Source organism: Psammomys obesus, unplaced genomic scaffold, assembly GCF_907164565.1.
Source record: "Psammomys obesus unplaced genomic scaffold, mPsaObe1.curated_primary_1811, whole genome shotgun sequence".
Classification (NCBI taxonomy): domain Eukaryota; kingdom Metazoa; phylum Chordata; class Mammalia; order Rodentia; family Muridae; genus Psammomys; species Psammomys obesus.
The window spans coordinates 1,503,620-1,613,104 of NW_026596046.1; the positions used below are offsets into that span (position 1 = coordinate 1,503,620).

At 39.5% G+C, this 109,485-nt stretch overlaps 1 protein-coding gene across 1 annotated transcript; it reads right to left on the reverse strand.

The window, feature by feature from the left end:
- Positions 1-24,336: 24,336 nt before the first annotated feature.
- On the reverse strand, positions 24,337-67,314 carry LOC129688404 (vomeronasal type-2 receptor 116-like). Its single transcript, XM_055623229.1, is given in 7 exon segments — positions 24,337-24,475; positions 24,867-25,055; positions 25,057-25,096; positions 25,809-26,289; positions 29,165-29,470; positions 29,847-30,126; positions 67,118-67,314. Coding segments are annotated over 7 exon segments (1,632 nt in total).
- Between the last annotated feature and the right edge of the window lie 42,171 nt (positions 67,315-109,485).

A 109,485-nucleotide genomic window follows, 5' to 3' on the forward strand; every position in this document is an offset into this window, starting at 1 on the left:
CATATATATATATATATATATATATATATATATATATATATAACTCAAGAAATTAAACACCAACAAACCAAATAATCCAATTTGAAAAGGGGGATACAGAGTTAAACAGAATTTGTAACAGAGGAATCTCAAATAGTGAAGAAGCACTTAAAGAAATGCTCAACATCCTTAGCCATCAGGGAAATGCTAATCAAAAGGACTTTGACATTCCATTTTACACCTGTCAGAATGGCTAAGACCAAAAACTCAAATGAAAATACATCCTGGAAAGGATATGGAGAAAGGAAAACACTCCCCCATTGCTGGTGGGAGTGCCAACTCATACAACCACTTTGAAAATAAGTCTGACACTTTCTTAGAAAACTAGGAATAGCCATATCTCAAGACCTAACTATACCACTCCTGGGCATACCCCTGAAAGATGCTCCACTATATAACAAAGACATTCAAAGCAGCTTTATTTGTAATAGCCAGAAATTGGAAACCGTCTAGATGTCCTTCAGCTGAAGAATGGATAAAGAAAGTGTGTAACATTTACACAATGGAATACTACTCAGCCATTAAAAACAACGGAATCATGAAATTTTCCGGCAAATGGAGGGCATATAGGCTTTTGAAGTGAGAACTAATGATTATTTGGATTTCTTCAGTGTCTGTCATTATAACTCCTTTTTTGTTTCTGATTTTGATGATTTGAATAGTTTCTGTCTGCCTTTTATTAGTTTGGCTAAGGTTTTGTCTATCTTGTTTATGTTCTCAAAGAACCAGCTCTTGGTCTCATTGATTCTTTGAATTGTTTTCCTTGTTTCTAATTCATTGATTTCAGCTCTGAGTTTGATTATTTCCAATTGCCTACTCCTTTTGGGTATGTCTACTTCTTTTTTTTTTCCCTAGGGCTTTTAGATGTGTCATTAAGTTGCTTGTATCAGCTGTCTCAAACATCTTTCTGGAGGCCTTTAGTGTTATGAACTTTCCTCTTAGCATTGCTTTCAGTGTGTCCCATACATTTGAGTGAGTTGTGCCTTCATTTTCATTGAATTTTAGGAAGTCTCTAATTTCTTTTTTCATTTCTTTAATGACCAAGCTGTCATTGAGAGAGAGTTGTTTAGTTTCCATGTGTATGTAGGATTTTGGTTAATCCTTTTGTTGTTGAAGTCTACTTTTAGGACATGGTGGTCTGATAGGTACTAGGGATTATTTCAATCTTCTTGTATCTGTTGAGGTTAACTTTGTGCCTGACTATATAATCAGTTTTTGAGAAGGTTCTGTGGTGTGCTGAGAAGAATCTTTTGAGTGGGTGAAAAGTTCTGTAGACATCTATTAGGTCTATTTGATTTAGGACCTCTTCATGCATCATTATTTCCTTATTTAGCTTCTGTCTAGATGATCTGTCTTTTGGTGAGAGCAGAGTTCTGAAGACTCCCTCTTTAAGGTGTTAGGATTGATGGGTAATTTATGCTTTAATAAAGTTTCATTTACAAATGAAAGATTGTATTTCAAGATTAGATGTTCAAGATTGTAATGTCCTCCAGGTCGATTTTTATTCTGATGAAAATGAAGTGCCCTTCCTCATGTTTTTCTGATTATCTTTTGTTGAAAGTCTATTTTGTTAGATATTAGGATAGCTACTCCAGCTTGTTTTCTGGGTTCATTTGCTTAAACATCATTTTTCTAACCCTGTACTTTGAGGTAGTGTTTATCTTTGTTGCATAGGTGTGTTTCTTGGATGTAGCAGAATGTTGGATCCTGTTTCCTCAACCATTCTATTAGTCTGTGTCTTTTTATTGGAGTTTAGTCCATTGATGTTTATAGATAATAGAGACTGATGAATGGTAGGGTTTTTTTTTATTGTGGAGTTGTTGATGTTACTGTGTTTCTATGCTTATTTTATTTAATTTTTTGGTTGTGAAATTATCTATCTCCTGTATTTTCTTGGGTGGAGCATAAGTGCAAGTGGGGGTGTGGCACTGTTTGCAGGCGCAGTGCACATGTCCAGGTACCCTGAGTGCCTCAGTGGCCCACAGACCTCTGGTACTCTCCTTCAGGTATTCAGACCTGTCTGGATTGTACCACTCTGGCTCCAGGAATTGTTTGCCTGGATTCCACTGGGAGACTCACAGAACAGGGGCTTCACTGTTAAGAATGCTGTCCCAAAGATCCCTATGTTGCCCACAGTGAGGGTGTGAGTGGGAGGACTCTGATGTCTGACTGCTAGCTTAGAGGGATAGTGGCTCTGGGGCTCTGCATCCACTCTCTTGAAGGAGCACACATTTGTTCACAGAACTCATCAGAAAGCACAGTGATTCCTTCCATTTTCTACTCTCAGATTTGGGCCTACAATGGCAGATGAGAATGTAGGAGATCCCTCAGCTCAGTGGTATCCGCTGTTTGTTTGCTGGGCAGGGAGACCTGTTCTTGGGGCAGCTGCCTCTGCTGTCTCAGTCACTAGCAGGAAGGCCCATGCTTGGGGCAAGGGGAAGTGCAAGGGATTAGAAAATTGACTGCTCTCAGGCCCCAGAGAAGTCCAGGGGGAAACTGGGAAACTGGCCCAGCTCAAGGGTTATCACCTCTCACTCAGGAAGCCTCAATATCATTGTTCTGGCTTCAGCTGTTTTACCACCACCAATTTCAGAGTTTTGGATCCTGTGCCCCTTAGATATGGTGTGTGCTGCTTGTCACCATCTTCAACTCCTCCCTTATTAATTCTTTGCTATGTTTTATTCCACTCAAGTGGTCTATTTTCTTAGAATAGTCTTTGGGTTTTGTATTGAATTTTGTTTTAATATTTTAGTGTAATTCTTAAAATATGCTTATCATATTCAAAATCCTTACATGCAAATCATGTGGAAGCATTTATATTCTGGTCTGTCTCTTATTGAAACTTTCCATTATTTGTTTAACTATTTCTAACCACTCCAACAGCTATTAATTCCACTGTTCAGTTTACTCTACTAGTAACACCACCTTAAAAGATTTAATGAATCTCAATATAGATATCACCACTTATTTCATTCAAAATGTCTCTGTGAATTCTTGTCATGAACAGTAGAATATAAGCTTTAATTCTTAGTTTGATATCTTGGGCTCCAAACTCTCATGTGAACTACAGTACAACCAAAATGCAGTCTATAAATGACACTATTGATTTACCATAGCACAATACAAAAATGAATATTTTTTTATTTTTAAAGAAATTACAGAAAAAAAATAAAAAAATAAAAAAAAGAAATGAAAAAAAAGAAATTACAGGTGGGGGGAAAAATGGCGGCAACAGGAGAACAATGCATCTGAGGAGTAGGACAACATTTTCCATACAGCGACCAAGAGACTGAACTCTGGGCCCCAAAACAACAGCAATCGTGTTTCCCAGGTGAGAGAAAACCCCCATGGCGTGAGAACCAGTCGGGTCCACACTCAAGCTACCCAGCCAAGACCCAGAAGAGATCCCTGGTCCTGAAGGCACTAGGTCACCTGACCAGAGCCACATGCATGAGTGTCCCAATCACCTTCCCAGGCTGATCAGTGGACACAAAAACACCAGAGACTGGGAGTCCTGGTCGCAAGAAAAACCCGGGAGAAAGGTAAGCAGCGGGACTGGACAAGAGCCACCCAGTCTTCCCCTGGAAAAAGTCTCGCAGATGGGAGGGTAACCGCCATCACTGAACTGAGCTCCAAGCACCAACGCCAGCACAGAGAGAGGCTGCACGCCAGCTCTGTAGCACAGACAGAGCTATGCACCCTAGTGCAACAGAGTCTGGAAGTTCCTGTCGGGAGAGGCCCCCACAGGGAAGGAAGGAAACAGTACTGACTTGGGACACCCAGGCTTTACCCTGGGAAAGTCTCACACAGACCAGCAGGTATGAGCAGCCATCACTGATCTGGCCTAAAGCTGGAAGCATAGAGAGTAGTTGGGCACCCAGCTCCTGCAGAGTAGCAGGCAGGCACGCATGCCACCAGCCCAGAGACCTGCTTTGTATCAACTATTCCTCACAGACAGAACTCTGCGCCCCAGGACACCAGAGACTTGGAGTCCCTTTCTGGAGAAATCCTCACAGGGAACTAAGCAAAGGGGACGGACTTAGACCACCCAGTATATCCCCAGAAAAGGTCCCGCAGACTGGCACAAACCAGGGAACTGCTGTGCACCAGATAGCCTGCTGTTACCAAGAGATCAGTACTCACCCACCACAGATTACTGCTTGGGTACTGGGACACAGAGCCCCAACCTCAGACCTACAAAATCCTGGGATCCCCGAGATCAACCCCCAGATACTGCTCCAAGGGGCAATCAGTTATCCCTAACAAAACCAACAAAACTACGGGACACATAGGTTACAGCAGCAGATCACTAAATTCACAGCAAGAAACTGGGAAGCTGTCTTCAGAAATTCTCCTGGTGAGAAGAGAGGCCTCTTGACTAAAAAGGACCACAGTTACCATTCATGTCTCTACGCCGCCTCAGGTGGGCAGCAGCAACTCTTGAAAAACACCAGCCATCCAGTGACTATACCCAAAAAGCAGTGAAGGCTTCCTTCAGGAAAAACCATCATCCTGCCAAATAGATTCTGTCCACCACAGGATTCCAGGAACCACCAGAAACCAACATCAAACACCTAAGATAACCCGATTGGTAGAAGTCAGTGTAAAAGTTCAACCAACAAAAGCCAGAGCAATTTGGCATCTCCAGAACCCAATTATACAGGGACAAGTAGCCCTAGACACCCCAGCAAAATTGAAATGCAAGAAGAGGACCTAACATCTATGATCATGAAGAGGATAACAGAGGAAACAAATAAAATTTGTAAAGAAATAGAGGAATATAAAAACAAACAGTTTATGGCCATCCATAAAGAAATAGAGGAAGTTGCAGCCAAACAGTTTGTGGCCTATAGAGAGGAAATGCTTAAATCACTGAATGAAATAAAAGAAAAAGAGGATTGTTCAAACAAACAGCTGAAGGAATTGATGGAAAAACAAGAAAATACAGTCAGACAGGTGAAGGAAATCAACAAAATGGCTCAAGACCTGAAGATAGAATTGGAAAACTTAAAGAAAACACAAATGGAGGAAATTGTGGAAAGAAAGAACTTAGGAAATAAAACAGGAACCACAGAGGTTAGCATAACCAATAGACTACAAAAGATGGAAGAAACAATCTCAGGTGTGGAAGACACAATGGAAGAAATAGATGTATCTGTCAAAGAAAATGTTAAATCAAAAAATTTCCTACCACAGACCATCCAAGAAATTCAAGACAACCTAAAAAGACAAAACCTAAAAATAATAGGAATAGAGGAAAAAGAAGATTCCTGCTTCAAGGACTAGAAAATATTTTCAACAAAATCACTGAAGAAAATTTTCCTAACATAAAGAAGAGGCCAATAAGAATACAAGAGGGGCAGGGCCAGATGGCGGCGCCAGGAGGACTCTCATTCTGAGGAGCAGCACAGCAGGATTGGCACAGTGACAAGCAATCAGAACTCGCGGCCATAAAACACAAGTGACTGTGTTTCACAGGTGAGAGGATACCCCACGGTGGAGGATTCAATCAGCTTTAACTCACCCAGCTAAACCGCGGAAGAGATCCCGGTTCCGCCAGGCCCTTGGTTTCCAGCCCAGAGCTACCCGCCAGCGCAATCTGGTCACGGTCCCAGACTGAACTGTGGGCCCACAACACCATAGACTGGATTTCCCAGTCGAGAGATAACCCCACGGAGCAGGAAACAATTGGAACCGACCTCAGGTTACCCAGACATCCCCTGGAAAAGACTCGGGTTCCGCGGGTACCCCAAGAACCAGCGCGGACCCAGAGCCGGGAACACAGGCTCCTGCATGGAGCACTGTCTGCGAGCGTGATTCGCAGCCTCAGATAGAACTGTGGGCACCAGGGCACCAGGGCACCAGACTGCGTGTCTCTGGCAGGAGGAAACCCCCAGCAGAGGGGGTCAGCAGCTCTAACACTTAGGATACCCAGCACCAAAACACTTCTTGGACTCACGCAGACTCTAGTGCAGGCAGGAGCTCTGTGCTCTGCTGCCATTGTTGAGTTCCCCTGGGGCACTGGGACACACAGCTGCATCCTCGGACCTACAGGAGCCGAAGAGCCATTACAGCAGCCCTCAGATACTGTGCCAGGGATCGGCCAGTTGTCCCTGGCTGGACTGTCAAAACTGTGGGAATCCCTGATCCTTCAGGGGGCTGCACCCACAGCGTCTGGACCAGAGCGGTGCTTGCAACCCCCATCCCAGACAGAGACACACAGCTTCTGGTCCAGAGTGAGGCACCCAGCCTCCAGACCAGAACAGTGCCCCCAGGCGCCAACTCAACCTAGGTGCACATTCTCCAGGTCCAGAGCGGAGCAATCAGTCTTTGGCCCAGAGACTTGCTGAGTGCACCTCCCACTTTCCCGGACAGAACTGTGCGCCCCAGGATGACAGACTGAATTTCCCTGTTGAGAGAAAACCCCACAGCTAGGGAATCAGCAGTTTCTTCAAGAGGACTGTACCTGGAAATTTAGTGAGCAGCAGCACACTAAATTTATAACAAGAAACCCAGCAGCGGGGCAGCTGTCTTGAGAAATTCTATGGGTAAGAGGAGATCCCCCCCTGCCTAACATAGACCACAGCTACTACTCAGGGCTATAAACCTGAGGTGAGCAATGGCAACTCCTGAGAAACACTGGTCATACAGTGACCATAACCAAAAAGCAGAGAAGGACTCCTTCAGGAAAAATCATCTTCCAGCCAAGGGGATACTCCCTACCTCAGGACTCCAGGAAGCACAGAAAATAACAGCCAACACCTAAATCAGCCCAATGGGTAGAGGTCAGCGTAAAGGCTCAACCAACAAAAGACAGAGCAATATGGCATCTCCAGAACCCAGCCATCCAGGGGCGAACAGCCCTGAACAATGCAGCATAATAGAAAATCAAGAAGATGACCTTACATCTATGTTGATGAAGAGAATAATAGAGGAAACAGATAAAATACATAAAGAATTAGAGGAAGATAAAACCAAACAGATCATGGCTATCCATAAAGAAATGGAGGAAAATAAAGACAAGCAGATTAGGGCCATCCGTGAAGAAATAAGGGAAGATGCAGCCAAACAGCTTGTGGCCTTCAGAGAAGAAATAATTAAATCACTGAAAGAAATAAAAGAGACAGAGTTGAAGGAACTAAAAGAAAAAGAGGAAAATACAAGCAGACAGGTGAAGGAAGTAAACAAAACAACTCAAGACCTGAAGATAGAACTAGAAAAATTAAAAAAAACACAAATGGAGGAAATAATGGAGAGGAAGAATTTAGGGAAGAAAACAGGAACTACAGAGGTAAGCATAACCAACAGAATACAAGAAATGGAAAAAAGAATCTCAGGTGTAGAAGATACAATGGAAGAAATCGATATATCTGTCAAAGAAAATGTTAAATCCAAAAAATTCCTGACACAGACCGTCCAAGAAATCCAAGACAATATGAAAAGACAAAAGCTGAGAATAATAGGAATAGAGGAAAAAGAAGACTCCCTTCTCCAAGGCCCAGAAAATATTTTCAACAAAATCATTGAAGAAAATTTCTCCAAGTTAAAGGAGAAGCCAATAAGGATACATGAGGCCTACAGAACACCCAACAAATTTGACCAGAAAAGAAAATCCTCCCGCCATATAATAATCAAAACAGTAAGTATACAGAACAAAGAAAAAAATACTAAAAGCTGCAAGGGAAAAAGGCCAAGTAACATATAAAGGCAAACCCATTAGAATCACACCTGACTTTTCAACAGAAACTATGAAAGCCAGAAGGGCCTGGACAGATATCATGCAGACCCTAAGAGAACACAGAAGTCAACCCAGGCTACTATACCCTGCAAAACTCTCAGTCCTCATAGACGGAGAAAGCAAGATATTCAATGACAAAAATATTTTTGTCATTTCAACAATACCTACACACAAATCCAGCATTACAGAAGACACTGGAAGGGAAAATACAACCCAAGAAAATTAGCTTCTGTCAAGAAAACACAGGAAGTAATTAACCTTACTACAGCAAAACAAAAAGCAACCAAGCACACAATCTTATGAACACAGCCAACATCAATATCAAAGGATCTAACAGCCACTGGTCATTAATTTCTCTCAACATCAATGGACTTAACTCTCCAGTAAAAAGACACAGATTAACAGAATGGATACGTAAACAAAACCCAGCAATCTGTTGCATACATGAAACACACCTAAGACACAAAGATAGACATTACCTGAGGGTAAAAGGTTGGAAGACGACTTTCCAAGCAAATGGTCCCAAGACACAAGCAGGAGTAGCCATTCTAATATCTGATAAAATAGACTTTCATACAAAATTAATAAAAAGAGATGAGGAAGGACACTTCATACTCATCAAGGGAAAATTCCACCAGGAAGACATCACAATCCTGAACATCTATGCCCCAAATACAAGAGCACCCACATTTGTAAAAGAAACATTGATAAAATTTAAACCGCATATAGATACCCACACATTATTAGTGAGAGACTTCAACACCCCACTCTCAACAAAGGACAGATCAACAAAACAGATATTAAACAAAGAAACAATATCTCTGACAGAGGTCATGAATCATTGGACCTCACAGACATTTACAGAACTTTACACCAAACACAAATATTTTACCTTCTTCTCAGCACCTCATGGAACCTTCTCCAAAATAGACCATATAGTTGGTCATAAAGCAAGCCACAACAGATACAAGAAGAATGAAATAATCCCTTGTATCCTGTCTGATCACCATGGAATAAAGCTGGACTTCAACAACAACAGAAATAGCAAAAAGCCTACACACACATGGAAACTGAACAAATGGTTACTAAATGACAGCTGGGTCAGGGAAGAAATGAAGAAAGAAATTAAAGTCTTTCTAGAACTCAATGAAAATGAAGACACAACATACCCTAACTTGTGGGACACAATGAAAGCAGTGCTAAGAGGAAAGTTCATAGCACTAAGTGCCTTCAAGAAGAAATTTGAGAAAACTCATTCAAGCAACTTAATGGCCCACTTAAAAACCCTAGAAAAAGAAGAAGCAGACACACCAAAAAGGAGTAGATGGCTGGAAATAATCAAACTCAGGGCTGAAATCAATCAATTAGAAACAAATAAAACAATTCAAAGAATCAATGAAACCAAGAGCTGGTTCTTTAAGAAAATCAACAATATCGATGAACCCTTAGCCAAGCTAACTAAAAGGCAGAGAGACACCACCCAAATCAACAAAATCAGAAAGGAAAAGGGGGACATAACTACAGACACTGAGGAAATCCAAACAATCATTAGGACTTATTCAAAAGTCTATACTCAACAAAATTTGAAAACCTAAATGAAATGAACAATTTTCTTGATCGATTTGACTCACCAAAGCTGAATCAGGACCAGGTAAATCAATTAAATAGTCCTATATCCCCCAAAGAAATAGAAGCAGTCATCAAAAGTCTCCCAACCAAAAAAAGCCCAGGACCAGATGGCTTCAGCACAGAATTCTACCAGACCTTCAAAGAAGAGCTAATTCCAATTCTCTTCAAACTATTCTACAAAATAGAAACAGAAGGAACATTACCAAACTCATTCTATGAAGCCACAATCACCTTGGTACCTAAACCTCACAAAGACTCAACAAAGAAAGAGAATTTCAGGCCAATCTCCCTTATGAACATTGATGCAAAAATACTTAACAAAATACTTGCAAACCGGATCCAAGAACACATCAAAGATATTATCCACTATGACCAAGTAGGCTTCATCCCAGGTATGCAGGGGTGGTTCAATATGCGGAAATCCATCAATATGATCCACTATATTAACAAACTGAAAGAAAAAAACCACATGATAATCTCCCTAGATGCTGAAAAAGCATTTGACAAAATCCAACATCCATTCATATTTAAAGTACTGGAGAGATCAGGGATACAAGACACATATCTAAACATAGTAAAGGTGATATACAGCAAGAATATAGCCAACATCAAACTGAACGGAGAGAAACTTAAAGCAATCCCACTGAAATCAGGGACAAGACAAGGCTGCCCACTGTCTCCATATCTCTTCAACATAGGGCTGGAAGTCCTTGCTAGAGCAATAAGACAGTCGAAGGAGATCAAGGGGATACAGACGGGAAAGGAAGAAGTCAAATTATCACTATTTGCAGATGATATGATAGTATATATGACTGACCCCAAAAACTCTACCAGGGAACTCCTACAGCTGATAAACACCTTCAGCAAAGTGGCCGGATACAAAATTAACTCAAAAAAATCAGTAGCCCTCCTGTATACAAAAGACAAAAGGGCTGAGAAAGAAATTAGAGAAACAACACCATTCACAATAGCCACAAATGACATAAAGTACCTTGGTGTAACCCTAACCAAGCAAGTCAAAGACTTCTATGAAAAAAATTTCAAGTCTCTGAAGAAAGAATTAGAGGAAGATATGAGAAGATGGAAAGATCTCCCATGCTCATGGCTTGGCAGGATTAACATAGTAAAAATGGCCATCTTACCAAAAGCAATCTACAGATTTAATGCAATTCCCATCAAATTGCCAACACAATTCTTTACAGACCTGAAAAGAAAAATTCTCAACTTCGTATGGAATAACAAGAAACTGAGAGTTGCTGAAACAATCCTCTACAATAAAAGATCTTCTGGTGGTATCTCCATCCCTGATCTCAAGCTGTACTATAGAGCAACAGTTATAAAAACTGCACGGTAATGGCATAGAAAGAGAATGGTGGATCAATGGAATCGAACAGAAGACCCAGAAATAAACCCACACACTTACGGACACCTGATTTTTGACAAAGATGCCGAAACCATACAATGGAAAAAAGATAGCATCTTCAACAAATGGTGCTGGTCCAACTGGATGTCTACATGTAGAAAAATGAAAATAGATCCATACTTATCACCCTGCACAAAACTGAAGTCCAAGTGGAACAAAGACCTCAACATAAAACCAGACACATTAAATCGGCTAGAAAAAAAAAGTAGGGAATACCCTAGAACTCATTGGTACAGGAGAAAACTTCCTGAACAGAACACCAACAGCACAGGCTCTAAGAGCAAAAATCAATAAATGGGACCTCATGAAATTGAAAAGCTTTTGTAAAGCAAAGGACACCAGCATCTAAACAAAGCGACTGCCTACAAATTGGGAAAGAATCCTCACCAATCCTTTATCTGACGGAGGACTCATATCCAATATATATAAAGAACTAAACAAGCTGAAAAGCAACAAACCAAGTAATCCACTTAAAAAATGGGGAACAGAGCTAAAGAGAGAATTCTCTGTAGAGCAATATCAAATGGCAGAGAAGCACTTAAAGAAATGCTCAACCTCATTAGCCATTAGAGAAATGCAAATCAAAACAACCCTGAGATTTCACCTTACACCCATCAGAATGGCCAAGATGAAAAACTCAAGGGACAACACATGCTGGAGAGGTTGTGGAGAAAGGGGAACCCTTCTCCACTGCTGGTGGGAATGTAAACCGGTACAACCACTCTGGAAATCAATCTGGCGCTTTCTCAGACAACAAGAATAGTGCTTCCTCAAGATCCAGCCATACCACTCCTAGGCATATACCCAAAAGAGGCTCAAGTACACAAAAAGGACATTTGCTCAACCATGTTTGTAGCAGCTTTATTTGTAATAGCCAGAAGCTGGAAACAACCCAGATGCCCCTCAACTGAAGAATGGATGCAGAAACTGTGGTACATCTATACAATGGAGTATTACTCAGCAATGAAAAATAAGGAAATCATGAAATTTGCAGGTAAATGGTGGGACCTGGAAAGGATCATCCTGAGTGAGTTGTCCCAGAAGCAAAAAGACACGCATGGTGTATACTCACTCATATAAACATACAATATAGAATAAACCCACTAAAATCTGTACATCTAAACAAACTAAGCAAAAGAGAGGACCCTACCTAAAATGTTCAATCCCCATCCTAAAAGGCAAAGAGGATGGACATCAGAAGAAAAAGAAAATAGGAAACAACCTTGGAACCTGCTACAGAGGGCCTCTGAAAGCCAGAAGAAAAGAAGAAACAACCTTGAAACCTGCCACATAGGGCCTCTGAAAGCTTCTGCAGTATCTGTCAGCATCTGTCAAAGCAGATGCTGAGCCTGATGGCCAACTATTGGGCAGAGTGAATGGAATTCTATGTAAGAAGTGGGAAATAGTAAGAGCTGGAGGGGACGGGAACTCCACAAGGAGAGCAACAGAACAAGATAATTTGAACACAGGGAACTTCCCAGAAAATCATACTCCAACCAAGGACTATTCGTGGAGATGACCTGGAACCCCTGCACAGGTGTAGCCCATGGCAGTTCAGTTTCCAAGTGGGTTACATAGTAATGGGAAGAGGGACTGCCTCTGACATAATCTGATTGAACTGCTCGTTGGTCACTTCCCCCTGAGGGGGGAGCAGCCTTATCAGGCCACAGTAGAGGACAATGCAGCCACTTTTGATGAGAACTGATAGACTAAGATCAGAAAGAAGATGAGAACCTCCCCTATCAGTGGACTTGGAAAGTGGCATGCATGCAGAAATGGGAGGGAGGATGGCATCGGGAGGGGAGGATGGAGGGGCTTATGGGGGGATACAAAATGAATAAAGTGTAATTAATAAAAAATTAAAAAAAGAAACACACACACACACACACACACACACACACACACAAAGAATACAAGAGGCCGAAAGAACTCCCAAAAATTAGAACAGAAAAGAAAATCCTCCTGCCACATAATAATCAAAAGAGTAAGTACACAGAACAAAGAAAAGATACTAAAAGCTGCAAGGGGAAAAGGCCATGTAACAAATAATGGTAAACCCATTAGAATCACACCTGACTTTTCAACAGAGACTATGAAAGCCAGAATTGCCTGGACACATATCATGCAGACCCTAAGAGAACACAGATTTCAGCCCAGGCTACTATACCCAGCAAAACTCTCAGTCCTCATAGATGGAGAAAACAAGATATTCAATGACAAAAACAAATACCTACACACAAATCCAGCATTACAGAAGACACTAAAAGGGAAAATACAACCCAAGAACACTAGCTACTTTCAAGAAAACACAGGAAATAATTAACCTCAGTACAGTAAAACAAAAAGCAACCAAGCACATAAGCACCTTATGACCACAGCCAACATCAAAATCAAAGAATCTAACAGCCACTGGTCATTAATCTCTCAACATCAATCGACTCAACTCTCCAATAAAAAGACACAGATTAAAAGAATGGATGCATAAACAAAACCCAGAAATCTGTTGCATACAAGAAACACACTTAAGTCACAAAGACAGACATCACCTGAGGGTAAAGGGTTGGAAGATTGCTTTCCAAACAAATGGAAACTGAACAACTTGCTACTGAGTGACAACTGAGTCAGGGAAGAAGTAAAGAAAAGTTCCAAACACAAAACATCCAAGAAATAAAGGACAACATGAAATTACAAAATCAAAGAATAATAGGAGTAGAAGAGAAAAAAGACATCAGTCTCAAAGGTCCAGAATATTTTCAAGAAATTATAGAAGAAAATTTTCCCAACTTAAAGAAGGAGATGTACATAAACATACAAGAGGCCTACAGAACACCAAGTAGACTAGACCAGAAAAGAAATTATTCACTTCACATCATAGTCAAAACACTGAACCTACAGAACAAAGTAAAAATTCTAAAAGCAGCAAGGGAAAAAGGCCAAGTAACATATGAAGGTAGACCTATCAGAATCACACCAGATTTCTCAACAGAAACTATGAAAGCCAGAAGGGCCTGGACAGAAATCATACAGTCCTTAAGAGACCACAGATTCCAACCCAGACTACTATACCCAGGAAACTTTCAATCAACATATATGGAGAATTTAAAATATTCCATGACAAAACCAAATTTGAACAATATCTACATAGTAACCCAGCTCTACAGAAGTTACTAGAAGAAAAACTCCAAACCAAAGAAAACAACTACATCTAAGGAAAGAGAGGAAATAGATAACTACACAACAACAACAAAAAAATATAAGCAATGAAACTCATGACACCACCAACCCCACATCAAAAGTAAGTAACAGTTGTTGATCACTAGTATCTATCAACATCAACGGACTCAACTCCCCAATAAAATGACACAGACTAACAAAATGGTTGAAGAAACAGGATCCAACATTCTGTTGCATCCAAGAAACACACCTATGCAACAAAGATAAACACCACCTCAGAGTAAAGGGCTGGAAAAATGTTTTTCAGATAAATGGTTCCAGAAAACAAGCTGGAGTAGCCATCCTAATATCTAATAAAATAGACTTTCACCCAAAGTTAATCAAAAAAGATAAGGAGGGCCACTATATTCTCATCAAAGGAAAAATCCACCAAGAGGACATCACAATTTTGAATATCTATGCCCCAAATACAAGAGCACCTACATTCGTAAATGAAACAATATTAAAGCTTAAATTACACATTGATCCTAATACCTTAATAGTGGGAGACTTCAACACTCCACTCTCGGCAAGGGACAGATCAACTAGACAGAAAACAAATAGGAAAATAAAAACACTTACACAGTCCTTAAATCAAATGGACCTAATAGATGTCTACAGATCTTTTCATCCAAACTCAAAAGAGTATAATTTCTTTTCAGCACCTCATGGAACCTTCTCCAAAATAGACCAAAAAGTTGGTCATAAAGCAAGCCTCAACAGATACAAAAAGAATGAAATAATCCCTTGTATTCTATCTGACCACCATGGACTAAACCTGGACCTCAACAACAACAGAAATAACAAAAAGCCACCATACACATGGAAACTGAGCAACTTGCTACTCAATGGCAGCTGGGTTAAGGAAGAAATAAAGAAAGAAAGAAAAGACTTCCTAGAATTCAATGAAAATGAAGGCACAACATACCCAAATTTATGGGACACATTAAAAGCAGTGCTCAGAGGAAAATTTATAGCACTAAGTGCCTTCCAGAAGAAATTTGTAACATCACATACAAGCACCTTAATGACCCAACTGAAAACCCTAGAAAAAAAAGAAGCAGATACTCCCAAGAGGAGCAGATGGCTGGAAATAATCAAACTCAGGGCTGAAATTAATCAATTACAAACAAACAAAACTATTCAAAGAATCAATGAAACAAAAAGCTGGTTCTTTGAGAAAATCAACAAGATAGACAAACCCTTAGCCAAACTAACTAAAAAGCAGAGAGAATCTATCCAAATAAGCAAAATCAGAAAGGAAAAGGGGGACATAACTGCAGACACTGAAGAAATTCAAAGAATCATTAAGACATACTACAAAAGCCAGTATGCTACAAACTTTGAAAATCTAAATGAAATGTACAATTTTCTTGATAGATTCCATCTTCCAACATTAAGTCAAGATCAGGTAGAAAGACTGAATAGCCCTATATCCCCTAAGGGAATTGAAGCAGTCATTAACAGTCTCCCCTCCAAAAAAAGCCCTGGGCCAGATGGTTTCAGCGCAGAATTCTACCAGACTTTCAAAGCAAAGCTAACACCAATTCTCCTCAAACTATTCCACAAAATAGAAACAGAAGGAACATTACCGAACGCATTCTATGAAGCGACAGTCACCTTGATACCTAAACCACACAAAGACCCAACAAAACAAGAGAACTTTAGATCTATCTCTCTTATGAACATTGACACAAAAATACTCAATAAAATACTTGCAAACCGAATCCAAGAACACATCAAAAATATCATCCATCCACCATGACCAAGTAGGCTTCATCCCAGGCCTGCAAGGGTGGTTCAATATATGGAAATCCATCAATGTAATCCACCACATAAACAAACTGAAGGAGAAAAACCACATGATCATCTCCTTGGATGCTGAAAAAGCATTTGACAAAGTCCAACACCCATTCATGTTTAAAGTCTTGGAGAGATCAGGGATACAAGGCACATACTTAAACATAGTAAAGGCAATATACAGCAAGCCTATAGCCAACATCAAACTCAATGGAGAGAAACTTAAATCAATCCCACTGAAATCAGTGACAAGACAAGGCTGCTCACTCTCTCCATAACTCTTCAACATAGTACTTGAAGTCCTATCCAGAGCAATAAGACAACTAAAGGAGATCAAGGGGATACAAATCAGAAAGGAAGAGGTCAAAGTGTCACTATTCACAGATGATATGATACTATACATGAGCGACCCCAAAAATTCAACCAGACAACTCCTTCAGCTGAAAAACACTTTCAGCAAAGTGACAGGATACAAATTCAACTCAAAAAATTCAGTAGCCCTCCTGTATACAAAAGACAAAAGGGCTGAGAAAGAAATTAGGGGAACAACACCCTTCACAATAGCCATTAATAACATAAAGTACCTTGGGGTGACACTAACCAAGCAAGTGAAAGACCTATTTGAGAAAAACTTCAAGTCTCTGAAAAAAGAAATCGAAGAAGATATGAGAAGATGGAAAGATCTCCCGCGCTCTTGGATTGGTAGGATTAACATTGTGAAAATGGCCATCCTGCCAAAAGCAATCTACAGAATCAATGCAATTCCTATCAAAATACCAAATCAATTCTTTACAGATCTTGAAAAAAAGATTCTCAGCTACATATGGAGAAACAAAAAACCCTGAATCTCCAAAACAATCCTGTACAACAACAGATCATCTGGAGGTATCTCCATCCCCAATCTCAAGCTGTACTACAGAGCAATAGTAATGAAAACTGCATGGTATTGGCATAAAAACAGAAAGGAGGATCATTGGAACCGAATAGAATACCCAGAAATAAACCCACACACCTATGAATACTCGATTTTTGACAAAGAAGCCAAAACCATTCAATGGAAAAAAGATAGCATCCTCAACAAATGGTGTTGTTCCACCTGGATGTCTACATTCAGAAAAATGAAAATGGATCCATATTTATGACCCTGCACAAAACTAAAATCCAAGTGGATCAAAATCCTGAACATAAAACCAGGCACTCTAAATCCGTAAGAAGAAAAAGTGGGGAACAGCCTAGAAATCATTGGCACAGGAGACAACTTCCTGAACAGAACACCAACAGCACAGGCTCTAAGAGCAACAATCAATAAATGGGACCTCATGAAACTGAAAAGCCTCTGTAAAGCAAAGGACACCATCATCAAAACAAAATGACTGCCTACATTGGGAAAGAATCTTCACTAACCCTTTATCTGACAGAGGGCTAATATCCAATATATATAAAGAACTAAAGAAGCTGAAAAGCAGCAAACCAAGTAATCCACTTAAAAAATGGGGAACAGAGCTAAACAGAGAATTCTCTGTAGAGGAATATCGAATGGCAGAGAAGCACTTAAAGAAATGCTCAACTTCATTAGCCATTAGGGAAATGCAAATCAAAACAACCCTGGATTTCACCTTACACCCTTCAGAATGGCCAAGATGAAAAACTCAAGTGACAACACATGCTGGAGAGGTTGTGGAGAATGGGGAATCCTCCTCCATTGCTGGTGGGAATGTAAACTGGTACAACCACTCTGGAAATCTATCTGGCACTTTCTAAGACAATTAGGAATAGTGCTTCCTGAAGACCCAGCTATACCACTGCTAGGTATATACCCAAACTTTGCTCAAGTACACAAAAGGGATACTTGCTCAACCATGTTTATAGCAGCTTCATTGGTAATAGCCAGAACCTGGAAACAACCCAGATGTCCATCAACGGAGGAATGGGTCAGAAATTGTGGTATTTTTACACAATGGAATACTACTCAGCAATCAAAAAGGAGGAAATCATGAAATTTGCAGGCAAATGGTGGGATCTAGAAAAGATCATTCTGAGTGAAATATCCCAGAAGGAGAAAGACAAACACGGTATATACTCACTTATATAGACCTATAAGATATGATAAACATAATGAAATCTATACACCTAAAAAAAAGATAATCAAGAGAGTGGACATGTGGTAAGATGATCAATCCTCGTTTAGAAAGACAGATGGGATGTGCATTGAACGTATGACAGGAGTCTACTGAGCACATCTGAAAGACTCTAACTAGCAGTGTTTTCAAAGCAGATACAAAGACTCATGACCAAACCTTTGGCAGAGTACAGGGAATCATAAGAAAGAAGGAGAGTTAGTCTGATGGGGAAAGGATAGGAGCTCCACAAGGACCAAATATATCTGGGCACAGGGTCTTTTCTGAGACTGACATTCAACCAAGGACCATGTATGGATATAACCTAGAACCTCTGCTCAGATGTAGCCTGTGTAGCTCAGTAACCAACTGGTTTCCCATAGTGAGGGGAACAAGGACTATTTCTAACAGGAACTCAATGACTGGCTCTTTGACCTCCCCACCCCCCAAGGGAGGAGCAATCTTGTTAGGTCACAGAGGAGGGCTATGCAGCCAGTCCTGAAGATACCTGATAAAACAGGATCAGATGAATGGGGAGGAGGTCCCTCCCATCAGTGAACTTGGAAAGGGGCATGGTGCAGATGAGGGAGTGAAGGTGGGATTGGGAGGGAATGAGGGAGTGGGATATGGCTGGAATACAGAGTAAATAAAATGTAACTGATAAGAAAAAAATAATAAAAAAATTATAGGCCATAAATAAAAGAAATAGAAACAAAAAAGAAATATATGATAAACATATGAAATCTATACACCTAAAAATGATAATCAAGAGAGCAGACACGGGGTATGATGATCAAATCTCATTTAGAAAAACAGATGGAATGTGAATTGAATGTATGACAGGAGTCTACCGCAGAAGGCACCTGAAAGACTCTATCTAGAATTGTTTCAAAACAGACACTAAGACTCATAACCAAACCTTCAGCAGAGTACAGGGAATCATAGGAAAGAAGGGGAGTTATTATGATGGGGAAAGAATAGGAGCTCCCCACCCCCCAAGGAAGGAACAGTCCTGTTAGGCCACAGAGGAGTACTTTGCAGACCTGATAAAACAGGGTCTGATGAATGGGGAGAAGGTCCCCACCCATCAGTGGACTTGGAAAGGGGAAGGGTGGAGAGGAGGGAGGGTGGGATTGGTGTGGAATGAGGGAGAGGGATACAGCTGGGATACAGAGTAAATAAAATGTAACTAATAAGAAAAAATTAAAAATTTAAAAAAAGAAATTAAAGCAGTGCTAAGAGGAAAGTTCATAGCACTAAGTGCCTTCCAGAAGAAATATAAGACAGCTCATTCAAGCAACTTAATGGCTCACTTAAAAACCCTAGAAAAAGAAGAAGCAGACAAACCAAGAAGGAGTAGACGGCTGGAAATAATCAAAATCAGAGCTGAAATCAATCAATTACAAACAAATAAAACAATTCAAAAATCAATGAAACCAAAACCTGGTTCTTTGAGAAAATCAACAAGATAGACAAACCCTTAGCCAAGCTAACTAAAAGGCAGAGAGACATCATCCAAATCAACAAAATCAGAAATGAAAAGGGGGACATCACTACAAACACTGAGGAAATACAAACAATCATTAGGACTTATTTCAAATGTCCATATGCCACAACATTTGAAAATCTAAATGAAATGGACAATTATCTTGATTGATTAGACTTACCAAACCTGAATCAGAATCAGATAAATCAATTAAATAGTTCTATATCCCCCACGGAAATAGAAGCTGTCATCCAAAATCTCCCATCCAAAAAAAGCCCAGGACCAGATGGTTTCAGTGCACAATTCTACCAGACCTTCAAAGAAGAGCTAACTCCAGTCAGTTCTCTTCAAACTATTTCACAAAATAGAAACAGAAGGAACACTACCAAACTCATTCTATGAAGCCACAGTCACCTTGGTACCTAAACCACACAAAGACCCAACAAAGAAAGAGGATTTCAGGCCAATCTCCCTTATGAACATTGATGCAAAAATACTGAACAAAATACTTGCAAACTGAATACAAGAACACATCAAAGATATCATCCACTATGACCAAGTAGGCTTCATCCCAGGTATGCAGGGGTGGTTCAATATACAGAAATCCATCAATGTGATCCACCATATTAACAAACTGAAAGAAAAATACACATGATAATCTTTCTAGATGCTGAAAAAGCATTTGACAAAATCCAACATCCATTCAAGTTTAAAGTATTGGAGAGATCAGGGAACAAGGCACAGATCTAAACATAGTAAAAGCGATATACAGCAAGCCTGTAGCCAACATCAAAATGAACTGAGAGAAACTTAAAGCAATCCCACTGAAATCAGGGACAAGACAAGGCTGCCCGCTCTCTCCATATCTCTTCAGCATAGTTCTGGAAGTCCTTGCTAGAGCAATAAGACAGTTGAAGGAGATCAAGGGAATACAAAGTGGAAAAGAAGAAGTCAAATTATCACTATTTGCAGATGATAAGATAGTATACATGAGCAGCCCCCAAAACTCTACCAGGGAACTCCTACAGCAGAAAAACACCTTCAGCAAAGTGGCCAGATACAAAATTAACTCAAAAAAATTCAGTATCCCTCCTGTATACATAAGACAAAAGGGCTGAGAGAGAAATTAGGGAAACAGCAATCTTCACAATAGCCACAAAGGACATAAAGTAGCTTGGAGTAACCCTAACCAAGCAAGTCAAAGATTTGTATGAAAAAAAATTCAAGTCTCTGAAAAAAGAATTAGAAGATATCAGAAGATGGAAAGATCTCCCATGCTCATGGCTTGGCAGGATTAATATAGTAAAAATGGCCATCTTAGGAAAAGCAATCTACGGATTCAATGCAATTCCCATCGAATTACCAAAACAATTCTTAACAAAACTTGAAAGAAAAATTCTCAACTTCATACAGAATAAACCCAGAATTGCTAAAACAATCCTTTACAAGTAAAGATCTTCTGGAGGTATCTCCATCCCTGATCTTAAGCTGTTCTATAGAGCAACAGTTGTAAAAACTGCATGTTACTGGCATAAAAACAGAATGGTGGATCAATGGAACCGAACAGAGGACCCAGAAATAAACCCACACACTTAAGGACACCTGATCTTTGACAAAGATGCCAAAACTATGCAATGGAGAAAAGATAGCATCTTCAACAAATGGAAATAGTCTAACTGGATGTCTACATGTAGAAAAAAGAAAATAGATCCATACTTACAACCCTGCACAAAACTAAAGTCCAAGTGGATCAAAGATCTCAACATAAAACCATACACATTAAATATGTTAGAAAAAAAAGTGAGGAATACCCTGGAAGTTATTGGCACAGGAGACAACTTCCTGAACAGAACACCAACAGCACAGGCTCTAAGAGCAACAATCAATAAATGGGACCTCATGAAACTGAAAATCTTCTGTAAAGCAAAGGACACCATCATCAAAACAAAATGACTGCTTACAGATTGGGAAAGAATCTTCACCAACCCTTTATTTGACAGAGGATTAATATCCAGTATATATAAAGAACTATAGAAGGTGAAAAACAGCAAACCAAGTAATCCAATTAAAAAATGAGGAACAGAGCTAAACAGAATTCTCTGTAGAGAAATATCGAATGGCAGAGAACAACTTAAAGAAATGCTCAACCTCATTAGCGATTAGGGGAATGCAAATCAAAACAACCCTGAGGTTTCCTATCCCTATCAAAATGGCCAAGATGAAAAACCCAAGTGACAATACATGCTGAAGAGGTTGTGGAGAAAGGGGAAGCCTACTCCACTGCTGGTGGGAATGTAAACTTGTACAATCACTCTGGAAATCAATCTGGCGTTTTCTCAGAAAACTAGGAATAGCGCTTCCTCAAGATCCAGCCATACCACTCCTAGGCATATACCAAAAGAGGCTCAAGTACAAAATAAGGACATTTGCTCAACCATGTTTGTAGCATGTTATTTGTAATAGCCAGAAGCTGAAACAGCCCAGATGCCCCTCAACTGAAGAATGAATACAGAAATTGTGGTATATCTACACAATGGAATATTACTCAGCAATGACTATTAAGGAAATCATGAAATTTGTAGGTAAATGGTGAGACCTAGAAAGGATCATCCTGAGCAAGCTGTCCCAGAAGCAGAAAGACACACATGGTATATACTCACTCATATAAACATATAACATAGGATAAACCTAGTAAAAACTGTATGTCTAAAGAAATTAATCAAGAGAGAGGACCCTGACTAAAAAGCTCAATCTCCATCCTGAAAGGCAAAGATATTGGACATCAGAAGAAGAAGAAAACAGGAAACAACCTAGGAACCTCCCACAGAGGGCCTCTGAAAGCCTCTGTCCTGAAAAATATCAAAACAGAGGCTGAGACTCATTGCCAACTGTTGTGCAGAGTGCATGGAATCTTATGTAAGAAGTGGGAAATAGTAAGAGCTGGAGAGGATGGGAACCACACAAGGAGAGCAACAGAACCAGAAAATTTGAACACAGGGAATATCCCAGAGACTCATACTCCAACCAAGGACTATTCATGGAGATAACCTAGAACCCCTCCACAGATGTAGCACATAACAGTTCAGTGTCCAAGTGGGTTACATAGTAATGGGAAGAGGGACTGCCTCTGACATAATCTGATTGGCCTGCTCTTTGATCACCTCCCCCTGAGGGGGGAGCATCCTTACCAGGCCACAGAAGAAGACAATGCAGCCACTCCTGATGTTATCTGATAGACTAATATCAGAAGAAGGACTTGTGGAGGGGCATTGGTGAAGAAGGGGGATGGAGGGGCTGGGATTGGGAGGAAAGGAGGGAGTGGCTTATGGGGGGATACAAAGTGAATAAAGTGTAATTAATAATAAAAAATATTAAAAAATAAAGAAATTACAATCTTTTATTGTTACAGAGATATTAATTATATCAAATTCACATAAAATTATAAATTTTGGATAATATGGTAACGTAGTTCAAGAAGTTTATATTCTTTTTGTCTGCCTTTCATTTTGTCTTTTTTTGATTCTTTATTAACTACACTTTATTCACTTTGTATACCCCTGTGGTTCCCTCCCTCCTCCTGTCCCTATCCCTCCCTTCCTCCATCCTCTGCATGCATGCCCCTCCCCAAGTCCACTGATATGGAGATCTTCTTTTCCTTCCTTCTGATCCTAGTCAATTAGGTCTCATCAGGAGTGGCTGCATTGTCTTCTGTGGCCTAGTAATGTGGTTCCCCCGCAGGGGGAGGTAATTAAAGAGCAGGCTAATCAGTTCATGTCAGAGACAGTCCCTGTTCCTACTACAATGGAACCCACTTGGATACTGAACTGCCATGGGCTACATCTGTGCAGGGGTCTTAGGTTATCTCCATGCATAGTCCTTGGTTGGAGTATTAGTCTCAGGAAAGACCCCTGAGCTCAGATTTTTTGGTTCTGTTGCCCTCCTTGTGGAGTTCCTGTCCTCTCCAGATCTTACTGTTTCCTACTTCTTTCCTAAGATTCCCTGCACTCTGCTCAAAGGTTGCCCATAAGCCTTGGCATCTGCATTGGTAGTCTGCAGGACAGAACCTTTCAGAAGTCCTCTGTGTCAGGCTCCTAACTTGTTTCCTGTTTTCTCCTTCTGATGTCCATCCTCTTTGCCTTTCTGGATAGGAAGTGAGCATTTTAGCAAGAGTCCTCCCTCTTTTTTATTTTTATTAATTACACTTTATTCACTTTGTATCCCCCAGAAGTCCCTCCCTCCTCCCCTCCTGATCCTACCCTCCCACACCTTTCTTCACGCATGCCCCTCCTCAAGTCCACTGATAGGGTAGGTCCCCCTCTCCTTCCTTCTGATCCTAGTCTATCAGATCTCATCAGGAGTGGCTGCATTGTCATCTTCTGTGGCCTGGTAAGGCTGCTCCCCTCTCAGGGGGACTTGATCAAAGAGCAGACCAATCAGATTATGTCACAGGCAGTCCCTCTTCCCATTACTATGTAACCCACTTGGACACTAAACTGTCATGGGCTACATCTGTGCAGGGGTTCTAAGTTATCTCCATGCATGGTTCTTGGTTGAAGTATGAGTCTCTAATGCAACATCATCAAACATCTAGTCATTAGGAGAAACCATATGATATGCTGTAAAAATAATATTGTATAGCATCTATATTTTTAATAGAAATGAAAATTTGAAATTAATATTTAGGAGTAAAATATACAAGAGGACATACTATTTCCACTGACTCAAGATTGATGAAACAAAAATGTACTTCAAGAGGCAGAGAATGTAATATTTCAAACAGCAGTGTTACTGATGTTTTTAACTGTATAATGAGTTTTACTTTTCCTTTCTAAAATGGAGATTTTTAAAGAACTCTGTAAATAGGGGAGAAGAAAACAAACTGTTGATTTTCTTAGTTAAACATATCCTTATTTGTCATATTGAAAATTTCATTTTCTGGGCATGGGTTACATTCAAAGCAGCAAACAGCCTTTCCTTCCTGAGGGGATTTTCTGAGGCCTGGACTGCAAGGCATACTACACATGGAAGGTGGAGTCTGAGGAAAATCATATATGTCATAGAAATAAAGAGTTAACATATGTCACACAAATTGCAGTGATTCACAATGTAGAGCTACTGAATGATCGTTTTACACGCATGTATCATAATATAAAACATTATACCATTGTGTTTTAGACACATGTATTCACATATTAATATGTGAATTAATATGTGAATTAATATGTATTAATTCACATATGAAACACACATGAGAGAGGGTGAGAGTAAAATAGAATGAGAAAGAAAGAGAAGAAATATAGGATGGCAAAGTGAGTCAATAAATGAGTAAATATCAAAACTTTTATAGTACAATGAATAACAAGTTGACCATTAGATTTTTAGGTAGTTGTGCTGCATGCAAAGCTTTAAAAATAAGTCTAAATTAACTGTTTGATATCTGTGACCAACTCTATCAATTGATTAGATATACGCAGTTGTTGACCATTAAGAAAATAACCAGAAAAGTGTCCTATTTTTATTTTAATTCCCATGTAGTTCATAAAATTCATGACATGGAAAATGTCATACCATGTATCCAGTTTTGAATTCTGATTCATGTTCACTAGGTCAAGGATTGACAAATTGTATGTTTTTCAGAAAAGAGAACATTTAAAACACATTTGTCATTTTAGTTTCAATGATGTCTACACATTAGAACAGAAAGTCTAGACTGTCCTTAAATTCCATTATACTTTCCTAAAATAAAACATTATATTTTCCTAAAATATAACTTTACCTGTAGTAAAAAAAGGAAGAAATTCTATGCAGATGTGAAGTTTTACTATGCTTTAAAAATACCATTTTCTCACTGGATTTGATGCCCTAATACATGCACACCCGAATTATGTGCCAGGAAATTAGTGTGACATTAATCCCTTCTTGTGCTACTTGATGATTACCTATGGAACTGAGATCCTTAATAGGTCAAAATTTGGCAGAACTACTGGATATTATTTGATATTTATTCAAATATTTATTCAAATATTCAACTTTTTGATCACATAAAACACAAGTAATGTTTTATTGTCACTTAAGAATTTTATGATAAAATATTTTTTCAAATGTTAAAAATATGAGATGCATGTTTGGTTAAAATATTTAAAAATTATTGGCTTAGATTATGAAAACCTTACTTGGGTACTAGTTGTTGACTGTATAGTAATTTATGACACTAATATGATCTTCCTTATATGCAGTGATAGAGCACATAAATATATTAATTTTGGAGAAAGTTTCCTTTTCACATGTATTTAGACCTTATGGTTCCTTTTAAGAATGTCATCTCTATAACACACATGCCATAAAATATAAGACTCATTACCTTCCAGGAGACAAATTCCAGATACTTCCCAGAATTCTTTGACAATATGTCTACTTGGTGCAGAAGCATCTCATGGAGTGAGTGGGCCACAGCATTGACAGCAATGTATAAGTTATAAGATATGTCACTCATGGACATTCCAAGAGGTGATCTGAATAACCACTTCAATAAGGTTTCCAGTGGGCAATTCTTCAGTTTCTTATAATTTGAAAATAGAAAAGAACACTTAAAATAAATCCAACGTAGTTTAGCAGGTGAAAGTCCATTACTGTAGTTTAAAGGGTGCAACATCTGCATAAATTGTTTAAAACCAGACATCTCAGAGTGCTCATGGGAAAAAATCAGAGTCCCAAGGGTGGCATTAAGCATGAAATCTCCTGTAAGTGTTATCATATCAAATTGTGACACAATGACCCAGATTTTCCCAATGTCACTAGATTTCAATATAATAAAGAAAAAGTGAAGTTTAGAGTCTCTTTTTCCTTTTTTTTTCTTTATTAATTACACTTTACTCACTTTGTATCTCCACCCCTGTGGTTCCCTCCCTCCTCCCATCCCAATTCTTCCCTTCCTCCACCCTCTGCATGCATGCCCCAACCCAAGTCCACTGATAGGGGAGGTCTTCTTTTCCTTCCTTCTGATCCTAGTCAATTAGGTCTCATCAGGAGTGGCTGCATTGTCTTCTTCTGTGGCCCAGTCATGCTGCTTCCCCCTCAGAGGAAGGTAAGTAAAGAATAGGCCAATCAGTTCATGTCAGAGACAGTCCCTGTTCCTATTATAATGGAACCCACTTGGATACTGAACTACCATGGGCTACATCTGTGCAGGGGTCTTAGGTTATCTCCATGCATAGTCCTTGGTTGGAACATCAGTCTCAGGAAAGACACCTGAGCTCAGATTTTTTGGTTATTTTGCTCTCCTTGTGGAGTTCCTGTTCTCTCCAGATCTTACTTTTTCTGACTTCTTTTCTAAGATTCCCTGCACTCTGCCCAAAGGTTGCCCATAAGTCTCAGCATCTACATTGATAGTCTGCAGGACAGAGATTTTCAGAGGTCCTCTGGGTCAGGCTCCTGACTTGTTCCCTCTCTTCTCCTTATTCTGAAGTCCAGCCTCTTTGGCTTTCTGGATAGGAATTGAGCATTTTAACAAGAGTCCTCCCTCTTGATTAGTTTCCTTAGCTGTACAGATTTTAGTAGGTTTATCCTATATTATATGTCTATATGAGTGAGTATATACCATGTGCGTCTTTCTGCTGCTGGGATAGCTCACTCAGGATGATCTTTTCCAGTTCCCCCACATACCTGCAAATTTCATGATTTCCTTGTTTTTTATTGCTGAGTAATATTCCATTGTGTAGATATACCACAATTTGTGCATCCATTCTTCCACTGAGTGGCATCTGGGCTGTTTCCAGCTTCTGGCTATTACAAATAAGGCTGCTACAAACAAGGATGAGCAAATGTCCTTATTGTGTACTTGAGAATCTTTTAGATATATGCCTAGGAGTGGTATGCCTGGATTTTGAGGAAGCGCTATTCCTAGTTGTCTAAGCACCACATTGATTTCCAAAGTGGCTGTACAAGTTTACATTCCCACCAGCAGTGGAGGAGGGTTTCCCTTTCTCCACAAGCTCTCCAGCATGTGCTGTCTCTTGAGTTTTTTATGTTAGCCATTCTGATGGGTGTAAGGTGAAATCTTAGAGTCATTTTGATTTGCATTTCCCTAATGGCTAATGAAGTTGAGCATTTCTTTAAGTTGTTCTCTGACATTCAATATTCCTCTGCAGAGAATTCTCTGTTTGGCTCTATACCCCGTTTTATAATTGAATTACTTGATTTTTTGCTGTCTAACTTTTTAGTTCTTTATATATACTGGATATAAGCCCTCTGTCAGATACAGAGTTGGTGAAGATCCTTTCCCAATATTTCCCAATATTTCCAAAAAGTCTGTCGTTTTGTTTTGATGACAATGGTGTCTTTTGCTTTACAGAAGCTTTTTAGTTTCATGAGGTCTCATTTATTGATTGATGCTCTTAGAGCCTGTGCTGTTGGTGCTCTGTTCAGGATGTTGTCTCCTGTGCCAATGAGTTCAAGGCTCTTCCCCACTTTTTTCTTCTAAGCAGTCTAGTGTGTCAGGTTTTATGTTGAGATCTTTGATCCACTTGGACTTTAGTTTTGTGCAGGGTTATAGGTATGGATCTATTTGCTTTTTTTCTACATGTAGACATCCAGTTGGACCAGCACCATTTGTTGAAGATGCTGTCTTTTTTCCATTGAATGGATTTGGCATCTTTGTCAAAAATCAGGTGTCCATAAGTGTGTGGATTTATGTCAGGGTCTTGTATTCGATTCTATTGATCCACCATTCTGTTTCTATGCCAGTACCATGCAGTTTTTAGTATTGTTGCTCTGTAGTACAGCTTGAGATCAGGGATCGAGATACCTCCTGAAGATCTTTTATTGTAGAGGATTGTTTTAACAATTCTGGGTTTCTTGTTCCATATGAAGGTGAGAATTTTTCTTTCAAGGTCTGTAAAGAATTGTGTTGGTAATTTGAAGGGAATTGCATTAAATCTGTAGATTGTTTTTGGTAAGATGGCCATTTTTACTGTATTAATCCTGCCAAGCCATGAGCATGGGAGATCTTTCCATCTTCTGATATCTTCTAATTCTTTCTTCAGAGACTGGAAATTTTTTTCATAAAATCTTTGACTTGCTTGGTTAGGGTTACACCAAGGCACTTTATGTCATTTGTGGCTATTGTGAATGGTGTTGTTTCCCCAATTTCTTTCTCAGCCCTTTTGTCTTGTGTATACAAGAGGGCTACTGATTTTTTTTAGTTAATTTTTTATCCAGCCACTTTGCTGAAGGTGTTATTCAGCTGTAGGAGTTCCCTAGTAGAATTTTTGAGGTGACTCAGGTATACTATCATATCATCTGCAAACAGTGATACTTTGACTTCTTCCTTTCCAATTTGTATCTCTTTGATCTCCTTCAATTGTCTTATTGCTCTAGCAAGGACTTCAAGAACAATGTTGAAGAGATATGGAGAGAGTAGACAGCCTTGCCTTGTCCCTGATTTCAGTGGGAATGATTTAAGTTTCTCTCCATTGAGTTTGATGTTGGCTATAGGCTTGCTGTATATTGGCTTTACTATGTTCAGGTAGGTGAATTGTATCCTTGATCTCTACAAGACTTTAAACTTGAATGGATGTTAGATTTTGTCAAATACCTTTTCAGCATCTAAGGAGATGATCATGTTGGTTTTTTTTTTTCTCCTTCAGTTTGTTTATGTGGTGGATCACATTGATGGATTTCCTTATACTGAACCACTCCTGCATGCCTGGGTCTTTGTCTCCATAAACAATTGCAACTTTTGCTGCTGATGATGTAATTTCCTTATAATACTTAGCGATTTCAACATATAATATATTATTTGATATAACAGTCACAAATTCAAAACAGACGATGGATTTTTCCATTTCTCCTTTCAATTCAGAACGGAATTGAATTTCATGGTCCTCATATGAAATGATTACTCCCACCCAGTTCCATCTGAAATGAATCATGGCTAGTGATAGAGATGTGTCCTTGGGAGACATCTGGTAGTGATAAGGAAAGTGCTCATAGGCACTGAAGAGAGGATAGAAATGACCACAGTAAAGCTGAAAGACATAAAAAATAAGAAACTATATGAAAAAGATGGAATGCATAATGTATAGTCAAAGATCTAAGTTCGCTAAGCAAAGGCTGAGAGAGTTAAAAAAAGTGTGAATTTTTCATCTCATTATTAAGACTATCTCCAAATTTGTGACTAAACTGGCACCAATAAACTAGTAATTTGTCTTCTAGTAAAATATTTCATATTACTGCTGTCTCTCATGTTCATTTCTGATAAAGTTGTTGTATTTCCCTAAGAAAGTATCTGCGTATCTGAGAATAGACATAAACACTTTCTTTGCCTCTTAGCCTGCATTGGTTTTTAGAAAGTCAGAATGAAGCAATATAGCATTTCATTAAATGTAACCCACATAGATTTACCTCTGGAGTTCTGGAGATGTACAAAAATCATTCAAGATTGGTAGATAGTGACCGTAAGTGTCCAGTAAGTACAACTATATATCTTCCCTGTTTTGTACAGTAATGGTTAGGAGTACATTCCATTCTTTTCAAGGATAATCCAATTTTTGTATGATCATCAAACAAGTTACATTCAACTTTAACTAGCAGAGAAATGTTGGGTAAAATATGAGGATTCTTATTGATTTCTTCCATGGCAGAATAAATACAGGAAATCATGTGGATGGCCTTATGTGTTACCCTGACAACAGAGCACATTAATCATAAGAGATTTGGGGTTTAGACATGGTAATTTAAAGAAAAACTCAGTGTGAGCTAACCACTAAAATCTTGGAGATTTTTGTTTGTGTTTGTTTCTTTGTTTGACTCATTGGTATGGACACACAAGCCTTTATTGTGAACATGTGTATGAGAACATGAGACCTGTATAAGAAAATAAGGATTTGTAAAGATTTTTATATAGACTTTATAATAATCGAATTCAGTCATTTTGAAATTTCCTGCACTTCCATCCTGTTTTTCATGAACATTTTGAGAAATCTATGTGATGTCCATGAGTAAGAAAATATTTTCTGACAAACATTGAACCTGCCCATGCTTTCATCTTATACTTCTGATCCTCACATGTTTGGAAAATATATAAAAATTATCTGCCAGCTGGGAACACAGAGACAATGCTGGCTAGTGTCATTACATTCTTATGGCTACAAAGAATTGGTTGTCAAATCTGTCTTAGTCAACAGCTCTGAAAAGGCTTAATGGATTCATAAGTAAAGCTAATAGTATGGTAATTATTACTTTTCTTCATCCTCTCCACATTCATTATTTCTTTTCATTTTCAATTTGAGGCTGTGCAATATTGAGTGATATAAGATTGGTTATAACTACAAATTTTTCTCATGAGGAATGACATTCTTTCACTTTACATGGACACTTAGATTGTACCGATTCCTTCTCCTACACTCAGCTTGGTATCACATAACCCAAAACAATCCAGGATGTTGCATGGCTATAGATTGTTTCATGAGGTCCCATTTATTGATGGTTGCTCTTAGAGCCTGTGCTGTTGATGTTCTATTCAGGAAGTTGTCTCCTGTGCCAATGACTTCAAGGGTATTCCCCACATTTTTTTTCTAACCTATTTAATGTGTCTGATTTTATGTTGAGATCTTTAATCCACTTGGGCTTTAGTCTTGTGCAGGGTTATAAGTATGGATCTATTTTCCCTTTTTCTACATGTAGACATCCAGTTAGATCAGTACCATTTGTTGAAGATGCTATCTTTTCTCCATTGCATGGTTTTGGCATCTTTGTCAAAGATCAGGTGTCCGTAAGTGTGTGGGTTTATTTCTGGGTCCTCTGTTCGGTTCATTGATCCACCATTCTATTTCCATGCCACTACCATGCAGTTTTTATAACTGTTGCTCTATAGTACAGCTTAAGATCAGGAATGGAGATACCTCCAGATGATCTTTTATTGTAGAGGATTGTTTTAGCAATTCTGGGTTCCTTGTTATTCCATATGAAGTTGGAAATTTTTCTTTCCAGGTCTGTAAAGAATTGTGTTGGCAATTTGATGGGAATTGCATTAAATCTGCAGATTGCTTTTGGTAAGATGGCCATTTTTACTATGTTAATCCTGCCAAGTCATGAGCATGGGAGATATTTCCATATTCTGATATCTTCTTCTAATTCTTTCTTCAGAGACTAAAATTTTTTTTTTCATACAAGTCTTTGACTTGCTTGGTTAGGGTTACTCCAAGGTACTTTTTGTCATTTATGGCTATTGTGAAGGTTGTTGTTTTCCTAATTTCTTTCTCAGCCATTTGTCTATTGTATACAGGGCTACTTATTTTTTTTTTTTTAGTTAATTTTGTATCCGGCCACTTTGCTGAAGGTGTTTATCAGCAGTAGGAGTTCCCTGGTAGAGTTTTGGGAGCCACTCACATATATTATCATATCATCTGCAAATAGCGATAATTTGACTTCTTCCTTTCCACTTTTTATCCCCTTGATCTCCTTCAATTGCCTTATTGCTCTAGCAAGGACTTCCAGAACCATGTTGAGGAGATATGGAGAGAGTGGGCAGCATTGTCTTGTCCCTGATTTCAGTGGGATTGCTTTAAGTTTCTCTCCATTCATGTTGGCTATAGGCTTGCTGTATATCACCTTTACTATGGTTATATATGTACCTTGTATCTCTGATCTCTCCAATACCTTAAACCTGAATGTATGTTGGATTTTGTCAAATGCTTTTTCAGCATCCAGGGAAATTATCATGTTGTTTTTTTTTTTTTCAGTTTGTTAATATGGTGGATCATATTGATGGATTCCCGAATATTGAACCACCCCTGCATGCCTGGGATGAAGCCTACTTGGTCATAGTGGATGATATCTTTGATGTGTTCTTGTATTCAGTTTGCAAGTATTTTGTTAAGTATTTTTGCATCAATGTTCATAAGGGAGATTGGCCTGAAATTCTCTTTCTTTGTTCAGTCTTTGTGTGGTTTAGGTATGAACGTGACTGTGGCTTCATAGAAAGAGTTTGGTAATGTTCCTTCTGTTTCTATTTTGTGGAATAGTTTGAAGAGAATTGGAGTTAGCTCTTCTTTGAAGGTCTGGTAGAATTCTGCACTGAAACCATCTGGTCCTGGGCTTTTATTTGGATGGGAGACTTTCAAAGACTGCTTCTAATTCCTTGGGGGATATAGTAAAATTTAATTGATTTACCTGATCCTGATTCTGCTTTGGTAAGTCGAATCAATCAAGATAATTGTCAATTTCATTTAGATTTTCAAATTTTGTGGCATATGGACTTTTGAAATAAGTCCTAATGATTGTTTGGATTTCCTCAGTGTCTGTAGTTATGTCCCCCTTTTCATTTCCGATTTTGTTCATTTTGTTGATTTGCCTTTTAGTTAGCTTGGCTAAGGGTTTGTCGATCTTGTTGATTTTCTCAAAGAACCAGCTCTTGGTTTCATTGATTCTTTGAATTGTTTTATTTGTTTTTAATTGATTGATTTCAGCCCTGAGTTTGATTATTTCCAGCTGTCTACTCCTTTTTTGTGTGTCTGCTTGTTCTTTTTCTAAGTTTTTTAGGTGAGCCATTAAGTTGCTTGAATGAGCTGTCTCAAATTTCTTCTTGAAGGCACTTAGTGCTATGAACTTTCCTCTTAGCACTGCTTTCATTGTGTCCCACAAGTTTGGGTATGTTGTGTCTTCATTTTCATTGAGTTCTAGGAAGACTTTAATTTCTTTCTTTATTTCTTCCCTAACCCAGCTGTCATTTAGTAGCAAGTTTTTCAGTTTCTATATGTGTGTAGGCCTATTGCTATTTTTTTGTTGTTGAGGTCCAGCTTTATTCCATAGTAATCATACAGGATACAAGGGATTATTTCAATCTTCTTTTATCTGTTGCAGCTTGCTTTTTGACCAAGTATATGATCTATTTTGGAAAAGGTTCCATGAGGTGCTGAGAAGAAGGTAAATTCTTTTGTGTTTTGGTGTAAGGTTCTGTAAATGTCTGTCAGGTCCATTTGATTCATGACCTCTGAATGACCTTAGAGATGTTGTTTCTTTGTTTAATTTCTGTTTTGTTGACCTGTCCTTTGTTGAGAGTGGGGTGTTGAAGTTTCCCACTATTAATGTGTGGGGATATATGTGGTTTTTTTTTTTTTTTTAGTTTCATTAATGTTTCTTTTACAAATGTAAAAGGTGCCCTTGCATTTGTGGCATAGATGTTCAAATTGTAATGTCTTCCTGGTGGAATTTTCCGTTGATGAGTATGAAATGTCCTTCTCCATCTCTTTTGATTAATTTTGGTTGAAAATCTATTTTATCAGGTATTAGAATGGCTATTCCTGCTTGCTTCTTGGGTGCATTTGCTTGAAAAGCAGTCTTCCAACCCTTTACCCTCAGGTACTATCTATCTTTGTGACTTAGGTGTGTTTCTTGTATGCAACAAGTTGCTGGGTTTTGTTTACGCATCCATTCTGTTAGTCTGTGTCGTTTTATTGGAGAATTGAGTCCATTGATGCTGAAAGAGTTTAATGACCAGTGGCTGTTAGACCCTTTGATCTTTTTTTTATAAACCTAGTAATATCTGTACACCTAAAGAAACTGATCAAGAGGGAGGACTCCTGCTAAAATGCTCAATTCCTATCCAGAAAGGCAAAGAGGATGGACATCAGAAGAAGGAGAATAGAGGGAACAAGTCAGTAGCCTGACAGAGGACTTCTGAAAGGCTCTGCCCTACAGACTATCAATGTAGATGCTGAGACTTATGGGCAGCATTTGGGCAGAGTGCAGGGAATCTTAGGAAGAAGTGGGAAACAGTAAGATCTGGAGAGGACAGGAACTCCACTAGGAGAGCAACAGAACCAAAATATCTGAGCACAGGGGTCTTTCCTGAGACTGATACTCCAACCAAGGACCATGCATGGAGAAAACCTAAGACCCCTGCACAGATGTAGCCCATGGCAGTTCAGTATCCAAGTGGGTTCCATTGTAATAGGAACAGGGACTGTCTCTGAAATGAACTGATTGGCCTGCTCTTTAATTACCTCCCCCTGAGGGAGAAACAGCATTACCAGGCCACAGAAGAAGACAATGTAGCCACTCCTGATGAGACCTAATTGACTAGGATCAGAAGGAAGGAAAAGAAGTCCTCCTCTATCAGTGGACTTGAGGAGGGGCATGCATGCAGAGGGTGGAGGAAAGGAAGGATTGGGACAGGAGGAGAGAGGGAACCACAGGGGGGATACAAAGTGAATAAAGTGTAATTAATAAAGAAAAAAGATCCTTTGATTTTGATGTTGGCTGTGGTCATAAGGTTGTGTGCTTGGTTGCTTTTTGTTTTACTGTACTGAGGTTTATTATTTCCTCTGTTTTCTTGAAATTAGCTAGTTTTCTTTGGTTGTATTTTCTCTTCTAGTGTCTTCTATAACGCTGGATTTGTATGGAGGTATTGTTGAAATTTGTTTTTGTCATTGAATATCTTGTTTTCTCCGTCTATGAGGACTGAGAGTTTTGCTGATTATAGCAGCCTGGGCTGATATCTACATTCTCTTAGGGTCTGCATGATATCCTTGCAGGCCCTTCTAGCTTTCATAGTCTGTACCTGCCTGTGGGACTAGTAATTCGTGGGGTCTTCGAAGAGGACCAGGCCTGAAAGAAAAATGGGCGAGAGTGAAGAACGGACTCAAGCAAATGTGCACTTGTCAAGAGTCAAATTTTATTTAACCGGAGCAGGCTTTTAAGGCCAACCTTAGATAGGGGCAAGGCGAGGAAGGAGCACAGTGTAGAATCCTTTTTACTCAGGGAGGGGTAGGGTAGAAAAGCGCATTGTAGAACCTTATTACTCAGGGAGCGGCAGGGTGGAAAAGCTCATTGTAGAATCTTCTTACTCAGGAAGGGGCAGGGTGGAAGTTACAAAATCTTCTTGGCCCGGGGCCTGGAACACTTTGTGGTTATTTTGAGACAGCACATTTCTGCAACTGTCAAGCAGGATGTTAGTCAACCAGGTGCAGCAGGGTGGGGGGAATGAGAAAAGGTCCGAAGTTTCTCAGGGCTTGTCTCCAACATCTCCCCCTTCTCTGTGTACAAGAACAGGGATAGGAAGGTTACCGTGACCCGCTAATGGTGTCCCAAAGAAGGGCTCATTTTGGCAGCCAATTATTTTTGTTTCAGAGTAAAATTTTGGATCCAAAGGAGCAAACCGTCACCAGAGAGGCGAGTGTTCCCCAGAGTAAGTCAAGCGTTGTCACTCATAGGCCATTGGTCTTGACAAGGCCATTTAGATTGACCACAGTACGAGGGGCACAAACGGGGTCTGAGCCTGTTAGAAGGGCAGTGCTGGACCCTTACCCGTCATTGGATCGGCCTCCTCCCGGCGAGGTCGTCCTGTCTTAGGCGGGCCGAGACTTATCCACCCGTTCTATCTCTGACTTACCAGACCACTCACTTTGTGGAAATGTAACGCATCTTGCTCTCAATAAGACCATCAAAGCTCCATAAAGATCCTGGAAGGAATATGTTTAGTAGCCAAATAGAATATGAGGGGTCACAGAAACCTGAGTTATTATTTGGAGCAGCGGGACCAGAATTTCCACCTCCGGGTTGATTTTTGTAGGGAGGTGAAGTCTAAAGGTCAAGATGTGGGGTTGTTTTGGTCCTTTTTCAGGTCAACGGTAGACTCCTCTTCCGTGATGAGGTGATGGTAATGGACTCCCACCGGCTTGATTGCAGAATCCACCTGATTCTTAACAAAGCTTGTCAATCGATTAAAGGCCCAGGAGCCAAAAGAGAGAAGCAAAAGGATACCTACAAAAGGTCCTAGCAGACTGGGAAGCAGAGTGGTTAGCCATGGGGATGTGTGAAACCAATTTTGATACCAGGACTCTTGTTTCTCTCTGTTCCATTTTCGTTCCTCCAAACTGGAGCAAACCTTATCGATACTGCTTTGCACTAAACCTGTTTTGTCAGTGTAAAAGCAGCATTCTTCCTTGAGTGCAGCGCAGAGTCCACCTTCCTGGAGAAAAACCAAATCTAGACCACGCCTGTTTTGTAAAACTACCTCAGATAAGGACACCATAGAATCTTTTAGGTCCTGTAAGCCTTTTTGCAAATCTTGTAGGTCTTTGTCCACTGCTAGGGAGAGTTGATTAAATTGTTGCTGGGAGGTAATTAGGGAGGCTATGCCTGTACCAGCTCCAGCGGCTCCAAGCCCTAGAATTACAGTTAGAGTAATGGCAGTTAAGGATTCACGTTTAACTCGAGATGGACGTGCCCCTTTTTCCCAAAACCGAAGGAACTCATCCTTAGAATGTATAGTCAGCCTTGGGAAAAGCCGTACAAGGACACAGTAATCTCTATGGGCTAAAAAGGTGGAGCTTACAAGATTAGGAGTAAGACCAGTGGAGCAGGCAAAATAAGTGTCATTAGGTGCAGCAATACATGTAAAGCTTGAATTTACAAGAGTAATATTGCAAATTTCTTGTAAAGCCACCGGGGGAAGCATAGAAGGTCCCAATAGGCACGTTCCAATTCCGGACACCTGTGTGACTGTAAGGCTGACTCCCTCTGGGTGCTGCCACTGTAAGGCATTAGAATTATTAGTTGTAATTACTTCTAAGGGTAAGGCTATGCCCTCGTAGAAGGGTGGCCGTGGTGAGTAACACACCCAGCATTCCTGAAAATCAGTGGTGTTAAGTTAATTTGATGTATGGCCTCTTCATTGAAGGGCAGAAGCAGAAGGAATGTAATTGCCTTTGGCAGGGTTACTAAGTGACTAGAAATCACAGGATGGCCCACCAAGATGTGTTAATAATAGTAATTTGGAAAGTTCCTCAAAAGAGTTACTTAGGAAGCCTTAAGGGAGAGGAGGATTTAGCCTCCGACCTTCTCTCAGGCTTGCTCCTCAGAGAAGACACAGGTTGAAGCTAATTGCTCTTCCATCTTTGGCTGTAGCCACATCCCCACTAGCAGGAGATTCTGAATGTGAATTAAAGATCAGATATTCCTCAGGTGTCTGGCCAGGACTGACCAGACCTGAAAGTCAGCTACCCAATCCCTCATCCAATTATGATTAGCCAGGATGGCAACACCTGAACTTCCCTGTGCCTCATCTCCTAACAACCTGAGGCTTATGTCTCTGGGGGCCCACTCTTAAAATTTTGAAAACATATTTTTAACATAACCAGGGCCATTATCTGTTTTAAGTTGTGTTGGAAGTTTTAATATAGCAATTGCTGACAGCGTATGAGCAATAACATTTTTTCCAGCTTTACCAGTTTGGAGTGTGGAAAATATAAACCCACTATAAGTGTCAACAAAAACATGAACATATTTTAAATTACCAAATTTAGGAATATGTGTAACATCCACTTTCAAATAACATTAGGTACAAGGCCACAGGGATTGACCCCAAGATGGGAAGTAGGCAAAAGGACAACACAAGAAGGACATTGTTTAAACAAGTCAGCTTTATAATTACCTTAGATAAAGGTCCTGAAAGGTTAGAATGAGCTTGCAAATGTCCAATGTAAAAGGAAAAGGGTTTTTTTTATCAAATTTTGAATTTGTAAAAATAATTTTAGCAAGAGAAGATGTCTAAATTTAATTTTCAGTCTCTAACCTAGGCAAAGACTAAGCTACATAGGCACTATCTGTAAAAATGTTTAAAGACTGTTTATTAAAACTTTAAAACACAGCCAATACTGCAGGTAACTCTGTTATTTGCACAGATGTGCTAGACACTTGAAGAGATGCATCAACAGGTTGGACTTTGTCATAATAAGCTTACATATGTTAAAATGCCATATTTATTAGATTTCTGACAAGCCTGAAGGCCAGCATATTTGAGTTACTCTTTGTTTATCTTTATCATCTGCTCTAAACTGCATCCTATAAAACAGGATGCCATAATTTTTAATTTTGGTATATTTTTGATGCATGTTTTATAACCAAATTTTAAGTAAATCTATATAGTCAGATTTTATGGTTACCCATTTTAGATTTAACCTTTTTTTTTTTTAGAACAGAACAACAACTTAAAGAGATTAGGTAAAGCTCAATCTTATACTTAACTATAATCTTTAGCATAACTTTAAATCTGCTCTTTTTAAACTAAAATCAAAGCAAAATTTTTAATCAGACATAGTTTATAAAGGGGCTAGCAAATCTTATTAATTCTACTATTTTGCATTAAGACAATAGCAAAAAAATTAAAGGACAAAAGTCTCATTTAGCATTAAACAGAGAACTAAACTCAGCTTGTAGCCCTCAGCAAAAATAGAATATTTTGGCCATATCAAATCTATAGGCCAGAAAGAAACTGCATTAATTTATTTATTTAGGTGCTGGCAGCCAGGCATATATTTTATATAATGGTTAACAATGATTTGAAAATAACCCTGCATAACCCTGGACTAACATGGAACTGCAGTTCCTTTTTCCCGTTAAAAAACTACAAGCAAACATTTTGCATTGAAGAATCTCCAACCTTTTTAAATGAAGAACAACATATTTTACAGTTCTTTCTCAAACCATATTAACTGTCTGGCTTTTTAATAATACATCCACTAACCTTCTGCAACATCCTATATACCTTCAGGTTCCTAGCTTCCTTTTTCTGGCTTAACTAGAAATTCTTACTTGCACTCTCTCTCTTGCTTTTCAGACAACACAAAAACTCTCATCAAAATCCTTTCCATGCTAACATGATCCTGCTGGAACCCAGCGTCTATGATTTGCTTTTTAAAGGCAAAGCAAAAACAAGTTACATTATTACAAAAAGTTCTGAAACTGCCAATTTTTTCTATAAACAAAGCAGCTTAACAAACAAACAGCTCTCCACAAGATACATTTTAAAAACTGCGATTTTCTCAATTAGCACAAACAATATGGCAGGGTTTCATTTAGTAAAATTGATAAAATAAATACCCAAAATCATTGTCATACCCAAATGCCTGATAAACTTTAAACATTTTATAGCCTTAAACATTTAAACATTTTTAAAACCCGTTTTTGCAATATCAAAACAAGGTACCCCTTTTGTAGGAGAGAAGTCACAAGGCATAACCATAATCCTAACAAAACCAGATTTTAAAACCAGAATTTGCCAATGTAAACAACTTAATTTTCAAAACCAATGCCAATTTAAAATAACTCATTCTTTTAACCTAGAAGGAAATGAGAATTATTTTTAACCCATACCAAGATGGTGGTTAAATTATAACCCACATGATAAAGTGGAACATAAAACAGAAGGTAGACACAAGCAAATACTGCACAGAAACATTGAGACAAAAAAAAAAAAAAAAAAAAAAAAAAAAACATTAACCAGCTGGCCAAATTTATTGAAAATACTGATGAAGTTAGGGGTGTCCCCCTGAACTTCGGCAGCTGTGACCACCCCGATCACGTCTTGCTACCCAGATACAGGCACCTCGAGCTCTGAGGAATTTTTAGAACAGAGAACAGAAAGTACTACACGCACAAACATTGCACAGAAACATTTAGACACTTACGGTCGCACACAAAAACAAAACACAGAGACAAAGACAAAAACAACTGCGGTACCTGCTTTTTAAACATTTAAATATATGTACAGAGCATAACCATGATTTTAAGTCAGAACTAGAAAAATTCAGAATTTATCAGTGAACACAATTTAATCTTTAAAACTAGAAGTGGCTCCATCTTTCTGGTTTCTGTTACAGAGCTGGCTGAAGCTGACACTGGCTGAGGCCTGTGGGAGGGGGCGGAGTAAATTGCAGTCCTGCTAAGCTCTGCAGCTGGCAGAGGCAGGTCTTAGGCCTCTGAGGGTTTGGGCGTTCTCATCCACCCAGTTCTCCGCAAGCCTGGCCCTCAGTAGGGGAGTGGGAAGGAGACTAGTAGAGTCCCCGTTCCTCCTGCTCACTGTGCTACGGCTCCGGCTCCAATCTATGCCCTTTGCCTCAGCCCACCTAGGGGCCTTTTTTGTTTTGGGCAGAAGGGAAGCGGCGCAAAGGAAGTAGGCTATGAGACTTAGCAGTTTCTTCCCCTGACTCTGTTTTATCCTCACTTTGTAATGAGATGAGGTCTATCTCTTCTTGAGGAGGCTTTTTGGTACCAGCTCTTTTTCCTGTACTATCTCTTAACATTTGCTTGCACTGCCAAGTGTAGGTGGCCAATCAGGGTTATGGTACCTGGAAGCCTCTTCTTTCAAATCACTCTCCTCTGAGGGGTCTAATTGGTCAGGGCCTTCTTTGGGAAAAACGGGGAAAGCTAGGGAATTAACAGTAATAACGGGGGGACAATTATTATCTTTATCTCGACCTCTTTCTCTAAGGTCCTCGAGAGGGCAGGCTCCAACCTGATCCCACTTTTTGGCATATCTCTGGCCCATCAATAACAAACCATGGACAAATGTCCAACACAAAAACAAAGAACTTAATTAAGTCATTTTTCTTAACTATAATTCCTCTCTCCCTGAACGCAACTGTTGGCCCATTTTTATGGGATGGAGAAAGACTTCCCAACGTATCTTTTTCCTGTGAGCAGCAGAAACGTACGTCTTTACGAGTCACAGCGTTTTCTGAGCGAGCCGGATCCATCCATGCAAACCTCCATCCGGCAGTGGTCCATGCTTTGGCCCCACGTTGGGCGCCATTTGTACCCACCTGCAGGACTAGTAATTCATGGGGTCTTCGAAGAGGACCAGGCCTGAAAGAAAAACAGGCGAAAGAGAAGAACAGACTCAAGCAAATGTGCACTTGTCAAGAGTCAAATTTTATTTAACCGGAGCAGGCTTTTAAGGCCAACCTTAGATAGGGGCAGGGTGAGGGAGGAGCAGAGTGTAGAATCCTTTTTACTCAGGGAGGGGTAGGGTAGAAAAGCACATTATAGAATCTTCTTACTCAGGAAGGGGCAGGGTGGAAAAGCTCATTGTAGAATCTTCTTACTCAGGAAGGGGCAGGGTGGAAGTTACAAAATCTTCTTGCCCCGGGACCTGGAACACTTTGCGGTTATTTTGAGACAGTTAGCACATTTCTGCAACTGTCAAGCAGGATGTTAGTCAACCAGGTGCAGCAGGGTGGGGGGAATGAGAAAAGGTCGGAAGTTTCTCAGGGCTTGTCTCCAACAATAGTCTCTGTTGAAAAGTCAGGTGTAATTCTAATGGGTTTGCCTTTATATGTTACTTGGTCTTTTTCCCTTGCAGCTTTTAGTATTTTTTCTTTGTTCTGTATACTTACTGCTTTGATTATTATGTGGTGGGAGGATATTCTTTTCTGGTCTAATTTATTGGGTGTTCTCTAGGCCTCTTGTATTCTTATTGGCCTCTCCTTTAAGTTGGGGAAATTTTCTTCGATGATTTTGTTGAAAATATTTTCTGGTCCTTGGAGCAGGGAATCTTCTTTTTCTTCTATTCTTATTATTCTTAGGTTTTGTCTCTTTATGTTGTCTTGAATTTCTTGGTTGGTCTGTGGTAGGAATTTTTTAGATTTAACATTTTCTTTGACAGATACATCTATTTCTTCCATTGTATCTTCCACACCTGAGATTTTTTCTTCCATCTCTTGTAGTCTATTGGTTATGCTAACCTCTGTAGTTTCTATTTTCTTCCCTAAGTTTTTTCTCTCCACAATTTCTTCCATTTTTGTTTTCTTTAAATTTTCCAATTCTATCTTCAGGTCTTGAGCCATTTTGTTGATTTCCTTCAACTGTCTGACTGTACTTTCCTTTTTTCCATCAATTCCTTCAGCTGTTTGTTTGAATAATCTTCTGTTTCTTTTATTTCATTCAGTGATTTAAGCATTTCCTCTTTATTGGCCACAAATTATTTGGCTGCAACTTCCTCTATTTCTTTATGGATGGCCATAATCTGTTTGTTTTTATCTTCCTCTTTTTCTTTACACATTTTATTTGTTTCCTCTGTTATCCTCTTCATGATCATAGATGTTAGGTTATCTTCTTGCATTTCAATTATGCTGGGGTGTTTAGAGCTAGTTGCCCCTGGATAACGGGGTTCTGGAGATGCCATATTGCTCTGGCTTTTGTTGGTGGAACTTTTACACTGGCCTCTACCCAATGGGTTACCTTAGGCATTTGTAGTTGGTTTCTGGTGGTTTCTGGAATCCTGTGGTGGAGAGAATCCCTTTGGCAGGAAGATGGTTTTTCCTGAAGGAAGCCTTCTCTGCTTTTTTGGGTATAGTCACTGGATGGCTGGTGTTTTTCAGGAGTTGGTGCTGCTCACCTCAGGTGTAGAGTCCTGAATGGTAACTGTCATCCTTGTTAGTCAAAAGGGCTCTCCTCTCACCGGGAGATGACCTGAAGAGAGCTGCCCTATTTCTTGCTGTGAATTTAGTGATCTGCTGCTTTAACCTGTGTGTCCTGTGGTTTTGTCAGTTTTGTTAGGGATAACTGGTTGCCACTTGGAGCAGTATCTGGGGGTTAATCTCGGGGATCCCGGGATTTTGTAGGTCTGAGGTTGGGGCTCTGTGCCCCAGTACCTAGACAGTAATCTGTGGCAGGTGAGTACTGCTCTCCTGGTAATAGCAGGCTATCTGGTACAAAGCAGGTTCCTGGTTTGTGCCAGTCTGTGGGACCTTTCTGGGGATATACTTGATGGTCTAAATCCATCCCCTTTGCTTCCTTCCCTGTGAGGATTTCTCCAGATAGTGACACCAAGTCGCTGGTGTCCTGGGGTGCACAGTTCTGTCTGTGAGCAATAGTTGGTACAAAGCAGGTCTCTGGGCTGGCTGCATGCATGCTTGCCTGCTAGTTTGCAGGAGCTGGGTGCCCAGCTACTCTCTGTGCATCCGGCTTGGGGCCAGATCAGTGATGGCAGCTAGTACCCGCTGGTCTGTGAGACTTTTTCTGGGGAAAGACTGGGTGACTTGTGACCAGTCATGCTACTTTCCTTCCCCGTGGGTTTTTCTAGCCACTGGGACTTCCAGTCTCTGGTGTTTTTGTGCCCACCATTCAGCCTGGGAAGTTGATCAGGACACGCAGGCATGTGGCTCTGGTCAGGAGACCTAGGGCCTGTGTGACCCAGGATCTCTTCTGGGTTCTGGCTGGGTGGCTTGAGCGTGGACTCGACTAATTCCCATGCCATGGGGGCTTCCTCTCACCTGGAAAACATGATCACTGTTGTTTTAGGGCCCAGAGTTCAGTCTCTTGGTCACTGTATGGAAAATGTTGTCTTGTTCCTCAGATGCAGTGTTCTCCTGGCACTGCCATCTTGGCCCTCCATGTCTTTTTTGTCTGCATATATTTCTCATGCTTTTGCTTTTCTTTGTTTGTGTGTGTGTGAGGGGGCTGACCTCTTCTGGAAAATGTTTTTTTTTCCTATTCTGATTGCTTGGCTTTTTTTCATCCCATTTTATTACTATTCTTTAGATGACTGTTCGTTTTCTAATGAGAGAAAGAAAAAATGCGGGTTCAGAAGGCAGAGAGATAGGAGCAAATTTCAGTGGAGTTGGAGGAGTAAAAACCGTATTCTGAATACAGTGTATGAAACATATTTTATATAACAAATTCAGGGTTTTCATATTTTTTGCTACAAGTGTAGATGGCCTTGGAAAATATTATGTTTAGTTAAAAAAACATAGTAGGGCATAAAGCATACTACCATATTTATATTAAAAATCCCAATATGACTCCATGGAATAGAAAGTTGGTTTCACAATAAGGTAAGGATGAGATAATGAGTAGATATAAGCTAAATGTACAATAGTCTGTATAATATTCAGGACTCCTAATGAAATAATTTAAATATTTCATATGTGACTGTGGTATTAGACATACATATCTGTATGTCTTGCATTCATACTTTAAAAAATATGTAATAAATTATATCTCAACAAAACCAAACCAAAAGGAAACAAAATGAAGGACTAAAACAAATTAGCTGTCTTAAAATTTGTGTATGTTTTTCTTTTAGAATCTTAGCATCAATTTTATTTTTTTTATTATTCTTTATTAATGACACTTTATTCACTTTGTATCCCCCCCGTGGTTCCCTCCATCCTCCAGTACCAATCCCTCCATTCCTCCACCCTCTGTATGCATGCCCCAACCCAAGTCCACTGATAGGGGAGCTCTTCTTTTCCTTCCTTCCGATCCTAGTCAATTAGGTCTCATCAGGAGTGGCTGTATTGTCTTCTTCTGTGGCCCAGTAATGCTGCTTCTCCCTCAGGGGGAGGTAATTAAAGAGCAAGGCAATCAGTTCACATCAGAGAGAGTCCCTGTTCCTATTACAATGGAACCCACTTGGATACTGAACTGCCATGGGCTACATCTGTGCAGGGGCCTTAGGTTATCTGCATGCATATTCCTTGGTTGGAGTATCAGTCTCAAGAAAGACCACTGTGCTCAGATTTTTTGGGTCTGTTGCTCTCCTTGTGGAGTGACTGTTCTCTCCAGATCTTACTGTTTCCCACTTCTTTCCTAAGATTCCCTGCACTCTGCCCAAAGGTTGCCCATAAGTCTCAGCATCTGCATTGATAGTCTGTAGGGCAGAGCCTTTCAGAAGTCCTCTGTGTCAGGCTCCTGACTTGTTCCCTCTTTTCTCCTTCTTATGATGTCCATCCTCTTTGCCTTTCTGGATAGGGACTGAGCATTTTAGCAAGAGTCCTCTCTCAAGTGACAATATATGCTGGAGAGGCTATGGAGAAAGGGGAACCCTCCTCCACTGCTGGTGAGAATGTAAACTTGTAACACCACTCTGGAAATCAATCTAGCGCTTCCTCAGACAACTAGGAATAGTCTTCCTCAAGATGCCACTCCTAGGCATATACCCAAAAGAGGCTCAAGTACACAATAAGTACACAATTGCTCTACCATGTTTGTAGCAGCCCTATTTGTAATAGCCAGAAGCTGGAAACAGCCCAGATGCCCCTCAGTGGAGGAATGGATGCACAAATTGTGGTATATCTACACAATGGAATATTACTCAGCAATAAAAAACAAGGAAATCATGAAATTTGCAGGTAAATGGTGGGATCTGGAAAAGATCATCCTGAGTGAGCTATCCCAGAAGCAGAAAGACGCCCATGGTATATACTCACTCATATAGACATATAATATAAGATAAACCTACTAAAATCTGTACATCTAAAGAAACTAATCAATTTTATTAATACATATATAAATTCAAAGATTTCTACATAAAATCTTTAATGGTTTTCAGATTCATATTTTTAAATTTTTTTTGTTTTTTCCACAATCAAAATACTACATTTTCTCATATGCTTTGATGGTCTCTATTTATCAGGTTGTGGGGTTTGCTTTTAATCTTTGGAAAGGTTCATGTTTATTTGATGAAGTTTTCCTCTGGAATGTACCACAATATTTTCTATTTCTAAGCATGAAAGTGAAGTGACATTGTGAATTTTCAAACTTTCAAGCTCTATTAAGTCATTTGCCTCTGATTATTCAGTATGGATCCACTTTGTATATCCAAATAAGATAGATATGTAAAAAAAAAAAAAAAAACTTATTCCAAAACTTTCTCCTGATAGAAGAATATGACTAAAATCTGCACCTATAAAAACAGTTGATACATGCTGAATGAGAGAGAATGCATTAACTCTAAGATGTAGGCCCTTGGTGGTTAAAGATGGGACACTGAAAGGCCACATATACAAGAGCATATGGGCAGGACATAGTGGGCTTGATACATTTGTTTTTGGTTTCAAGACTGGATTTCTCTGTGATGTTTTGGATGTCCTGAACTGGCTTTGCCTATCCTCAAACTCATAGGATATGCCTGCCTCTGTCTTCCTTAATGCTGGGATTACAGATGTGTGCAACCTCTAATAAAATTACATTCTCATGAAGAAAATAAAGAAAATGTTCAGGACCAAATTACAACAGAGGCATGCATGCATCCAGGAGTCATTTTCTACATTAATGTGATACTTTTTTGTTTGTAAAAAGAAAAAGAGAGGACTCTAGATAAGGAATATGTGGTCCAATCTATTTGGTATTCTGTAAGCTTCTTATGCATTTATAGGCATCTATTTTTGTTTTTATTAAATTTTATTTTTATATTAATTATAGTTTACTCACTTTGTATCCCAGCTGTAGCCCCTCCCTCATTACCTCCCAATTCCACCCTCTCTACTTCATCTCCTCCCTTGCCTCTCTCCAAGTCCACTGATTGGGGAGGTCCTCATTCCCTTCCATTTGACCTTAGCTTATTAGGTCTATTAAGGACTGGATCCATTGTCCTCCTCTGTGGCCTGGCAAGGATGCTCCCCACTCTGGGAGAGGTGATCAAAGAACCAGCCACTGAACTCATGTCAGAAACAGTCCCTGTTCCCCTTAATAGGGCACCCACTTGTATACTGAGCTGCCATTGGCTATATTTGAGGAGGGGTACCAGGTTATCTAGGTTATATCCATGAATGGTCCTTGGTTGGAGTATCAGTCTCAGAAAAGGTCCCTGTCCACAGATTTCTTGGTTCTGTTGTTCTTCTTGTAGAGCTCCTGTTCTCTCCAGGTCTTTCTATCTCCCCCTTCTTTTGTAAGCTTGCCTGCACTCTGCCCAAAGTTTGGTTATGAGTCTCAGCATCTACTTTGATACCCTGCTGAGCAAAGTCTTTCAGAGGCCCCCTGAAGTAGGCTTCTTTCGTGGTTCCTGTTTTCTCCTTTTTCCAATGTCCTTTCTGTTTGCCTTTCTGACTGAGGATTGATCATTTTACTCAGGGTCCTCCTTCTTGCTTAGCTTCTTCAGGTATACAGAGTTTAGTATGTTAATCCAATATTATATGTCTAATATCCACTTATAAGTGAGTATATACTGTGTGTGTGTTTCTGCTTCTGGGATACCTTACTCAGGATAATCGTTTCTAGTTCCTACCATTTGCAGGCAAATGTCATGATTTCCTTTTTTTTTTAAATTACTGAGTAATATTCCATTGTATAGATGTACCACAATTTCTGTGTCCATTCCTCCACTGAAGGACATCTGGGTTGCTTCCAGGTTCTGGTTATTATGAATAAAGCTGCTACAAACATGGTTGAACATATGTTCTTGTTGTGTATTTGAGCATATTTTAGATATATGCCTAGGAGTGGTATAGTTGAATCTTGAGGTAGTACTATTCTTAATTTTCTGAGAAAGAGCCAGATTGATTTTCAAAGTGGTAAGTTTACATTCGCACCAGCAGTGGAGGAGGGTTCCCCTTTCTCCACATCCTCTTCAGCATGGGTTGTCACTTGAGTTTTTGATCTTAGATATTCTGGTGGATGTAAGGTGACGTCTCAGGGTCGTTTTGATTTGCATTTCCCTGATGACTAAGCATTTGTATTTATTTATGTATTTATGTATTTATTTATTTATTATTTTTGTTAATTGGAGTTTATTCACTTTGTAGCCCAGCTGTAGCTCCCTCCCTCATTCCCTCCCTATCCTACCTTTCCTCCCTCTTCTTCTTCTATGCCCTTCCCCCAGTCCAATGATAGGGTAAGTCCTCCTCCCTTCCATCTGACCCTAGTCTATCAGGTCTCATTAGGACTGGTTTCTTTTTCTTCCTCTGTGGACTGGTAAGGCTGTTCTCCCCTCAGGAGGAGGTGATCAAAGAGCCAGCCCATGAGTTCATGTCAGAGATGGTCCCTGTTCCTATTATTGTGGAACCATCTTGGACACTGAGCTGCCATGGGCTATTTCTGTGCAGGGATTCTAAGTTATCTTCCTGAATAGTCCTCATATGAGTTTCAGTCTCAAAAAAGAACCCTGTGCCCATGATTTTTGGTTCTGTTGCTCTCCTTGTGGAGCTCCTGTTCCCTCCAGGTCTTTCTATTTCCCCTTTCTTTCTTAAGAATCCCTGAACTCTGCAAGAAGTTTGGCTATAAATCTCAGCATATGTTTTGATACCCTGCTGGGTAGAGTCTTTCAGAGGCCCTCTGTGATAGGCTCCTGGCCTGTTCCCTGTTTTCTACCTCTTCTGATGTCCATCTAATTTGTTTTCTAAATGAAGATTGAGCATCTTACCAGGGTCCTCCTTCTTGATTAGCTTCCTTAGGTGTACAGATTTTAGTATGATTATCCTGTATTATATGTCTATTATACACTTATACATGAGTATATATGTGTGTGTTTCTGCTTCTGGGATACCTCCCACAGTGTGATCATTTCTGGATCCCACCATTAGACTGCAAATTTCATCATTTCCTTGTTTTTAATTGCTAAGTAGCATTCCATTGTGTAAATGTACCACGATGGCTCCATTTGATATTCCTCTACTGAGAATTCTATGTACCCCATTTTCAATAGGCTTACATTATTTATTGCTTTTTAACTTCTTTAGTTTTTTATATATTCTGGATATTAGCCCTATGTCAGATATGCGGTTGATGAAGATACTTTCCTAGTCTACAGGCTGTCATTTTGTTCTGACAACAGTTCCTTTGCTTTATAGAAGCTTTTCAGTTTCATGAGGTCCCATTTATTGATTGTTGTTCTTAGAGCCTGAACTGTTGGTGTTCTGTTCAGGAAGTTGTCTCCTGTGCCAAAGAGTTCTAAGCTCTTCCCCAATTTTTCTTGTAACAGATTTAGTTTGTCTGGATTTATGTTGAGGTCTTTGATCCACTTGGACTTTAGTTTTGTGCAGGGTGGTAAATATGAATATATTTGCATTTTTCTACACGTAGACATCCAGTTATATTAGCATTATTTGTTGAAGATGCTATCTCTTTTCCATTGTATGTTTTTGACTTCTTTGTCAACAATCAAGTATCCATAGGTGTATGACTTTTTTTTCTGGGTCTTCAACTTGATTCCATCGATCTACCATTCTGTTTCTATGCCAACACCATGCAGTCTTTATTACTATTTCCCCATAGTACAGCTAGAGATGAAGGATGGAGATATCTCCATAAGATCTGTTGTTGTTGTTTTTGGTTTTGTTTTTAAGATTTTGCTTTATTTTTTATTTTATTATTCTTTATTAATGACACTTTATTCACTTTGTATCCCCCCCCATGGTTCCCTCCATCCTCCAGTACCAATCCCTCCCTTCCTCCACCCTCTGTATGCATTCCCCTCCCCAAGTCCACTGATAGGGGAGGACTTCTTTTCCTTCTTTCTGATCCTAGTCAATTAGGTCTCATCAGGAGTGGCTGCATTGTCTTCTTCTGTGGCCTGGTAATGCTGCTTCCCCCTCAGGGGGAGGTAATTAAAGAGCAGGCCAATCAGTTCATTTCAGAGACACTCCCTGTTCCTATTACAATGGAACCCACTTGGATACTGAACTGCCATGGGCTACATGTGTGCAGGGGTCTTTGGTTATCTGCATGCATAGTCCTTGGTTGGAATAACAGTCTCAGGAAAGACCCCTGTGCTCAGATTTTTTGGTTCTGTTGTTCCTTATGGAGTTCCTCTCTTCTCCAGATCTTATCGTTTCCCACTTCTTTCCTAAGATTCCCTGCACTCTGCCCAAAGGTTGCCCATAAGTCTCAGTATCAACATTGATAGTCTGCAGGGCAGAGCTTTTCAAAGGTCCTCTGTGTCAGAGTCCTGAATTGTTCCCTCTTTTCTCCTTCTTCTGATGTCCAGCCTCTTTGCCTTTATGGATAGGAATTGAGCATTTTAGCAAGAGTCCTCCTTCTTGATTAGTTTCTTTAGGTGTGCAGATTTTAGTAAGTGTATCATTTATTATATGTCTATATGAGTGAATATATACAGTGTGCATCCCTCTGCTTCTGGGATAGCTCACTCAGGGTGATCTTTTCCAGATCCCACCATTTACCTGCAAATTTCATGATTTCCTTGTTTTTTATTGCTGAGTAATATTCCATCGTGTAGATATACCACAATTTGTGCATCCATTCCTCCACTGAGGGGCATCTGGGCTGTTTCCAGCTTCTGGCTATTACAAATAAGGCTGCTACAAACAAGGTTGAGCAAATGTCCTTATTGTGTACTTGAGAATCTTTAGGATATATGCCTAGGAGTGGTATAGCTGGATCTTGAGGAAGACTATTCCTAGTTGTCTGAGAAGGCGCCAGATTGCTTTCCAGAGTGGTTGTACCAGTTTACATTCCCACCAGCAGTGGAGAAGGGTTCCCCTTTCTCCACAACCTCTCCAGCATGTGTTGTCTCTTGAGTTTTTTATCTTAGCCATTCTGATGGGTGTAAGGTGAAATCTCAGGGTTGTTTTGATTTGCATTTCCCTGATGGCTAATGAGGTTGAGCATTTCTTTAAGTGCTTCTCTGCCATTCGATATTCTTCTGCAGAGAATTCTCTGTTTAGCTCTGTATCCAATTTTTAATTGGATTGCTTGATTTTTTGCTGTTTAATTTCTTTAGTTCTTTATATATACTGGATATGAGTCCTCATCAGATATAGGGTTGGTGAAGATCCTTTCCCAATCTGTAGTCTGTCATTTTGTTTTGATGACGATGGTGTCCTTTGCTTTACAGAAGCTTTTCAGTTTCATGAGGTCCCATTTATTGATTGTTGCTCTTAGAGCCTGTGCTGTTGGTGTTCTGTTCAGGACGTTGTCTCCTATGCCAATGAGTTCAAGGGTATTCCCCACTTTTTCTTCTAAGTGGTTTAGTGTGTCTCGTTTTATGTTGAGGTCTTTGATCAACTTGGACTTTAGTTTTGTGCAGGGTGATAAGTATGGATCGATTTGCATTTTTCACCATGTAGACATCCAGTTATACCAGCACCATTTGTTGAAGATGCTGTCTTTTTTCCATTGAATGGATTTAGCATCTTTGTCAAAAATCAGGTGTTCATAAGTGTGTGGATTTATGTCAGTGTCTTCTATTTGATTCCATTGATCCACCAGTCTGTTTCTATGCCAGTACCATGCAGTTTTTAGTATTGTTGCTCTATAGTGCAGCTTGAGATCAGGGATGGAGATACCTCCTGAAGATCTTTTACTGTAGAGGATTGTTTTAGCAATTCTGGGTTTCTTGGTGTTCCATATGAAGGTGAGAATTTTTCTTTCAAGGTCTGTAAAGAATTGTGTTGGTAATTTGATGGGAATTGTATTGAATCTGTACATTGCTTTTGGTAAGATGGCCATTTTTACTATATTAATTCTGCTATAGGCTTGCTGTATATCGGCTTTACTATGTTCAGGTATGAATTGTATCCTTGATCTCTCCAATACTTTAAACATGAATGGATGTTGGATTTTGTCAAATGCCTTTTCAGATGATCATGTGGTTTTTCTCCTTCAGTTTGTTTATGTGGGGGATCACATTGATGGATTTCCATATATTGAACCACCCCTGCATGCCTGGGATGAAGCCTACTTGGTCGTAGTGGATGATGTCTTTGTTGTGTTCTTGGATTCAGTTTGCAAGTATTTTGTTGATTATTTTTGCATCAATGTTCATAAGGGAGATTGGCCTGAAATTCTCTTTCTTTGTTGGGTCGTTGTGAGGTTTAGGTACCAAGGTTACTGTGGCATAGAATGAGTTTGGTAATGTTCCTCTATTTCTATCTTGTGGAATAGTTTGAAGAGTGTTGGTGTTAGCTCTTCTTTGAAGGTCTGCTAGAATTCTGCCCTGAAACCATCTGGCCCTGGGCTTTTTTTGCATGGTAGGCTTTTGATGACAGCTTCTATTTCCTTAGGGGATATAGGACTATTTAATTGGTTTACCTGGTCTTGATTCAGCTTTGGCATGTAGAATTGGTAAAGAAAATTGTCCATTTCATTTAGATTTTCAAATTTTGTGCCATATAGACTTTGGAAGTAAGACCTAATTATTGTTTGGATTTCTTCAGTGTTTGTGGTTATGTCCCCCTTTTCATTTCTGATTTTGTTGATTTGGATAGTTTCTCTCTGCCTTTTAGTTAGTTTGGCTAAGGGTTTGTTTATCTTGTTGATTTTCTCAAAGAACCAGCTTTTGGTTTCATTGATTCTTTGAATTGTTTTATTTGTTTTTAATTGATTGATTTCAGCCCTGAGTTTGATTATTTCCAGCCATCTACTCCTTTTTGGTGTGTCTGCTTCTTCTTTTTCTAGAGTTTTTAGGTGAGCCATTAACATTAAGTTGCTTGAATGAGACGTCTGGAATTTCTTCTTGAAGGCACTTAGTGCTGTGAACTTTCCTCTTAGCACTGCTTTCATTGTGTCCCATAAGTTTGGGTATGTTGTGCCTTCATTTTCATTGAATTCTAGGAAGTCTTTACTTTCTTTCTTTATTTTTTCTCTAACCCAGCTGTCATTTTGAAGCAAGTTGTTCAGTTTGCATGTGTGTATAGGCCTTTTTTTTTGTCATTGAGGTCCAGTTTTAGTCCATGGTGATCAGATAGGATACAAGGGATTATTTCAATGTTCTTGTATGTGTTTAGGCTTGCTTTTTGACCAACTATATGGTCTATTTTGGAGAAAGTTCCATGAGGTGTTGAGAAGAAGGTAAATTCTTTTGAGTTTGGGTGAAAGGTTCTCTAGAGGTCTGTGAGGTCCATTTGATTCATGACCTCTGTCAGAGTTATTGTTTCTTTGTTTAATTTCTTTGTTTAATTTTTTTGTTTGTTTGTTTGTTTCTCCATATGCAGTTGAGAAGTTTTCTTTCTATGTCTGTAAAAAATGTATTGGTATTTTGATGGGAAATGCATTGAATCTGTAAATTGTTTTTGGTAAGATGGCCATTTTCACTATGTTAATTCTACCAATCTATGATCACTGGAGATCTTTTCACCTTCTTATATCTTCTTCAATTTCTTTCTTCAGAGACCTGAAGTTTTCTTTTTCAAACAGGTCTTTCACTTGCTTTGTTAGAGTCAAACAAAGTTACATTATCATATTAGTGGCTATTGTGAAGGGTGTTGTTTTCTAATTTCTTTTTTGGCCCTTTTGTCTTTAGTTTACAGGAGGGTTTCTGATTTTTTTTTTTTTTAGTTAATTTTGTATCCAGCCACTTTGCTGAAAGTGTTTATCACCTGAAGGAGTTCTCTGGTTGAATTTTTGGCATAGCTCATGTAGGTACCTGTTTCTTTAAGTTGAGGAAATTTTCGTCTATGATTTTGTTGAAAATATTTTCTGGGACTTTGAGCTGGGAATCTTTCCCTTCTTCTATCCTTATTATTCTTACATTTGTTATTTTCATGGTGTCCCAAATTTCTTGGATGTTTTGTTTTAGAAACTTTTAAATTTAGCACTTACTTTGACCGATTATCAATATCTTGTATTATATCTATGCCTGAGATTTTGTCTTCCATCTCTCGTATTCTGTTGGTGATGCTTGTGTCTGTAGTTCCTTTTCTCTTTCCTAGGTTTTCCATCTCCAGGGTTGCCTCAGATTATTTTATTTATTGCTTCTATTTTCATTTTCAGGTCTTAAACAGTTTTATGCATTTCCTTCTGTTTGGTGGTATTTTCCCATATTTCTTTAAGAGATTTATTCAATTCCCTCATTGGTTTGATTGTGTTTTCCTTTATTTCTTTGAAGGGTTCATTTTTCTCTCTTCTGGCTTTTACCATTTTCATAATGTCAGATTTAAGATCACTTTCTTGCATTTCAGGTGTGATAAGATATTTAGGCCTTACTGTAGTTGGATAGCAGGGTTCCAAAGTACCATATGGCCCTTGGTTTTGTTGCCTGTGTTCTTATGCTGACCGCTAGCCATCTGGTTGGCCCTGGTGTTATCAGGCTCGGTGGTCCCTGATGGAAGTAGGCTTCTTCAATTGCAGGTAGAGCTGGTGGTCCCAGATGACATCAGTCCATTGGTTTTCCTGGGTGGCAGCAAACCTCCAGGGACACAGGAATAACTGATAGTCTCTAATGACTGATGGTTTCTGAGATTGAAGATATATATGGGGCCCTGAAATAGAGCTACCCAGGAGCTGATATGTAGAGTACACTAGAGAGATGGAGCATAGAGGGCCCAGGGCAGGCCATATAGTACAGGATAAGCATCATACAATCCACAGATCCAAAAAAGCTAAGTAACAAGGAGGACCCAAGGGAAGATGTTTGAGTCTCACTCAGAAGGGTAAATAAAATAGACATCAGAAGGAGATAATGAGAAGGAACTGGATAGGAGAGGGGTTGAGGAGGAAAATGTGGGTGGGAACCAGGTGTAGGAAAACAGGTAGGATGGGAGGCAGAAGGCAGTAGAGCTGAGAGACAGGAGAGAAGCTGATGGGTAGAAATCTCTGAGACAAGCTGTATACCTGCAATAGAGTAAGCTTCAGGGAAGATATGGGATGACTCTAGCTGACATTCTTAGCACCAGGGCATATGGAGACTGAAGTGGTCACCCCCTACAGTCAGGCAGAACTTCCAATGGAAGAAGGAGAACACCAACTCACCCACAAAACCTTTGACCCAAAAATTATCCCCTGCCTTCAAAATAGGCAGGGATAAAGATGTTGCAGAATGTGAGGAAATGGCCAACCAAAGAACAGCCCAACTTGAGACCCACTTCATAAGAGTCAAACCTGTCATTATTAGTGATGCTCTGCTATGCTTGCAGACATGAGCCAAGCTAGCTGTGCTCTGAAAATCTTCATCTAACAATGGATCAAAATAGAAGCTAAGACTCACAACCAAATATTAGACAGATATCTGGAAATGTGTAGAAAAGTTGAAGGAAGATTAGAGGGATGTGAAGGGGACAAAAACTCCTCAGGAAGACCAACAGAATTAACTAACCTAGGCCCATGGGGTCTCAAAGAGACTGAACTACCAACCAAAAAGCATACATAGACTGGACCTATGCCTCCTACAGGTATGTAGCTGATGGGTAGCTTGGTCTTCATGTGGGTTCCCTAGCAATTGGAGCAGGGTCTATCACAGACATAGATGTAGCTGTCTAGTGTAGAGGATCACTTCCCTCTAGCTGGACAGCATTGCCTGGCCTCAATGAAAGAGGATTAGTTCTGATGAAACATCATGTGGCTAGGCAGTATGACACGTGGTGTGGGGCTCCCTTTTCTGAGAAGAAGGGTGGGGGTAATGGGGAAAAAGGGTTGGAAGGTAGGAATGGGAGTAGAAGACTAAGTGGTTTATGATCATTATGTAAAGTAAATAAATAAGTAAGTAAGTAGAAAAACAAATCAGGGACAAATAAAATGACTTTCAATAAGCTGGAAAAAGAAAAAAAAAGCCTAAGCTTGAAAAAACATTTAATTTCCTATTTTATTTATTACTCGTAAGTTAGAAAAAAATAAAATATTTCTCTGAATCTCTCTCATCTTGTACTAAGAAAATATGTAAGCACGTATGTTTGAAGACCCTTGCCAAGAGCCATTGATTTGGCAGAGTTAAGGAGACATCTGGGCTTTCTGGAAGGTAGCCTGATATTTTATAAGGTCTATACTATGATGCACCTCTAGAATTGCTTCCAAACACTGACACTGCTTATTTCTGTGATTCTGTATCTCTCAAAAAAATGTGGCATGGTGTGAAACCTCATTCCCTAGGTATTTACCCAGTCTAATTGAACAATCTTTCTATGGGATCTTTATGAATATACACTGTGATTAAGATCAAATAATTTCTGATTATGGAACTCCTGATTTAATTAAAACAATTTTAGAAGTTAAAAAGTTAAATACTTGATATAAAGTTTACAGCTGCAATAAAAACTTTTGTGGACTTTCAGATGACTCACTAGGAGACAGGCTTGAGACAGATTTGTCTATTCAGATAAGCTCTTTCTCTAAAGATGGCACCACAAATCCTGGTACACACCATAAATACAGGCAAGTGGCTTTGAACTTTCATGAATGAGAATATACTGGGACTATCAAGAAATGTCTATATTAAGTACAAATTTTAGTGTCAAAAAATACAAACAGTTCATTGTAATTTCTTATACCTTGACAGCATATGTCATAAAATACTGTCATTCTAAATTTACTTTGTATCTTGGAATGTAAAACTATGTAAAGTAATGTTTAGCTTAGTACGGAAGAATGTAATCACTAAAAGTCCTGCCATTGTAACGGTTTTGTCTGTCTCTGTGATAAATATTTAAACCACACATAGATCGCCACATTAATTGTGGAAGACGTCAGCACCCCACTCTCAACAAAGGACAGGCCAACAAAACAGAAATTGAACAAAGAAACAATCACTCTAACAGAGGTCATGAATCAAATGGACCTCACATCTAGAGAACCTTTCACCCAAACTCAAAAGAATTTACCTTCTTCTCAGCACCTCATGGAACCTTCTCCAAAATAGAACATATAACTATATGGTCACAAAGCAAGTTTCAACAGATACAAGAAGATTGAAATAATCCCTTATATCCTATCTGACTACCATGGATTAAAGCTGAACCTCAACAACAGAAGTAGCAAAAAGTCTACACACACATGGAAACTGAACAACCTGCTACTAATGACTGCTGGGTCAGAGAAGAAATAAAGAAAGAAATTAAAGTCTTCCTAGAATTCAATGAAAATGAGGGCACAAAATACCTAAAATTAAGGGATACAATGAAAGCAGTGTTAAGAGGAAAGTTAATGGCTGTGAGTGCCTTCAAGAAGAAATTCAAAACATCTCATTCAAACAACTTAATGGCTTAACTAAAAGCCCTAGAAAAAGAAAGCAGCAGACACACCAAAGAGGAATAGACGTCTGGAAATAATCAAACTCAGGGCTGAAATCAATCAATTAGAAACAAATAAAACAATTCAAAGAATCAGTGAAACCAAAAGCTGGTTCTTTGAGAAAATCAACAAGATAGACAAACCCTCACCCAAAATAACTAAAAGGAAGAGAGACACTATCCAAATCAACAAAATCGGAAACAAAAGGGGGACATAATGACAGACACTGACGAATTTCAAACAATCATTAGGTCTTACTTCAAAAGCCTAACATACCACAAAATTTGAAAATCTAAATAAAATGGACAATTTTCTTGATCAATTCTACTTGCAAAAGCTGAATCGTGACCAGGTATATTGATTAAATAGTCCTATTTCCCCTAAGGAAATAGAAGCAGTCATCAAAAGTCTCCCATGCAAAAAAAGCCCAGGGAAAGATGGTTTCAGGGCAGAATTCTACCAGACCATCAAAGAAGAACTAACACCAATTCTCTTCAAACTATTCCACAAAATAGAAACCGAAAGAACACTACCAAACTCATTCTACAAAACCACAGACACCTTGGAACCTAAACCTCACAAAGACCCAACAAAGAAAGAGAATTTCAGACCAATCTTCCCTTTGAACATTGATGCAAAAATACTCAACAAAATACTTGCAAACCAAATACAAGAATACATCAAAGATACCATCCACTACAACCAAGTAGGTTTCAACCAAGGCAAACAAGGGTGGTTCAATATACGGAAAGCCATCAATGTGATCCACCACATAAACAAACTGAAAAAAAAACCCCACATGATAATCTCCTTAGATGCTGAAAAAGCATTTGACAAAATCCAATATCAATTCATGTTCAAAGTCTTGGAGAGATCAGGGATACAATGCACATACCTAAACATAGTAAAGGCAATGTATAGCAAGCCTATAGCCAATATCAAACACAATGGAGTGAAACTTAAATCAATCCCACTGGAATAAGGGACAAGGCAGGCTGCCCACTGTCTCCATATCTTTTCAACATAGTTCTTGAAGTCCTTGATAGAGCAATAAGACAATTAAAGGAGATCAAAGGGATACAAATGAAAGCAGTGCTAAGAGCAAAGTTCATAGCACTAAGTGCCTTCAAGAAGAAATTCGAGACAGCTCATTCAAGCAACTTAATGGCTCACTTAAAAACCCAAGAAAAGAAGAAACAGACACACCAAAAAGGAGAAAATAATCAAACTCAGGGCTGAAATCAAACAATTAGAAACAAATAAAACAATTCAAAGAATCAACGAAACCAAGAGCTGGTTCTTTGAGAAAATCAACAAGATAGACAAACCCTTAGCCAAGCTAACTAAACGGCAGAGAGACACCACCCACATCAACAAAATCAGAAATGAAAAGGGGGACATAACTACAGACACTGAGGAAATCCAAACAATCATTAGGACTTACTTCAAAAGTCTATATGCCACAAAATTTGAAAATCAAAATGAAATGAACAATTTTCTTGATCGATTTGACTTACCAAAGCTGAATCAGGACCAGGTAAATCAATTAAATAGTCCTATATCCCCCAAAGAAATAGAAGCAGTCATCAAAAGTCTCCCATCCAAAAAAAGCCTAGGACCAGATGGCTTCAGTGAAGAATTTTACCAGACCTTCAAAGAACAGATAACACCAATTCTCTTCAAAATATTCCACAAAATAGAAACAGAAGGAATATTACCAAACTCATACTATGAAGCCACAGTCACCTTGGTACCTAAACCTCACAAAGACCCAACAAAGAAAGAGAATTTCAGGCATTTCTCCCTTATGAACATTGATGCAAAAATACTTAACAAAATATTTGCAAACCGAATACAAGAACACTTCAAAGATATTACCTCTATGACCAAGTAGGTTTCATCCCAGGTATGCAGGGGTGGTTCAGTATATGGAAATCCATCAATATGATCCACCATATTAACAAACTGAAAGAAAAAAAAAACATGATAATCTCCCTAGATGCTGAAAAAGCATTTGACAAAATCCAACATCCATTCATGTTTAAAGTACTGGAGAGATCAGGGATACAAGGAACATATCTAAACATAGTAAAGGCGATATACAGCAAGCCAATAGCCAACATCAAACTGAATGGAGAGAAACTTAAAGCAATCCAACTGAAATCAGGGATAAGACAAGGCTGCCCACCCTCTCCATACCTCTTCAACATAGTGCTTGAAGTCCTTGCTAGAGCAATAAGACAGTCGAAGGAGAGCAAGGGGATACAGATGGGAAAGGAAGAAGTCAAATTATCACTATTTGCAAATGATATGATAGTATATGTGCGTGATCCCAAAAACTATACCAGGAAACTCCTACAGCTGATAAACACCTTCAGCAAAGTGGCCGGATACAAAATTAACTCAAAAAAATCAGTAGCACTCCTGTATACAAAAGACAAAAGGGCTGAGAATGAAATTAGAGAAACAACACCATTCACAATAGCCACAAATGACATAAAGTACCATGGTGTAACCCTAACCAAGCAAGTCAAAGACAAAGCTCTCAAAGAAATGTCCACACAAATGAAAGCAAATAAAGAAGAAATAAACAAAGCTCTCATAGAAATACAGGCAATTATAGCCAAAGAAGTAGAGGCACAATTAGTGATACATAGAGAGGAAACGGACAAAAATTAAAAGTTGTCATTGAAAAGCAGGAGTCCACATTCAAACAGATGAAGGAAATGGTGCAAGACATGAAAACAGAATTAGAATCAATAAAGAAAACACGAATAGAGAAAAACCTGGAGCTGGAGAACATAGAGGAAAGATCAGGAACTACAAAGGTAAGCATCACCAACAGAATACAAGAGATGGAAGAAAGAATCTCAGGAGCCGAAGATACACTTGCAGAAATTGAAACATCTCTCGAAGGAGATCAAGGGGATACAGATGGGAGAGGAAGAAGTCAAATTATCACTATTTGCAGATGATATGATAGTATATATGAGTGACCCCAAAAACTCTACCAGGGAACTCCTACAGCTGATAAACACCTTCAGCAAAGTGGCCGGATATAAAATTAACTCAAAAAAATCAGTAGCACTCCTGTATACAAAAGACAAAAGGGCTGAGAAAGAAATTAGAGAAACAACACCATTCACAATAGCCACAAATGACATAAAGTACCTTGGCGTAACCCTAACCAAGCAAGTCAAAGACTTGTATGAAAAAAATTTCAAGTCTCTGAAGAAAGAATTAGAGGAAGATATGAGAAGATGGAAAGATCTCCCATGCTCATGGCTTGGCAGGATTAACATAGTAAAAATGGCCATCTTACCAAAAGCAATCTACAGATTTAATGCAATTCCCATCAAATTGCCAACACAATTCTTTACAGACCTGGAAAGAAAAATTCTCAACTTCGTATGGAATAACAAGAAACCCAGAATTGGTAAAACAATCCTCTACAATAAAAGATCTTCTGGAGGTATCTCCATCCCTGATCTCAAGCTGTACTATAGAGCAACAGTTATAAAAACTGCATGGTACTGGCATAGAAACAGAATGGTGGATCAATGGAATCGAACAGAAGACCCAGAAATAAACCCACACACTTACGGACATCTGATTTTTGACAAAGATGCCAAAACCATACAATGGAAAAAAGATAGCATCTTCAACAAATGGTGCTGGTCTAAGTGGATGTCTACATGTAGAAAAATGCTAATAGATCCATACTTATCACCCTGAACAACACTGAAGTCCAAGTGTATCAAAGACCTCAACATAAAACCAGACACATTAAATTGGCTAGAAAAAAAATTGGAGGAATACCCTAGAACTCAATGGTACAGGAGAAAACTTTCTGAATAGAACACCAACAGCACAGGCTCTAAGACCAACAATCAATAAATGGGACCTCATGAAATTGAAAAGCTTCTGTAAAGCAAAGGACACCGTCATCAAAACAAAGCGACTGCCTACAGATTGGGAAAGAATCATCACCAACCCTTTATCTGACAGAGGACTCATATCCAATATATATAAAGAACTAAAGAAGCTGAAAAGCAGCAAACCAAGTAATCCACTTAAAAAATGGGGAACAAAGCTAAACAGAGAACTCTCTGTAGAGGAATATCTAATAGCAGAGAAGCATTTAAAGAAATGCTCAACCTCATTAGCCATTAGGGAAATGCAAATCAAAACAACTCTGAGATTTCACCTTACACCCATCAGAATGGCCAAGATCAAAAACTCAAGTGACAACACATGCTGGAGAGGTTGTGGAGAAAGGGGAACCCTTCTCCACTGCTGGTGGAAATGTAAACTTGTACAACCACTCTGGAAATCAATCTGGCGCTTTCTCAGACAGCTAGGAATAGCGCTTCCTCAAGATCCAGCCATACCACTCCTTGGCATATAACCAAAAGAGGCTCAAGTACACAAAAAGGACATTTGCTCAACCATATCAGCTTTATTTGTAATATCCAGAAGCTGGAAACAGCTCAGATGCCCCTCAACTGAAGAATGGATGCAGAAACAGTGGTACTCTATACAATGGAGTATTACTCAGCAATGAAAAATAAAGAAATCATGAAATTTGCCGGTAAATTGCGGGACCTGGAAAGGATCGTCCTGAGTGAGTTTTCCCAGAAGCAAAAAAACACACATGGTATATACTCACTCATATAGACATACAACATAGGATAAACTCACTAAAATCGGTACATCTAAACAAACTAATCAAGAGAGAGGACCCTGACTAAAATGCTCAATCCCCATCCTGAAAGGCAAAGAGGATGGACATCAGAAGAAGAAGAAAACAGGAAACAACCTAGGAACCTGCTACAGAGGGCCTTTGAAAGCCAGAAGAAGAAAACAGGAAACAACCTCGGAACCTGCCACAGAGGGCCTCTTAAAGTCTCTCCCCTGAAGATTATCAAAGTAGATGCTCAGCCTGATGGCCAACTGTCGGGCAGAGTGAATGGAATTTTATGTAAGAAGTGGGAAATAGCAAGAGCTGGAGAGGACAGGAACTCCAAAAGGAGAGCAACAGAACAAGAAAATTTGAACACAGGGAACTTCCCAGAGACTCATACTCCAACCAAGGACTATTCATGTAGATAACCTAGAACCCCTGCACAGATGTAGCCCGTGGCAGTTCAGTTTCCAAGTGGGTTACATAGTAATGGGAAGAGGACTGCCTCTGACATAATCTGATTGGCCTGCTCTTTGATCACCTCCCCCTGATGGGGGAGCAGCCTTACCAGGCCACAGAAGAGGACAATGCAGCCACTTCTGCGGAGAGCTGATAGTCTAAGATCAGAAAGAAGGAGAGGAAGACCTCCCCTATTAGTGGACTTGGGGAGAGGCATGCATGCAGAAAGGGGAGGAAGGGTGGGATCGGGAGGGGAGGATGGAGGGGCTTATGGGGGGTACAAAATGAATAAAGTGTAATTAATAATAATAATAAAATATTAAAAAATAAGGAAATCATGAAATTTGCAGGCAAATGGTAGGAACTAGAAAAGATCATCTTGAGTGAAGTAACCCAGAAGCAGAAAGACACATACGGTACATACTCACTCATAAGTGGTTATTAGACAAATAATATAGGATAAACATATTAAAATCTGTACTTCTAAAGAAGCTATACAACAAGGAAGTCCCTAGAGAAGATGTTCAATCCTCATTCAGAAGGACAAACATGATAGACATCAGAAGCAGAAGACAGGGAACAGGATAAGAGCCTCCCACAGACCACCTCTGAAAGACTACTGATCAAGGTATGGAAGCAGGGGCTGAGACTCATAGAAAAATTTGGGCAGAATGCATGGAATTTTGTGAAAGAAAGGGGAGACAGGAATACCTGGAGGGGACAGAAGTTCCAAAAGTAGGCAAACAAAGACAATAAATAAATAAATAACCTCAACCCTGAGTGCCTTGAAGATAATGATACCACACCCAAGGACCATACATGGAGAGGACCTGAAACCCTGGCTTGGATGTAGCCTATAGATTCAGTCTCCAAGTGAGGTCCCTAAGAAGGGGAGCAGGGCCTTTCTCTGGCATGAACTCAGTGGCAGGCTCTGGCAAGTGCAGTCTTGCCAGGCCACAGAAGAAGACAATATAACCAGTCCTGATGAGACCTGATAGGCTAGGGTCAAATAGAAGGGGAGGAGGACCTTCTCTATAGGTGGAGTAGGGGATAGGCAGAAGGGGAGAAGAGGAAGGGAGAGTGGGATTTGCAGGAGACTAGGGAGGGAGCCAGATCTGGGATATAAATTGAATAAATTGGATGATAATTATTATCATTTATTAGTGATTAGTAGAGATATGAGACATTAAAATTTGAAATCAGTAAATTACCTTCATTATGGGGAAACTTGGCTGAATTTTTAAGCTTAGTATTCCTCTCTCAACTGTTATCAGATACCACAGACACCAATCTTTTTATTCCAACACGTGAAAATACAAATAGAAAGTATTTGCTTTCAAGGGAAACCTCTCTTCTGAAAACTAACATAGTGTCTACCGGAATAGATGGATGCTTCATACATTTTTAACTTATAATTTTGAAAAAAGCATACTAATATTTTATTACAACAAAAATGTGGCTGTGCATAGGAAACACTGTGTAAAGAAAAGTAAAGATTAATATTCTCATTGTGAGCATGTATCGTATTTCCATCCCTATTTCAGTTGTAGGGGTCATAGACGACAATTATGACAGATATATCATTTGAACAAAATCTTTTTATCTTTTCAATGCATGTAACTAAAATCAGGGCACATATACCAATGTCAGATGTGAAGGAATTGTGCATTCATGCTAAGGAAAGAAACGCTAGCAGAAAAAAAAAAAGCTTTATTTTAGCCTCTATGAAATAAAACAAAAACAATATTTGGTACACCATTAAAGTTGGGAACTATCATATTAAAGTACTCTTTCTAGGATCAAGGAAGAAGGTGTGGGTTATTCATTCACCTTCTACCTGGAAACTGTTACTCAAAAATTACAAACAGTTGGACTGGCACCATTTTTTTTTTTTTCATTGAATGGTTTTGGCTTCTGTGTCAAAGATCAAGTATTCATAGGTGTGTGAGTTTATTTCTGGGTCTTCTATTTGGTTCCATTGATCCACCTTTCTATTTCTATGCCAATACCATGCAGTTTTTATTACTATTGCTCTGTAGATCAGGGATGGAGATACCTCCAGATCTATTGTTGTACAGAATAGTTTTGGAAATTCGGGGTTTTTTTGTTTCTCTATATGAAGTTGAGAATTTTTCTTTCAAGGTCTGTAAAAAATTGTGTTGGTATTTTTTTTTCAACGATGTTTGTAGCAGCTTTATTTGTAATGGCCAGAAACTGGAAACAGCCCAGATGCCCCTCAGTGGAGGAATGGATACAGAAATTGTGGTATATCTACACAATGGAATATTACTCAGCAATGAAAAACAAGGAAATCATGAAATTTGCAGGTAAATGGTGGGATCTGGAAAAGATCATCCTGAGTGAGCTATCCCAGAAGCAGCAAGATGCACACGGTATATACTTACTCATATAGACATATAATATGGATAAACCTACTAAAATCTGTACACCTAAAGAAACTAATCAAGAGGGAGGACTCTTGCTAAAATGCTAAATTCCTACCCAGAAAGGCAAAGAGGATGGACATCAGAAGAAGGTGAAAAGAGGGAACAAGTCAGGAGCCTGACACAGAAGACCTCTGAAAGGCTATGCCCTGCAGACTATCAAAGCAGATGCTGAGACTTATGGGCAACCTTTGGGCGGAGTGCAGGCTATCTTAGGAAAGATGTGGGAAACAGTAAGATCTGGAGAGGACAGGAACTCCACAAGGAGAGCAACAGAACCAAAAAGTCTGAGCACAGGGGTCTTTCCTGTAACTGATACTCCAACCAAGGACTACGCATGGAGATAACCTAAGACCCCTGCACAGATATAGCCCATGGCAGTTCAGTATCCAAGTGGGTTCCATTGTGATAGGAACAGGACTGTCTTTAACATGAACTGATTGGACTGCTCTTTAATTACCTCCCCTGAGGGGGGAAGCAGCATTACCAGGCCACAGAAAAAGACAATGTAGCCACTCCTGATGAGACCTAATTGACTAGGATCAGAAGGAAGGAAAAGAAGACCTCCCCTATCAGTGGACTTGGGGAGGGGCATGCATGCAGAGGGTGGAGAAAAAGAGGGATTGGGACAGGAGGAGGGAGGGAACCACAGGGGGAATACAAAGTGAATAAAGTATAATCAATAAAGAATTAAAAAAAAAACGAAACAGGATTGATGGGAATTGCATTGAGTCTGTAGATAGCTTTTGGCAGAATGGCCACTTTCACTATGTTAATCTTACCGATCCGACTCATGAGCACGGGAGATCTTTCCATCTTCTGATGTCTTCTTCAATTTCTTTCTTCAGAGACTTGAAGTTTTTTTCAAACAGGTCTTTCATCTGCTTGGTTAGAGTCACCCCAAACTACTTTATGTTATTAGTGACTATTGTGAAGGCTGTTGTTTCCCTGATTTCTTTCTCAACCTTTTTGTCTAGGGTATATAGGAGGGCTTCTGATTTTTTTTTTGAGATAATTTTGTATCCAGCCACTTTGCTGAAGGTGTTATCAGCTGAAGGAGTTCTCTGGTAGAATTTTTGGGGTCACAAAGGTATACTATTATATTATCTGCGAATAGTGAAACTTGATTTCTTCCTTTCTGATTTGTATCCCCTTGCTCTTCCCTACTTGTCTTATTGCTATAGCTAGGGCTTCAAGTATTATGTTGAAGAGATATGGAGAGAGTGGGGAGCCTTGCCTTGTTCCTGATTTCAGTGGGATTGACTTAAGTTTCTCTCCATTAAGAACACATGCTGGAGAGGTTGTGGAGAAAGGGGAACCCTCCTCAATTGCTGGTGGGAATGTAAACTTGTACAACCACTTTGGAAATCAATCTGGCACTTTCTCAGACAATCAGGAATACTACTGCTTCCTCAAGATACAGCTATACCACTCCTAGGCATATATCCAAAATATGCTCAAGTACACAAGAAGGACATTTGTTCAACCATGTTTAGCCAGAACCTGGAAACAACCCAGATGTCCATCAGTGGAGGAATGGATACAGAAATTGTAGTACTTTTACACAATGGAATAGTACTCAGCAATTAAAAACAAGGAAATCATGAAATTTAAAGGCATACGGTGGGCTCTAGAAAAGATCATCCTCAGTGACATATCCCATGAACAGAAAGACACACATGGTATATACTCACTTATAAGTGGGTACTAGGCCTATAAAATAGGATAAACATACTAAAATCTGTACACCTAAAGAAGATAAACAAGAAAGAGGACCAGGGGCAAGATGATTAACCCTCCCTTAGAAAGACATAGGGGATCGACATTAGAAGTAGGAGAAAACAAGTAACAGGACAGGAGTCTACCATTGAGGGCCTCTGAAAGTCTTGTGTACCTAGCAGTGTATCAAAGCAGATGCTGAGACTCATAACCAAACCTTTGGCAGAGTCCAGGGAATCCTCTGAAAGAAGGGGGAGTTAGTATGACCTGGAGAGAACAGGAGCTTCACAAGGACCAAATATATCAGGGCACAGGGGTCTTCTATGAGACTGTTTCTCCAACCAAGGACCATGCATGGATATAATCTAAAACTCCTGCTCAGATTGTAGCTCAGTATCCAAGTGGGTTCCCCAGTAAGTGGGACAATGATTATTTCTGACAAGAACTCAGTGACTGGCTCATTGATCTTCCTTTCCCCCCACCCAAGGAAGGAGCAGCCTTGCTAGGCCACATTGCAACCAGGACATTGCAGCCAGTCCTGAAGATACCTGATAAGGTAGAGTCAGAGCAAAGGGGAGGAGGACATTCCCTATCAGTGGACTTGGAAGAAGGCAGGGAGGGATGGAGGGTGGGTGGGATTGGGAAGGAAAGAGGGAGGGGACTATGGCTGGGATACAATTGAATGACCTGTGATTAAAATAAAATAAAAAATTACAAACAAGTTATCCCCTAAATAAACAGTATTAGAAAAATGAACAGCAGTAAAACATGGACTAAATATTGGCAGGTTCTGAAAAAGAAACAACAACTCAATGAAAAGATAAATTGAATCATACTCTACCTCTCAGCCTCCCTGGAATTTTTTATCTATCCTGATATAAATAAAATATGTAAATGAAAGATGAACTTACTGCTTGTCTATATTCCCATTGAAATGATCATTCTTCACATAACCATGCTTTGAATAAATAGAAAAAAAGCAGTCAGCATCTGTATCTCCTAGATCATTTTTTCTGTCTTTTATTCTCCAAAAACACTTGGAGTCAATCAAATTGCAGAAAAAAAAGGAAAGCTTCAGAACCAAGAGGATAAAGATAAAAGAGAACATCTTTCTCATGTCACTAAGAAGTGAAGCTGAGCAAAGTTCAGCATGAACAGTCAGGCAGAAATCATGTACCAATTTTGCATGAGCACATTAAGGAGTCTATTTTTATTTCTGTGGTTACTACTAAAGAAACCTGCTTCTCTATGTACTTTGCGGTTCCTTGTTTGCCTCTGGAGGATTTTTTTTTTAAGTTTGCAGAAGCTTTAATTTTTTATTACTTTTTTTAACTTTTATTAATTACACTTTATTCACTTTGTATCCCCCCATAAACCCTTCCCTCCTCCCCTCCTAATCCCACCTTCCCTTCTCCTTCTTCACACATGCCCCTCCCCAAGTCCACTGATAGGGGAGGGCTTCCTCTCCTTCCTTCTGATCCTAGTTTATCAGATCTCATCAGGAGTGGCTGCATTGTCATCCTCTGTGGCCTAGTAAAGCTGCTCCACCCTCAGGGGGAGGTGATCAAAGAGCAGGCCAATCAGATTATGTCACAGGCAGTCCCTATTCCCATTACTATGGAACCCATTTGTATACTGAACTGCCATGGGCTACATCTGTGCAGGGGTTCTAGGTTATCTCCATGCATGATACTTGGTTGGAGTATGAGTCTCTGAAAAGACCCCTGTGTTCAAATTTTCTGGTTCTGTTGCTCTCCTTGTGGAGCTCCTGTCCTCTCCAGATCTTACTATTTTCCACTTCTTTCATAAGATTCCATGCACTCTGCCCAACAGTTGACCATAAGTCTCAGCATCTGCTTTGATAGTCTGCAGGGCAGAGCCTTTCAGGGGCCCTCTGTGACAGGTTCCTAACTTGTTTCCTGTTTTCTTCTTCTTCTGATGTCCATCCTCTTTGCTTTTCGGGATGGGGATTGAGCATTTTAGTCAGGGTCCTCCCTCTTGATTAGTTTCTTTAGGTGTACAGCTTTTAGTAGGTTTATCCTATATTATATGTCCATATGAATGAGTATATACCGTGTGTATCTTTCTGATTCTGGGACAGCTCACTCAGGACGATCCTTTCCAGTCCCCACCATTTACCTGCAAATTTCATGATTTCCTTGTTTTTCATTGCTGAGTAATATTCCATTGTGAAATGTCTGTTGCACATACATACTTTCAAGTAAGGTCCAATATTACATTCATTAGTCTTCATTTTGTAAGAAAAATAATCATAACATCATCCATTTTCTCTGTATGTGTATATATGTGTGTGTGTGTGTGTGTGTGCACTTGTATGTTTAAAACAGATATTGATATGTTATATTTTATTCAATTATGCTCCACCATCTATTCATAAATAGGTTCTCTCACTGAACCTCTATTCTTCATGCTTTGTCTTCAGTCTTGAAAGGTAAGCACCCAGTAACTAAACCATTTTTCCTGTCCCCAAGAGATTCCATTTTTTGATTGAGCAATGAATTCGTATTTAGCCTGCATACAATTTTAAGACAGGTAGATATGAGATAGGCTGAGATATTTTCAAGTTAGAACAAGGCTTATAAGCAGGGTGGGCTCAGAATAACACTATTATTGTCACTAACAAGGATCTTTAAAAACTTAAACTCTAGCTGTAATCTTTGTAAACATATTAAACCACTAATTAGCAAGTTAAGTAGAGTGTTAGCAGGGTTGTGCCAACTAGATTATGATAACTATATGCCTTATATAGATGAAAAACACCTTGGAAAAATCTTCCAGTATATGATTATTCTTCAGGGAGATGTTTCATCTTGTAAATGCTTGCTGCACAAGCACAGAGACCCAAGATCGCATCTTCAGGGCAAGTATAAATCTGGTAGAAAGAAAATATTTTGTAATTTGTTGGGTTTTTTTTTTTGCAGTAATAGCCATAATTACCTATACTCAAAATCAGTAAAAATGTTTTTTTAAATAAATAAAACACTTGAGAGTTCTCATCACTAAATGAGCATCCTAAATCTCACTCTACCCGCACATGGATCAGGGATCATCATGAAGTAGTTAACAGAAAGTCTTTAAGAACAGAAATTCCATATTACTACATTGAAATTCAGTTGCTGCATCTATGAAATCAAAGTAGTAGTGACAGCTGCAAACAAGACCCAATCATCCAGAAGCCTTACAAAATTCACCTTGGAGATTGACTTAGTCACAAAGATACTCATTACTGAGAAGCTCCTTGTAATAATTAACTGGGTTAGAAAAGTCAGTCTGGTATGGCATGGTATAGCAGGTTTTTGTTTTTATTTTAATTTTTATTAATTACAGTTTTTTTCATTTTGTATCCCCTGTAGCTCCCTCCTTCCTCCCATCCCAATCACACCCTCTGTCCCCCTTCTCCACCCATGTCCCTCCCCAATTCCACATGGCTATTTCAAGATGGTGGGCAGATATCTCACATTGCAGGATAAAAATCATGTGTTCCACAGGATTATTTAAAAACATCTGTGTTTTCATAGTTATTACAAACAAGTATACACACATATTTATTTTAAATAAGAGTTTGAACTTAAAATTTAAACATCATCTTTTGTAAGTCTGGTTTTTAACACAGGGCAAGAATTACATAAAAATCTTACCCCAATTTAGAGTATCATAATAACTGTTTCTTCCATCTTCTTCGTGCCTTGTGTTGTTGACCAGAGTGACTCCAACCCTGAGTTACTTGGTTTTTTGTTGTTTTGTTTTGTTTTTAATTTTGTTATTTTTTTCTTTTTTATTTTTCTTTTTTATTTTCATTAATTACACTTTATTCACTTTGTATCCCCCCATAAGCCCCTCTCTCCTCTGCTCCTGGTCGAAACCTCCAACCCCTTCTTCACGCATGCCCCTCCCCAAGTCCACTGATAGGGGAGGTCCTCCTCTTTTTCATCTGATCTTAGTCTATCAGATCTCATCAGGAGTGGATGCATTGCCACCTTCTGTGGCCTGGTAAGGCTACTCCCAACTCAGGAGGTGATCAAAGAGCAGGACAATCAGATTATGTCAGAAGAAGTCCCTCTTCCCATTACTATGGAACCATCTTGGACACTGAACTGCTGTGGGCTGTATCTGTGCAGGGGTTCTAGATTATCTCCATGCATGGTACTTGTTTGTAGTATGAGTATCTGGGAAGTTCCCTGTGTTCAAATTTCTGGTTCTGTTGCTCTCCTTGTGGAGTTCCTGTCCTCTCAAGGTCTTCCAATTTCCCAGTTCTTACATAAGATTCCATGCACATGGCCCAACAGTTGGCCATAAGTCTCAGCATCTGCTTTGATAGTCTGCAGGGCAGAGACTTTCAGAGGCCCTCCGAGACAAGTTTGTAACTTGTTTCTGTTTTCTTCTTCTTCTGATGTCCTTCCTCTTTCTTTGCCTTTCAGGATAGGGATTGAGCATTTTAGTCAGGGTCCTCTCTCTTTATTAGTTTCTTTAGGTGTACAGATTTTAGTAGGCTTATCCTATATTACATGTCTATAAGAGTGAGTATATACTGTGTGTTTTTCTGCTTCTGGGACAGCTCACTCAGGATGATCTTTTCCAGGTCCCACCATTTACCTGCAAATTTCATGATTTCCTTGTTTTTCATTGCAGAGTAATACTCCATTTTGTAGGAGTATTTTCTGCATCCATTTTTCAGTTGAGGGGCATCTCGATTGTTTCCAGCTTCTGGCTATTACAAATAAAGCTGCTGCACACATGATTGAGAAAATGTCCTTATTGTGTACTTGAGCCTCTTTTGGGTATATGCCTAAGATTTGTATGGCTGGATCTTGAGGAAGCGCTATTCCTAGTTGTCTGAGAAAGTGCCAGACTGATTTCCAGAGTGGTTTTACCAGTTTACATTCCCACCAGCAATGGAGGAGGGTTCCCCTTTCTCCACAACCTCTCCAGCATGTGTTGTCCCTTGAGTTTTTCATCTTGGCCATTCTGATGGGTGTAAGGTGAAATCTCAGGGTTGTTTTGACTTGCATTTCCCTAATGGCTAATGAGGTTGAGCATTTCTTTAAGTGTTTCTCTGCCATTCGATGTTCCTCTACAGAGAGTGCTCTGTTTAGCTGTGTTCCCCATTTTTTAATTGGATTGCTTGGTTTGTTACTTTTCAGCTTATTTAGTTCTTTATATATACTGGATATTAACCCTCTTTCAGATAAAGGGTAGGTGAAGATTCTTTCCCAATCTGTAGGCTGTCGTTTTGTTCTGATGACAGTGTCCTTTGCTTTACAGAAGCTTTTCAGTTTCATGAGGTTCCATTTATTGATTGTTGGTCTTAGAGCCTGTGCTGTTGGTGTTCTGTTCAGGAAGTTGTCTCCTGTACCAATGAGTTCAAGGGTATTCCCCACTTTTTCTTCTAACCTATTTAATGTGTCTGGTTTTATGTTAAGGTCTTTGATCCACTTGGACTTTAGTTTTGTGCTGGGTGATAAGTATGGATCTATTTGCATTTTTCTACATGTAGACATCCAGTTAGAGCAGCACCATTTTTTGAAGATGCTATCTTTATTCCATTGTATGGTTTTGGCATCTTTGTCAAAGATCAGGTGTCCATAAGTGTGTAGGTTTATTTCTGGGTCCTCTGTTCAGTTCCATTGATCCACCATTCTGTTTCTATGCCATTACCATGCAGTTTTATAACTGTCGCTCTATAGTACAGCTTAAGATCAGGGATGAAGATACCTCAAGAAGATCTGTATTGTAGAGGACTGTTTTAGCAATTCTAGGTTTCTTGTTATTCCATATGAAGTTGAGAATTTTTCTTTCCAGGTCTGTAAAGAATTGTGTTGGTAATTTGATGGGAATTGCATTGAATCTGTAGATTACTTTTGATAAAATGGCCATTTTTACTATGTTAATCCTGACAAGCCATGAGCATGGGAGATCTCTCCATCTTCTGATATTTCCTTCTAATTCTTTCCTCAGAGACTTGAAATTTTTTCACAAAAGTACTTGACTTGCTTGGTTAGGGTTACACCAAGGTACTTTATGTCATTTGTGGCTATTGTGAATGGTGTTGTTTCCCTAATTTCTTTCTCATCCTTTTGTCTTTTGTATACAGGAGAGCTACTGATTTTTTTTTTTAGTTAATTTTGAACCTGGCCACTTTGCTGAAGGTGTTTATCAGCTGTAGGAGTTCCCTGGTAGAGTTTTTGGGGTCACTCAGGTATACTATCATATCATCTGCGAATAGTGATAATTTGACTTCTTCCTTTCCAATTTGTATCATCTTGATCTCCTTCAACTGTCTTATTGTTCTAGCAAGAAATTCCAGAACTATGTAGAAGAGATATGGAGATAATGGGCAGCCTTGCCTTGTTCCTGATTTCAGTGAGATTGCTTTAAGTTTCTCTCCATTGAGTTTGATGTTGGCTGTAGGCTTGCTGTATATTGCCTTTACCATGTTTAGATATATGCCTTGTGTCCCTGATATCTCCAATAATTTATACATGAATTGATGGTGGATTTTGTCAAATGCTTTTTCAGCATCTAGGAAGATTATCATGTGTTGTTTTTTTTTTTTCCTTTCAGTTTGTTAATATGGTGGATCACATTGATGGATTTCCGTATATTGAACCACATCTTCATATCTGGGATGAAGCCTACTTTGTCATAATGGATGATATATTTGATGTGTTCTTGTATTCGGTTTGCAAGTATTTCGTTGAGTATTTTTGCATCGATGTTCATAAGGAAGAATGGCCTGAAATTCTCTTTCTTTGTTAGGTCTTTGTGAGGTTTAGGTACCAAGGTGACTGTGGCTACATAGAATGAGTTTGGTAATGTTCCTTCTGTTTCTATTTTGTGGAATAGTTTGAAGAGAATTGGAGTTAGCTCTTCTTTGAAGATCTGGTAGAATTCTGCGCTGAAGCCATCTGGTCCTGGGCTCTTTTTGGTTGACTGCTTCTATTTCCTTGGGGAAATAGAATCAATTAAATAGGACTATTTAATTGATTAACCTGGTCCTGAATCAGCTTTGGTAACTCTAATCAATCAAGAAAATTGTCAATTTCATTTAGATTTTCAAATTTTGTGGCATATAGACTTTTGAAGTAAGTCCTAATGATTGTTTGGATTTCCTCAGTGTCTGTAGTTATGTCCCCCTTTTCATTTCTGATTTTGTTGATTTGGGTGGTGTCTCTCTGCCTTTTAGTTAACTTGGCTAAGGGTTTGTCGATCTTGTTGATTTTCTCAAAGAACCAGCTCTTGGTTTCATTGATTCTTTGAATTGTTTTATTTGTTCCTAATTGATTGATTTCAGCCTGAGTTTGATTATTTCCAGCCATCTACTCCTTTTTCTGTGTCTCCTTCTTCCTTTTCTTGGGTTTTTAAGTGAGCCATTAAGTTGCTTGAATGAGCTGTCTCAAATTTCTTCTTGAAGGCACTTAGTACTATGAACTTTCCTCTTAGCACTGCTTTCATTGTGTCCCACAAGTTTGGGTGTGTTGTGTCTTCATTTTCATTGAGTTCTAGGAAGACTTTAATTTCTTTCTTTATTTCTTCCCTAACCCAGCTGTCACTCAGTAGCGATTTGTTCAGTTTTCATATATGTGTAGGCTTTTTGCTATTTCTGTTTTTGTTAAGGTCCAGCTTTATTCCATGGTGATCAAACAGGATACAAGTGAGTATTTCAATCTTCTTGTATCTGTCGAGGCTTGCTTTATGACCAACTATATGGTCTATTTTGGAGAAGGTTCCACGAGCTGCTGAGAAGAAGGTAAATTCTTTTGTGTTTGGGTGTAAGGTTCTGTAAATGTCTGTTAGGTCCATTTGATTCATGACCTCTGTCAGAGACATTGTTTCTTTGTTTAATTTCTGTTTTGTTGACCTTCCTTTGTTGAGAGTGGTGTGTTGAAGTCTCCCACTATTAATGTGTGGGGATCTATATGTGGTTTAAGTTTTACCAATGTTTCATTTACAAATATGGGTGCCTTTGTATTTGGGGCATAGATGTTCCGGATTGTGATGTCTTCCTGGTGGAATTTTCTCTGGATGAGTATGAAGTGTCCTTCCCCATATGTTTTTTATTAATTTTGGTTGAAAGTCTATTTTATCAGATATTAGAATGGCTACTCCTGCTTGCTTCTTGGGTCCATTTGTTTGGAAAGCCATCTTCCAACCCTTTATTCTCAGGTAATATCTATATTTGTGACTTAGGTGTGTTTCTTGTATGGAACAGATTGCTGGGTTTTGTCACACATCCATTCTGTTAGTCTGTGTCTTTTTACTGGAGAATTGAGTCCATTGATGTTGAGAGAGATTAATGACCAATGGCTGTTAGATACTTTGATTTTGATGTTGGCTGTGGTCATGAGGTTGTGTGCTTGGTTGCTATTTGTTTTACTGTAGTGAGGCTAATTTTTTCCTGTGTTTTCTTGAAAATAGCTAGTTTTCTTGGGTTGTATTTTCCCTTCTAGTGTCTTTTGTAATATTGGATTTGTGTGTAGGTATTGTTGAAATTTGTGTTTGTCATTGAATATTTTTTTTTCCGTCTATGAGGACTGAGAGTTTTGCTGGGTATAGTAGCCTGAGCTGACATCTGTGTTCTCTTAGGTTCTGCATGATATCCTTCCAGGCCCTTCTGGCTTTAGCAGTCTCTGTTGAGAAGTCAGGTGTGATTCTAATGGTTTTGCCATTATATGTTACTTGGCCTTTTTCTCTTGCACCTGTTAGTATTTTTTCTTTGTTTTGTATACTTACTGTTTTGATTATTATGTGGCAGGAGGATTTTATTTTCTGGTTTAATTCTGTAGGTGTTCTGTAGGCCTCTTGTATTCTTTTTGGCCTCTCCTTTAAGTTGGGGAAATTTTCTTCAATGATTTTGTTGAAAATATTTTCTTGGCCTTGGAGAAAGTAATTTTCTTTTTCCTCTATTCCTATTATTCTTAGGTTTTGTCTTTTTATGTTGTCTTGAATTTCTTGGATGGTCTGTGGTAGGAATTTTTTAGATTTAACATTTTTTTTGACAGATACATCTATTTCTTCCATTGTATCTTCCACACCTGAGATTGTTTCTTCCATCTTTTGTAGTCTATTGGTTATGCTAACCTCTGTGGTTCCTGTTTTCTTCCCTAAGTTCTTTCTCTCCACAATTTCCTCCATTTGTGTTTTCTTTAATTTTTCCCATTCTATCTTCAGATATTGAGTCGTTTTGTTGATTTCCTTCACCTGTCTGACTGTATTTTCCTGTTTTTCCTTCAATTCCTTCAGTTGTTTGCTTGAACAATCCTCTGTTTCTTTTATTTCTTTCAGTGATTTAAGCATTTCCTCTCTAAAGGCTACTAAATGTTTGGCTACAACTTCCTGTATTTCTTTACAGACGGTCATAATCTGTTTTTATCTTCCTCTATTTCTTTACAGATGGCCATAATCTGTTTGAGTTTATCTTTCTTTAGGTCTTTATGCATTTTATTTGCTTGCTCTGTTATCCTCTTCAAGAGCATATATGTTAGGTCATCTTCTTGAATTTCAATATGATGGGGTGTCCAGAGCCACTTGCCCCTGAATAACTGGGTTCTGGAGATGCCATATTGCTCTGGCTTTTGTTGGTTGAGCTTTTATGCTGGCCTCTATCCATTGGGCTATCTTAGGTGTTTGGACTTAGTTTCTGGTGGTTCCTGGAATCCTGTGGTGGAGAGAATCCCCTTGGCAGGATGATGGTTTTTTCTGAAGAAAGCCTTCTCAACTTTTTGGGCATAGTCACTGGATGGCTGATGTTTTTCAGGAGTTGCCACAGCTCACCTCAGGCATAGAGACCTGAGTGGCAACTGTGGTCCTTGTTAGTTGAGAGGGCTCTCCTCTTGCCTGGGGAAGTCCTGAAGACAGCTGCCCTGCTTCTGGGTTTCTTGCTATATATTTAGTGATCTGCTGCTGTAACCTGTGTGTCCCATGGTTTGGTCAATTTTCTTAGGGATAACTGGTTGCCCCTTGGAGCAGTATCTGGGTGTTGATCTCGGCGATTCCAGGCTTCTGTAGATCTAAGGTTGGGTCTCTCTGCCCCAGTACCCAAGTGGTAATCTGTGGCAGGTGGGTACAGCTCTCCGGGTAACAGCAGACTATCTGGCGCACAGCAGGTCCCTGGATTGTCCCAGTCTGCAGGCCCTTTTCCAGGGATATACTGGGTCATCTAAGTCCATCCTGTTTGCATTGTTCCCTGTGAGGATTTCTCCCGACATTGACTCCCAGTCTCTGGTGCCCTGGGGCACACAGCTCTGTTTGTGGTGAAGACCTGGGCATGCAGCAACTGTCTGTGCCCACAGCCGGAGCCCAGTTCAGTGATGGCGCTCATACCCGCCGGTCTGCGAGACTTTTTCCAGGGAAAGACTGGGTGACCCAAGTCAATACTGTTTCCTTTCTTCCCTGTGGGGTTTTCTCATGACTGGGACTCCCAGTCGCTGGTGTTTTTTGTGCCCACCATTCAGCCTGGGAAGGTGATTGGGACATGCAGGCATGTGGCTCGGTCTGGCGACCTAGTGCCTGTGGGACCCAGGATCTCTTCCGTGTTTTGGCTGGGTGACCTGAGAGTGGACCCGACTGATTCCCACACCGTGGGAGTTTCCTCTCATCTGGGAAATATGATTGCTGTTGTTTAAGGCCCAGAGTTCAGTCTCTTTGTTGCTGTACGGAAAATGTTGTCCTGCTCCTCAGATGCAGTGTTCTCCTGACATCGCCATCTTGTCCCCCACGAGTTACTTGTTTTAAGCTAACTTTTTGTTACAGATTTGTAACCATACCCAATAACCAATAATCTACACAGAGCATAGTAAATTTACATTTTTAACACCAGTCAGAAATAAATATGTCGTGACTATATATGTGTGTGTGTGTGTGTATGTCAGAAAGACAAAACTTTCCTTACTTTCTCCAGCTGTAATTTCAAGGGAGAAGCACCTTGCTATCTGCTAAATCCAATCAATCCAGTCAGGGGCTGGAGTTCCTTCCCTCCAACAGCATTGCTTGGCATGTTTTGGTGGTTGAGAGGAGCCAAGCCCACTCTGTAAGCTACAGTTGCAGGGGTCGACCATTTATACAAAATGACAACCCCAAAGTGAGCTCGCAGGCTCTTTTAAAGGTTTTACAGGAATTTCTACTGTGTCCTGTGTGACTTCAACTGGGATTGGCTGGTGCCTATGGAGGTTCCATGACTCCAACTGGGATTAACTCTCCCTTTGTGGAGAGAGAATTACTTCATAGGAGGTTTGTTCCTGTAAATATAAAGCAGAAGGCAGTAGCTGCGATCAGAGCATAAGGCAAGCAAGTAACTGAGGTGTGAAAGAGACCAAAAGACCCACTTAGAAAGTTGCAAAGGACAGAGAATGATGGCCAGTTCAACTAAGGAACTGCATATAGTACCAAGAAACTTTAATGCCTACCTCATACTACAGAAATGATCCCCATTTAATGCAGGAAAAGCTTAAACATGAGAAAGAACAATAGCATTTGCCTGGCACAGTGGCATGAACCTTTAATCTTAGAGCTCACAAGCAGAAACAGGCCGATCTCTATGAGTTTGAGGCCCACCTAATGTGCATAGTGAGTTCCAGGACAGTCAGGGCTACATGGTGAGATGATGTTATCTTAAAAAACTAACAAAGAAACACAGCCAATAGATTTTAAATGAATGTGTGTGTGTGTTTATCATTTTAAAAGGAAGATTTCTTAGGATAAAAGACCAGCATATATAAAGATTGCTAAGGTTTTTTTGTTTGTTTTGTTTTGTTTTGCTTTATTGTGAGTTTTTTGTAGCTTTTGTGTTTTTTTTTAATTACAGTTTATTAACTTTGTATCCCAGCTGTCAGCTCCCTCATTCCCTCCCAATCCCACCCTCCCTCCCTCATCTTCTCCCTACCCTTTTCCAAGTCCACTGATAAGGAGGTCCTCCTCCTCTTTCATCTACCCTAGATTATCAGATATCTTCAGTCCTGGCTGCAGAGTCCTCCTCTGTGGTCCAACAGGGCAGCTCCTCCCTCATGTGGGGAAGGAGATCAAATAGCCAGCCATTGAGTTTATGTTAGAAATAGTCCCTGTTCCCCCTACTAGGGTACCAACTTGGATACTGAGCTCCTATGGGCTACATCTGAGCTGGGGTTCTAGGTTATATCCATACATGTGTCCATGTTAGAGATATAGTCTCACAAAAGACCCCTGTGCCCAGATATATTTGTTCCTTGCGGAGTTCCTGCCTCTCCAGGTTATACTAAGTCTTCCTTCTGCCGAAGGTTTGGTTATGAGTCTCAGTATCTGCTTTGATACACTGCTGGTTAGAGACTTTTAGAGGCCCTCAGTGGTAAGCTCCTGTCCTGTTACTTGTTTTCTCCTACATCCAATGTCCATCTCATTTGTCTTTCTAACTGAGGGTTGATCGTCTTACTCAGGGTCCTCTTTCTTCTTTATCTTCTTTAGGTGTACATATTTTAGTATGTTTCTCCTATCTTACAGGTCTAGTACCCACTTATAAGTGTATATATACGATCTTTCTCCTTCTGGGCTACCTCACTCAGCATGATCTTTTCTAGATCCGACCATTTGCCTGCAATATTCATGATGTCCTTGTTTTTAATTGCTGAGTTGTATTCATTGTGTAAAAGTACCAAAAATTTTTTATTCATTCCTCTGTTGATGGACATCTGGGTTGTTTCCAGGTTCTGGCTACTACAAATAAAGCTTCTACAAACATGGCTGAACAAATGTCCTTGTTGTATACTTGAGCATCTGGAGGTATCTCCATCTCTGACTTTAAGCTGTACGACAGAGCAACAGTAATAAAAACTGCATGATATTGGCATATAAACAGAAAGGTGGATCAACGGAACCGAATAGAAGACCCCTAAATAAACCCACACGCCTGTGAATACTTGATTTTTGACAAAGAAGTCAAAACCATTCAATGGAAACAAGACAGCACCTTCAACAAATGATGCTGGTCCAACTGGATGTCTACATGCAGAAAAATGAAAATGGATCCATATTTATCACCCTGTACAAAACTAAAGTCCAAGTGGATCAAAGATCTCAGCATAAAACCAGAGGCACTAAATCGGTTAGAAGAAAAAGTGGGGAAGAACCTAGAACTCATTGGCACAGGAGACAACTTCCTGAACAGAACACCAACAGCACAGGCTTTAAGGGCAACAATCAATAAATGGGACCTCATGAAACTGAAAAGCTTCTGTAAAGCAAAAGACACTGTCATCAGAACAAAACAACAGCCTACAGACTGGGAAAGGATCTTCACCAAGCCTATATCTGAAGAGGGTTGATATCTAGAATATATAAAGAACTAAAGAAGCTGAAAAGCAGCAAACCAAGTAATCCACTTAAAAAATGGGGAACAGGGCTAAACACTGAACTCTCTGTAGAGGAATATCAAATGGCAGAGAAACACTTAAAGAAATGCTCAACCTCATTAGCCATTAGAGAAATGCAAATCAAAACAACCCTGAGATTTCACCTTACACCCATCAGAATGGCAAGATGAAAAACTCAAGTGACAACACATGCTGGAGAGGTTGTGGAGAAGGGGGAACCCTACTCCACTGCTGGTGGAAATGTAAACTTGTACAACCACTCTGGAAATCAATGTGGCGCTTTCTCAGACAACTAGGAATAGCGCTTCCTCAAGATCCAGCCATACCACTCCTAGGCATATATCCAAAAGAGGCTCAAGTGCACAATAAGTACATTTGCTCAGCCATGTTTGTAGCAGCTTTATTTGTACTAGCCAGAAGCTGGAAACAACCCAGATGCCCCTCAACTGAAGAATGGATACAGAAATTGTGGTACATCTATACAATGGAGTATTACTCAGCAATGAAAAATAAGGAAATCATGAAATTTGCAAGTAAATGGTGGGACCTGGAAAGGATCATCCTGAGTGAGCTGTCCCAGAAGCAAAAAGACACACATGGTATATACTCACTCATATAGACATAAGATAAACCCACTAAAATCTGTACACCTAAAGAAACTAAGCAAGAGAGTGGACCCTAACTAAAACGCTCAGTCCCCATCCTGAAAGGCAAAGAGGATGGACATCAGAAAAAGAAGAAAACAGGAAACAACCTCAGAACCTGCCACAGAGGGCATCTGAAAGCCTCTGCCCTGAGGGGGAAGCAGCCTTACCAGGCCACAGAAGATGACAATGCAGCCACTTCTGATGAGAACTGATAGATTCTCTATCAGAAAGAAGAAGAGGAGGACCTCCCCTATCAGTGGACTTGGCGAGTGGCATGCATGCAGAAAAGGGAGAAAGGGTGGGATGGGGGGATATAAAATGAATAAAGTGTAGTTAATAAAAGTTAAATAAAAATTTTTTAAAAGGACTAAAGAAGTTAAAAAGCAATAAATCAAGCAATCCAATTAAAAATGGGGTCTGGAAATGGAGTATTACTCAGCAATGAAAAATAAGGAAATCATGAAATTTGCCAGTAAATGGTGGGACCTGGAAAGGATCATCCTGAGTGAGTTGTCCTAGAAGCAAAAAGACACACACGGTATATACTCACTCATATAAACATACAGCATAGGATAAACCCACTAAAATCAGTATATCTAAACAAACTAAGCAAAAGAGAGGACCCTAACTAAAACACTCAATCCGCATCCTGAAAGGCAAAGAGGATGGACATCAGAAGAAGAAGAAAACAGGAAACAACCTAGGAACCTGCTACAGAGGGCCTCTGAAAGCCAGAAGAAGAAAACAGGAAACAACCTAGGAACCTGCCACAGAGGGCATCTGAAAGCCTCTGCCCTGCAGACTATCAAAACAGATGCTGAGCCTGATGGCCAACTGGCAGGCAGAGTGAATGGAATTTTATGTAAGAAGTGGGAAATAGCAAAAGCTGGAGAGGACAGGAACTCCAAAAGGAGAGCAACAGAACAAGAAAATTTGAACACAGGGAACCTCCCAAAGACTCATACCCCAACCAAGGACTATTCATGGAGATAACCTAGAACCCCTGCACAGATGTAGCCCATAGCAGTTTAGTGTCCAAATGGGTTACACAGTGATGGGAAGAGGGACTGCCTCTGACATAAACTGATTGGCCTGCTCTTTGATCACCTCCCCCTGAGAGGGGAGCAGCCTTACCAGGCCACAGAAGAAGACAATGCAGTCATTCATGATGTGATGTGATAGACTAAGATCAGAAGGAAGAAGAGGAGGACCTCCCCTATCAGTGGATGTGGGGAGGAACATACATGAAGAAAGGGGCAGTGGGGTGGGATCGGGAGGGGAGGAGGGAGGGGCTTATGGGGGGATAAAAATGAATAAAGTGTAATTAATAATAAAGAAGAAAAAAGAAATGCCTTAAAATCCAAAAAAAAAAAAAAATGGGGTCTGGAGTTAAACAGAATTCTCTGTAGAGGAATATCGAGTGGCAGAGAAACACTTAAAGAAATGCTCAACATCCTTAGTCATCAGAGAGAAGCAAATCAAAACAATCCTGAGATTTCACCTTACACCCATCAGAATGGCTAAGATCAAAAACTCAAGTGACAATACATGCTGGAGAGTTTGAACCCTCCTCCATTTCTGGTGGGAATGTAAACTTGTACAACCACTTTGGAAATCAATGTGTCGCGTTCTCAGACAATTAGGAATAGCGCTTCCTCAAGATCCAGCTATACCACTCCTAGGCATATATCCAAAACACACTCGAGTACACAATAAGGACATTTGCTCAACCATGTTTGTAGCAGCTTTATTCGTAAAGATTGCTAAGTTTAATGTTACCGAGACTAAGAACTTTTATTAGTGATGTATGATCATGAGAATGACTACCTAACAGAAACTATTTTGATTCAGTGCTTTAGAAAGCCCAGATCGTAGTTGCTAGGCTCTGTTGATTCTGTGAGCAAAGCCTTCCAGCAGTGGGAGCATGTGATATATGGTATGCGGCATGTTGCATGTGGTGTAGGTTATTCACTTCTTGTCAGACAGGCAGCAGGCAAAGAGGGAAAACAAGAAAATATAATGGCCCATATAGCCATATCTAAATGACCCATATAGCCGTATCTACACTGTCTACTTTCTCCTGTTAAGCCCATCCTCCTATCTTTTACCACCTCCAGTATTGACATAATATTATAAATCTGTCAAGAGCTTAACTCATTTCCTGAATCAGAGCAAATATCTCTGTAGATGCTGTCACAAATACCACCAAAGGTGTACTTCACTAATCAAATAGACACACAAAATAACCCACCATAGTGGGGAAAATTCACACTGATGGGGGACTGTAAATGAGCACACCATTTAATAGAAAAAAAAGACAGCATTTTCAACAAATGGTGCTGGTCTAAATGGATGTATACATGTAGAAAAGTGCAAATAGTTCCATATTTATCACCCTGCACAAAACTAGAGTCCAAGTGGATCAAAGACAAAAAACCAGACACGCTAAATCTGTTAGAAGAAAAAGTGGGGAAGAGGCTATATCTCATTGGCACAGGAGACAGCTTCCTGAACAGAACACCAACAACACAGGCTCTAAGATAAACAATCAATAAATGTGATCTCCTGAAACTGAAAAGCTTCTGTAAACCAAAGAACACTGTCATCAGCATACAGACTGGGGAAGGATCTTCACCAGCCTTACATCTGACAGATAACTAATATGCAGAATATCTCTGACATAATCTGATTGGCCTGCTTTTTGATCACCTCCCCCTGAGGGGGGAGCAGCCCTACCAGGCCACAGAAGAGAACAATACAGCCACTTTTGACAAGAACTGATAGACTAAGATCAGAAAGGAGAAGAGAACCTCCCCTATCAGTGGACTTGGGGAGGGGCATGCATGCAGAAACGGGAGGGAGGGTGGGATCGGGAGGGGAGGAGGGAGGGGCTTATGGGGGGATACAAAATGAATAAAGTGTAATTAATAAAAAAAATTTAAAAAGTTAAAAAAAAAGAAATTAAAAAGCAATGAATCAAGTAATCCAAATTAAAAAATGGGGTACAGAGCCAAACAAAGAATTCTCCATAGAGGAATATTAAATGGCAGAGAAACACTTAAAGAAATGCTCAACATCCTTAGTCATCAGAGAAATGCAAATCAAAACAACCCTGAGATTTCACCTTACACCCATCAGAATGGCTAGGATCAAAAACTCAAGTGACAACACATTCTAGAAAGAATGTGGAGAAGGGGGAACCCTCCTCCATTGCTAGTGGGGATGTAAACTTGTACAACCACTTTGGAAATCAATCTGGCACTTTCTCAGACAATTAGGAATAGTGCTACTCAAAATCCAGCTATACCACTCCTAGGCATATATCCAAAACACACTCAGGTATACAACAAGGACATTTGCTCAACCATGTTTGTAGGTGATCTAGTTGTAATAGCCAGAATCTAGAAACAACCCAGATGTCCCTCAGCTGAGGAATGTATACAGAAATTATGTTACATTTACACAATGGAATACTACCCAGTATTTAAAAACAAGGAAATCATGAAATTTACAGGCAAATGGCGGAACTAGAGGAGATCGTCCTGAGTGAGGTATTCCAGAAGCAGAAAGATACAGTAGATGACATCTACTCACTTATAAGTGAATATTTGACATATAATATAGGACAAACGTAATAAAATCTGTACATCTAAAGAAGCTAAGCAAGAAGGAGGACCCTGGGTAAGATGCTCAATCCTAATTCAGAAAGTCAAACCAGCTAGATATCGGAAGAGAGAGAGAACAGGAAAGAGGACAGGAGCCTACCACAGAGGGCCTCCACAAGACTCTACCCAACAGGGTGTTAAGGCAGATGCTGAGACTCATAGCCAAACTCTGTGCAGAGTGCAGGGAATCTTATGAAAATAGGAGAAATAGAAAGACCTGGAGGGGACTGGAGCTCCACAAGGAGATCAACAGAGACAAAATAATCTGGGCCCCGAGGTCTTTTCTGAGACTGATACTCCAACCAAGGACCATGCGTAGAGGTAACCTAGAACCCCTGCAAAGAGGTAACCCATGGCAACTCAGTGTCCAAGTGGATTCCTAGCAATGGGAACAGGGATTGCCTGTCTCTGACATGAACTCGGTGACTGGCTTTTTGATTACCTCCCCCAGCATGAGGAGCAGCCTTACCAGGCCACAGAGGAGGACAATGCAGCCATTCCTAATGAGACCTGATAGGCTAGGGTCAGATGGAAGGGGAGGAGGACTGCTCCTATCTGTGGATTGGGGAGCGGCATGAGAGGAGAAGAGGGAAGAAGGGTGGGATTAGGAGGGGATGAGGGATGGGGCTACAGCTGGGATACAAAATGAATAAATTGTAATTAATAAAATTTAAATTAACTTTTAAAATGAACACACCATTGGTGATGGCTACACAATCCCTAATAATATTTATGATATCATATATAATATATAATGTCATATATTATATATGTTTATCTGTGTGTGTCTGTCTATTTTCTTTTGTGTCTATGTATTCTATAATGCATATATCTAAATCTTTAGCTACACATAATATGTTTCAGCAATTAGGGACTATGTACATGTATAAAGTATATATACTTAAAAGCAAACATGATAATGTTTACAGTGGCATTATTTATCAAAGCAGCTAAAACTGAAAACAACCAAATATTCATTAGGAGAGTTGAAAAATGTGTTTACTAATAGCTCTAAATGCAGTGCAGCAGTAAAATACATTAACCTTTGTAACACACTGTGATATGTATTGCTATTGCAGACATAAAGTTGATTTTAAAAAAGTTATAATCAAAGATATTTACTTCAGGTACATCCATTTCTGTGAAATTCAAACCTCTGTGGATATGTTTATATCAGAATGTGTATCAGAATAATGCTTACTTTGGTAATGTGTTAATGAGAAAAAATTATTAAGAGTGCTGAAAAGATTCCATAGCTTCTTCCACATGATGGCCACATGGATATAAGTGTGTCTAAAATTAATCAGCTTGCACACTTAAAACTAATGAACTCTGCTAGGTTAGCCATATTTTAACAAAATAGAAAAGGAAAAATGAATAAAAAACTGCATATAAAGCTAAAAAATATTTCTGAAAAAAATAAAAAAGACCTAAATTGTTAGAAGAATAGACAGTAGTCTAGATATGAAATGCTCAATATAATAAAGATGTCAGTTCCCTCTATGTTGATCTATAGATTCAATTAAATTGTCAAAATTCTAGCAGCATTTTGTAGAAATTTATAAGCTGAATCTATAAAGACCTAAGAAAACTAATACTATCTTTGACAAAATAAGATATCACACTGATGGGTGGTAAGCCATATTTTAAGGCTGTGCTAAGTAGAAATGTTTACATTGACGTCAGAGTCAAATGGACAGATGTAACTAGTTTTTAAATAAACATTCAAAGCTATCTGTCTATTTATGGGTCATGTGTGATTCATGTATCTCTGTCTGTATGTGTGTGTTTATCCTTCTATTTGTGTATGTCTGTCTGTCTGTATGAATCTGTCTGACTGTATACCTATGTATGCATCTATCCATGTATGTATTTATGTGTGTATATATACATACACTTATATGCCTACCAAACTGTGTTGGTTACTTGGCTGTTTTTGTGTTTGTTTGATTTTTGTCAACTTCCCACAATCTGGAGTCACCTGAGAAGAGGAAACACAAGTAAAATGTTTCCAATCAAATTGGTTTGTAGGGAAGTCTTGAGGTATCTTCTTGATTAATGATGGATGCGGAAAGGTTTAAGCCATGGGAATGGTACAAGACGAGGGTATGTGGTCCTGTATTGTTCAAGAAAACGACCTGAGCAAGCTATGGAAAGCAAGCCAGTAATATGCAGTGTTCCTTCTGTGATCTCTGCTTCCATTCCTACTTGTAGGTTCCTGCTTTGGCTTCCCTGATGCTGAACTGTAACCTGTGAGCCAATTCAACTCTTTTCTTCCCAAGTTACTTTTTTCATGGTGCTTTATCACAACAATAGGAAGCAAACTAAAACACTATCTTCCTATCAGGTATTTGTGTGTGTGTATGCATGTATGCATATATGTATGTGTGTGTGTGTGTCTGTCTGTCTGTCTTTACTTACCCATCCTCTTCTCTATAGTGAGAAGACACAGTATTTCCAACATATAGCACAGCATGCATGGAATATCTACATCTAGGATCTTTGATCATAACCTCATGCCATTAACAGAAATCAACTCCAGGTGGACTCTGATGCAATTTGAAAGATAATAAAGTCCCTACAGCCTAACAGAACGATGTCATCAGATGTTAGAAGCAGAACATAAAAGCCATTAAACCAAGACCATTGTGGTAGTAATTTTACATTTATGAAGATTAACAGATTTGGATACTTATCAAGACAACCCTAAAACTGACCAAACCAAGTACAAATAACTGGATTAATTATGAATGAAGATCTAAATAGATATTTCTCAAAACAGGGCCTTTAGATGGCTAAGAGATAGTGTCTTAGCTGGTTTTAATGACACTGTCATAAAATGGCCTTCAGGGAAAAAATGATCTTATTCAGTTTACAGGCTCGTACTTCAGATTACAGGACATCATTATTAGGAAGTCAAGCCAGGGGCTGATCGTATTCAGGTCAAGAGCCAACAGAGAATGACCACACACCTGCCTGCCAGTGCTCAGATGGTTTTCTCTTATTCATTTAGTACAGGGTCCAAGCATGGAGTAATGTAACCCACACTCACGATGAATTTTCCTATTTCGGTTACCCCAATTAAGAGAATCCCTCACAGGAATGCCAGCAGGACAACCCAATGCAGATAACCTCTCCTTGAAGCTGTCTTTTAAGGTGTTTCTAGGTATATAAAAACTGCTGTGCTGATTATCAGGAAAATACCAACCAAAGCCACAGTGAGATCTCAGCCCAGTCGGTAGAGTGGCTGCTGTCAGACAGACTAACGGTAGCAAGTGCTGGTGAGATGTGGGGGATGAACCCTTGCACGCTGTTGGTTGGAATATAAACGCCCATGGCCTTTATAGGTAATAATATGAGGATCTTCTGAAGAGTTAAAAATGGAACTACTGCATGACACAGCAATTCCACAATACTGAGCACACATTTTGGAGGGAATGAAATCAGTGTCTTGGGAAGATTTTGGTATCTGTGTCCATCACATCCTCATTAACAGTAGTGGGGCGGGGGAAGCATGGAAACAATGGAAAAGAACAGCATTTAATTAAATATGGTACCATTTAAATACACTATACATATACAGGGGAACCCGAGCCAGCCATAAAAAGAAGGGAGCACCGACATTGTGACCAATTATGGAACTTTGGATTGTGCTGTGAATGAAGTAAGCCAGGAACAGAAAGGAGAGTATATTCTCTCTTTTATCTGTGAAATGTTAAAAGTTAATTTGACAGAACCAAGAGAACTGTGGTTAGTGTAGACTGAAGGAAGAAGAAGAAAAGGAAAGGGAGAAGGCTGTTACTGTGCTGCATTCTGATGGCACCAGAGGCATCAATGTGCTCTCCCCAGAGCACTTGCTCTGCAGCTGTGCACAGTAGGCTGCCTGGGGACCAATGAATGAAATACAGTACTTTTTGTTAAAGGGACATGACTGCTCCTCGATATCTTGTAGGTATATAAAATTGTGCTATGCTGATCATCAGAAAGATACAAATCAGCCCTATTGAACTTTGTAAACTTGCATCTCCGACTTCAACCACGGGAGGGCGCCAATACACCGCCTAACCGTGGTTGTTTACGAAAGAAGCAGTTGTTGGCAATTGATACCAGCTGACAAAGGAAAAATCAGTTTTCTCCAATGGAGTGTGACTGGGTATATCAACCACACCCCAAGACAAGCCCCATGCCCAGGAATAGTTTGCCAACACAAAACTAACTTCATTGTTTTGTTTTCTACTATTTTGTTTTGTTTGGACTTTTTGTTTGTTTGTTTTGGCTTATTGGTTTTCTTTTTTTTTTTATTTTTTTCCTAGAGAGAAGAAGGAAAAGAAAGAGAGAGCAAGCGAGTGAGGGAGAGAAATCTGGTATATATTTGGTAAAAACCACAAACACACAAACACACACACAGCAATATCAGCACTCAAAACACCGTGTAAAACTAAATATATACAAAATGACTGTACATGGAATTATTTTATTTTAAAAATACATGAAATTTCAGTGAACAAACAAAACAATGAAGTTCACTTTGTCGGCTGGTACATATTTGCTAAATACTCACACAAACACACACACACCAAAACACTGAGTAAAACTAACTGCTGTAGATTGTTGTAGTCAAATCATGCAAATTAAGTCATATTGAAAATGATATTCATATTGATGTTTTTCAAGGACTGTGGTTTTTATAAATCAATATACATTGATTAGCTTCTATGTAATCTAAATTAACAGTAAGGTACAGACAGGGTCCACTGTAGACTTTCAGAGTCAGCAAACAGCTTACGTTTTAGACATGTAGAACACCACTGGTGTTGGCTATCTGGATAAAACAACAATAACTACCCCCTCACAATAAAACTATAATTCAATACTTTTTATTTATTATAGTTTATTCCTTTTGTTTCCCAGCTATAGCCCCCTCCCTCATCCTCTCCCAATCCCGCCCTCCCTCCCTCTTCTCCTACCATGCCCTTCCCCCAGTCCATTAATAGGGGAGGTCCTCCTCGCCTTCCATCTGACCCTAGACTATCAGGTCACATCAGAACTAGTTGCATTGTCTTCCTCTGTAGAGTAGTAAAGCTGCCCCTGACCCTCAGGGGAAGGTGATCAAAGAGCCAGCCACTGAGTTCATGTCAGAGACAGTCCCTGTTCCCATTACTAGGGTATCCACTTGAAGACAGCACTGCCATGGGCTACATCTGCTCAGAGGTTCTAGGTTATTTCCATTCATGGTCCTTGGTTGCAGTATTAATCTCAGAAAAGACCCCTGGGCCCACATTTTTTTTGTGTGTGTGTGTCTCCGTTGCTCTCCTTGTGGAGCTCCTGTCCCCTCCAGGTCTTTCTATCTCCTTCTTTCATAAGATGTACCCAGCTATACCACTCCTAGGCATACATCCAAAATATTCTCAAGTATACAACAGTGACATTTGCTCAACCATGTTTGTAGCAGCTTTATTCATAACAGCCAGAATCTGGAAACAACCCAGATGTCCCTCAACAGAGGAATGGATACAGAAATTGTGGTACATTTACACAATGGAATACTACACAGCAATTAAAAACAAGGAAATCATTAAATTTACAGGCAAATGCTGGGAACTAGAAAAGATCATCCTGAGTGAGGTATCCCAGAAGTAGAAAGACACACATGGTATATACTACCTTTTAAATGGATATTACATATATAATATAGGATAATCATACTAAAATCTGTACACCTAAAGAAGCTAAGCAAGAAGGAGGACCCTGGGTAAAATGCTCAGTCCTAATTCAGAAAGGCAAACAGAATAGACATTAGAAGAGGAAGAAAACAGGGAACAGGACAGGAACCTACCACAGAGGGCCTCTGAAAGACTCTACCCAGCAGGGTATCAAAGCAGATGCTGAGACTCATAGCCAAATTCTGGGCAGAGTGCAGGGAATCTTATGAAAGAAGTAGGAGATAGTAAGACCTAAAGAGGACAGAAGCTCCACGAGGAGAGCAATAGACCCAAAAAGTCTGGGCCCAGGGGTCTCTTCTGAGATTCATACTCCAGCCAAGGCCCACTCACCGAGATGTCCTGGAACCCCTGCACAGATGTAGCCTACCGCAGTTCAGTGTCCAAGTGGGTTCATAGTAATGGGGACAGGGACTGTCTCTGACATGAATTGATTGGTCTGCACTTTGATTAGCTCCCCCTAAGGGGGGAGCAGCCTTACCAGGCCACAGAGGAAGACAATGAAGCCACTCCTGATGAGACCTGATAGACTAGGATCAGAGAGAAGGGGAGGAGGACCTCCCTCATCAGTGGGCTAGGGGAGGGGCACTGGTGGGGAAGGGGGAAGGAGGGTAGGGTTGGGAAGGGAGGAGGGAGGGAGCTACAGGTGGGAAACAAAATGAATAAATTGTAATTAATAAAAATAAAATAATTTTTAAAAAAGAAAAAGAAAGACCACATTCATATATGGATACATTTTATGTGAGAAAAGGATGGGCATATTTTAATATCTATACATTCAACTTTGTTAAATGAATATAAAAACATCAGTATGCACACATGCAGAACTCAGTCATGTCTGTACATGCTGAGGTGGCCATGATGACTATGGCTTAGACGTTCTCACTTTAAGGATACTAGATTTATCTTAACATCTCTGTGAAACAATGTCATTGCCAAGCAACCCACCTTTGATCTGAAGCCCAGATGGTGACATAGCAGGCATTCCAGGCAAAGGTCAGCCAGACTTCCTTCTGCTTCACATGCAGAATGAAAACATTCTGCTTCTACCTGGGTGGCTAAGCTCGGAGCTTTAGGATCTAACCTCTCCCTCCTGCACTACCAGGAGTTTTATAGACAGAAAATAATGTAGAATGAAGCCTTTGTCTGGAAGGATGTTCAACAAGTGGAGGTTTTCTAAAATCAGTTTACCAGGGTGTTTCTTTTCAGTGTATTATGGCTCCTTAGGTCCAGTTCAGTACTGGCAGGGCTACGTGTGTATAGAAGACCTAAAGTTGATTGCTTAGGTCCTGATGCCAAAGCAACATATGTGTCCTTACAGCATCACAAACTACAGTAAGATGTACAGAATCCCACTATGCCAAACCTTACACATTTTTTTTTCCTTAGTTCTCAAAAGGCAACCTGAGCTGTCAACCATTGGGGAACCTTCCATCTGAGAGCAGGCTGCAAGCATATGTCTACCGCAAGAGGGCGATATTGTGCAGCCTACTTTGAGACACGATTTTAAGAAATGAGCCCAAAGAATAAGCATCCACTTAAGATGTGCATTTATATATTTATAAATTTATGAACACGGTGAACTTGTCAAACAAATGTAAATATATGCCTTGTACAAACACAGATATATTTCCTACCGAGATCTCTGTGTATGCTGGGGATTCTATCCAAGCCACAGTCCAGTACATTTTACCCCATGATACCTCCAAATCTCTTTGTCCTCCAAATGTCTGTGTCCTCTTGTCTCTACAACTGCCAAACCTGTGACCTGAAACCCTGCAAATCTCATCATCTCACCCTTGTACAAGTCTTCATGGGCGTCAGAGAACAGGTTATGTAAGGTCCTCCTAGCTTCACAGTTGGATACTTAGTTTGGTCACATTGATAATCTGTAGTTTGATAAATCAGGCTCAACACAGTGTCATTAGCTTTCAGCTCATGCACTTCTGTGAGGTTGTTGTTCCCCACACCCAAAATTGTAGAACCAGCCCTCTCTCTTAACAGGCAGAGGAATCCTGAGGTTCAGAGATGCCCCAGTATTTTCTTGAGTTCAGAGTGTTACCCTGATCGGGTTAGCTTATTGATGAACCTAGCTGCTTTTGAGATATGTCTGAAACTTATAAGGCTCATGAGCGCCAATACTATCATGTGCTTATGACCTTGGGCTAGGGTAACTTATTCCCTTGCGCATTCACAGGTGACCTCTTCAGCTCACAAAACACCATATCATGTAAAAAGCCCCCTTGCTTGATAAGCACTGTTTCTCTTTAATGCTTCAGTATTACATCTGCTGAGGAGGCAGAAACCAAAACTAGCTCTGAGTTTTCTCTCTATGTCTGACAGATATTGTCTTGGCAAGAAAACAATAGAATATTGCCCACTGGGTTAAATAACAGGGGAGACCCTAAGCACTATAGCCTACAATTATGCTATAGTCCAAGTTCCCTTGAATAACTAAGTCCAGCTAATATTAGACAGAACTATTTTTCTCAGAAATGCCTTATCTCTTTCATCTGGTGCCATTCCCTGGCCTGTGAACAACCACAATTGTCTTTTGTCAGTCCAACCTAGAAAGGCTCTCATTTATCCTTCTCCAAGCACATGCAGCTAGCTCGCTCTGAGGGCTGGAACATTGCTGACCTTTGAGGAGGTCTGAGGAGAGTCTTAGCTGCACAGTCACACACTTGAACCATACTGTAAATATCACCTTATATATGTCCAAAAAGAACTACCAGGTGAGAAGTCTGCAGAAAAGGGAACATGTCCCCACTGGAGGACCAAGACCTTTCGTCTGGATCTGGTAAAAGTGCATAGCTTTGTTCAGCAGAGAACTACCTAGAACTGACAACAGGGTCACCAAGCTCCCATGGCTTCCAGTAAATGATTAAAAGGCCCAGTGCCAAGGCCAACAATCCAAATTTACAGCTAATGTTTGTGAAATTGTGATACTGTGTTTCATTTTGCTATGTTTATTTTATATATACATAGTTATTTACTTATTCATACATTTGGCTATATCTTTGTATATTAATTATACACTTATAAATGCATTTTATCTGTATTCTTAAGAACATACATAATTATATTTGCATTTGTCAGCACATTAGGGCTCCATATTTCTATGAATAAATGGTTTGATTTTAGATATATATTAATATATTTATGTTTGTCTACATATGTTATACTTATACACATGCATTTTGTGTGACTATATAAATATATGTCAGGCTGGCTATTTGGTTGTCTTTACAAGAGCCATTTTAGCATTGATGCTCCAAAAATATCCTTAAATCTTACAATGTTTCTGACCCTTCACCTCTTCCTGTCTAGACCATGGCCTAAGGTTATCATAGCCATGCACATTTTACCTCTCCTGGAATCCTCTTACAGACCCTGGGTGCCCTAAGCTAGTCTCTGTGCATAGTTATACACAGGTCTATCTCTTACCTGTTGGGTTGTTTGGTTGAAGTTTTGTAGAAACCTTGCATCAGGCAAGGCTAACATGATGTGCTTAACTCACTACCTAACATACAAGTTGTAATTTGGTAATTCTCATAAGATTTCAATTTTGTTTATTAGTGTTTTATCTTTTAGTGTTTTGGTAATCAATGGAACAGGGAATAGTTTGATGGTAACTATTGGGACATTTTGTCTTACTTAGGGTTTCATTGCTGTGGAAATTGACCGTAACTATGGCAACTCTTATAAAGGAAAACATTTAATTGGGGCTGGCTTACAGTTTTAGAGGTTTAGTCCATTATCATCATGATGGTAAGCATGGCATCATGCAGGCAGACATGGTCCTGGAAGAGCAGGGTTCTATATCTTGATCCAAAGACAGCAAGGAGGAGACTGTGTACAATACTGGGAATAGCCTGGGTATATATAAGACCTCTTAAAGCCTGCCTCCACAGTGACACGCTTCCTCCACCTAGGCCACGCCTCCTAATAGTGACACTTCCTGTGGCTAAGCATTCAAATACATGAGTGTATGGGGCATACCTATTCAAACCACCACACATTCATACAGTAAATCAATGTATGTGCACATGTGTTCTGTTCAACCAGTAAACACTCAATTTCTCTCTCTCTGTCTCTCTCTCTCTTTCTCTTTCTCCCTTCCTCACCCCTACATATTCCTCAAGATACAGAAGACACAGAGACACAAAAGTTTTAAAAAAATTGTTTTTAAGGAAATTTAAAGTTTTACTCTTGTAAGAATATGAGTGGTAAGAAAGTAAATCAGCCCTATTGCTTTTAGTAGTATGTATAAAGACAAATGTTCAAACCAACCACGGTATCCCCAGACACCAAAGCCCAACCCAGACCAAGTCCCTAACTCCCTACAGTTCAATAAAGACAGGGGATGGCAAAGGAGATGGAGAAGAGAAATCCCTGTGTGCTCTGAGGAAAAAAAGTCCCCTACTGTAAAATCTGAGGCAAAGCATCAGTGCTGATGCTAAAGCTTCTAGTTACCCAGGGCTTCCTTAAGCATGGCATTCTCTTCTCCTCTTGTGTATGTCCTAGGTGGCTTGATCTCCCATTACAAGGGCATGCCATATACATTTAACCCTGACTTTTAGTGTAACTGTCTTCATTATCTAGGTACAGTGAGAAAATAGATGACTGACTTCAAAACATCAGAGGATAAAATTCTTGAGTGTGTTGATGTAGTTGGTAAAACAATGTTTATATTCCATTAAAAGAAGGACCATGAAGAATTATACTAAATCTATCCGGATAGCAGCACATTTATTTCATAAACTTACCAGCCACAGCTATCATTGCCACCAGAATCACATGCCATTGATAATGAAACAAGACACTCTACCAGATAAAAAAAAAAAGAAATTATTTATATCTCTTAGAAATAAGGTGTTTTCCTTTTTTACAGCAACATGCAGTCTTGGTTACTTTTCCTATTTCTGTGATAAAATATTCAGACAAAGGGGTTTGGTTTTTGCTCACAGTTCACAATGCATTCAACCATGGAGGGGACACCCTGGTAGTTTGAAGCACCTGGCTCTACAGCCTTGAAGGTTGGAAAGCCTAGAAGGATGAATACTGGTACTCAACTTGTATTCCCATTTTTATATGGCACAGGACATGATTCCAGTTAATGTGCCACTCTGATTTAGAGAGTCTCTTTCCAGCTCAATAATCCTAATCTATATAGTCCTTTCCAGGTATGCCCAGAGGCCCACCTCCTATGTAACCCTAGATACTGCCCAGTTGGTAATGAATATTAACCATCATGGGTGTATACACTTGCTTTGCACATGACGTTTTTACTCTTATAATAGACTGTTGTGTAAACATAGCTTTACTCTGACTTGAAAAACCAAACAATTAATGCAACGAAACTTACTACCATATTAGTTTTAATTATAGTGGTCACAGTATCCCTGAGGTATGCCTATACTGTCTTTCTGAAAGGCAATTTGTGGTGGCTAATCTTCTTTATTAACGAGACTAGATTTAGAATCATTTAAGAGATTGAGACATACCCCTGGATGTGTCAGCCAGTATTTGCTGAGAATATTTACTAAGAGGAAAGGTATAGCCACTCTCGAATATGAATGACAATGTACCAAGGGCTGGAGGCCCACATGCAATAAAAGAAAGAAGGGAAAAACAAGACAGCCAATTGCCACCATTTTCTAGCTACTTGTCCACCATAATATGCTATGTAGAGAGCTGCTCTGTTAAGCCTTCCTTAACATGATGAATGAAACTTGAACCTATGAGCTAAAGTAAACTTGTACTCTTTTCAATAGCCTCTATAAAGAATGGTGATCACAGTAATAAAATATTCATCCAATAGACCTGCTATTTGGGGTCTGAAATGGGGAGGATGCTTAATTATCATTCAGAAGGGCAAATGGAAGAGACACTGGAGGTGGTTAAAGACAGGGAACAGGACACAAACCAATTATAGATGTCCTCTGGAAAATTCCACCCAGCAGGAGATCAAAGCAGATGCTGAGATTCAGAGCCAAACTTTGGGCAGAGCTCATGGAGTCTTATGGAAGAGTGGGGAGATAGAAGTACAAGGAGGGGACAGGAGCTCCACACGGAGACCAGCAAAGCCAAAAACTCTGGCCTGAGGGGGTCCTGCAGACACTGATGAATCAACCAAGGACCATAGATAGAGAGGATCTAGATCAGCGCTCAGATGTAGCCCATGGCAGTTCAGTCTCCATGTGGGTGCCTTAGTAAGGAGAACAGGAGATGTCTCTGACACAGACTCTATTGCCTGCTATATATCACTTACCCCTAACAGGGCATCCTTTCCAGGCCACAGAGGAAGCAGATTCAGGCAGTCCTATTGAGACTTGATAGGCTAGCATCAGATAATAGAGAATGAGGGCACCCCCTTTTCTTGGGCTAGGGGAGGAAGATGGGGGAAAGAAGAAGGGAGGGTAGATCTGGAAGAAGATGAGGTAGGGGGCTAAAATTGGGATATAATGTGAATAAATTATACAAAATAAATTTATACATAAATAATTTAATTTATCCAACTAACCCAAATTGTAATTATATATGAGAACATATTATGTGCTAGATATTTTTAATTACATTTTTATTTTTTAATGTTAGTTACAGTTTATTAACTTTGTATCCCAGCTGTATCCCACTCCCTCATTCCCTCCCAATCCCACCCTTCCTCCCTTATCTTCTCCATACCCCTTTCAAAGTCCACTGATAGGGGAGGACCTCCTCACCTTTCATCTGACCCTAGATTATCAGGTATCTTCAGGCCTGGCTGCAGAGTCCTCCTCTGTGGCTTAGCTAGGCTCCTCCTCCCTTGGAGGGGGAAGGGGGAAGGTCAGAGAGCCAGCCATTGAGTTCATGTCAGAAATAGTCCCTGTTCCCCCTACTAGGGTACCAGTTTGGATACTGAGCTACCATGGGCTACATCTGAGCAGGGGTTCTAGGTTATATCCATACATGGTCCTTGGTTGGAGATACAGTCTCACAAAAGACCCCTGTGCCCAGGTATATTTGGTTGTTGTGGAGCTCCTGTCCTCTCCAGGTCATACTAACTCCTCCTTCCTTCATATGATTCCTTGTACTCTGCCAAAGTTTGGTTATGAGTCTCAGCATCTGCTTTGATACACTGCTACGCAGAGACTTTTAGAGGCCCACAGTGGTAGGTTCCTGTCCTGTTACTTGTTTTCTCCTACATCCAATGTCCATCCCATTTGTCTTTCTAAGTGAGGTTTGATCTTCTTACCAGTGTCCTCTTTCTTGTTTATCTTCTTTAGGTGTAAACATTTTAGTATGTTTCTCCTATCTTATAGGTCTAGTACCCACTTATAAGTGAGTATATACCGTGTGTGTCTTTCTCCTTCAGGGATACCTCACTCAGAATGATCTTTTCTAGATTCCATCATTTGCCTGCAAATTTCATGATTTCTTTGTTTTTAATTGCTGAGTAGTATTCCATTGTGTAAAAGTACCAAAATTTCTGTATCCATTCCTCCGTTGATGGACATCTGGGTTGTTTCCACATTCTGGCTATTACAAATAAAGCTGCTATAAGCATGGTTGAGCAAATGTCAAGGATCTTTGCCAACCTGACAGAGGGCTGATATCCAGAATATATAAAGAACTAAAGAAGTTAAAAAGCAATAAATCAAACAATCCAATTAAAAAAATAGGGTACGAAGCTAAACAGAGAATTCTCTGTAGAGGAAAATAGAATGGCAGAGAAACACTTAAAGAGATGCTCAATGTCCTTAGCTATCAGAGAGATGCAAATAAAAATGACCCTGAGATTTCACCTTACACCTATCAGAATGGCTAAGATCAAAAACTCAAGTGACAACACATGCTGGAGAGGTTGTGGAGAAAGGGGAACCCTCCTCCATTGCTGGTCAGAAAGTAAACTTGTACAACCACTTTGGAAATCAACCTGGCACTTTCTCAGACAATTAGGAATAGCACATCCTCAAGATCCAGCTACACCACTCCTAGGCATATATCCAAAAGATGCTCAAGTACACAATAAGGACATTTGTGCTAGATATTTTGAATTGATTAATTCTAATGGTCATGTTGTCTGGTGGAACTTCCTGTAATGATAAGAATAATTTCTGGGAGATCCAAGATGACAGCACAGAGTTTGCAGGATATCTGAACAGCAGCTCAGCAGTGAGAACAGACCAACCAATAAGTGAATCTGTAGACCCCAAAATCTGGACAACTATGTTTCTCAGGCGAATGGAAGACCAATAGGGAAATGTGAGGTTCCATCTTCAGGCCACCCGACTAATACCAGAAAAAAATTCTAGGCTCCTGCCCAGAATGGCCACAATCCTAAGCCACCAGTCCACTCTCACTGGATTGTATCTGTGGATACTTTTCAATACTGAAGGCCAGACTCCAAACCCAGGCACCCACTCTTTTTTTTTTTTTTTGAGTAAACAGGAAAGTAATTTATTTGATATCCAACATAACATGTATGGTTATCAGGCATACAGGCACCCACTCTTACACTCCCATGAATACTAGCGGCATGTGTCCCCATCTTGGGTGCCCACTCTCACCATCCTATGTAGTGGATAACTTCCAGTCCTGGGGTCTTTAGCTCCAAAGTAGGGGGCCCACTCTTACCATCCCATGGACACCTTCTAGTACCAGTGGCTCCCGGTTTCAAACTCTGGCACCCACTCTCACCATCTCTTGGAGAAGATACCTCCTGGTACTTGAGGTGTGTGGCTACAAATTCGGAGCCAATTCTCACTGTCCCAGGTGCAAGACTCCAACAGCAGGCCATCTGATGCTCAGGACCCACAGAAGCAACACTAGACACTACTCCATGGCTCACCCCATCTCCCTAAGAAGACCAAAGGACCTCTGAGCACAAAGCTTTTGTAAAAAGGCTGCTCCCAGCAAGCACAGTATCTGAACATAGTCCCTGGGCTCACTAACCTCAGTGCAAGAAAATCAGTGTCAAGAAAGATGACTCTAGGACTTCCCCCTGCCAAAGGAGAATCCCTGAGCTACTGCGGAATCCATGTGGTCCCCAGGATCAAACATCTGAGGAGATCCATGGGCAATTCCCTAAGAACAATCCACCAGGGCAACATCACTCCCACTACTCTGAGAAGGGCTCCTACAGCAACATCCAGCTTCCTGTCCAGGGCTCTTCCTGAATCCTGGAGAACTCCAGTAGACAACAGAATCTAACATCCAGCACCAGAGACAACCAGATGGCTAAAGGTCAGCATAAAAATACAAGCAACAAAAGCCAAAGCAATACGGCATCCCAGAACCCAGTTATCCAAAGGCAGGCAAACCTGGATGGCTTAACATAACTGAAACACAGGGAATTGACCTTAAATCTATGATTATGAAGATAATAACAGAGAAAACCTGTAAAGAGATACAAAAAGATGCACTCAAACAGACTGAGGCCTTTAGAGGGGAAATAAATAAATCACTAAAAGATATACAGGAAAGTTTAAACAAACAGGTGAAGGAATTGAACAAATCATTTAATGAAAGACAGGAAAATAAAAACAGTTGAAGGAAATGAACAAAATGGTTTAAGATCTGAAGACAGAAGTAGAAACATGAAAGAAAGCAAAAACTGAAGAAATCCGAGAGAGGGTGAACTTAGGGAGGAAAACAACAACTACAGAAAGAATCTCAGGTATAGAAGACACAATGGAAGAAATACCTCAAAGAAAAGGTTAAGTCCAAAAAAAAAATTCTTGACACAAACATCCAAGAAATTAAGGCCCTCATGAAAAGAAGAAACCTAAAAATAATAGTAACAAAAGAGAAGATTCTTGCCTCCGAGGCCCAGAAAATACTTTAAACAAAATCATAGAAGAAAGTCTCCCCAATCTTAAGAAAGAGATGCCTATAAGCATACCAGAGTCCTACAGAACACCAAGTAGATTAGACTAGAAAAGAAAATCCTCCCACTACATAATAACAATAAATGTACAGAACAACATATATTAAAAATATATTTAATATATATATTAAAATCTGTAAGGGAAAAAGGCCAAGCAACATATAATGGCAAACCTATCAGAATCACACCTGACTTCTCAGCAGAGACCATAAAAGCCAGAAGAGTTTGGGAAGACATTTTGCAAACCCTAAGAAACCACAGATGCCAGTATACCCACCAAAAAGGTTAATCACCATAGATGGAGAAATCAAGATATTCCATGACAGAACCAAATTTAAAAGATATCTATGTGCCCTACATAAGATACTAGAAGAAAATCTCTCTCATGAGGAATTTAACCAACCCCCCCCCAAAAAAAAAAAACAGAATATAAATATCTTCACTAGAGCAAACCCCAAAGTAGACCAGCACAGAAACACACTACCACAACCAACATCAAGATAAAAGGAACTAACAGTCACTGGTCATTAATATCTCTTAGCATCAATGGACTCAACCTTCCAATAAAAAGCCACGGACTAACAGTAAACAGGACCCATCATTTTGCTGCATATAAGAAACACACCTCAACCACAAAGATACATATATATAACTTGAGAGTAAAGAGCTGGAAAAAGGTTTTCTAAGCAAATGGATCCAAGAAGCAAGCTGGAGTAGTCATTTTCATTTTGCTGGATATAAGAAACACACCTCAGTTGAGGGGCATCTGGGTTGTTTCCAGCTTCTGGCTATTACAAATAAAGCTGCTACAAACATGGTTGAGCAAATGTACTTATTGTGTATTTGCGCCTCTTTTGGGTATATGCCTAGGAGTGGTATGGCTGGATCTTGAGGAAGCGCTATTCCTAGTTGTCTGAGAAAGCGCCAGATTGATATCCAGAGTGGTTGTACCAGTTAACATTCCCACCAGCAGTGGAGAAGGGTTCCCCTTTCTCCACAACCTCTCCAGCATGTGTTGTTCCTTGAGTTTTTCATCTTGGCCATTTTGATGGGTGTAAGGTGAAATCTCAGGGTTGTTTTGATTTGCATTTCCCTAATGGCTAATGAGGTTGAGCATTTCTTTAAGTGCTTCTCTGCCATTCGATATTCCTCTACAGAGAATTCTCTGTTTAGCTCTGTTCCCCATTTTTTAAGTGGATTACTTGGTTTATTGCTTTTCAGCTTGTTTAGTTCTTTATATATATTGGATATGAGTCCTCTGTCAGATAAAGGGTTGGTGATGATTCTTTCCCAATCTGTAGGCAGTCGCTTTGTTTTGACGACAGTGTCCTTTGCTTTACAGAAGCTTTTCAATTTCATGAGGTCCCATTTATTGATTGTTGCTCTTAGAGCCTGTGCTGTTGGTGTTCTGTTCAGGAAGTTTTCTCCTGTACCAATGAGTTCTAGGGTATTCCCCACTTTTTTTCTAGCCGATTTAATGTGTCTGGTTTTATGTTGAGGTCTTTGATCCACTTGGACTTCAGTTTTGTGCAGGGTGATAAGTATGGATCTATTCTCATTTTTCTACATGTAGACATCCAGTTGGACCAGCACCATTTGTTGAAGATGCTATCTTTTTTCCATTGTATGGTTTTGGCATCTTTGTCAAAAATCAGGTGTCCGTAAGTGTGTGGGTTTACTGAAGAATGGATGCAGAAACTGTGGTACATCTATACAATGGAGCATTACTCAGCAATGAAAAATAAGGAAATCGTGAAATTTGCAGGTAAATGGTGGGACCTGGAAAGGATCATCCTGAGTGAGTTGTCCCAGAAGCAAAAAGACACGCATGGTATATACTCACTCATATAAACATACAACATACAATAAACCCACTAAAATCTGTACATCTAAACAAACTAAGCAAAAGAGAGGACCCTAACTAAAAGGTTCAATCCCCATCCTGAAAGGCAAAGAGGATGGACATCAGAAGAAAAAGAAAATAGGAAACAACCTAGGAACCTGCTACAGAGGGCCTCTGAAAGCCAGAAGAAAACAGGAAACAACCTTGAAACCTGCCACAGAGGGCCTCTGAAAGCTTCTGCAGTATAGACTGTCAAAGCAGATGCTGAGCCTGATGGCCAACTGATGGGCAGAGTGAATGAAATTCTATGTAAGAAGTGGGAAATAGTAAGAGCTGGAGGGGACGGGAATTCCACAAGGAGAGCAACAGAACAAGATAATTTGAACACAGGGAACTTCCCAGAGACCCATACTCCAACCAAGGACTATTCGTGGAGATGACCTGGAACCCCTGCACAGGTGTAGCACATGGCAGTTCAGTGTCCAAGTGGTTTACATAGTAATGGGAAGAGGGACTGCCTCTGACATAATCTGACTGGCCTGCTCTTTGATCACCTCCCCCTGAGGGGGGAGCAGCCTTACCAGGCCACGGTAGAGGACAATGCAGCCAATTTTGATGAGAACTGATAGACTAAGATCAGAAAGGAGAGGAGAACCTCCCTTATCAGTGGACTTGGGGAGTGGCATGCATGCAGAAAGGGGAGGGAGGGTGGGTTCGGGAGGGGAGGAGGGAGGAGCTTATGGGGGGATACAAAATGAATAAAGTGTAATTAATAAAAAATTTAAAAAAGAAACACACCTCAATCACAAATATATATATATATATATATATATATATATATATATATATATATATAAAACTTGAGAGTAAAGAGCTGGAAAAGGGTTTTCTAAGCAAATGAATCCAAGAAGCAAGCTGGAGTAGTCATTTTAATATATAATAAAATGAACATCAATCAATCAAAATTAATCAGAAGAAATGAGGAAGAACACTTCACAGTCATCAAAGGAAAATTCACCAAGAAGACATCTCAATTCTGAACATCTACACCCCAAATACAAGGGCACCCACCTTTGTAAAAGAAACATTAAGAAAGCTTAAACCACACAAAGATTCCCACACACTAATACTGGGAGACTTCAGCACCCCACTCTTAACAAAGAACAGGTCAGTGAAACCGAAACTAAACAGAAATAATGACACTAACATATGTCATAAAAATCAAATGCACCTAACAGTCATCTACATATCTTTTCACCCCAAACACAAAAGAATATACCTTCTAATCAGCACCTCCTGGAACCTTTTCCTAAATTGATCATAGAGTAAGTCACAAAGCAAGACTCAACAGATACATGACGATTCAAATAATACCTTGATTTTCTATCAGACCACCATGAACTAAAGCTGGACCTCAACAAAAACAGAAATAGAAAGAGGCTGCACATGCATGGAAACTGAAAAACTCTACTCAATGACAACTGGGTCAGGGAAGAAATAAAAGAAGAAATTATAGCTTTCCTAGAATTTAATGAACATGAAGGCACAACATATCCAAACTTATGGGACACAATGGAAGCAGTGTTAGGAAGAAAGTCCATAGCACTAAGTGCCTTCAAAAAGAAATTAAAGACATCCCATACAAGTAATATAAGGGACCAAAATCCCTAGAAAAAAATAAAAACAGACACACCCAAAAGGAGTAGGTGGCTGGAAGTAATCAAACTCAGGGCTTAAATCAATAAATTAGAAACAAAGAAATCAACTAAAAGAATAAATAAAAACAGAAGTTGGTTCTTTGAGAAAATCAACAAGATAGACAAACCTTTTGCTAACCTCACTAAAACATAGAGGGACAGTGTCTAAATCAACAAAATCAAAAGTGAAAAGGAGGATATAACAACAGACACCAAAGAAATTCAAGGAATTGTTAGGGCTTATTTCAAAAGACTATACACCACAATATTTGAAAATATAAATTAAATAGACAATTTTCTTGACATATTCTACTTACCAAAATTTAATCAAGATCAGGTAAATGGGTTAAATAGTCCTATATTCCCTAAGGAAATAGAAGGAGTCATCAAAAGTCTCCCATCAAAAAAACAAAACAAAACAAAACAAAACAAAACAAAACAAAAAAAAAAAAAAAAAAACATGGCCAGATGGTTTCAGCACAGAATTCTACGAGACCTTCAACAAAGTGATAGTACCATTCAAACTTTTTCAAAAAAAGGAACAGAAGGAACATTACCAAATTCATTCAATGATGCCACGGTCACCTTGATAACTAAACTTCACGAAGACCCAACAAAGAGAAAGAATTTCAAACTAATCTTATTTATGAACATTGACACAAAAAGTCAAATAAATGCTCACACACTGATTCCAATATGATGGAAACAACCTAGATGTCTCTCAACGGAGGAATGGATACAGAAATTATGGTACATTTACACAATGGAATATTACTCACCTATTAAAAATAAGGAAATAATGAAATTTGCAGACAAATGGTGGGAACTAGCAAAGATGATCTTGAGTGAGGCAACCCAGAAGCAGAAAGACACATATGGTATATACTCACTTATAAGATGGTACTAGACATGTGAGATAAGATAAACATACTGAAATATGTACACCTAAAGAAGATAAACAAGGAAGAGGACCCTGGGTAAGATGATCAACCCTCACTTAGAAAGAAAAATAGGGAACAGGACAGGAGACCACCACAAATGGCCTCTGAAAGACTCAACTGATAAAGGTATCGAAGCATAAGCTGAGAATCATAGCCAAACTTTGGGCACAGTGCAGGGAATCTTATGAAAGAAGGGGAAGATAGAAAGACCTAAAGGAGACAGGAGCTCCAAAGGAAACCAACAGAGCCATAAAAACTAAGCCCTCGGGGCCCTGAAGAGAATGATACCCCAACCAAGGACAAAACATGGAGAGGACCTAAAATTCCTGCTCAGATATAGCCCATAGACCCAGTCTAGAAGTGGGTCCTTAGTAAGGGTAGCAGGGACTTTCTCTGGCATGACCTCAGTGGCCGGCTTTCTGATCACCTCACCTTGGGGGTACAGCCTTGACAGGCCACAAAGGAAGACAGTGCAACCAGTCCTGATAAGACCTGATAGGCTAGGGTCAAAGAGAAGTGGGGAAGGAGTACCTCTGTAGGTGGAGTAGGGGAAGGACATAGGGGGAGAAGAGGAAGTGAGGGTGGGATTGGGAGGAAATGATGAAGGTGGCCACAGCTGGGATAAAAATTGAATAAATTGTAATAAATTATAATAATAAAATTTTAAAAAAGATATCATCCACCATGACCAAGTAGGCTTCATCTCAGGCATTCAGAGGTGGATCAATATACAGAAATCCATCAGCGTAATCAACAGTGTAAACAAACCGAAAGAACAAAACCACTTGATAACCTCTTTAGATGCCAAAAAGCATTTGAAAAATCCACCATCTGTTCATTGTAACAGTGTTGGGGAGAGGAGGAGATACAAGGCACAAATGTATATAGTAAAGGCAATATACAACAAGCCTATAGCCAACATCAAAATAAACGGAGGGAAAGTCAAATCATTTCCACTGAAAATCAGGAGCAAGCAAAGGCTCCCCACGTGCTCTGTATCTCTTCAGCATAGTACCTGAAGTCCTTACTAGAGCAATAAGTTGACTAAAGGAGATCAAGGGGATAGAAAATGTAAAGGGAGAAGTCAAAGCATCACTATTCGCAGACGATATGATAGTATGCATGAGTGACCTCCAAAATTCTACCAGAGAACTCCTACAGCTGATAAACACCTTTGCCAAAGAGCTGGATCCAAATTTACAAAAAAAAAAAAAAAATCAGTAGCCCTGCAGTATATAAAAGACAAACGGGCTGGCTGAGGAAGTGATTAGGAAACCACTCTTCACAATAGCCACAAAAAACCATAAAGAATCTTGGTGTAACTCTAACCAAGCAAGTAACAGACTTGTATATAAAAAAATTCAAGTCTCTGAAGAAGGAAATTGGAGAAGATATCAGATGATGGAAAGATCCCCTAAGCTCATTGATCATTAGGAATAATATAGTAAAAATGCCCATCTTACCGAAAGCAATCTAAGGATTCAATGCAATTCCCATCAAAATATCAACACAACTCTTTACAGACCTTGAAAGAACAATTATCAAATTCAAAGGGAAAAACAAAAACAAGGAATCATTAAAACAATCTTCTACAATAAAAGATATTCTGGAGGTTTTTTCAGCCCTGATCTCAAGCTGTACTATAGAGCAACAGTTATAAAAACTGCATGTTAATGGCATGGATATAGACTGGTTGATGAATAGAATCAAATGGAAGACCCAGACATTACCCCAGAAACCTATAGACACCTGCTTTTAACAAAGAAGCCAAAACCATATGATAGAAAAAAGGTAGCATCTTCAACAAATGGTGCTGGTCTAATGGATGTCTACATGTAGAGAAGTGCAAATAGATCCATATTTATCACCCTGCAAAAAATGAAAGTCCAAGTGGATCAAAGATCTCAACATAAAATGAAACACACCAAATCTGTTAGAAGAGCCATGAACTCATTGGCATAGGACACAACTTTCTGAACAAAACACCAACAGCTCAGGCTGTAAGATCAACAATCAATAAATGGGAACTCATGAAACTGAAAAGCTTTTGTAAAGCAAAGGACACTGTCAACAAAACAAAATGACTGCCTGCAGACTGGGAAAGCATCTTTACCAACCCTGTATCTGACAGAGGGCTAATATCCAAAATATAAAAAGAACTCGAGAAATTAAACACCAACAAACCAAATAATCCAATTAAAAATTGGGTGCAGAGTTAAACAGAGAATTCTCAATAGAGGAACACCGAATGGCAGAGAAACACTTAAAAAATGGTCAACTTCCTTAGTCATCAGGAAAATGCAAATCAAAACAACTCTGAAATTCCATCTTACACCATCAGAATGGCTAAGATCAAAAACTCAAGTGGCAACACATGCTGCTGAGGATGTGGAAAAAGGGGAACCCTGCTCCATTGTTGGTGTGAGCACAAACTTATACAACCACTTTGGAAATCAATCTGGCATTTTCTCATAAAAACTTGGAATATCACTACCACAAGATCCAGCACAGCTCTACCACTCCTGGGCATATACCTGAAAGACACTTCAACGTACAAGGGCATTTGCTCAACTATGTTCAAAGCAGCTTAATTTGTAATAACCAGAACCTGAAAATAACCTAGATGTCCATCAATTGAAGAGATACAGAAATCATGGCATATTTACATAATGGAATAGTACTCAGCTATTAAAAACAAGGAAATCTCCTTTGATAGCCTGATGGGTAGAGTCTTTCAGAGGCTCCCTGTTGAAGGCTGAGACACATAGCCAAACTTTGGACAGAGTTCAGGAATCCTTATGGAAGAAGAGGGAGCTAGAAAGACCTGCAGAGAACAGGAACTTCACAAAGAAACCAACAGAGCCAAAAACCTAGGGCAAAGGCTGCCTGCAGAGACTGGTATTCCAAACCAAGGACCATGCACGGAGAGTACCCACAGGCCCTGCTCATAGAAAGCGCATAGGTTTCTCACTTCTCAAGTGGGTTCCCGAGTAAGGGGAGCAGGGGCTGTCTCTGACATGAACTCAGTGGCCTGCTCTTTGATCACCTCCCCTCATGTTGCAGCCTTGCCAGGCCACAGAGGAAGACAATGTAGCCAGTCCTTATGAGACCTGATAAGCTAGTGTCAGACAGAAAAGTAGGAGGGCCTCCCCTATCAGTGGACGAGAGGAGGGGAATACAGTGAGAAGAAGAAGGGAGGATGGGACTGGGAAGAAGCTATAGCTGGGATTCAAAGTGAATAATTTGTAACAAATAAATAAATTAATTAAAAAAAAACAAGTAACTCATGAAATGTGCAAGCCAATGGATGGAACTAAAAAAGATCATCCTAAGTGAGGTAACCCAGAAGCATAAAGAAATGTATGATATATACTCATTTATAATTGGATATTAGACATATATCCAATTATATGGGATAACCACAGTAAAATCCAGAGGCCTTAAGAAGCTAAATAACAAGGAGGACCCTTAGGAAGATGTTTAAATCTCATTCAGAAGTGGAAACAGGATAGATAATGTAAGTGGTAGAAGAGAGGAAACAGGTCAGGAGCCTGCTATAGATATCCTCTGAAAGATCCAACCAGAAGGGGATCAAAGTAGATGCTGAGACTCACAGTCAAATTTTGGGCAGAGCACAGGAAGTCTTTTGAAAGAAGGTAGAAGGTGATAGAAGGACCTAAAGGAAATAGAAGCTCCACAAGGAGACCAACAATGCCAAAACATGTGGGCCCATGGGTGCTTGCAAAGACTGATGCACCAACCAAGGACCATACATGGAGAGGACCTTGACCCCCTACTCAGATGTAGCTGATAGGCACCTCAGTCTCCATGTGGATTCCCTAGTAAGGGAAGCAAGAGTTATATCTTTGATCACTTCCACTAGAGAGGAGGACTTGCCAAGCGACAGAAAAGGATCAAGGCAGTTTTGATGAGACTTGACATGCTAGGTTCAGTTGGATTAGTGAAGAGGGATAGAGAGGAAGAAGGATGGAGGATGGGACAGGGAGGAAATAATGGAGGGATATAAAATGAATAATTCCAAAAATTTTTGAAAGAAAAGAAAATATTAGCCAAAGTTAAAAAAGAATAATTTCTGTGTTTATAATTTTTCATAGCTTAACAAAATTTCAGAGGTAAATAACTTGAAGAAAAAAAATTTTAAATGCTTTATCATAAACACCAAGTTTTTATGCAACCTAAAATTCTTACTATAAAATTTACCAAATAAACCATAGAATCTACTAAATAAAATCTACAAATAAGCCATAAAGTTGGACATACATAGAATAAAATGCTCACTGAACAAGCTCTAAATTAAACAGTGGGCCAAAGTTTCATTACTCTTACCCTTCTATGCTCTCTTCCATCTCTCTTTACATACTTTAACATCACAGGGAATTTCTTACAATATATTAACAAAGTCAGAAAATTACAAGGTAGGTTTACAGGTGGTTTCACATGACATAAAGGCATTACTTGAAAGTGGAGTGATAGATAGTTACTATCTGGGACATCCTAGAGGGCAGTAAAAATGGAATATTATTCCAGAGTGAATGACCTTGGGTCATACAGCTGGTTGTGTGCCTTGATTTTGAAGGCAGACATATGAATATCTGCCAATACCAATTAATCATGGCTAGGTGCTTGCCAACTTGGAATATTGGAATATTTCTGGCAGACATTTACAGAAGGCATGTATGACTATATCTCTCTGTAGGAACACAAGCATGAAGATATTTGTGCCTCATGTGAATGTCAATAGAGAATGATTTTAATAATCATGTTGATGGTTCACTTATTTCATGGCTGTCACCCTTGCCCCTAGCTAGGCCTATCATTACCCAATGGGCTCATCAATTTAAGACTGGAGGTTATGGATGAGTACACCATGACCATTTTGGCTATGCCACAATTCACAATTTGTTAGCTGCAGAAACCGGTGCTGGGGTCTGGATATAGAACTGTTATCTGAGGTATTCTACCAGCTGCGGGGATAGTCATACTGAACAGTTTTTGTCAAGAAAGGCTGTGCTTCCTATTTCTAAACAGATTTTTATTTTGTGGTAATAATTTCCTTTCCCTTTATACAAAGATCTGACAAAATGACTATTCACAAGTTTTATAACACACTGTCCAGAATGACAGTGTTACAGACAGAATTGTTTCTGATTAATGAACTTTTTGTATAACCAAGAAGTATGACAAGATGACCACACAGTTGAAACTCAGTGGTCTTACTATGTGCATTATTATCCTAAAGAGCTGGATTGAGAGACTCATCAGGTGGCCTTCTGAAAATAAAGTTACAGTGCCAGTTGAGTAGCAGTACATTCTAGAACTAGACAAGGTTTATTAGAAATCTGCATTTCCCCTGAATCAGAATCTAATATATACTTTTGTTTTTCCATCGATAAGAATGAGCTAAGAAATTTAGGGATGAAATTACAGTGGCACCGCTGATCTTTATTCCAATGACCTACTAGCAAAATAATGATGATGATGATGATGATGATGATGATGATGATGATGATGATGAT